This window comes from Strix aluco, chromosome 5 (genome assembly GCF_031877795.1).
Source record: "Strix aluco isolate bStrAlu1 chromosome 5, bStrAlu1.hap1, whole genome shotgun sequence".
NCBI lineage: Eukaryota > Metazoa > Chordata > Aves > Strigiformes > Strigidae > Strix > Strix aluco.
The window spans coordinates 2,224,614-2,368,792 of NC_133935.1; the positions used below are offsets into that span (position 1 = coordinate 2,224,614).

At 43.2% G+C, this 144,179-nt stretch overlaps 2 protein-coding genes across 6 annotated transcripts; one reads left to right on the forward strand and one right to left on the reverse strand.

Moving 5' to 3' along the window:
• Window positions 1-16,057: 16,057 nt before the first annotated feature.
• NUP50 (nucleoporin 50) lies at window positions 16,058-33,297 on the forward strand. 2 transcript variants are annotated; one of them, XM_074825613.1, is made up of 8 exons: window positions 16,058-16,518; window positions 19,295-19,373; window positions 20,486-20,569; window positions 22,748-22,943; window positions 24,155-24,817; window positions 25,829-25,907; window positions 26,935-27,053; window positions 28,455-29,217. In XM_074825613.1, exons 2-8 carry the CDS (start codon window positions 19,305-19,307, stop codon window positions 28,460-28,462), a joined length of 1,218 nt encoding a protein of 405 aa, XP_074681714.1. In that variant the 5' UTR covers window positions 16,058-16,518; window positions 19,295-19,304; the 3' UTR covers window positions 28,463-29,217. The 2 variants fall into 2 exon arrangements, with proteins under 2 accessions (XP_074681714.1, XP_074681713.1); XM_074825612.1 differs by lacking the exon at window positions 28,455-29,217 and adding an exon at window positions 29,224-33,297 and having other exon boundaries at window positions 16,087-16,518.
• An 846-nt stretch (window positions 33,298-34,143) lies between these two features.
• Window positions 34,144-119,140, reverse strand: KIAA0930 (KIAA0930 ortholog). 4 transcript variants are annotated; one of them, XM_074825618.1, is made up of 12 exons: window positions 118,714-119,140; window positions 79,797-79,945; window positions 59,470-59,577; window positions 58,084-58,161; window positions 55,269-55,370; window positions 54,700-54,840; window positions 52,642-52,836; window positions 50,295-50,457; window positions 46,967-47,122; window positions 43,325-43,815; window positions 42,092-42,174; window positions 38,840-39,479 (listed from the first exon to the last, which is right to left on the reverse strand). In XM_074825618.1, exons 1-10 carry the CDS (start codon window positions 118,856-118,858, stop codon window positions 43,775-43,777), a joined length of 1,278 nt encoding a protein of 425 aa, XP_074681719.1. In that variant the 5' UTR covers window positions 118,859-119,140; the 3' UTR covers window positions 38,840-39,479; window positions 42,092-42,174; window positions 43,325-43,774. The 4 variants fall into 4 exon arrangements, with proteins under 4 accessions (XP_074681717.1, XP_074681716.1, XP_074681719.1 ...); XM_074825617.1 differs by having other exon boundaries at window positions 42,092-43,815; XM_074825616.1 differs by lacking the exons at window positions 38,840-39,479; window positions 42,092-42,174; window positions 43,325-43,815; window positions 46,967-47,122 and adding exons at window positions 34,144-35,007; window positions 35,252-35,334 and having other exon boundaries at window positions 59,470-59,574.
• Between the last annotated feature and the right edge of the window lie 25,039 nt (window positions 119,141-144,179).

Consider the following 144,179-nt stretch of genomic DNA (forward strand, 5'->3'; position numbering starts at 1 on the left):
GGTGTTACAGGGGTAGCACCGATAATATGTAACCTCTGCATTAGCTGGAAACATCCTTTCTGAAGTCCTGTTTTAACCTCCTTGCCTCCTCAGCTTGAAAGAAGGAACAGAAAATTACCATAGCTGTTGGGAAGATGAAGGACGGTGCTTCTACGAACTGTGAAACCCCACTATTGAGTCATTAAACGATTATCACAATGAAACACTGAAATCTTTTCTTCTTTCCCATCAATTTAGAAACACCTCCTTTCAACTCTGCCCCCACCCCACCTCAACTAAATCTCCTTAAAATATCACCTGTCAGCTATATTTGAAGACAATACACAACACTTGAAGGAAACTATTGAGGATTTTTTTGCAGACAATTGGAGACCCAAGTCCACTCACAGTGAGATCAAGAAGATTTTTTTCACCATCTTTTTCATCAGTGACTTCATTTAAAGCAGTATTGTGCACTACTGGCAAGAGCCTCACGTGTAAATGAGGAGCATTTAGAACAATGAATACTGGATGGGTGTGGGACCATAGTCTGTCATCAGTTTAAAATAAGATTCACCCCTAAAGGTGTGTGAAGTTTCTCCCTGTTAAGTGTAACAATTAAAGACAAAATGATTTCTTTCTGTAATGACTACAGAGACAGATTTTCCCTTGCTCTCTTAGCAAAAAAACTCCAGGAGTTTTTCAAAAAATGGGCTTCCAGTCCCACAGGTGAGTTTTTCCATTATTTAACATGTATGAGAACTATTCCAGAGATCATATGGGTATCCCAAGCACTCACACAGATTTAACAAAAACCCCAAACAGCCGGCATGAATCTTCAGCACCGTGACAACTGGAGAGTGTTCTGGAAGCTTAATATCTTTCCAAAGTTAAGGTATATTACAATTCTTCTTCCTTTATTAATCTATTGTGTCTGCTCTTCTATCTATCTATTGATATCACAGTGTATCATACTATAAAACAGGACTGTATCTGGATAATGATGCCTAGAGGAGCTAGTTTCCCAAGCATGGATAAAAATGTTTTAAAACATTTTCTGCACTTTGAAAAATATTAGGAAATATGTCCATTATAAACTTATAAATAAAATTAATTTACTTAAAAAAAAAAAAAAAGGACATATCAAGATCTGATAAAGGTGATTTTATTTCCCTTCTTTGGTAACTGAGAGACTTCCTAAAAAAAGACAAAGCCAAAAAGGCATTATCCATTAAAAAAAAATCCAGGGAGGTTATATATAGTGTGATGCGTTTACATTTGCTGAAATTTCTGCATTTATGCAGGCATATCACAAAACAAGTTAATAGCACAAATGCACATTTTCCAAATGCACAGAGATCTTTGCAGTCAGGTGAAATGCAGATAAAAAAACTGTACTGAAGTGCAGAGCACTGGTTCAGATCCCTCCCCTTATATCTGTGTGAACAACAGAGTTATCTATCACCTCATTTAGAAAAGCCAAATACTTAAAAGCAAGAAAATGAGTATTTAAGGACCTTATAAATCTTAGGCTGCCTACATCACAGACACACTATTATTTCTAGGTATAAAGCAACGTCTGTTTCATCATAACAAAACAGCCTTAGCTACAGAATTCAGAACAAACATTATTCTCTATGTAAACATAGCATAAAAAGCCCTGCAAAAAAGAAGCATGAAAGTATGCAATATGAAACATTGCTCGGCCTCAAAAATAAGATGAATGTAAACAATTTTACTATAAAACAGAATTGAAGATTGTTCCTCTTGGACAGCAGGTACAGTAATATTGTCAAGAAACAGCACGTATAAATATTTTATCACATATTTCTTGACAGTTAGACGGGTTTTTATCAGCTGAAAGGACATGTCCATACTAGTCTATCTACGTGGTGTACTGTGTAGCTATAAACCAGCAGACACTATGCACAAAAGCATGTGCCTCCCAGTGTCCTCCATACCACCTTCAAGTTCACTGCCTCGCAGAAAACAGCTGTCATGCATCACAGGACAGTTGCTGTGTACTATGGATAGCCTGCATGTCTGTTAAGAAATGTTTTCCAGTTTCCCTTATATTTGACAGCATTTTTAGATCAATTTCCAACAGGAACCCACTTCATTCAGCACACAAAGTGGATGATAACCTCGGCACACTTGGCTTTTTTCTCATTCCATCAGAGACTCAAGCCCTTCTTACTGTACACTATTCAAATCCTGCTCTAAAAATTAAAATAATTCATTTTCTCCTTGCCTTTTTTTTTGTCCCCTCAGGATTTCTTAGCAAAAGTGCGCTTGGTTGTCTCTTGAGCGGTGACTTTACTCCTAGCAATACCTAGCAGGTACAAAGAGCGGTGTTGGTGGCAGCTGAAGACCTGAGATCAGACGAATCCACTGATTTTAAATGCTAAGTTGAGGCATTGCTTCCAAAAGAGAAGGGCAGCACCAGCACAGAGGCACCGCCTGTGGAACGTGTTTCCTAGTGGCTAGTGTTGAACCAGCCAGCCTGCCTTCTGCATCTTTCTACTACTTTTGGATTTGCAGGGACCAACCGCAGTTTCTGTCAATCTGAAGTCTCGTTGAAGTACTTATCAGTGAATCTGATGTACAAAGAATGTTGTGGCTTTAAATCCATTTGAAAAATGGAAAATCTTACTCAAAGATTTTTTTTTTTATATGTTTCTCATTTTTGCATGCCATGGATCATGATTTGCAGGCGTCTCAAGCACTCATGGCTGTAAATTAAATCAACTGTCACTGTGCCTAAATATATGAAGTACTGAATAATACTAATTGCTGTAAAAAACCAACCAAAACAAACCATGCTAAGAGATGTCTCTCTTAGCAAACTACTTCTCTTTTTCTCCCTTCCAGCTCCGTGTTTGTTAACTCATCAGAACTGGTCGTTAGACAGCACACCCTTGCACAGGGTAGAGCAAAACACAGCTGACACGGCACCTATGTACATCAGGTGATAGGCACAGACAGTGCAACAAAAATATGAAAATACACAGCTTTTAATTGCAACGTGCCTCATAAGCAGGAGTGTTGCATGTCTGCAGCACAAATTATCCAGAAACCTGGATAATCCACCCATGGATAAATCAAAAGCGGACTGCACACCAATGCAGAGGCCACATCTGATACCCATGGTTCCTGAGAACCTTCATGTACTCCAGAAGAAACGTTATCTCTAGACTCATCTAACTTCCAAATCTCTCACTGATTCTTTCAGTGACTTTTTTTTTCCCCCAAAAAAAAAGTTTAATTTGTTCCCTCTACCTTATTATAAGTGAGTCTTAACAGTATTTGGTTTGATTCTGGCTCTGGGGCTGATCCTGTTGATAGGGTACGTAGCTTACTGGGGGGGAAACCTGTTATTCTCAGACAATAGACAAATATTGACTATCATGAAGAAGTTTAGTTTTAAGGCTTCAATTGTAAAAAGCTTAACAGCTCAGTTTTTTAAAGCTTGTCAGCTTCTTTTAAGCTATTTATTCTTGCTGTCGCAGCTTTGGAAGAGGTCTTCCTTAACACTGACTGAAAATCCCAAATTCATTTCTTAGATATCCCTTAAGCTCAGTAATACACTTTCCCTATATATTACTTTGTTCAACAGCTTCTTTTATAATCTATTAAAAGCAAAAATACAGTTCCTTAGGGAAAAATAGCATTATGTCTACCCTTGATTTCTGGGGAAAAAGAATTTTAAAAAATAAATCAAAGTTAAGAGATACATCAGAAACAATCACTTATATAACTGACTTGGTGTTTTAACTTGTCTTATTCTTATATTCACTCAGGTCCCCTGGACTAAACGGTGTTTTGAATTAGTACAATGATAAGATAAAATAACCTTTGAGTTTTAATACATTTCGAAAGCTGCATGGCTTTTTGCAGTTATGGTCAATAGCACACCAACACGCTGAAGCTGAAGGCAGACTGTAACCAGTTTGTTAAAAGTCCAGAAACAGGCAAGGCTACAAATTTTCTAGAAGACCCCAAAACTGTAACTAGCGCTGCAGATGGTAGGTGCCACTTTCTGGCTTGTATTTTCCCTTACTGTGGGCTGTTCCATTACCTTGGGAGAGAGAGAGAGATCCAAGTCAAGCAAGACAAAACCCCCAAATTTGTGCATGCTCAGAGTGTTTGCAGGCATATAACCTCTATCGTGGAGCAAAGGGAGGCAGGAAAAGGGCCTGCTTTTTAAACAGACCAGGCAAGCCTGGTCTCTCGCAGAAGAGATTCTATAGCAAACAGCAGAAGGACCGTAAATTGCTTCCTGCCAACATTAGGTGAAGAATGAGGGTTTCCACTGTGTCAAATTCCAGACACTTATCTTGAAACCTGTTCTGAAAGACTGTAACAGAGAGGCTAGGGGCAGGGTTCAGTTTTCAGATGAAGACGTAAATCTTGGGGTCTACAGGCAGGTGATTATACGTGCACTTTGTCTACAAGGCTGCAGCACAATCAAATAGAGATACAGTCACAATCACAGAATCATCTCGGTTGGAAAAGACCTTGAAGATCCTCCAGTCCAACCATGAACCTCACACTGATCGTTCTCAACTCCACCAGATCCCTCAGCGCTGGGTCAACACGACTCTTCAACCCCTCCAGGGATGGGGACTCCCCCCCTGCCCTGGGCAGCCCATTCCAACACCCAACAACCCCTTCTGCAAAGAAATACTTCCTAAGAGCCAGTCTGACCCTGCCCTGGCGCAGCTTGAGGCCATTCCCTCTTATCCTGGTGCTTGTTCCTTGGCTCAAGAGACTCATCCCCCCTCTCCGCACCCTCCTTTCAGGCAGTTGTAGAGGGCCATGAGGTCTCCCCTCTGCCTCCTCTTCTCCAGACCAAACCCCCCCCAGTTCCCTCAGCCGCTCCCCATCAGACCTGTGCTCCAGACCCTGCACCAGCTCCGTTGCCCTTCTCTGGACACGCTCGAGTCATTCAATGGCCTTTTTGGAGTGAGGGGCCCAAAACTGAACCCAGCCATCGAGGGACGGCCTCACCAGTGCTGAGTCCAGGGATAAGATCCCTTCCCTGTCCCTGCTGGCCACTGACACAAGCCAAGATGCCACTGGCCTTCTTGGCCACCTGGGCACACTGCTGGCTCCTGTTCAGCCAGCTGGCAATCAACACCCCCAGGTCCCAGTCGACAGTAGCTAGGGATATCTAGGAAGCTACTGAGTTGGCCAGCCATAAGGTGCCTGCTCCAGGGTAACTGAAGTAAGTCTCTGGCCTCCACTGGCTAAATTACACCGTCTATGAGAACTTAGAATCAACAAGAGCTCACGCACACAGAGCACAGGCAGAGGCCCAGACCGTTAATTCTTGAGAATATTAATCTTATTTACAGCAACAAGAGAGAGTCCAACCACAAGGGGAACGGCTTCCTCTGGCTCAGGCAACCTCAGTGAGTAGCACCAGCCACTTTCACAGACCTGTTCATCACCACATGAATTAGGTTTATAACCAGGTGGAGCCCCTGTGGCATAAGATGGAGTGAAGGGACCCTCACCTTGGTGAGCAAAGCAAAAGACAGAATAAGGGGCCTCCATTTATTCCATGTGGACTAGGTATGAAGAACAGCAAAATGTAATGTATTATGCCTGGACCTCTCTGATCAGTCAATTTTCATATGCGGGCCACAATCTAAACTGCTTTTGAGGAAGCCTACTGGGGTGAAGGGTGCTGGTTGAGGGAGTTCAAGAGCATACCTCTTCCTCTGACCTTTCATTAACACCATCCTATGCTGGGAACGCAGAATATACAGCTGGCCCTCTGTGAGCTTGGATTCACCAGGAATCTTGCTAGGGAAAGACGAGTTGGTAGCAAAGAACAACGGTGCGGCAGATGAAAGAGTGGAAGAAGGAAAGAGGCTGTTAGACTGTTAACTATCTTAAAGGTTTAGAGTTCTCAGACGTACAGGAGGAGAAGGGTACAAGGTCCATCAACCACCTGCTTACTAGGGGTGTGAGACTGATAACTGAGTCCCATCAGGTGCCCAAGTGCTGAAACATCCCTAAGATCTCTATAGAGGTCTTCAATGATTTAGAAAAGCACCTAAAATACAAAGATGCAATTTAACAGTAGCGTCATTAAGTGACTGAAGATCAGGAAGATTTAGAAAATGTACGTAATCTGCAAAAAGCCGAGCACCAGAAACAGTGTTGACGTAAGAGTTTCAGGAAGTCAGCCTTACAGACTGTTGTAGCCAAGGGACATTAGGAAAGGACTGGCTAAGGACAAGCAGGGCTAGGAACAGGACTAGCTATGTTACGTAAGATAAAAATGTCGTTGTGAAAGGTATTCACAGAGAAATGGACCAGCAAAAGGAATCATTGCCATTCTCCCTCCACCGAGTTTTGTCAGTCTCCCCAAATACGCACCCAGCATCATGAGAGTAAGGCCATATTTAATGAAAAATATTAACAGTCCAACAACTTCTACTGAACTAATTGCAAAGTATTTGAGGCTTCTGGAAGTTTGGCCCATGAGAGCTAAGATATTTTTATGTATTCAGAAGTCTACTCTCAATTTAGCATGTCTCTACCTAAATGAATATACAAAGTCTGTTTAAAAAGTCTGTACGCTTGCTGTCACTTTACAAAAACCTTTAGAAGTTTTGTGGTTAGGAACTAGGACACAATAAAAATCACGCAAACAAATAAAAGATTTATAATATATAAATGTGCATCTGCCTTGTTGACCACCAGGTTAGATCACCAGCTATCCAGAGTTCTTCACGCACAGTGGCTTGAGTTTTTTGGCTCAGAACTGGCAACAAATGCTGCCCAGCAAATGGGGTTTTCTGTTGATTTTCCCCCAGCTTCCTTCAGTCAATAGCAGATGGAATTTCATTTTTCTAACAATGACTATAGGCTTAGAATAACAACTCTTATATTTCCAACAGAGATGATGGAAAGCAACAACAACAATAAAAAAATCCCCCACAAACATTCTGGCCATCTGGACACTGAAAGGCAGAAATAATGCTTCTCTACAGCTAGGCTCTTGTAACATGCCCACAGTCTCACCGTGGGTAGAATTAGGCACTGTATTTCTACAAAATATCATATGTAAATAATAACATAACTTGATATTCATAAGGACATTTTTTTCTACAAATATAGAAAATGTTAATAAACCTGCTGGCTTCCTAAAACTTTACGGAGATGCAGCCAAAACTATGACATCTGTTTGTAAAATGAGAAAAAGCTTACATGTGAAAAATAGCTCAAGTAATTAGTATTTTTTTAAATTAAGACAATGACTGCTGCAAAGATCTGCAAACTTGGTACAAACTAATCTTTTGTTTGAACTCTGGTAGAGCAGAATTTACATTACAGTCAGAGAACGAGAAAAATTGACAGTCTTGACCTATTTTGCAGCTAAGACTGAGCAGAAGAGTGCTGTAAGCACTTTGGGATTGCTGAGATATGTTACTGTGACAAAATATTCCACTCTTTCAGAACACAATTCACCTTAATACTGGTGTGTTTGTAAATATTAATTAGGGCTAATGACCCCACTTTGAAGTGAGTAATTACTATTACAATGATGACGAAGTAGAGTTCTAATAACATACAGAAGAATCTTGAAAACTGCATCAAAGAAATTTCTTTTCACAGACATTTTTCTAAGTGAGGTAGCAGAAACCAAACTGAACAGATATAGCCCGGACTTTGAATTTTGACTTTGACCTGGTCAACTGTGTATTCTTTGGACAATTCCATTGTATAGAATTCAGTGATTGCACATTAGTTGAGGAATATTTTATGGAAATTTGACCCCCTCCCCAATATAGGGAAGAGTGCAGAAAAATCCTTTTTTTTTTTTCTTTTTCCCATTTTTTTAAAACAACTATTGAAACACATGAAAAAATGAATGGAAACATTTAATTTCATTTCGCCAAAGCATGTCCACTGGTCCTCGACTATTTGTAATATTGGCCTTTCTTTGCCAACAAAAATTTTTCAAGTTAATATGAAATTTTAATTTTTAGAATATTTTAGGGAAAGAGCTATTAATAATTCACATAGCTCCTCTACTGTACTGACCCTCTTTAAGATGTTGTAGGGCTCTACCTCCTTGGGGAAAAGGGTGTTATGTCTTCCAGAGCTCTTTGATGCCCAGTGATGAACATGCCTTACACATCAGCCCTTAGAAACCTCCAAAAATGTGCTAACTAGCCTAGACAGCCATCTTTGGTACTTGGTAGCACTGGAGATGGGCGCAACACGTTAGAAATAGTCTAGAGCAGGGACAGTCCTATTAGGGGACAACAGGAATGACAGTTGTGCTCATTCCCTCCAAGAGTATTATAAAAAAGGTGAATTCTCATACATTCTCAAACATCTTCCTCACTGGGGAGAACAGCTGTGTTTAAGGCACCTTGGTTTTAGCAGAATTGCAAAAAAATAAAAAAAAATTTAAAACACAGGAAAGAGGTTTCAGGCCTAATTTATATAAATTAACAGGGAATTGAGATAAACAGCTGGAGTCAACACATTTTACAGACCACTAGAAGAAATTTTCCTATTTCTTAGCCATATTAATAGAAAAGGTTTGGATAATCCTGCGTAAGTACAGGTTATTTTTAATGTAAACATGAATCCTTTCCTAAGAATTATATTTCATTCTCATTTTTTTCATCAACTTTCAAATTTCTAAGTCAGTCAGTATTTCGAAACGCAGCTTTTGTAAAAGATCTCTCACGACCCCTGACTTTGCAATTGTGATTTCTGTTCTTTAGGAGTTATTTAGTTTTGTTATTTAAGAATAAACTCCATTTCATTTCCACTCATATTCTTTCTCACTGAGGACCAAGAGACAACATGGTATTCTGAGGGGCTAATTAAGAGATTGGCGGTGACATTTTAGCAAATCCAATTCCCTGCTGGGAGGTGTTCCTTTAATTCCCTCTGTTATAATTTTTGGACTAGAAAAAAAAACAGCCAAGCAAACAAAGCCTTTTTACACTATTTTGAGGTACTTGGGGTTTTAACAGTGGATCAAGTAAACACTGCAAAACAGACAATGACAAGAGGAAAACCTGTAATGACACTCTAACCCTGGATCAACACCGAGTTCGTTACCTGCCAACAGCAATGTAGGTGTTAACGCCTGTATTATCACACAGTGCTGAATACTTCCAATCATCAAGTCTTCTGCATAATGTAGATCAGGAGGCCTTATGCAACCTAAAAGACACATATCCAATTAAAATATTTGCTAGGAATTCCTCAGAAACCTTCCAGGCAACAATGTCCAACCACACAAGCATAAAAAACAGAATGAGGAAGTGCCTAGAATCCTCCTAAGTGACCCCGGAAAATGCCTTATTGAAAGAACATTTTATAAATGGACCTTTTCTTAAGCACTAGCAGTGCTTTAGTTACAATGAATAAGAGCTGACAGGTAAAGCAATTTAAAAAGCTACATTTCTGGAATGATAAAATGTGCAAAGAGTGGAGAAAATGTTTATCTGCTTTAATAAGAAATGTATTTTTTTTAAAGGCATTTTTTTTCTTTTCCTGTTTATTACATTTCAGCATGATATCTGTATTCAACTTCGTGGGTTTTTTTCAGCAAACTACACCTGAAATGCCTCACCCTTGGTAAAAACAGGCGACCTGTCAAAGCCTCATCCCCTTAACGGACCTGGCATGGTGGGTGATGCAATGATGTGGGCAGTGACCTTTTCAATTTAAATCGAATGTGTCTTGCGAGGGCAACGCTGGATTTGTCTTTCAGTTCCTCTTTACATGTTCTCTGCCCCCTCCTGAGACAAAATTACAATCTTTATTTTCAGCATTCAGGCTGAAGACGGCATTGGATGCAAACCCCTGTCTCTGGGTGACTTTATTCTTGTCTCATTGAGTTATTTCTGATGATTATTTTTGCTGCTGGAACAAGACACTATTTAGTATTTTCTAGAATTTTGCACAGCTCTAGCGGAGCTGCAAACCAGAAGCTTGGTTTAACCTGGCTGAACAAAGAGCTCAACTGCAAGCCTTGGAGTGAATCCATATTTCTCCAGCGCATGTTTGGAGTTGGTGTTTTGACTTAAACTGGTCTGAACGCTTCCCAAACAAACTCTCTGGGGAAGTTTTCCTGCATCACTAAGATTCTATCTGCCTCCTCGTGCTTTTTGATGACTTAGTTCAAACACTTCATGGGCCAGAATTTCTCCTGTGCCAAAATCTGCTAAGGGCAGGTTACGGTTCCCCGCGTCCGTGGCGCACGTGGGAGTCATGGGGTTGCTCTTGCTTGTGCCAGCTGGCAGAGGGACCCGGTGGCCCAGCTGGCACCCAAGGCTGGAGCACAGGCACCCCCCAAACACTCCGCCGCTGCCTTTCTGCTCACTGGGAGCCTGGAGCCAGCTCCTACCTGCCAGAGAGCGACCAGATGCAATCTGGCAGAGCTGGGCTGCCCCAGAGGGGTGATGCTGGAGGTAGAGACTGATCTTAGACTGTTGCAATACTGAAAGGGAAGGATTTTGAAGCTGTTCTAGTGAGATACTCTGATTGCAAGAGAACTGCGTGGGCTTACGGACTGTGAACATCAGTATCACTGGATGCTGATGTGGAAATCCAGCTCCCCAGGCCTGCACAAAGTATTTTCATGTACTGTACTTTGGTTTCTCATGCTGAAAAATAATCAGTGATGACAAAAGCATGGGAGTCATCTCTGACTTACATCCAACCAGGATGATACAGATATCTTGCACTGTACCGGGGGAAGTCTTGGGCCAGTTCTACAAATGGATACACAGGCTGCCATTCCCATGAAAATCAAGTGACTTAATTCACTATATAAAGGACTGAAAGGTCTCTGACACGCTCATCTCTTTTCTCGAAAGTATATTATATCTTGAATCCGGTCTACTAAGTTTCAACAAGAGTATTGTACAGAGTTGTAAGACTAAACAAGCTGTGAGCAAACCCATAAGCTTATTTAGTTTTATTATTTACTTCCCAGAAGAAGCATATAAACAAATGTAGTGCTAGAGCCTAAAAAGGAAACTCCCAATATCAGCGGCTTTTTTTTTTTTTTAAAAAAAAGAGGATTAAGTACTTAAGCTTTTACTTTTACTTAACAGCTTAAGTAAACTCTACACACACATATAGCCAGTTTACAGTGAGGTCTAACTACAGCGATCATTTTAGCAGACATTGATCTGCACATAGTGGACTCTGTGGACAACAAACACTGAGCTCACTTCAGTTCAGGGTCTCTCAAAGTAAGACCCTGAGCCTCTTAACCCCCACACCTTTCAACAGGCCTACCGAGTTTAAGACTGCTCAAACGTGTTAGCACTGTGATTCAACACCTAAATTTAGTGCTCTCGCATCCAATGAAAAATGCATTACACATCAGGCGGTAATATTTCAAGACCTGGTACAAGAAAGCACTCTGGGAAGAAGATGGTATATAACATTCATGAACTGTGACAACAGCAAAGTTTCATAAAGCAGAGATGACTCAATTTACACTAAAAGTTACCTAGAAATAGATAGATTTGTATTTTTCTGTAATTGACTATGATACTGTACTACAAGATGAGTATATATAGAAACCAGGCAAAATGTATTCATAAATGAATGTTTAAAAGCTGACTAGAGACATCAAATGCCTTGTTTTGGGCCAGGCCACTATCTCTGTCTGCAGTTTTTAAGCGCTCAGGGTATCAGAAGTTGGGACCCAGCAAGAGACTCACACAAAACCATTCCTGAAAATGCAGTCAAAATGACTGATTTACAGGAATAGAAAATTACTATTTATACAGCTGTGCCAAAATATCAACTCTTCCCAGTTTTCTTCTGCTCCAATTTATGCTCTAATCTTTAAGACACGTGAGTTCAGTAAAGGCGAACTTCAACCTGTAGCGTCACTTGTGAGAAAATGGCATCCTGTGCAGCGCCACATTAAAAAATGTTAGAAAGTGTTAAAAAGCTGCCCTAAAGAATATGCATAGCAGAGAATATTCCTCTTGTGAATACTTTTTCTTGTGTTTATTACACAGACACGAGTACTTCTGTCTGGATTCCAATGTGCTGGGTGCTATACAAAACTAAGAAAAACGCTGTCTATCCTAAAAACTTTATAAACTAAACCGATAATGTATGTATCTATTTAAGAAGCACTGTGAATGCCACTGTGAGACTGCGCCTGTAAATAAGCCTTCCAGGTCCCTGACTCAGAGAACACAGAGTACTGGAAGAAAATAAACAGAAAACCAGAAGCAAGTAGGAAGATAATACAGCAATAAAGCTATGGTTTGCATAAATCACATGGGGGTTGTCCACAGAAATTTGTTATTTTGTATGAAAATGCTGCATGTTCCCATGCCTTTCTTAATCACTATGTTCTTTGTGAAACAGCAGCAGATATATTTTGGTAAATTTGTTCATTTTTTAAGATTTGCATAGGCATTTTGCTTCTGACAGTTATTATGTTCATCACACACATCGCTTTGCTTTGCAACCAGATCGGCCTGGAGGTGGACCTGTATATCCTCACGGCACCTTGAAATTCCTAACTAAATACAGTAGAAGGATAATGCTGGACAAGACCTCCAGAAATTATACAAGATGTAACTGAAAGATATTTGTCATTAACCTGCAATTAGAAGTTCTAATAATGAGTATCTAGTGATTTTTTCCTTGGTAGCCTGTAACAATATTTAATTGTTCTTACAGAATTTCTACTACTTCTTACAGAACTTCTACTTTCTCTGGCTAGAAAGTCTATTACCACTTACGCATCCCTTCAATTCACATAAAGGAAGTTTTATTACTTTTCTAACAACCTGCTACATATTGGAGGGCAAATCACCCTTTACTCCCCAAATCTTCACTTTTCTTCATCCAACCGACAATTATTTTGACTTTGCTTCGTCAGTCATCTGTTCTTCACTGTTACAATCTTTTCTCAGCACATGTGGATAATTTGCATCCATCTGAAAGCTTACTGCCTGAATTTGGACAACGTATTCCACCTGAGGGCTTGTAATTATTTGACTCATTAGTAAACTTCCAAGCCTTAATTCCTCTTAGAACATTGTAAAACAGTGCTTGTGGTCTGCAATAAATTCCCAGGCCTCCCCAGCCGGCCTCTGTACTACCAGTTATTCCACACTCTGCGTTTGTAGAAGGTCTGTTCCTTTTATTTCTGAGGCGAAACACTTTTCATTTCATTTTCTTTCTGGGATTTATGAAGTTACAGGCTCGTTCTTAAAACTTTTTTCAGCTGCATCAGCTAAGTCACTGCCTTCCACTAGGAGGAATTTCTACCGGCCAGTTGCACTTCTGAACCACTTCTAAGTGTTTGGCACTGTCTGACTGTAGTATTTCAAGTTTAACCTCTGTTTTCATATTATGAGATGACATAAAAGTAAGATCATCCTGTTCTAACATGACCATCAAAGACCTCAAGAAAATGCCTTCCAAAACTTCCTTTTTAACTAAACTCCTTTTCTAAAACTTCCTTTTAAACTAAATTCCTGTAAACTGTGTTTTGCAGCATCCTCCTTTTAGTCACTTTTATGTTTTGTCTTTGAAAACCCAACCCAAGAATGGGGCTCCTCTGCGTGGCAGGCACTGCTCAAAGAATACTAACCCTGCGGAGCTTTGCAAGCAGTGTGCTTCAGAAGAGCACAGGATAGAGAAATGGGGTGTAAAACAAAGGAATAGTGAGAAAGCAAGTGGTTTTATGTGGGAGAGAAGGAGACAGGGAAAAAAAAAAGTCAATAGTGACTGTATGGAGGAGCACTGCACAGGAGAAGGGATTGAGCTGAAGAGAATATGAAAGAAGGAATGGGGAAACAGTGTGACAAAGACAGGACAGGTTAAAAACTAGTTAAAAACTGCAGAATTCTCTGAACACCTGAGGCTCTTTGCTTTCTTCCATTCCTGCAGCCATGTCTGCCTGATAGCACCTGCAGACATAAAACTTAGCTCCACTGACCACTTTATCATCTCTCTATAGTTTCATTCTCACCTCATCATTTTTGAGCACAGATAAGGTGAAATATCTGGTAAATAGCCGACCTCACCCACAGACACCCTTCTCGTTTTGTATTACACTGAGCTTCAGAGTAATTCGGGGAATGGCAATTAAAAAGTGTGTCTTCTTTGGGAGGGATGAGAATTGGCCATGTGATCCAGAACTCATGGGGAGAACATGGAATGTTTCTGCCTGCTTATGCAAATCATGCTTGATTAGGGCTATCTACTCCTTGTACTGCTATCTGCCTGGCCTTAAAAAAATAACTTGTGTGCAGAGTGCAAGGATGCTGGGAGGGGGACAAACACAGCAGTCATTAACAGCCCCCAGCAACCGCAGAGGGCAGAGAAGGGCTGAGCACAACAGTTGTGAGAGCCAGAAGGAAAGGCATTCTTACTGCATGTCAGAGAGGTCGAGTGGAAAGCAAGCAGGAAATACTAGCACTAAGTCAGTCTTTAAAAATTACAGAGGGAAAAAAGCTCTCTAAGCAGGGGCTGAAGGGAGCTTGCCTGCAGAAGGAAGCAACTTTGAGGTTTTGGGGCTGAACAAGCCAAATGACACGAAATTCAGGGAGAAACTTCCACGGCTTAAGACAGAAAAATCCAGGAGCGCAGATTTAAAAAAAAAAATCTATAAATCTTCTGGCGTGCTCGGACAATAGGGTCACAGTGTTTGTTAGTAACGGAGCTTTGCCCATTGTGCTAAGAGAGGCAAAGAGCAATTATTTTAAAAATCCTCTTTAAAGGCTGCGTCTCTGACTTATTGCACCTATGAAGGGGCAAACTAGAACGCAGCCAAACTCTGGGAAAGGATAACCTTCAACTATTAGCCTGCAGGAGAGCAAGTACAGGTGGGATACTACCACAGGTAATAGGGGTATTTCAAGGATTTTATATTAAGAGAACTTTTCAAAAGGGCTGCCAGAGAGACAAAGCAACAAAAGGCTGAAGGAGAATGTTTTTTGTGTTCCTGGATTAAAGGAAGTATTAAAAACACATGGAGTCACTGATGGGATCTAAACTAGCTGTGTGCCAGTTAAAGAAAAACTTTAATGGCACTGTGACAGCCCTATTTCTGACAGTAAGCCACACACCATACTTAGGAAACATTTAAATTCAAAGCATTAGTACCGGTTTATGCCATCATTATGCAGAGAGACACACTTTAAAATAGTGTATCTGAAATCCCAGGAGGGCAGGCAAAATGAGTTTTCCAAATTATTACCTGAAGATGGTTCAAAATATTTGTACATTTCAGAAAGAAGAAAAACATACGATGAAAATACATTGTTTGAAGGTTAAAACTAGCTAACACAAACAGGGATATAGGTGGACACTTTGGGAATATTAGGGTCCTAGATATAAAAAAAATAAATTAGTGCCTTATATCTACTGTAAGAGGGTTCCCCCTCCCTTATTTAACGAATTTATAAGCTTTAAAAGAGCAACCTCTTTATAAATATAATTTCTTACCTGTTGGGGTTTTTTTTAATTTTAGGTCAAGGGGTTTCAGCCTGCAATCTTAGCACCAGAAGTCTTAGCTGTAAGCTAGCACTTCAGAGAGGGCACAAAACCCGCAGCTTTTAGATTTACTGATTGCTTTTTTACCATTCCTGCTCTAAGGTAGTCCCCGAGGCAGAACCGCTTGGGCCTGTTTTCAGCCCGTAACTACAGCAGAGCACTTCAGCCGCCTCACGCTACCACCACTCCCACCTACTACGATACCACAGGGAGAAAAGGCTACCATCGACGCAGCCAGCGAGCCAAGGCTCCATAGGCCACTCCGGCACGGGGCCTGGCGAACAACGGCCCCTCCCGCCCCAAGCCAGGCCGGAGCCGGCCCGGCCCCGTGAGTCAGCGGCAGCCGCGCCCGACGGGGCGGGGCAGCCAGCTCCCGGTAGTGCGGGGCGCGCCCGGCCACGCGTGGCTCAGACACCGCTCTACGGCTACGCGCGGCTTAAATAGGAGCCGTGAAACCCGCCGCCCCCCTCCCCGCCCGCCGCCGGTGGTAACGGCTCCCGCGGCGGGAAAGTGTGAGGTGGGGAACGACAGCCCCAGCCACGTGACGAACATTCAAACGGCCGGCGCGAGACCCGGCCCTGCCTCAGGGCGCGTGCGCGGCGCCGCCGGCCGTTGGCGAGGCGAGCCCGCCCATTGGGCCGCGGCGAAACACGTGACGGGCGGCGGGCTCCGCCCCTCCCCGCAGCGCCGGCGGCGGCAGACGCGCATGCGCGGTGCAAGCGGCCGCGGGGCCCGCGGTGGACGGCGCTTCTCTCTCTTTTTCTTTTTTTTTTTTTTTTTAAAAAGCCCTATTTTTTTCGCCGTCTTTCAGGAGGGACAAAATGGCGGCGGCCTGACACTGCGACAAGCGACGCCGGTTATTAGTCCCTGAGGTAGAAGACCCGGCCGGGGGATGGTGAGCGGGCTCCGGGCCCGGGCAGCCTGTGACCAGACTCCGCCTCCCGCCCGCCCGCCGCCGCCGCCTCAGCTCCGCAGCCCCCCCCGCGGCCCTGCCCCGCGCCCCTGAGGGTAAGTACCAGCTCTCCGCTCCCTCGCTGCCGTTCCCGGGATCGCCCGCCCTGGTGCGTGTGTGGGCTGGGGGACGGGGGACACGGCGGGGCAGGGCCGAGGCCGGCGGTCGGCGCAGGCGGGGCGCGGGCGGGCCGGTGTCCCCTGAGGGAGATGGTCCCCGGAGGGAGATGGTGCCCGTTCCGGACGAGCTGGAGCCTCCCCCGCGGCGGCTGGCCGGCCGTGTGCGCGTCCCACCGCGGCGGCTGTTTCCCCGCAGGCCTCCGTGGCCGGGCGCTGGCATCGCCTTCCCCGGAGAAACACACGCACACACCCCCCCTCCGCGGGCCTGGAAGAGGAGGACAGCGAGGCCGGGGGATGCCGAGGAGGGAGGGGGGTTCACCCTTGGAACCTCTGGTTCGCGATGGTGGGGGGCGATAGCATTTTGGGGAGCTGCGGGGGGGGGGGGGGCAGAAATACATCCCGTTGTTTCGAAAACGCGGGGCGACTCTGTAACGGGGCGGGGGGGATATTACGGGGGGCTGCTGCTGGGCCTTCGGAAAGGCAGCGAGCGGGACTCGGTGTGTTAAACCGAAAGAGCCTGCGCCGAAACCGAAGCTTTTATGCGGAAAGGAGAACGGCGGGGCAGCTGCCGAGCTGGCTTCCGCGCAGCGCCCTGGCCCCGGCAGGGCCCCGCTCCGCCCCGCGCTGCTCCGCGCCCGCCGACTCGTGCAAGGCGCGATAGGAGACACCGGTGACTTCTTTTGCCGCCTGATTTGAGGTTGGGCGCTCCAATAGCGCGAGTTTTGTAGCCTTGTGGTAAAGAGGTGATATTTGTGGCATGCAAATGTTAACTTGAGTCTTGTTCTCGAGCTGCTGCGTTAAGTAGGGCAGCTGGGGTTACTAAGTGGATTTTAGTAGTTCAACAAAACATCTGTATTGGGGGGGGGGGTAAATTAAAGAGCTGTTTCTCAAAATACTCCCATCAGAACATTTGCTACTAAAACTTCTTGAAGGTTCTGAATATCGGATAGGGGTGGGTTTGCGTTGCTGCTTGTTTCACAGGTTAGAAAACGTGTTTGGGATTCTCCTGAATTCATCTGTGTTAGATCCTGTTTCCAGTATTGAGGCAGAGAAACCGTGTAAACACGGGTCGGTGCAAAGAACCCGGAGCCAAGGCCAACAGCTTTACCCTTTTTGTGTTAGTGAAGAACAGGCTTTCTCGTGAATGTGCTTGTCATGCTTCAGTGGGTGGGTTAAGAGTGGTAACTTGATCTTCCGTGGAATCCGGTGGTTTAATTCTAGGTTTTACTAGTCCCTGAGCTGTGGGTGCTGCCGAAAAGATGCGATCTTGTCTTCCTCTGGTTGCAAGTGGTTGTATACCCCTTGTGGGAGACTGGACTGGGGAGCCAATATGACTTGAAAATCAGTACTTTTCATGTCTTTTTCAATGGGTTAGTTTTAAATAGTTCCCCAGAGAATCGGGCAGGGCATGGTAGGGCCTCTACTTTCAGGATGGTGTGGATTAGGGAGTTTTAAAGTGTTTACACAAAATAACCTTTTGTTACTGTACTTCCAGAAGATCCTAATACCTTATTTGTGAAGTGTGTCAGACCAAAATTCATTACTTTGACATCTGATCTCTGAGAGACTGCTGTGCAGCTGGATTTACTGTTCTGTTTTAAAATATTTCGTTGGCTAAACAAGATGTTCTGTAACCATGTTTTGTCATAATTTTCAGCTCTGAAATTCAACTATTTGTGGGGTTTTTTTATCTGGCCAGGTCTTAATCACAAACCTAAGAGGGGTTTTTTTGAAGAATTCTATTTTTTGTGCTCGCTTAAGACTTAAATTGCTACAAAACTACCTCTTTGAAAAGTTTTCATATTTAGTGTCAGATGATATAGTTGGTAAAAAAAAATTTTTTTCATATAAAATTTGAGTAGTGGGATTGCTTGCCAAGTCTTTCAGGTACAAACTATAACTGGATTCATTCTTTGGTTTTGCACAGAGCTGATCAGTTGGTACTTTAGTAAAATAGAACTCCAAAGTTAGAACTTACAGACATTCCTTTACATGATTTTCCTTTATGTGGCAGAGATAACTAGCAAAAGGGATGATCAGCTGCTTACAGTAGTTGCTCTAAAATCCATCATATGCTTTATGTCTCCTTTGGAGGAAAAATAATTTATTTGTAACAGAAAGTTTCAGATTTCTAATTAGTAGTATTCTATGGATCCTGGTTTTTGTAGGAGAGCTTTGTCTTTATTCCCTCCCAAGTTTTCTGTCCAGTTGCTTCAGTAGGTCCTCATGGATATTTTATTTTAGATGCTGTAAAGCAACTTACTTTTCTCTTGCTGCTTATATGGGTATCCTGAGGCAAGGTGGAGTGGAATATGGCATGTTTTAACCAGATCTCTTTTCCATCTTTTTGGTTTTTTGCAGCCCTTCGGAGTAAGTGATGACCAGGTATATGGGTTATGGGACTGACAGGAATTGCCCTAGCCAGCATTGCTGCTGCAGAAAAATTATCCCATAATTGAACTGCATGTTTCTATTGTTGCTTAAATTTAAGATCAAATAAGGCTTATCACCACAACTTTAGCCTCAAGTGCTGTTGATTGTTGTTGCCACAACAGTTGTTAGAAACACTTGGTTTTCAACTCTCATTCCAATTTTGACCTACTTTTATATTAACTCGATTCCCATTATTTGTTCTAAGTAATACAAATTGAAGATCATTGTTGCTTAGAATTTAATTTCTGTGCAATTGATTCTATTTTTTTTTTCCACACAGGTGTGGAAAAATGGCAAAGAGAATTGCAGAGAAGGAACTGACTGACAGAAACTGGGATCAGGAGGATGAAGCTGAGGAGGTAAGATCCCCCCCACCCCTGCAGGTAGTAGGGTAGTTATTTACATGTGCTGTTTATCTTGTGGGTAAAATCTACGGTAAAATTGGTTAAAAGTGTAGCAATTAAAGATAATTTTATATATGTGGAGGTTTTTTTTATTTTATAAAGCTTCTGATATATGCAAACCATATGGCAAAGCAGTTTTTAACAGTTAAAATGACATCAGTAGCTCAGGGGAAAGGAACTTTATATTTCTAAAGGGAACCCCAGGCTTGTTAAAATGCGTAATGCTTTTGAACTCTTCCAATGAGTGATGGGTATTTACTGAGCTCACAAGAAAAACAGTTTCAATTTCTTGAGATAAATTCTCTTTGTGTCTTGTCCTTTTTTTTTTTTTTTTTTTTTAAAGGTCAGTAATAGTTAATTTCAGAAATATGTTAATTTGGAGGGCTTATCTGAATGTCCCTACACAGCCAGAGGAATTAAGCAGTCAAGTGATATGTTTCATCTGATTGTAAAAAGAGATTTTCACGTTTAGTTTCTCATACTTCTGGCTCTAAACAAACTGTGCTAGCTTCTGTGCTACTAAGAGTATTAAAAGTTTAGGCCTATAAAATGCGGGAAAGAAAACTGACAGTGTTCTTCCAGAAATTTGAATATAAGAAAACTTAATTTCCTCATTTATTACAGGGTGGTAATTAATCATTAGCTGCCTTTGCTAATACTTGAATTGCAGCAAACTGCAGGACTTAGAGCCTACATCTCAGTGTACCTTCTCCAAACCAAAGGTTGTTTGTAACAGTGCAATACTGACAGATTACCTTCAGCAAAGATACCTTACAGCTTTGTTAAAAGTAAAAAATTATTGAATTATTTGTCGTCATAAAATTGCGATTGCATAAAGAGAAATGTCATGCAGAACAAGAGAGTTCTGAAAGTATCAACTAATGTCCAAGTAGCTGGCGAGCTAATTACAGTACTATATTTTCTAGGTGGTTTTTTACTTATTCCCTTATTTGTTAGGAGCAGTGTTACAGCTGTGTTCAAAAACTTTCAGTGGCTATCTCTTCAGACTATGATGGACTTAGGCATTCTGAAAATGTCACTAATGATTCCATATCTTCCTCTTAAAGGTGGGAACGTTTTCAGTAGCTAGTGAAGAAGTCCTGAAGAACAGAGCTATTAAAAAAGCAAAGCGCCGAAATGTTGGATCAGAGGTAATGTGATCACTGAGCATTAGTGCTGTAGTTTGACTCGATTGCAAAATATGACATCTGTGCTCAGGTTTTTACTTATTTGGGCTTGTAATAATACTTCATAAAGCTATCATTTAGAAGGTACATACAACTAGTCAGCTCATACGTGCAAATTAATTTTCACTTCCTGTTCCCTAGCAAGAATAAGGCTAGAATGAAAAATGGGTAATAGTAGTATTGACTGTGTGAAGAGAGGTGTGTATTTTGAAAGTATAAATGCAGAGTGTTTCAGACACAATGTCATCTACAGCTGGGTAAAATAACACTCAAACTGCTCCAGTTTCATTCTTTGCAGAGATGGGAGGCCTGGAAATTGGAAGTTATTAGTTATCCATACTGGAGGGCTGGGGGATGTCTCAGAGGCTAAATAAGGAAAAGCTGTTTTGAGAAGGAAAACCGTGTCTTTTGTGAAGAATGCTGTTACTTTTTTCCCCCCTGTGAAGAGCTTTAGTGCCACCTACTCTTTGTAATAACAAATTGAAAACTGAAAGGAAGTTGGCCTCTGTTACAGGTTTGGTCCCTGTGAAAGCATTAACCCAGTCCAACCAAACTGTAGTCCTTTCAGAAATTCCTGACAGATGCTTTGTCATATATATCTTCCTATGAAACACTGAACAGGGCATGTGCCATGTGAGAAATAATCCAGAAACTGTACCTCACTCAAATCATTTTTGGATTGGATGGGCCTAGGCACAGTTAGGGGCTGGATAGTTTTCTCCTGTGCTTTTGATCTTCTGCTGTCCAAGCAATGTAAATGAGGAAGCTGCTTCAATCCCACTTTGGCCTATAGTAGTTTTAGCCACAAATGTGGTAGAGGATGCAGTTAATTAAAGGATTGTACTGGGAAGGGGTGGTGCAAAAAATAAACCACAATTTGAACAGGAGGGATTTGGGGCAAATGGAATAGGAAAAACAGACCCGGCTGAGAAAGGGGACCAGATGATGGGAGAACAAATAGGCTGGGAGTCTGCTGCTAGAGATCAAAGCTGGAGGAAGAGCTAGGATAGGATAGGCTGGGCAAAGGCTAAAAAGGAGAAGAGATGGAAGGACACCTGAGGTTGTGTAAGAAACCTGTGACATACTTACCAAAACGTAAATTTGAAATATATTGATGTATGTCCCTAAATGGAGCAAGCGGAATGCTGCAAAGAGAAAGAGAAAGACTGCAGTTTAACTGGAATGTCCAGAGAGAGAGAGGTAGGATGATCAAAGAGAGACAGAATAAAAATAGCTACCTAGAAATGAGGAACAGGGGACTGCACTGGAAAAGGTAAAGCACAAAGGGAAACAAAAAGAGCCCGTACCCACCAGGCCAGATACTGGAATAGAACCTAAAATGGGTGATTTGCGATGTCTTCAGTGGTAAAAGCAGATGAAACTGGGAAGCAATTCTCCTTTTCCTCTGATGGCTTTCCAGAGATGTTGAAAGTCCCCTTCCAGTAATGAGTGCTCGTTACCTCAAAAGACATCATATATAGTACCTAAAAGTGGCAGTGCCTATTTGTGTGTTAATCACATTGTATCTTTTAAAAACACATAAGAAACTATACCATAAAATACTACAGTTGTAAAGATAGTGTTGAGAACTAGGTAAAGAAAAGGCTGCAGAAAGCACAGATACCATCTCATCAGGTACAGTCTTTGCTTCTCCCATCAGTCCCACTGGAATATTTTGGGGAAATCACTTAAATGTTACATAGGTGACTACAGATTATGCTGTTCTGAGGAGTGGCTTGAAGTGTTGGGCTCTTAATTGTAGTTGTAAATGCGAAAAGTTGCTGAAAATCAGTCTGCGATTATATACTGCCATGTAATTATTTAAAGAAAACAAGATGCTATGAATGTCTAAATAGGTAGTCAAACACATCCGCTGCTCTGAACAACTTTTGTGGATCCACTTCCTAGATCTAGTTTATTTTCATACCAACCATCTGAGTCCTTTAAAAATAGTAGCAATGTGTGTCATGAGGAAGCTATTAACTTTGTTTACATAGCTGACTTAGAATAACGCACCAAATGACACGCTGAACCAGGGTAAAATAAATGGAGTATCAGGTGGGGATAGGATTTTTGTGGAGGAGATGTAACTGGTTGTCTCTCTCTTACTTTTTTTTTTTTTTCTCCCCTCTCTCCCCCCAGTCTGAAAGTGGAGGAGCTTTTAAAGGGTTTAAAGGCTTTATATTGCCTTCTGGAAAAGGAGGAGGTGGCTTCAGCGGATTTGGTAATGGTGCAGGAATAAAGTCTTTAGATGGGCTGTCTAATGGAAGCAGTAGTGTCTCTAGCACTCCTTCTTTCAGCAGTTTAAAGACCACCTCCGAAACACAATCAGCATTTGGTAAGTTTTAAATAAGCGTACATATTTATCAAATTCAGCCATAAAATCTGTAGGGTTATTTTAATGAAAAAACAAATTCAAACAATGCTCCAGTTCTGCTTTAAGGTTTTGAGACTTTATTCCTCTTTGTAAGATTTCTTAAAAAGATTTTTAGACTGCTGGAGGGGCAAGTTATCAAACGCCTGCAGTTTAAAGGTGGAAACTAAATTCATATTTGATCTAATACTGGAGGTAAAAGCTTTATGGGCACAAATGGGAATGGAAGACATTGGTACAAGACACTCTGAATAGTATAGAACAGCTGATAACATGTTCCAGTTAAATAATTGCCCAATTCTCTGAATTTATTTAAAAAACCCCAAGCTAATGGAAAATGTCCATTTAGTAGGACTGCAGTTTCTTTGTGTAATGTTTTTTAAGGTCTTGATTCTGTATTTTTTGCAGTTCATGGTAAATATATGCTGCATAGCTAAAGTCTTAACCTTTTTTCCTCTGTACATCTTACATTGCAAAGTCTGTCTAGAATTTTATCTGTTAAATTTACACCTAGATTTTAAGACATTTCAAATATTTTAGCCAGTCTTACGCTTTAGTAGTCCCTGAGTATTAGAGGCAGAAATGTTGACCATGCCACAGTGTTTTAGAGTCAGCATGCCGCTGAATAGAAATGGTGGAGTGTGAAGTTTAGAGTAACATAGATTTCAGTGAGCTTAACTAAATGAAGAGAAACTTAAATATTTAATGAGGATTTTCTTAATGTGCTTATTGTGGTTTTTGTACGGAAACCACTCAAATGTGCAAAATCTTGGGCTACTGCATTCAGAGTTTTTTAAAGCACACGTAGCACGAGATAACTAAATATTTTGTTTTAATAACTGTTACAGCTTGGTAAAGCTTGAATTAAGATTTTAGAGGTTTTGGTGAAATACAAACCTTTTCTTTTTTTAATGTTACTCTGTACAAGATTTCTGTGGATTTTTTTTTTATAGAACTCTGTGCTCTATCTACTTTGTCTATCCCTGAACTAACTTCCTTTTCTCGGCTTAGGTCTGTTTCACAGTTTACTTGCACACGGTGTTGTGATCTGAGAGAAGGTACATCACTGAGCAAGAATGAGTGATTTGATACAGAAATACTGAGAACATTAGTCAGGCTTTCATGAGAACTCTGCCTTCTAGAAATGTTCTGAACCATGTTTTTTCTTCTAATAGGATCCACAATGTCAAATGGCCCTACTACTACTGCATTTACTGAGAAAAAGGCTGCAAGCCCAAAAGCTAATGGTGGCAGTCAACCGTCCTCATCTGGATACACTCAGAGTAAAGTTTGTAGCTCTAGTGTTTACCACAAACAGTTAGCAGCTTTAAACTGTTCTGTGCGTGACTGGATAGTTAAGCACGTCAACACAAACCCACTATGTGACCTGACACCCATCTTTAGAGACTATGAGAAGTATTTAGCAAATATTGAACAGCAACACGGAAGCAGTAGCGATAGCGGCTCTGAAAATGAAAGCAACAAGACACCTGGCTCTCAGTCTGCTTCTACATTTGGTAATTCAAAGCTACAGCAAGGATCAACATTTTTGTTTACCAACAACAAAAGCGAGGATACCTCGGACAAAAAACCTGAAGCTGCATCAGAAAAAAAAGACCCGTCGTTAGGAGTTACGTCCACCGTCTCATTTAATTTTGGCAAGAGTGTCGACAGTTCTGTTTTGGGTTCCCTTGGTTCAGGAACACTTAGTAGTTTCTCATTTTCTCCTGGGAATTCAGGTTTGTTTGGAAAAGATGCAAACCAGGCTAAGTCTGTCACTGCAGTATCCACCAATGTATTGGAAGCTCAGACAGAAAGCGGCAATGGCGATGATAAAGGTAAGTTCTGTTCAAAATGATGATTTTTTTTTTTAATGGTAAGCTGTGAATGTGTGTGACTTAAGAATACTGCCAAGATGAAATAATACTAAATTGAACTAGATCATAATTGTTCTTGAATTCGAAAGTACAAAACTGCACCGCTAACCTGAAAATACCTCGGTCTTGCATACTCTTAAAGTAACACTAAAAGTATATGGTGATCAAAACCTATGTATTTCTGTCAGATTTATACTTTCTGTAATAGAATGCAATTCTGTAGCTGAATGCAAGACTTGAAATGATGAAATTTAAAGCAACTGGTGTGTTCATCTTTGAGCCTGCAGGACATTTCAACCCTGCTGCTTTTCCCAATGGGTTTATCAAGAGATCCCCTCAGTAAAATGCGTAAGATAGAGAACAATTTCATACATCCTTCTTAATAGATTGTAAGGACTAAAAAATTACAGACTGCCTGACAGTTTTACTCTGCTATTTCCTTAAGCTGGGTACAGTAAGCTGATAGAAATCCTAGCAGCTGAGGGACTGGAAAGGCACAATCCTGCCACTGTCTCTTGGCTGCCATTCCTGCAACTAATTCCCTTCCCCTAAATTAAACCTGGCTGTCGGAAGTATTTGTTAGGCTTTACTTGGACCCGTGTGTGGAGACTGTTCTTTGAAATGTTGTAACTCTTTTGCCCCTGAGAGAAGGTTTTGACTTAAGTTTGACTTGTTAAGCTTTCTATTTTTTGGTTTTGATTGTTGGGGGTTGGGTATTTTCATCCCATTTAAATGGAAGATGAGCACAAAGTTGTCTTGAGGGGTGTGGCTGAATGAAAAGAAATTAAGACTTCTCTGTAGCTGAAGCTCCTTCAGAGCCCACATTGATTTAAACATATTTTGACAATCCCTGACAGGCCACACGTGTGTATGTCCAATACAGCATGCATATGCTAGTTCTAGTACAATGCCAGAACTACCTTCCAGATTACATGCTGACAACATTAATGTATTAAAACTTTTTAATTAAAGGAGGAGAAGAGGACGAAGAAGAGCCCCCAAAAGTCATTGTTAATGAAATAAAAGAGGATGATGCTTTCTATTCAAAGAAGTAAGTGACTTTAACTTGGAAGAGCGAATAGAATTATAATTTGGAGAATAAAATTCATACCTGCATATTGCTATTCTTCACCACTGCAGTGCATAATTAATGATGTCTAAGTTCTTGACTTCCTAGTTAATAAAGCTTGTTAGGAGGCCATATAGAATGTGAAGTTTCACTTGTAAAAAAGTAATTACAGACAAAACTGTGTAAGATCTTCCTAAAATTCCTGTGTGCCTTGGGCACAGCACTAGTAGCTAGTTTGTGTTCTACTTGTGATCAGTGTTTTACAAGTGAAGATGATGTTTCTGCCTTCATCAGGTTTTGTAAGTTCAAACTGTAGGGCTTGTACCACAGAAATAACATACTGTACTTCTGAAAAAGCAGTCAGGTGCTCAGCTGTTTGCATAGCCAAAATAAGACTCTTGGGTTGGAAAATGCTGATTGTTGTATGAAGGAGTGAACAAGTTGTACTTTCAAGTTCACAATGAGACCAACTCTGCTAGAAGCAGTTTTTCAAAGCCTGTTCAGTAGCTTGTCTGCTTAACACAGCACAGAATTTGTCCCTCTACAAAAAGTCATTTGCTTTATCTGAGAGAAGGTATGTGCTAATTTACGATGAACGGCATTAGGTTTATTAGAGCTTCACTTCAAAATGTTTTTAAATTTTACGTGAGAGTCCTATTATAACTTCAGAAAGATACAGCAAGTTCTTATGGGTTTGTAATTAATGGTTTTAAACAGTAGCTTACAGTTACTACTCCTTAGAGACCCTGAGTACAGGTTGCTGTGCATTTTACTTTTCCCTGAAAGTTATATGCTTGTCACTTCAATACTGAAAGAAATAATTAACTTTCTGAACTGGAAGTACTCTCTGTTAGCACATGAAACAAGGTCAAGAAGAATAAAGATCAATGCTACTCACAGCCTGTTAACTCCTGATTATTGTTAAACTATTGGCTTACTGTAAGATGTATAGTCTGTGTGTATTTGTGTTTAATCTCTACAAACAAGTGTGGGGTTTTTTTTTGCACAGGTGCAAACTGTTCTACAAAAAGGATAATGAATTTAAAGAGAAAGGCGTAGGAACATTACACTTAAAACCAGCAGGAAATGAAAAAACTCAACTCCTAGTCCGAGCAGACACCAATTTAGGTAAGTACCTTTCTTCTAGTAGCAAGTCTTGATGTGAAATTCCCTGCTAAGCATTAGGATTTTTTTGTTACACAGTGTAACAGACACGATCAGTGAAAGCCTTTCTACTGTTTTTGAGTCATTTCAAGTATTGAACAAGGAAGTGGCTGCCTCTAACAGCTGTTACAAAATAGTGCACGTGGCGCAGTGCAAGGGAGTAAAGAATTCTGGTGTAGGTTTGTGTATTTTTTTTATAGCTTTTCTCCATCCCTGACTCGTTGAGTGACTTTGAAGTGTGGCTTAAGATCCACAGTGAGAAGTACACATGTATCAGGTGTGATAAATGAAGAGGAACAGATTTTTGTGCCAAGATGCGGGCCAGCTGTCCTTTGTCTGCTGTTCAGCCCCAGTTTGTAAACACCTGGCCCTGCAGGCAGATGTCCGTGGTACCTGAGGTGAAGGGGAGGATTCTGTAGGCCAGGCCTGCAGGATTTTGCTCTATGTGCTGCTCTTAGAACGTGTGCTGAGGTCCAGCTGTTGGACCTTCAGGTGGATCACAAGTGGTAGGTTGACTCTACAGAATTAGAGTAACCCATAGTGTGATAGTTCCTCAGAATATCTTTTGAGATGAACGTTAACACATGCAGCTCATTAAAGAGAAAAACACCCAACTGTTTGTCTGCTTTTAGAAGTTGGGGATGTGTTCAGGTTTTTAAGGTGTAACGTTCTGGCTGAAGAGCGTTTACACACTCAAACTGCAGATCAAATGTTGATATTCATTGGTGAGGCTACACTTCAGTACCTGATTTCAACAACCTTGCACGCAGGGTTGACCTGCACTTGACAACTTCCATGAAACAGGATAAATATTATGCTTATAGAAGACCTGAGGACTAAAGCCATGCTGCAGCGTGGGCCCTCGGTACCTCGCATCTCACTTGCCGTTCATAACGCGCTCTAGCAAGTCTGTGTGAAGTCTCTGCAGGCGCCTTAGGGGCAGTTTTCAAATACCTGGTGAGATTGGGACTGCGGTGCTAGTGACATCTAAATCACTAACTTCTTTCAGTTGGAGATCTGGGCAGTTCTTAGCAGTAAAACTGAAGGCAGATGGATGGTGGAGTTGTCGGTGCTTTCAGCATTTCCGTGGGGATTTGAATGTGTAGAACAGAGCAGATGAAAACTTGCTTTCTCCAAGTTACCTACTCTTTAACACAAGTCTTGGTTTTCACTCAGCTGATGCTAATTTTCATGATGTTGACTCACATTCCCTCTACCTTCATCCGAGGTGACGTATTAGGAAATCTTTCCTTTTTCTTCAGCTCATACACTAAGACATTTCAGCTTGGTGTTTCCAAGCCTCGGTTTCTAGAAGCTGCTGCAGTCGTAGTGACGCGCACTTTCCTTTTTGCTGTCTTCACACAGTGCTATAATCCTTTCCTAAAATCTCACTGTGTTGAAAAACTGAACTGGAAAGGAAGGCGAAGACTGACTTTTCCCTAAATACTACTACCGTGTTCTGAACTATTTACCAGGTTTACAAAACGTGTGCATCTTCCGTGGAAGCAGATTGGAGTTTGTTTGCAACTGTTTTAATAGACCACTAATCCCGAAGCTCTCAAACTGGCGACACAGTTTGAGTTGACGTAGAGCTGCTGCTGTTCGTAACCCGGTGGCAGACCACAGCAGATGTGTTGTATGATTTGAGGACACGAAGTGCTGCTTCTACCATAGTTTGTCCGATTTTGGATTAACGTGTCTGTACGTGTGTTGAAGCTAACGTTTTGTTTCTGCTTGTGAGCTGCGCTTGACAGTCCGAACAAGTAACTTGCGTGAGCGTGAACTAAGCGCTGTGACTGGATTCCTCATTGGCTGCTTCTCCCTTGTCCCCTTCCCCTTTTTCCTGTGTGTCCCTACTATCATTTGATACTCCTCAGATTCCTCCCTTTAAAAAGGGAGGACACAGCATTTTCAGATATTTCCTCATTCCTAATGAGGAAAGAAATCTTTGAGAACGGTGGCCATGAGCAGATGCTTAGAGAAGAATAAGACAAGTATATCTGACACTTGTGAAGTGCCTTCCTTCCAAACACAAACTTAAATCCCTATTTAGTAAGTATACTAACATCTGTATCGCAGTAAAAGCTGAAAAACTGCTAACTGTATTTTTTTTTTTTTTCCTCCTCACACGCAGGAAACATCCTGTTGAATGTTCTCATTCCACCTAAGATGCCGTGTACGAGAACCGGAAAAAACAACGTTCTTATAGTTTGTGTTCCAAACCCCCCGATTGATGAGAAGAATCCAGCTGTTCCTGTCACTATGTTAATAAGGGTGAAAACAAGTGAGGATGCAGATGAGTTGCACAAAATCTTACTGGAGAAAAAGGAGGCTTAAATAAGTTGCAGTCAGTGATTTTTGAGGAATTCTTGCCAAACTGCTGCTGCTCTTTTTTTTTTTCTTCCATTAACTTCACTTGAACACTTAACTCTTTACTCTGATATTAAGAACTGTTAGAGGAATTCTGGAAAAATTCTGTGAGGAAAAGCTAAACTAGCTAATAAAAGCTTTAATAGAACACAAGTGTTGGACTGTGCTCCCTCATTTGTCAACATCTAAATGTGGGACCTCTTCTGGATAAAGCACTTAATGATTTAAATCAAAGTGTATGTTTTTGACACTGATTTGACTGAATGGACTGAAATCAGAGTACAAAAATCTGGTACCAGAGCTTCCTCACAGACTGCACTGCAATGCAACAGCCTCCTGTTTGGAGAAGGGAGGGTGGTGTTGAACTGTCGAAACTGTTTCTAGGCTCCGGATTTTTAATTTTCATTGGTCTGTCGTATTCTGGTGAGACTTAATTTTTCAGACTTGGTGACACCAATGTACCCACCACTGCTAGTGTATATTGTACTGTGTTTTAAGTCTTACAGACTCGTGTGCTTTTGGGACTTGGAGACTGCATCTCCAGCTATTTAAGAGAAAATTTGCTTGCGTAGTCTTGTTGACAATAGTGTTTCTTAGAGAAGAACTGTCAGTTCTGTTCTTACTGTAGCAACAAGCTAATGATGTGCAATAGTACAAGCAGACAACTGGAAGACTGTTTAATCTTGGACCACGACCGCAGCTGGCGTTGGCTGACTCCTGACGAGTCAGGCAGAGGGTTGCACTGCCATTCCGGTCCCTCGGAGCTCTTCTTCCCTACTCCCTCGGGCTAAAACTCAAACCCAGCAGAGGCAGAGTTGGAAATGTCGTATGTCTTGCTACTAGGACTTTTCTGAAGATAGCTAGCTCTTTTCACAAATTTCAGGATTTTTATAGACCTTTATATTGCCTCTGGCCATTACCGAGAATACATGCATAAATGTGTGTGTGTGTGGAATTATTTTTCCCATGTGCTAAAAGAACAGTGCTTTACTGCATTACATTAAGTAAAGCAGTAGTTTGCAGCTTTAGGACAAGCTTTCTGGGGTGAGTAGGGAGCACTGGGTTAATCTATAACTTAGTTTTCAGCTGCATTAAAATTAACCATGTGGCAATAATTTGTGGATCAGATCATTCTGTTCTCAGTTTCCATCTCAACTTTATCAGACCTTGTTTGGTTATTGAATCATTTTCTTTTTTCAAGTGTTATTTGCTGGAAACTCCTCCCCTAATAATTGTTTTTCTGCTTCACTTCCAGCCTGGGAAGCTATCCTAGAGCTAGATGTTACTAGTAAACTTGAACTGCTCTCAGACCTGGCACGCTGACCAGCTCTGGGGAGGTGGAAGGAACATCCTGACCTGCCTCTGGCTAACGCAGCACAGAGGAAAAATCCCCCTTTTTTTAAAGAAAGCAGCGTGATGCAATTCTGCCAGGGACCTGGGTACCCACCCTAGTGGCACCCCCGGGGTGGAGAAGCAGCAGCACCACCCTTTGATTAGATGCAGCATGTTGTACCTGCTCCCCACTGCTCTCAGTGGGGGGCAGGCAGCTGCCTTGAGGCCTAATTCACTGCACAATTCAGGTTATGGCCTTTTTTTTTTTTCCCCCTCTTACATAAAAGGAGGAAAAACTTTATAGGATCTATAGCTCTTTTGACCAAAGTTCAAAAACAAAGGCCTTTGCTCACATTTCAGCTACACTGAGGTCACAGGAATTGCATTTTTAAGTGTAAAGGGAGCTCAGATACCATTTCAAATATTATTTGAAAGATAAACTGGTGCCTTTTTTCTTTTTTTTGCATTGGCTCAGTACTTAACCATTAAAAGTGACATTACTTTCCTCAAAATAACGTTCTTTTTTTGTTAGTTTTAAAAAGTCTTGCTGATACTTAAATTGGAGGCCAAAAGCTGAAGGCATGCGTGTTAATTGTGTATGAGTGAAAAGCAGAACCTTGCCTGCGAGTTTATTAGAGGCTCAGGTTCCATGTCCAAGGTTAATTTTGCATTTGTCTTTTGACTGTGGTGTCTTCAGCGTGTCTCCACGCAGCAAAGGCTGAGGGGCTGGAGCGCGGCAGGTGGCTTTGTTAACTCCGTACAGATTGTATCCGTGCTCTTGGGTTTGCGTTTGTCTCCTTCCCAAAGCTGATGGATGTGTAACTGTTCCCTCATCCACCAGAACGGGGACCAATTCACTTAAAACAAGTCAGAGACAAACTGAAGTTTTTAATTATCCTTAGGATTTGCCTCCCAGGTGAGGCAGCCTTGGGGTTCCACAGGCACGTGCTCGGCCCAGCTCTAAAATGTGACGAATGGCTCGTGCATCTCTGGCGTGTCTTCAGGGGTGGACATGCTGAGCTGAGCACGGTGTAAGGAAAAATAAGTAGAATAATAATAAACTGTGCTGGAAAAACTAAGCCTTGCACTATCCATGGTAGCAAGTAATATCCTATTAGCTGCGGGAAAGACTAATTGAGATGAGACACCTTAATTCTTCAGCAGCGTTGTGTATTTATCAGTCAAGCTAGGGGAAGGTATATAATTGGAATGTCATCTTAATTAGAATGTCAAATATAGGCATAAACGTACGATTTTAAACATTTTACACAGGGAAAGTTGCCAGAACAAGAATAGGGAAAAATGTTACTGCAAATCTTTTCATCGGCATTGTTCATAGTGACCCTGCAATTATCTGGACGACGAGGCAGGAGAAGTCAAGTCACACACATTTCACTTGAGTATTCAGTTATAAAGCACAACCCTGCTCCAGTACTGTTATAAAAACACATTTTTGATGATGCTTCAGTTTCTTGTAAGAAATATGAAAATATGCAAATACTGTAAAAGGCCAGAGATGATTACATAGAAATAAAGGCCTAAAATGAGTTAAAAGCAAAGGTTAGTGGTGAGCGTAGAAACCAACGTACTACTGCCTTCCTGACAAAGGGGCACGTGCTGCACCAAGAAGGAATTTTGACCAGAATTCTGACTTGGATGAGGCATTCCTGTATCTTGGTAGATACTTACTGTATTTAACAGGTGGCTCTCAGGTACCTGAGGTTAAAGATGCAAGTTTCCTCCCTAATTTAAGTTAATGCCTTCACTCTTTCAGCTGTACGTAGGTGTTGGAGTGTCTTATGGATCACACCTTCTTCCTTCTGCTGTAATTTTCAAGTTTTCAGCTGCTTAGAAATCTTCCCCTCTTACCTCCCCACTCCCTAAACCAGAAAACCAAGATCTCTGCTTTGTTTAATTCTCTGAATCATCTGCAAGGGAGATTATTACAGTTGGTTTGAATTTTATTATAAAATATTAATTCGCTATATGCAAAGGTTTGGGTATTTTTTTTTTGCTAATGTACTTAAAGTTACCTATTTGGGAGCACAACCATGTTCCTGTAATCCCTTTGGGTTGATGGATGTGAAAGTTTAAATGAAGTTTACAGTTCAAATGAACATGTTGTAGAAAATAAACCAATTAGGAGGTACGCTTTCCTATTAAGAACTTCAGTTCAGCTCCCTTTGCAGCACTGTAACATTTACAATGTCCTTAAAGACTTTCTTTCTGATGCCTTAACTTATTTGCATATGCTAAAATTTCGTAGCTGGTGCCTGTGTGCAGAAATTAACTGACATTAAACGATTCAAAGTGGCATGAGCTAGTATAAATCCAATGAAAATGCTGAATGTGATGATTTGTTACTTGTTAATAGATTTCAGACTGCTCTGAATTGGATACTTAAGTTTCACATAACTTGTCACGTAACGATGTTTTCATTAGTTCTAATGCATTGAGGAAGTGTACAAAAACCCATGGAAAATGTGAATAAATGAATGGGAGAGAAGTGTCTCGCGTGTGTCCCTTTGACTGTTTAACGCTGTATTAATAAAATGGATTTGACAGTGGGTTGCTTGCAGGTGAACTCCTGCCCAGAAAATCCTGCCTTGCTAAGCAAGCGCCAGTGCTTTCTTCTTGCCAGGGCAGTGAGCTGAACCCTTGACTGGAGAGAAAAGCTACGAGAGTGCCTGCAGAGATCGACCTCTCACACTCTTTCCACTCCAATACTAAAAGATTAAAGAGCAAAAGTTAGTTACCTGTGTAGAACTTAGTTTAGATCTAGCCTAAAAGTCCTATCCTAAAGCCAGGCCACAAAGTGATTCTTCGCTTCATTGGTTTGTGACCGTTTGGCAAATAGGAAAAAAGAAAAAAAAAATTAACAATAAGATCAAACTTGTCCTGGCAAGTGTAGATCATCCTCCCCATGCTGCTAAGCCCTGCCTTAACTCTGGGTGTAATTCTGGAGCCATCCACCTCACACCCACAAACGGGAGCTACTCCCTGCGTGAGGATGCGGCTGTTGGTTCGCAAAGACTTACCTAGAGATGCCCCGTCATCACCCTGACAGTTACGATGATCGGGGAGAACCAAGAGCCTAACGATGCAGTCGCTGTCAGTAGAGCGCCATGTTTCTACCCAAATTGCCCAGTGCTTTTTTTTTTAAAAAAACCTGTAAAACCCCCAAAAACACCTCCATGCACTTGGGCTGCTGGCATTAGTCCACATTTTGGACACTTCTTCCTTCTTAAGAAGACAGCCAGCACTGCTTACTTTCGGCAGCCGTAAAGAAAAAAGCAAAGTAACAGTTCTCAAGAGCAGAAACAAGCTGCTCATTCGTTTCAGGCTGGGGCAGTCTGGGACCTCCAGTGCTTAACGCTTTGCCAATCAGCAAACGTGTTACCACTTGCACGGCAGGAAGGAGCAAAAGTAACAGTGCAGAAGACAGCGAGTCCTGAACACCCAGACTAAGAAAATGCAACGCTCTAAGAACAGTCTGCGTTAATCAAAATCGGCCTCTGCCCTAATCCAGGAGGAAAATCCCCCTCACAGCGGACTTGTTACAGCAACCGAGTGGTACCGAAAAGTCAGAACTGATTCACCTGAAACGCACACCAAGTATAACCTAAAGGCCACGTTGTCGGCTAGAAAAATAGATAAGGTGACAAACTTTAATCATGCTCCAAACAATGCGTCGACAGACGGGTTACCTGGTTTAATCAAGCTCCTGCTAAAGTCCAAGGGGAAAGCCAGAGGAAGAGCAACAGCCAGCTGAGTAACTTTGGAGTAATGTGCCTTAGCTATGCATAACATTAGAAGCCGTGAAGGACTTCAGGGTCCAAGTGTGGTAAACAGCTTGCTTTGGTAAAATACTTGCTTCACAGAAAGGTCGCAAGACAGACAACACAACTACAGTTTAATTTTAGCAACGAACTTCTTTGGATATTCAACAGGTGACGGCTGGATGACAAACCCCTGAGCTACCTCAAGTTCCAGTACGTGACCCTGAGCTCCCCCAGCTGACAGACCAGCAGGAAACATGGGAGGGGCGGCACGCAAGACCCAAAGGCTGCACAAGATGAGTAAAGAGGTAGCAGAAGAATTCGCATGGTTTGAAGTAGTCATCCATCCACTTAATCCAGACTGCTGTTAGGGCAGTACCGCTCATTTTTTTAAGGCATCGTACTTGTTTATAAATTCTGATTTGCATCTGAGCATCCTGAATAAGTATTAAAATAAATATTCATAATCATCAGTTTAGCAGGTATTGCTATGAGGAACATCATAACCTTTACTGAGAGGTAGCACAGAAATGGATCATCTCTGCAGAGGCTTCAAAGATAGGAAGAGAGTTGCCTGCTCAGGCAGTACCGCCGAGTAAAAAAAGTCTCTGACTTTGGTTTACTACCTTGTATCATAGATGACATAACACCCTGGGTGGGTGCTCGGGGCATTCTTCTTACCTGCAAATGGTCATTCTGTTGACTGCAGTTCCAGGGAAAACTTGCAGATGGTTTCTCCATTGTAAAAAGCAAATTCCTAAACACTGAAGAGAAAACAGTAGATCATACACCAAATGTAATTACTTTGGTGGTTTATGAAATAAGTGTTTCCTTACCTTTACAATGAAGTTCTGGAGCACAGGTCTGATGGGGAGCGGCTGAGGGAACTGGGGGGGTTTAGTCTGGAGAAGAGGAGGCTGAGGGGAGACCTCCTGGCCCTCTACAACTCCCTGAAAGGAGGGTGCAGAGAGGGGGGATGAGTCTCTTGAGCCAAGGAACCAGCGCCAGGACAAGAGGGAATGGCCTCAAGCTGCGCCAGGGCAGGGTCAGACTGGCTCTTCGGAAGTATTTCTTTGCAGAAGGGGTTGTTGGGCGTTGGAATGGGCTGCCCAGGGCAGGGGGGGAGTCCCCATCCCTGGAGGGGTTGAAGAGTCGGGTTGAGCCAGCGCTGAGGGATCTGGTGGAGTTGGGAACGGTCAGGGTGAGGTTCATGGTTGGACTGAAGGATCTTCAAGGGCTTTTCCAACGGGATGATTCTGTGAAGTCAAAAGTGACTACTGTATAGAATCACCTATGCTGATCTACTCCTTACGTGCTGGGCTGGTTAACCATGGGGGTACTTGCCAGGAAGCACCTCGTTCAGAAATCTTGCTTGCATAATAACCTTCCTTGCTCCTTGATGCTACATCTACCACTCTCGTTTTGAAAGCACAACACTCGCAGTGATGAGTGGGGAGGGAGCAGTGGGTGCTGCCAACCTTCTTGTCCTTCAGCTGCAAAGAAACGCCTCTAGACTTAGGGCAGGCTTAAGGCATTCTCTAAGTGACACGGGGTTTTGTTGACCACAGTGGTTGCATCTGAATTAAAGGCTGAATCTGAGACTTTAAAGAGTCTGTAGACTAGGAAACTGCTTTTGCTGGATTTCCTCACAGTATTGCTCCAGCAGGAAAAGCAGAACCATAAACAAAACCACCCTTTCTGAGGGGGGAAGGTGGGAGGCGGAAGAGCATGGGTTAGTATTTCACAACATGTGATTGCTCAAGTTATGAATCACCAGAATCAACTGAACGTTGGCATAAACAGATAACAGGGAAAACATTAAAGCAGCTGGAACTGACACTTCGAGACAAAGCTTTTTCAAAATGTAGGTGGTCTCCACTGAGCTGTGCAGGGGTGACTTGGTCTCTTGGAAAATTATCAGCCAGCTCCATTCATTTCAATAGGGTTTTAAAACTGTTTATTCCCATCTTCTTTTAACTAATTTCTCTGCAGTGAATTCAGGACCGTGTGAGTTAACTACCCGCATGCTTATTATTCACAAATTTATGTTATTGCCTAAAGTTCATCCATGTAAGAGCAGCAGCATCTTCAGCAGCAGCCACCCCAGTCTGCTTTGCTTAATGGGCTCCTTGTCCTCTCCTACCCCTCACGTTCATCCCCTGCTCCTACAGGGATGTTTTGCTGAAAAAAAATCATGCTTTTTGGGTAGGTTCCACAGGGTATACGTTGCATGCAGGTACAATGACAACTATGTGGTTGGGCAATTTTATCTTCTGCAGTGGAAGGGCAGTAGAGGGAAGAAATCAACGCTCCTCACAGAGCAATAAATCCAATTTGTGCACACAAACGCTTCCATCTTGTCTGAACAAGAAAATGGATCATCTACCTTAGTTTTCATACCACCACGTCAATCAGTATTAACTCTACTAGGAGAGGCCAACTTGGCTTGGGGAAGAGTCTTCTGGCTTAACTAATCATAAACGACTTATTTCCCACCATGAGATCCTTACTGCTGTGAGGAACCAAGCTGGGGACAGAACCTGAATTAACTCGTATTTTCCTTGAGGTATTTTCATACGTTTTCTTTACTGAGTAGTACCTGCTACTCCCAGATTCTCACCTACACTGTTAATGGAAAATCAGACCCACACTCTCCTGCTTTTTACTCCTTTGCTTTCTGCAAACTTTTAATTACAAGTATCAGGAGTGCACAAGTAACTATTTGCTAGCAAAGACACGTGGTTTTTCTTCAATCTCCAAAGTGTGATTTTACTTTGTGAAATCAGAGCTTTGATGATAAACTTGTGTGCCAAGCAGTATTATGCTATTTCTTGGGAGCATCCCTCCAGATGAGGACAGACAAGACAACACTCCAGGACAAAAGGACATGAGTTAACTTGGCTCCCCAAAGCAGGGACTCTACTGAACAAGATACATTGCCACACCGTTAAAAGAATATTTTTCTTATAGCATGTTCAAGAAATGAATTCATTAGTTGTGAAAGCTTTTCAAAGATGTACGTGGCAGTCTTCTGTCCCCCAGACATTTGGATTAAAAAAAACACACCAGAACCAGCACACCTTTTCCTGTCACAAACTCCTGAAAGACGGAACGGGTGAGGTTTATTACCGTGATTTCTAAGCTTATGCTGCTCTTTGCTTTTTGTACTGTTTTAAATAATGCTTTCTCCACTCTGGCTGCTTTCAGCAGCTTTCCATTTAAAGCATTCAAGGAAAATCACACTGTTTGTTCCTAAGCAAGCCATATTTTACTATTTCCCAGCCAGTTAAGATTCCTGCCCAGTTGCATGTGCACGCACAGAACACCCCTGCCAACAATCTGCTCAAATATCCATATAAAGAACTGAAACACCCCGTTCTCCTTCCTAAGCTGTTTTTTAATTTTGCCGAACATACCACACATCTCCAAGCGATCATGCGTGGCTTAGCACAGATGTTGTTACACCACACACGGGTACGTAAAACAGTCCTGGTCTGGGATGCTTTGAAACGGCATCATCAGCATGTCAACTCCTACCTATAGTTGGTAAAATGAAACACTCACCAAACCAATGTTAACTAGTTTAGATAGAAAAATCCCCTGAAGGAGCCTACTGTGGAACATCAGTCACAAAAATCGGGTGGAGAGGGAGGATGCAGTGCCTTGTAGGTCTTTAAACCAAACCAAACTCAACGTCAGGACACACAATTTAAGGCAGAGTAGGGAGTTAAGGGCTAAAGGGCAATCTCAGTTTTACAACATTGCACAAACCCATATTGAAGTTCTTCCTGAATTTATCAGGAAGAAATTATTACAGCCCTCAGTCTGTCAGTATGATACACTGCACAAACTTAAATGTTAACTACCTAATTAAGTTTAAAACACAGATCAGTTTAGAAGGGCTTTTTTGGGTTTGTTGTTTTTTGGTTTTGTTTTTTTTAAATGCTAGCATCTAAAGGAAGAAACAAAAATACTTTTAAAATAAATTCAGGAGTACATTGACTTTTACCTTCTTCCTCCTCGTACGATGGCCAAGCTGTCAAGAGGCTGATCACTGAAAGATTCAGCAAGCAGAGTCAGAAGTTGGGCTTTGCTCAGAGTGGAATAAGAACGACGAGTGAAGAGGCTCCTTGGCCTCATGGGCATCTCTCTGGCAATGCTCACCATGAGTGCCACGGAGCGTTACCCCGCCACTGATGCTTGCCACCAGGAAGGAACACCTTCGAACTCAAACACCACTGGAGTAGAGAGAAAACACTATTAACAGAATTCATGGTCATTTAAGAGGTCTGTTTATTGGCTGCAGAGTCCAACACTTTCTTCGCTGCTGCCATATGCAAAGTCAACTTCATTTTTGGTGCACAAAGGTTCTCCTTGCTCTTTGTTCAAAGGGCTCAGTACAGTGCCAGCATGATTTTCAACCCATCACCTTTTAAATCAACACTGATGATCAATGAGGCAAAAAAACCCCAAACCATGCAACATGTGTTAGTCTGACAAAATTAGGCTGAGAATATTTATATATTTACAGAGAGAACGTTCAACATTATAACCTGCTTGCAGACTTGTTATGATCTTGACCAAACATCCAAACAGCTACATTCTGATGTAAAATACTCTTTTGTTTAAGGTTTGGTGTAAAAGCTACTTATTTCACAATGCCTTTAACTGGATTCTACCGCACCTATTTTTGACACAGAATTTCTACACACCAGCGCCACACACTTCCAGTCATACCTCACAAAACAAGATAAGGCATTCACAGATACCCGACTGCTGTGATCACAACAAATCCATTTTCCAGAGCTTTCAGCCACAACCTTTGGAGAGTCTTTCCAATGCAAAGGGCGAGTCTGTAGGAGACAGCCAGTTCTTCCAGGAACTGTAAACTTGTCATTTCTTGACGCTGCTACACACAACACAGATAGAATTTAAGACTACTTTATTCATTTCCTAAATAAAAATTTGTTCTTAAACCCCACTGGATAACAACAGGGCTTAGGCACTTCTGAAGATTTTATCTTACATCTATCTTTAATAAGGGGAAGCTTCAGACTACAAAATACAGGACAAGCAATCATCTGAAAAGGGAAAAACTAATGACTGGCAAGAAGCAGGTCAATAGTCTGAAAGTGTAGGCTATTTATGTGGACTCCACATCCACACAGAACTTCAGTGACCAGATGGGATTCTGTACATCAGGGTCTGCCGGAAGAAATCTGTCCGCAGAGCCAAGGACTTCACTATCTAAATTAAAACTTGATGTGAGAACATACTTTGGGAAAACTGTTTTACTGCAAAAAGTCACCTGTGCAAATAACTCTCTTTTCTGGAAAACACACCATGCCCAGAAATGGAAAAGTGAGTAATGGTGATCCAGAGCCCACCATGCTCAAGCCTTGTAAACAGTGAAGACCAGGAGAATAAAAAGAGAAGGAACGTGAAACCCACACAAACTGCATTGGCCAAGACAGATGAAAGATTTGTGGCGTTTCCAAAAGTGGCTTCTTCTTTTAAAAGGAGACTTGAAACCCACCCTGTGCTGGCTGACAACAAGAGAACGCAGTTTCACATACGTGGTGGTCTCTAAGGCAGAGCCATCATCTGCTAATACAAAATAATTGATTTAAGAGCTTTCTTTAAAAAACAGAGGCTTTTTACTTGTTAAATTGATAGCAGTGAAAAACCTGTTAAGGGTGAAAAGATTTACATCTTGCATTTGACATCTACCAATATACACCATCTGTGGAGAGTTCAAGCAGTGAGCCTCCATCTCCAGAGGGAGCAAACGGGCAGAGGGATGGAAGAAGTGAACCGAGGAACGACGTACGGTGGGATTCTGTAAATAAAGCTGTACTGCAAAGCCTCCCAAATTTGTTAACCATGTTACATTCTCAAGCATTGACATCACTAATGAAAACCACTGTGCTCCAACAGTTAAGACATGGACAGCCACGCAGCCTTCACAGCAGGCAGAACACGCCCGTTTGCTCCTCAGCAATTATTTAAATGGCCAACAGAGACTCAAAATGGTTTCCTGCTTCGGAGCTACAGAATTAAAAACCCCTCCAAATCAAAAGGGTGAGAGGTTCCTATTAACATTCCCTTTTCTTTTTTGGTCTAGTGCAATAGCATGCTCAGGGCCCAGCTGTGCCACCCTGACCCAAGAAAAACCTTGATCATCTTCCCTGGCAATCTGCCGATACGAGGACAGTGATTTTCCAGGTTTGTTTAAAAGCAGAACAAAACGTGGAATTTGTTTTCCCCCACTTGATAACAGAAAGTAGGAACCAGGGGCTATACATAAGAAGTCTAAGCCAGTTGTTTAGAGGAGGAAGAACCGAGAATCTGGCACATCTACCTGTTTTTGAAAAGCATTATTGACATTCAGTAGACTTTTTGACCTCTGTTTTCTACGGATGTCCATCTGGGCATACCTATAGCCCCTTTCTACTAAAAAAGGTGAGTCTTAACGTACCTGTAAGCACATCCACTAGCAAGATACAAGAAAAAAACCTGACTTTTTTTAGGACATTTACATCGCAACCCTTCAAAAACTAGACATCAAAAATCCACCCACGTAGGCGTAACAAAGCAGACAATATCTCCTGCATAATAGATGTGGGATCTGACCTGCACTTTCTGTAACGTCGCCTTTATGTACTAATGTACTAGTTTAGAATCGTTCTTCACTTGCTCTGAAATTTTTCACAGCAAGATTTGCTCAGTCTTTCAGATCACATGACATTAAGCTACCTAAAGGTAATACATGATACCAAGAAAGCGTTACAAATTACCATCGACTGAGAATTATTCAGGCACCTACCACTCGGGTTCCGATCTGGATACGTTTCCTTTTCACGTGTGTTATTCCTCTGGCTGTTTGAGGAAAGGTAGCAGTTGTCACTAGTAGTACAAATATTAATCCTCTCTCCCTTCCCTTCCTAGTGAATATTTAAAGGAAAACCAAGCACTGATTTGCCCAGCCCAGCAGTAAAAATGCAGAATTAGGTGCATCTTGAGAGGGTTCAGAACAGGGCTGGTCTTCTGGCTGCAGAGTGGTTCAGCTCTCAGCACGGGCGTAGGGAGAATATTTGTACTGACTGACACCAGGCACACTGCCTGGGGATCTTGGGTAAGCACCCAGGCTGCCTGGCAAGTTCTTTGAGAGGGCACTTCAGCTGCTGATTCAGGACACCAGCTCTCCCCCCGGCTCAGGAAGGAAGCCTACGCACCCAGCTCACACACCTCAGGTCAGACTGTGTGAACACCCTCACGTCCACAACCACAGGCTCCCGTGGAGCAAAGTTCAAAGGCTGCAACGTGAAAAAGCTGCTGTGCTGGTAATGACAAAGGGAACGTTTTCCTAACGCTGCTGCGACACGTCTGAAGCGAACTAAAGAACTGGTCAGCCATCCCTGTCATTCACGTGAGAAACGCCATCGCTCTCCGTGCTAAGGTGACTACTTCCAGGCCTAGCCTCAAAAAAAAAAAAAAAAAAAAAAAAAGAGACCTCCTTACCATGCTGGATTCACCATGTTGGGCTCAATGATAAAGTTAGTCTACCTTTATGCTGAGGTGAAGCTATTCCCATGGAACCTGGCCTGAGGAAAAAAAAAAAATCAGAAAGTCCTATTTGAGAGGTTAAGTCATCAGATGCTGTTGAGAGAATAACAACAAAGCACTTTGGGAAAAGCTGGGTATGAGGGAGACAAAGGTCCAGGCTCAGAGCACGTGCCATCTGGTAATGGTGGCAACGGTGTTGAGGTGCTCAGAGTCTGAAAAGTGACAAAAATGGCATCTTTGCTCTCCCGTTGTGCATGTAATGGAGTCTCACATGCTCTAAGCGACACGCTTCCCCACCCATTGCTGTGCTACTTATGCTGTCACAAATAAACTGAAGTATTGACTGGGTCCCGCATCAAAAAAGTGAACCAGACTGCAGTAGTGTCAGTATTCAATCCTTTAGCTTTCAATGGCAAGGACAGCAGAGTTTTGCTATTTAGAGAAAGCTGCATTTTGGCTGTAAACATAAAGCTTTTTTCCTGAGAGCTCCTGACACACCATTTTCAGACACCCCCCCCCCTCCCCCACTATGCAATTTTTAGTCACTTTTCAGAGCAGAGTTATATTTCAGTCTTTTGTCTTTCAAGAAAACAATGTGCTTCGGCATGTAACAGTACAGCGAAACACCACCAGGAGACGAAGAATCCGGGCAAGCTGCCCCACCATTAACCAGCTCTCATGGCCTCCTTGGCTACAAACGCTACCACAAGGACAACGCTACGTCCTCTGAATTCCAGTGCATGCAGGAGGATGTTGGGTATTGGTAAGGTTTTTAGGGTTTGGAGACCGATTATGGTCTCCTGTTTTTCCACTTTAGACTCAAACTTGTATCGACTCAGCTAACAGAGAGATAAGCAGCATTAGTTCTGGATATGAACCTCGGCTTTACTATAGCAGCACATTTTAGCCTTCTTTTCACTGGCTCATTTTCTTAGCCAGTTCTTGAGGATGAAAACGTTGCTGTTCTTTGGTAGATACAGAAATCTGTCAGCAGAGTTCACCTGTCCTAACACTGACAAACGAACAAATGGGAACATTTTCAGCCTCTTTTAAGCTCTGACCTGACCCCGCTGCATGTACCAAAATGGCGACGTATCTTTGTAGCATCTTTTCCCTTTTCCTCCCTCACTAGGAAATTATTCTCTCTCCCCTCAATCCCCACACGCACGCACACATGCTCACACACACGTTAAGCCAAACCGACGCGGAGAGTGTATGGGCGAGAGTCTATGGAACGACGTTCATTAGTACATCATTACGAAATTCTCTGGTTGTTTCTCTCAAAGAATATAAAGTTTAACACATTCTGTACATATTGTTGGTTTCTTAGTTATAAAGTAAACACAGTAACAAACTGTCCATGAAGCGTTGACTCGTTTTAAACACAGCCCCTTCTCGTTTTATCTTGCTGAAAGTCCTCTTCCAGTCAGAAACACTCAAGTGATGTACTGCAAGTGGGCATACGGTGTATGACAGCAGAGGAAGGAAGAAAGAGGCACTTTTGATCGGCTGGTATTCTTGGACTTCCCTTTTTCCTGCGGAGGTTTATGTTCCTGACACTAGATGGTAGTGTTAGCACAGAAAACCGCTGTGGTTAGGCACTTGGCAACAAGGCTCCAAGGCAGTGCCCGCTCTCTGCTATGTCATCAGAATTGGTTTCTGCCGCACTTCCAGGATATCTGGGCAAGGGAGAGAAACAAAGAGATACAGCAAACTTAGGAGGCTCCTGAAAGTAGCCACAGTACCAGAAAGCATGAAGAACCAGAGATGCAACTGTGGACTGCAGCACCATCCCCCTGCTTCGCTGCTAAAGGAATTTAAAACACGACGAGTATGCAACTTTGCCTATTAAAGTCCAATTTAATTCCTCCCCAGCTGCGTCCTAGGTGAGAGATGGTAAGCCACAAACACATCCCATCCCAGAGAGGGGATGGCTGATCTACGAAGTATCATCTACTGGGGGATGAAGCAACATGTGTCAGACAGGGAGTGGCATCGTCTTCCAGAGAATCCAGTGGAAGTGCCATTACAGGAGATGCCAGGAGTCTTCCCCTTCTCAAAGGGAGAAACACACCCTCCTCAAGACCCTCAAAGAGACTTTTAGCTTGAAGATGCAGGCGTAAGCAATTCAACCATTTCATCCATTCCACAGCCTGAAGTCTACACTTCTGCACCCAAAAGGCTGCCACAAAAAAAGCTCCTTTTGTTGGCCCCTCAGTTCCATATTGTCCAAACGTGACAGAATATGAACCTGTAACATATCTGTCATAATCATGGACATCTTTCCAAACGTAGACAGCCAACCCAGCATGCTGTCATGGCCATACGTAGAAATATCTGAAAACTGGGCTGCTACGTCCTTTCCAAGGCTACGCAGAGAATAAGGAACATGGGGAAAAGGAGCACACATTTAATTAAGAGGCTGATCACATACAGCTGCACAAAGAGGATGACGTGTGTAAAAATTGATCCACAGCTCCAGAGGGCTCTAGCCACACTTGTAAAGAATGAAACACAGCGGAGCGAATCCTGTGAAGGGCTGCAAAGATGATTAAGGGATTGGAGCCTCTGACATAGGAGGAAAGGCTGAGAGAACTGCGAGTATCTAGCGTGGAGAAAAGGCTCAGAGCAAAGGAAGTCTTATCAATATGTATAACTCCAGACATTTTAAAATGTACTTTGATTGCTATCACTGGGTTTTTAATTTCTTAGTACGGGCTTCCTGAACTACCCAAGGGAGATGAGTATCCTTCCCACTTCACCCTGCCCCACGTGCAATGCTCCTGCTTGCTGGAAAGCTGCTTCTGGCGCAAATGCATTAATTACAAAAAGGCACTGGAAACGGGCTCCACGCCACGCGCCAACCTAAAGCAAACGCAGGTAGTGAAAAACTGCAGATTAAAATTCTGCCTTACAGCCCAGACATTTCCTGTCCTATTTCTGTGCATCTCAATATATATACACCGATTCCTGCAACCTTATGTTAAACAAATTAAGTCTCAGAAAGGATGTTCAAGCTCAAAGCAAATATTTGAGCATGGAGGCATTTACGCCACCCACTTGAGCAAGTATTAAATGCCAGCAGGAACAATAAGTCTACTGTGAACTCCAAAATGCCTGTGGTGAGAGTGTGAGCTTGATAACGCCAGCTAACTAGCTGTAAGATTATCGACATAATTATCACAAGGAGTAATTATGTATTGTGCTGAAACACTGTTTAAAATCCACCCTTAATTACAGAGGATCCATTTTTACTGGAATCTGTAATTCTAAATTGAAATAAGTCTCTACATACAGTGAAAAGGCAAATGCAGAAACACCTCTTTGCTAAGTATAATTTCCACTTCTACCTTACAGGCTATGATTTCCTTCTCTGCAGAGTAAGAGCCAACCTACTTTTGCAACAGGCTCTGAGATCCCAGCCTGCAAATGAGGACAAGACTGCAGCTATTACTAGTACACTAGCATAATACAACCAATGACATTAAGACCCATACTATCTTCTCATCTTCTTTCAGCAGCAGATTAACCTGTTTAACAACAGATTTTCTAACTCCTTTCCTTTCCTTTTAGCTTTCCTTTCAGGAATGGTCTCGGAATAACCACTGTGTGATAGATTGGTTTTGTTTTCAAGTGTGTTCCCTCTTCAGAAAAAGCAGGCACTGATCAAAAGCCCACAACAGACAAACCCATTCAAGAGTCATCCCATCTGCTGGATGGGAAGAGAAGGAAGAAGATTAAGTTCTTTGAGGAAGTAACAGTTCTAAGGCTCTTCCAAGGTTAGAGACAGGACTTTACATTGCAGTGGGATCGCCACTTTATTCCAGTCTAGATTTTGGATTTCAACAATAGTTTGTCCTGAGATACTGCTCTGCAGCTGGATCAAACTTCCTTTCTGCCTGAAGGTGGTCAATGTGTATTTTCAGTAGTAGCCACTGCCAACATCTGTACGAAAGAAGTCACCACTACATTTAGACAGAGGAGAGAACCCTTAACCACCGCTGCTTTCTCAGTTTTCAGAAGTATCTCCAGAGTCCCTCATCCTGCAGGCTGTGTCCCTGACAGGCTAGCAGGCTGGCTGATGGATAGAGTTCAAACAGACCAGTTGTTTTCTCTAGTCCACCTGTATATGTAGGCAGGTAAGAGTTACCTGGATGAAAAATCAAAACATTACTGCCTGCAGATTGTAAAACCCAACTTATTGTGCTACCCTAGCCCAGCTAGAGTTGGCCATAGTCAATGTAGTGATTGGCATTGCTAGACCAACAGTGTGGGGGCCTCTGCTTATTCATGGAATGACACGCTAACATCCATATGTCTAGTTAAAGACACTGGGCACCTGACAGACTTAGGGGCATTAGTATGGGCACTCAGATCAGTCCAAGGAACTTTCATGGAAATGAAATCTAAGAGTCAAAACTGGCAAATGAGGTCACTCCAAATTCCTGAGCTGCCTTTCTGTAACCTTCCCAGTCACAGGTCTCTGCTCCAACTACTGCTGTCAGTGGATGGGCTTACAATGAGTTGCCTTGCACTCATGAGATGGACAAGCTTTATATTCCAGTATTCAGGCAACTAGTGTTCCTCTGGATGTTTGTTAGTACAAACTACCAACCTGTTTGAATCATCACCAAGCAAAACTGGCCCAGAGCCAGAGAACAGGCTGACACCATTCCACTTATTCACACTGATTTGCTGCTACAGTCAGCAAATGAGGTCTGTGAAGTGATGATTCTTTACACAGAAATACTTGTTCCTCTCTTAACAGCAAAATCCCCCAACGCAGAAGGCTGTCTGGGAACGTCATGCGTAATACATGTTAAAATTCACCTGTTAAAATTCGATGCAATGGCAAAGTGATGTAAGTTAAGTGTGCATAGAGTAGAAAGTTTTCATCTGTTCTGTTCAGCTTCAGCCACGAGCCCACCAGAGAGCGTCCTGTTCCAGACAAGGACCGCGACCTCAGATTTGTCGTGTTGTGCAGATCTGTAAAGGTAGAAGACAGCAAGCTTAAAGGGATTGTACTTTCTGTGTTTTACTGGAAGACCCAATTAAAGCTTCTGAAAGCCAAAAAAAGAAAAGCCTATTATTCATTGTCTAGAGAGAAATCACATGCGGGTCACTATTGTTACTTTTTTTTTTTTTTTTTTTAAAAATTACTCAGATCTTGCCCAGCATAGAATTCACCGTTTACATTGAAGCCAGTGTATTATATCAGCAGCTGGCAGCAGCAGTAAACCATTATCCACTAACAGACCAGCCAGGAGAGGGAATGAAGCCTTTGCTACCACGCTGCACAAACAGAATCCTAACCCAGCCTTCCCTCACATATAAATAATAGAATATCCTTGCAACTAAGTAGTTACTCATGCAGAAATTCACAAGTCTAACAGAAGGAAAATTGTATCTCATGAAGAAAATTGACGTCTACAAGACAGGGGGAGAGTCAGTGTTAATAAGCCAATTTACTGCAGATTTCCATGCATCCCCCAAGCCAAACCTGGGGCCCTTCAGCAGTGCCATTCTTCCCATAATTAGTTTATAGAGGTCCACAAATAACTTTTAAAACAAAAGGATGCCGGATCCACTGTAGGTTAGAGGAGGTTTTTATAGCTCCAGGTCTCTCCCACAGCCAGGAATGCACATGCCATATATTTTTTGTGTTTCTAAACCTTCCCTCCAGTCCCCTGTAAAACTCAGCCCTGTCCCACAGTGCTAAAAGCAGATGTTTAAGTGAACACAACAATTCTTATCCAGAGCAATCCAAGCTCTTGGACTCATTTGTTTAAAAGTGGGTTCTAATATGGGCCAAAGAGGCCCTAGCAAATATGTAGCGACAGCTACTCTAGCAATATGTATAACAATGAGGGAGGAAAAAAAACAAAATAAAAAAATCTGTATCTTGTTTTCCCTCCTTCCCTGAAAATGTGTATAGCCAAGCAGTCCATTCCCTCGCCCCACGCATTACCAAGAGCACTGTGGTGATCAGGTCAGAAGGACCTGACTCCAGTAGCTGGAATAAGTACAATTTTTCTGCTGTGTCATGCCCACACACAGTAAAAGCAAGCGAAGTGGGCCCTCAGGGGCCACAACAGATCTGTCTGCACTGCGGGTAAGGCTGTGGCCAGGCCAAGGCCACTGCTGATCTTTAGATGATGGACTATCCTCCACCCATGAAGCCAAGATGCCCCAGAACATCTCCGCTTCTACGAAACCCCATCACTGGGTGAAGTCAGCTTTCCCACTCTGAAACAAGGATTCCAACATCACAGCAGCTCCTGAGCAAGTAGGACACTCAGGTTTCTGAAATTGGTAAAGAAATCTCATTTTAGTTACTTCTCCTTGTAGAAATCTCATCTTTGAATACATTAAACTTCCTAGCATAAGCTGTTAAAATATTCCTCTATTTTTAGGACCAGGAACAATAAGGTCAAAACATTTAGAACTAAGTGAAACCACACTTCTTGGTATTTTATATGCATGCTATGAAACGTCTGGAAAACCTGCAATTTGTTTGCTTCTATAAATATATTAGAAGGAAAAGAAAATGAAAATAATAAGAATGTTCAACATTATGATTAAGCAAGCTAGGACTAGACCCTGCAAAACAATACTGAGCAGAGGCTACCACCACCAATGAGGGCTGCGAGATGAATGCCTTGAACTCCACTCTACCCTGAGCAATCTCCGGGAGGAAGATATCAAAGGCTGCCCTCCTCGCCCTGCCCACACTAGGAAGGAATTGACCCAGGCCCTACCCTTTGCCTAGGAAAACACGCTAAAACACTTCTCATTTGAAATAACAGGCGTTCTGACGAGGCAAACTAAGGAAAAAGAGATGAGGAAAGGTTTCTATTGATGGAACACTGCATTAGTTACAACCAGTTTAAGCTGCACAGAATTTGAATGAAATATTATCACTTAAGCTTGTTTTTTAACGTGCAAATCCTCATTAGCTAAGCCGATCCAGTACCGGTAATATTCTCACTACTACAAACAGAACTTGTGACGTGGAAATTACCTTTGTGTTTATCTATTAGCATGCCAAAAGACAGATTTTTTGGGTTTTCTACTGGATTGTTTTTAAGCACATGAAAAGCAGTTTGGACTTTGATATTTGTGAGTTTCCCGCCTAACAAAACTGTAGTATGACTGGATTTATACACTATCTTCTGAATCGGACTCAAGTTTTCATCTTGTTGGTTGTTTCATACCGAGTAATTAGAATTCAAATGAAGAGTTCCGCAAGGCATTAAACCATTATATAAACAAATTCATTAGATTTTCTTTTTAGAGAGTTCAGAACTGATTCAAAGCCGGTTGGAAGTAGATGACTTTTCACCAACTTTAACCAACTCTGAATCAAATCAGGGAATTCAGAGAACGTGTCCATGAGAGCTTGACCCCAGAATCCCAGAATCATCTCGATTGGAAAAGCCCTTGAAGCTCCTCCAGTCCAACCATTAACCTCACACTGACCGTTCTCAACTCCACCAGATCCCTCAGCACTGGGTCAGCCCGACTCTTCAACCCCTCCAGGGATGGGGACTCCCCCCCTGCCCTGGGCAGCCCATTCCAACGCCCAACAACCCCTTCTGCAAAGAAATCCTTCCTAAGAGCCAGTCTGACCCTGCCCTGGCACAGCTTGAGGCCATTCCCTCTTGTCCTGGCGCTTGTTCCTTGGGTCAAGAGACTCATCCCCCCTCTCTGCACCCTCCTTTCAGGGAGTTGCAGAGGGCCATGAGGTCTCCCCTCAGCCTCCTCTTCTCCAGACTAAACCCCCCCAGTTCCCTCAGCCGCTCCCCATCAGACCTGTGCTCCAGGACATTGTGACATTGTGGTATCTGGGAAAGTGCCACCTGAGAATGTGGCATCTGCCAAAGGGGGAGGATCTTTCCTGATCAAGTTTTTCTCAAATGGGTCTATATAAAAGGGGGCGGTAAGTTGTAAACATATGTAGGAATTGCTGGTCTCCAGCCTTCAAAAAGTGCTAAGCCTGTGATTCAGCCACATTTTCAGAGGGGCACTAGCGTTGGACTTTCTGTGGAGCTAGGTTCTTCACGCTGCAAACCTTTTGGAAAATCCAGTATTGGGATCCCTCTCCATAGCTCTGTGCCCTCCCCAGACCAGTCTGTTTAGCTGATATTACTTCTCTCACCTCCGCCATCATCATCTCTGAAGAACTCCTCACTGTCATTTGCCGAGTGGGATTTTTTCATCTCAGCGATTCGATTTCGGGGCACTTTTCTCTTGAGGGATGGGGAGAAAAAGGATGGGCGATTGTTGCGTTCTGGGGTTGGCGGTGTACTGAAAGAAGTGACCTGAAAGGGAAACAGAAGAAATGTCAGAGAAAAGTTCTGTGCTTCTAGTAAGAAATAATCAGTCTCAAATATGTGCCACTTGGCAGCCACATGTGTAAAAATCAGAATCGTGACTGGTCCTTAGTGCTAAGTTTTATCAGAGTGGACAGAGAATGTCAACTGAACAGTCATCTCAGCTTCAAGACGTTCATCAAGATGAAAATATTTTGATACATCATCACCCTCAACTGTTATGTGAATAATGAAAAAACTCTCTCCTCAGCTGATCACTTTTAAGAAGGATTTCTAGTCATAAGGGAACAAAACTAATAATTTAGGTAGCAAGAACGTGAATCTTATTTTCACATGTTGAAATTCAGAATACTTAATAGGCTAAGAAAGTATGGTATTGGACACGCTAAAATTGTGCATCTTAATTTCTTTGGCAAACAGGAGGTGGTAGTTTCCCTGCTTAGAAGGATGCACGTGGGATCACTGTGAAAGGTCACAGTGTCTCTGTGAAGCAGGGTCACAAGGCAACTACTTAACCCAAGATGCTGACGCAAAAGTGAAGTCAACATATAATTACATGTATATCATATTTCAATATAGGATGGGAAAAACCAATTTGAGATGCCCCTGATGATTTGATTAGTCTAAGTGATGACAAATACAAGGATATAATTGTCTACGGTAAAACACAGGTTCGGGACAAAGCTATAGAGACACCTTTCCTTCAGAGCAGTAGTTGCTCTTGAGTAAACCACAGTTATAGTCAACCGTATCTCTTTCAGAAAGAATTGAAATCCAGTGCTTATCTGGTGGTTTTGCCAGTAATATTTTAATAGTTTCATTTCAAATGGACAAAAAATAGGGATAACTGCTTTGCTAATGGAGATGAGCAATTTCTCTCTCACCCTTCCTTCTTCACACAGTTAATTTAACAATCCCATAACTCTCCCCGAGATGACACCTGATATTGCTCATATCTGTCCATACAAATAGGGAGGGAGGTGACATGTGAGTGAGGATGATGTTGCACTGCAGAAACACTCTGTGTTGTCCCTCTATCGTTAATGTTAAAAGCCAAACCAGCAGAAGCATTCTACCGCTCAGCTGATCCATTTTTAGTGCACTTGAGCTCTGATTTGTGCTTGTCTCTATTTTTAATACTGCAGCCATTTCATACCACACCTGGAGGGAAAACCAGAAACAGACAAAGCGCCATTAAAACCATTAGCAAAAAGCAATGATAATACCTTATCTATTTTGACAGTTTCCAGTTGACACTGGAAGTCTGGGAGCCAAAAGATCAGGAAGTCCCTCTAGGCCTGATTTCTCCAGGCTGTATCTCTATTGTTGAGAGCAAGCACAAGCAGTTAACCAGCTCTCTGCTGGCAGCTCATTCTGCCTTTTAGGAAGCCAGAAACAAAAGTCACACAGCTTGCATGGAGACCTTTAGAAGCAGTCCTGCAGACCTTTGAACTACACGGATCAGCTACGTTACACAGGAAACCAGACTGGAATCCCTCAGGAACTTCCCAGCCCAGGTCAGGACACATCTGGGCGGGTATTATGAAGATGTGTTGCCTAATCCTCATTAACTAGGTAAAATGCCTTAATGGAAAACAAGGCTCAGGACTGAGTAAGAGACAAATCAGCATCTATGGACTGATTCTATTGGTATTTTACTGCTTTTGCATTAAAATTAAGCATATGCATAAATATGGTACTGCATCTAGAATCGTAATCTTTGCTTTAATATTACAGGCTTCACGTTGGCACTATTCCTCAGTGGCAAAATCTCCCAGCAGTATCGTTTCCTGTGAGGTTTAGCAAGCACCCTACATAATATACAAATTCCACGTTTCTAGGTAAATCCCATCTTGTACAGAAATGGAATCTATTAATTTTCATAGAAAACAGGCAGAATCATCATTTTCCCTGGCATCAACACTGCTGTCGCTTCAACAAAACACACCTCCACAAGTATGAATCATCCAGTCATCTCTGTATTCAGTATTTGCTCAAGGGAAACTGTGCTAAAAATCCATCTGCATATACTGAGTATAATCAAAATCTCCACGAGCAAATCTAAGTTCAGAACCTTGATGTGGGATAATCCCAGCTTCAGTCCGTCCACTGGCTTTGGAATAAAATGTGTCCATGCTTAACCGTAGGTCACTATTTCTGTCTGCTACTTACTCTCTCATGCACTGGGGAGTCTGGATTTGAATCTTCTTCTGTCCCATATGGCGAAGTGTCACCAGTAGAAACTCTACTCACTGCCATCTCTGCGTGTCCTTTCCCTTGTGGCCCTTTCATTCGGACAAACTCCATGTTGTTATATTTATAAAAGCCAAAAGACATTCTTTGAGCCATCTTAGCTGCAACACTCACCTACAACGCATCAAGACAGGAGAGAAAAAAACATGTAATATCATCTCCATGTTTCAAAAAACTAGAGTTCTCTGAAAGCAGTTATCTCAGAATAAGTCAAAACCATAGTGGACAATGATCTTGATTCTTAAGAAGCATTTAAAGCCACAATGTGAAGCCATGTCCAAAAGAGAAGCAATTTTACAGATACAAAAACAGAGGCTCAGAGAAAAATCAACTCCTTCAGCTATCCAAAAGGCAGAGTTACCCCAGTGACACGCTGAGATAAAACAAACGGTTTTTATCCAGACCCACACAACGTGGCACAGCAGAGCATGAGCAGGCACGTGCACAACTCCACACAGCCTGTACAGGGACACTTGTTGAGTCCAAAAAGCAGCAGACACACACACACACGAGATGCTTCAAACTGACAAAGCACACTGCACAACTCTGGCACTATGTGGCAAGTCAGCTCGGACACTTGTGTGTCCACACTGTCAAGGCCAAAGGAAAAAGAAACAGCCCCCACGCACAACTAACCTGGATTGCATTGCTCACCGCAAAACCCTGACAGCTTTTGAACCCAATCAACAGACAGGAGGGCTCAATTTCCAGTTAACACAACTGAACTGAAAACTGAACTGAGAACTGAAAAAAGGAACAGACCAATATGAAAACAGTCAAGGTTTTGCCAAGTGAAGTAAGTAGGACTTAGCCATAAATTTAAGTGGTTTATCACAACTTTCAGCAGTTTTATCACCTGAAAGGGCCAAGATGCTCATCCTGTAACACAACTCATATTGTACTAAGAATTATTACAGACACAGCTGAAATGACATAACCTTCAAAAGCAGAGAGATTGCTTCTGTCCAGCCAAATTTCAAGTTTTGCCTTCAGCCATAATTGAGTATTTGAAGTGCTAACAATTTTATTTCATCTACCAAAACAATGTAAAATAGCTGTGTGGTCAAACAGGACATTTCCTAGGCTATGAGGTGACTCTACAAGATCAAATGTTGGTTTTCCACTACAGGGCTTTTTTCTTATGTTGTCTTCAGTGACTCTGCATTCCCATGTATTTTAATAACCCACCTGCTGATTGTGCGAGACACACAATAATTGTGGGACAGAAGAACAATTTCAGTTTCATGGTCTCTCAAAAAACTGCTAAAAGAGTATAACTACTCACATTTAAAACAAGGAGAAGGGAAATTGTTCAGGACCTCTCCTGACAAGGGTAGGAACAAAGGGAAAGGAAGTTTACAGTCACAGTAGATACTGTGGGGATTTTTTTTTGTTTTTTTAAAACTTCTCAGGACTCTCTTCATAACAAACTGTTTGAGAAGTTTATTGGCTCTTGCACACTCTTGACTTCAGCACTAAGTACTGAATTTGAGGCTGAAAGCACTGGCATTTTGTGTTTCTGGAGGAAATCAAAGAAAGCTTCTTTCTGGGGCAGTGAAACTACAGTGGTCTTTTGAAAATGGCTGTGAGCACAACACACACTGAAGAAAAATATGTTTTACATACAGCAAAGTAGTTATTGGAGTTTAAGGTCTCCCTGCAAAACATGCCTTCTCTGACATAACTAGAAATATCTATGACCTTTCAAGAAAATGAAGGGGCTCCCAAAACTCTGGTATTCAGATCCATTTCTGTGTCACTCCTTTTGGCAAACACCAGAGCAACCTATCCTGATCTGAATCCTCTCAGCTGTCTGAGCCAAAAGCATTAGCTTTCAGGTAACTTTCAAAGCCAAAAAAAGACAGACTATGATGCAGATGATCTAACCAGACAAAAAGCTCACAGCCTCAGCAGCAAAGAAAAACTGTGTCAGAGTATTGTGGTTGCAAAGGATGCTGTTTTTCAGAAGCACCTTACCCTGTTGTCATAGACCTTCTTGAGTGCTTCATAGCGGATGGACCCCTGAAAAATCACCCCTTGGAAGGTGTTGCTTTTGTCACTGGCCACCAGCTCCACGCAGACCATTTCTCCTTCTCCCACAGTCATGTCACTGAAAACCTGCCAAAGGTGCAAGATGAAACACTTCAAGGCAAACTGCAGCTGTTGAAGTTTAAATATATTTGGATTCCCACGACTCTCCTCAGGCCCAAGGCAGTTTCAATGTAAATGGCAGAAAGCAAGGGAGCTGTAGGCTCCACCTCAGCCATTCAAAAAACCAGACTTCAGGCAGTGCACACTGCAAATCACGTGCTGAGATAAGCAGCTCTCACATCGGCCTGTCTTGTTTTAGGCCATCGTAAAGACAGATGCCAAAATCCAGCTTTAAGCTCAGATTTCAAACATTAAAGAAAGAGAAAGGTCAAATAAAATAAAATCTACTAGAAGATAACCCTCAATTAGCCAAGAAGATTACTTCAAAAGGTACAAGGCTAATCAGGACATAAGACTAGAATAGGACAAAACTGCTGCTGCAACAAGGAACTCACCTCTTCAAAACTGTCAATCATGAAGAATATGTTGGGGTAGCTGATCTTTGACTCCTCTCCTTTGCTGTCCATGGGGTGTTTGCTAGGAGATGCAAACACTTGCTGAGAAATATATGGGAAAAAAAATAAAATACATCTTCTCAGTTAAATGCGCTCAGGAACGGACGCACTGAATACAAGGCAAGCAAGACCAAAACACCACAGTCCAACACTGCTCAGCCAGCCAACATTTTCACTTAGGCTTGAGATACCCTGCTGGCAAAGCTGAGCTGGTTTCTGACTACAGCCCATTCTGCAATGATGACACCACTTGTGAAATCCTTGAGTTTTCACATGCAAGTTATCAAATACTAGTTGCTCCACAGTAAATGTCCCTGTGTGCTCCTGACCTCTCATCACCGTGTGCTACAGCTAAGGTATCCTCCTTTTCATTGACAGAGAGAACCACCTTGAGCTGCCTTTAAGTCACTGCAATGCATTGCAAAGTAAAAGCACACACAGCAAGAAAGTTACCCCGGAGTAGCTGACCTAACTATTTGCTTGTACAGTTAATTTCATTGTTATTGTTTGCTTAGTACCAGGGTAAGATCAACATCACTCAGTAAAGGGAAGCACGGCCCTCAGGAGGACAAGCACTTCATTTCTCACCCTCATCTTCTGCTTCTGTTTCTGTCTCTACCCACTGTGCTTCCTCTTGCACGCTCCTCCCTCTGAAGCAGTTCCTGAACTCCTTTGGTCACTTCACTCCTCAAAACAACCTCTCTTTAAACAGCTAAAGGCTTTAGATTTTATCATTCCAACAAGATTAGCAAACAGGTAAGGAGGGAGAAGAATTCATACCAAGTAGCCTTCTTTGCTTCCACCTCTGTTCACAAACACAGCTTTGAATTAAAGAACCCTGTCAAATCTTAGCCCTCTGTGAATGTGGTGAAAGCTCTGAATCTGCCCAGATTGTCAGGCTGGTGATACTCCTGCTACAAACCATTCAACGTGAAACATGACTAAGGGAGGGTATTAGATATTCATGAGAGGGTTGCTTTTCCTTATTTGTACTTATGAAGCTTACATGCACATTTAAATACAGATTATTAAAAAGAAAGGTTGCTTCATGACAAGAAACAGCAGTGGGAAGTAACAAGACTCCTCAAAGATGGCACTTGCACTGACGCCTGAAACAAGGACATCTTCCAGGCATCCTTGTTCTCATGCCATCCACTGTAAAGCAAAAAAAAACCCTCAAACTCATCTCCAGTCAGACACACCTGAGGAAAACACAGTTTGTAGAGATCTTACTGTCAAGCCAGCAGAGAATCAACGTAGACTGCAAAATAATTTAGGGGAAAGTCGGCCTTTTTTACACTGGTTTTGTGCCTCAGGTACTCTACCGGTATGAACACGGTGGCTTTGTCATAGGTCTACCTATTCAACACCTGGCTGCACACTGACAGGATAATGTATACAAAAACCAGAAATAAGGTAAAGCAAGAACCATCAGGGCAGTAATACAGATCCAAAAAAGCTAGCTTTTGTTTGTTTAAAACTAAGAGCCTCACTGGTGCACGTTACAATGAAATGCCCTGCTGCTTTCCAGGGTATATAGAATTGCCCTCTCTCTCTCTCCATAGATCAGCTTCATGATGTTGAAATGTTATTAGTATGCATTGGTAAGTTTTAAGGTGTTTCTCCTAGAAAAGGGGAGACAAAGAAGAATTTATAAGCAGTCCCATGGTGCGAGCCTCTAGGAAGGAGGAACAGAAACCCCCCTCCTGATTCTGAACACTGTTCACACATGGTGAGGGCAGGTCCCTCATCTTCCCAGTTCTCAAATCTGCAAGTAATACAGATTTTTCTCAAAAGAATTTTGCAGAAGTTAACTGGGGGTGAAATTTGGACAATAAACAGTGGAAAAAGCAATGAGAAATAAAAGGCTTGCATCAGTGGTGTAATGTGTTGTCTCAGCACCAGAAGAAGGGAATTATGCACCTAACTAATGCAAATTACAAATACAGTAATCAGCGTTGGTAGTTTTGTTTGCAAGCAAAGCAACAACTGTTTTAAAATGGTAAAACAAAATTAAAGGATTAAAGAGCATTGGTTTATTGTAGGTAAAGCCATGCAAGCAGCTGAATGAGCTAAATGAATGGAAATGCCTCAGAGAAACAGTCTTTTAAAAGCAACAGGGGTGTTTTAAAGCAGCATTTCTGCCAACTAGGAGAAGTTGTTGCAAGATCTGCTGGAAACTGAGTGAAGAAGTCTGGGGTTTCTTGTTCCCATGTCCTCCATGCTTATTATTCAGTCTCTTCCACTGCGCTAAAGCCGAGATTAACTGAATGCTGCACATGAGCAAATGATAAAAGCCTTTGGGGTGGAGATGGAAGGAATAGGCAGTTTAGCAGAGAAAACAATAAAAAGATAAATTGGTAATCAGTAAGTTGTCTACCATTTAATAGCCCTACATTACAGATTTTCCCTGAAGGCTTCTTATAACTCAGGTCTCATACCATTTCAGGTTTACCCTCAGATTGGGCATACTCCCCCCTCAGCACCCCCCACTCACATCCAGTAGGCAAAGATAGAAATCACAAAAGCATGCAGAGATTTTAAAATTTTTTGAGAGGGGCTATAAAGGACATTTAGATCTCACACTGAGATGAGTGGCAGGAAATGTCACTAGACAAAGATTTGAGATGCTTCACAAGGGTGCATCTGTCAGAGAACAGCCTGAGAACCACTGCCCTGGTTTTGATACAGTCTTTAGGATTAGATAATACTGGATGCCATCCTCTTATCCAGAGTAATAACAGGGTAATCTCACCTGAGATTTCTTTTTGTGAATGTGAATATCTCCTCCATCGGAGCGCGTGCACACAGCACATGTCACCACATAATCCAGCTGAAACCGGGTACCAGACAGAGAAATAAAGATTTAGAGTTAGAAAAACAAAACATTCACGTGCATGAAGCAGAACACATTCCATCTTAATTTTTCTAGCTGTCTGGCTAGAAAGTAAGATGTTTCAGTATTGTTGTTTTCTTTATTCTCTTTACTGTGCTGAAACTACAATTTTCAAGCTGGTATTTGTTTATTATCTCAGAGATGCTGAAATCTTTTGCACAGATGCTTGCTGAGGTGCTCAACCTGTGGGTAAAAATCCTCCTGTCAATATTGTTTCACACTAGCTTACTGGTCAGCTGGGGGAATAAGCATGGCACACACACACACAAGCACATTTTAAGGTAGAAATGGAAAAGATATCCTCCCTTCGGAAAGAGAGAAATAGAAACACTAATGAGCAGAAGCAACACGTTAGAGAGGTCAGAAACCATTAACGCAGCCTGCCAAATAACCTGAAAAAACTTGTAAGGAGCAAGCATGACAGTTCTGGACAGCAATGTCCAGCTGTAACAGCATCTCTGAATTCTGACTGTAGCAAGCAGAGTCTGGTTTTATTCAGCATCAAATAAAGGCAGAAACTGCTCTCTGCAGAGAAGTTCTGCAACGAGACTTTGGGGAGGAAGGAGAGAGAATGAAAACAATTTATTTTCCAGGATGTGTGCAATAAGCCAGCAGTCTCTCATTCCGAGATCATCATCAACAAAACTTAAGGGATCTCAAATGACTATAGTAACGTTCAGCTTTCCTAAGCACCAATGTAACATATGCAATAACTAAACAACCTATGAGTTGATTAAAGAAATAATTTGTGCTAGCTTCATGTTTCCACCAACCAAAAAAAAAACGTTTTACTAAAGTTCTGATGTCAAGAGCAGCAAACTCCCAGTGCAGTACACAACACCTTCATCTCATTTCTACTTAGCAGCTCCCTCTCCCAGCTGTACCAGTATTGTGAACTCTAATTGCTTGACTAACAGCCACATTCACTCTCAAAAACTATTAAACTTGACAAAGCCTTCCATTTTGTAAAACTTTGTTACAGAGGATAAAATTCAGCCCAGCTTCACTAGATATATATTTAAATTTTTTTCAAGGAAAGCTATTAGGATTCTACTGAAAAATAATAAACATCTCAGTTTATGTTCATTTAGATTCTGAAAGGCAAAATTAAAACCATGTTTTCTTTCTATCCTTCAGAAGCGTTCAAATCCCCCAAGCTAGGGAGGGAAGGGGACAGATCAAAGCCTTCCCTGAAACCTCTCCAGAATAAATAGCCCATGAAATTTAGATAAGCATCACCGTTACCTTCTGTAGGATGAGGTTCAAGTAGACGCTCTCTTCCCAGTCAATGTCGGGGTCTCCCAGGCCAGGAAGCTTCTTAGAATCTCTCCGGTAAACTTCAACTTCAACCTGCTAAGAAAATATCACATCTCCTTGAAAAATATGACCTATATGCATCCATAAAACTGACACCAGAAGCTGCCTGTTGTGTAGCTTCCTGCTGTATTTTTCTGTCAAGATCAGCTTCTGCTGATCGTGGAAGGCTCTGTACAGAAGTGAAGCTGGGGGGACACAGCACATGAAGAATAGGTGAGAAAGGCAGGTGTGTGCAGGGCAATCTCAGCAGCTTTATATATTCCTTATAACAGGTATGTTTTAGCAAAAATGAAATTAATAAAATCAGGGATACACACACATATGTATTTCTCTTAATACAATCCCTCGGAATCAAACACGTCACCAGACCAATGCTCAACACTGTCTAGCAGGGAGCTGCTGCTTGTTCCCCACTGGGGTGGGAGTTTCTGGGAAGATGAAGTCCACTAATTAATGCCTCACAGATGACATTTTGGTAACCCCTCTTCTAAAGGTTTCATGTTGACAGCACTGATTGGACCCAACCACATGTGTGATTTTCAGCTGTACTAAACACAAGCAAATGAAAAATCTCAAATAATCTCAGAATGCAGAAACAACTCTACCAATGCTAACAAATTGAAACAACTGAGATAACTATAAAACTTGACTTGATGTAGTACACAGAGTTGAACAGTAGTTTGACACTTAAAAAAAAGTATCTGCAGCACAGCTTAATCTCTGAACTGGTGTGTGATAAAAAACAGGGTGACAAGTAGCACACTTAACAGACGTCAAAGCTACCACTGTCTTGACAGAATACCTGGAAAAGCACTTGTTTCTCTTTGTTTGTCAAATATCTTTTTTTGTTAACACAGTAACCTACCTTAACAGATGTTTAAGAAATATTTGGAATACTGTGACCAGTGGACACAGCTGTAAACAGGGCAATTCATGAACCTTTTTTTGCTTTGGACGGGGCAGAGAAAGAAGGGTAGAGCTGATTTGTTAGAAAACAGATTGTCATAGAAGTCAGAATATGTGAATGAAATCAAATGGAGCAAGATTAGGTCTTATAGTCACTGTGCATTTATTTCAGCTACATTTGTTAAGCTACAAGGCCAAAATACAGTGAAGAGTGAAACAGTACAATATTTCAGGATTGACACTATCATCAGATACTACGAAAGACAAATGGATTGGTTTTTAGCACTCATTTTTTAACTTACGAATATCTTTTTAAAATGCCTATAGATTCACACATCATATAATTTATTTTATTTCTTCTGAAGCTCCTAACCATGAATTTTTCTATTAGCAATATCATCACACAAACTAATGAGAGTTACTGTAAAAAACTATTTCCCTCAGCTGCTCATGTCTTAATCTATTTTAAATTTATCTCCAAACAAACAAAGGTGATACTTGCACTTTTGTGCCTGAAAGCACAGAACCATCACATTCTCAAGATTCCAGAAATACCCTGTGAAACAAAAGCCATCCTGTTTCTGAAGGAAAGAGAAGGAAAACACACACCAGGGTAAGCAAGACCATGTGCTCAGCAGAAACCACCTCAGTCTCTTCTTCCTCCATATCTGTGGAGCCTCTATTTTAGTCCAGGCAGATTTTAATCGTCTCTCAACGATAAAGTTTAAACCTCCCTTTGCAGAAGTCAGCCACTAATTTTTTCTGCTGGTGAAATTAATTCACACACTGAACTACTACTCCCCAGCAATTACAAAGCCGTTGCACAACAGCTCTTCCACAGAACGCCTCCCAACCCTGTCACAGACAGAAAAAGGGCCTTTCTTTAATCACTTTTACCCTATACACTAATTTAGGGTAAGAATCCTGAGCGGTACAACCTGTGGGTTAGGGCATGGCAGGTCACCATGAATCACTGCCCTGGCTGTTGCCTGAGCCAAGTGCTCAAGCCACGCTGTATACCAAAAGAAATTAATTTAGGGAGTTTAAGGAATTCAATTTTTTGCCAGGCAATAAACTGCACAGGGTATAGATCTCTGTTCAACAGGTCAAACCAGGCAGGGCAGGGCCGACCTCTTCCTAGAGAAAAAGGAGCTGTCAGCAGCCAGAAGCAACAGAAAGAAAACCTCAGAAAGACAGAAAATGGGCTTGCAAATGCTCTCCCCAGCGATGGCATCTGCTGGGTGTGTTTTGCAGCTCCTACTCATGCCCAAGTAAGTGTCGCTGGTGAACGTCAGGTGAACAAACCAGCTCTACCCAGCACTGGGGCAGCAGTTACACCAAGAAGCCAACGTCTGCTGCAGCAGCCTGTGGTTTTGGATGCTTTACTTTCCACACCAGCGAAGGATCCACTTTATAAAACACAACGAGCCCTCGCCAGGGTGCTAGAAGGAGCAGCACCACTCCCCATCTGACTGGTAATGTGCTTTGTGGTGCAGGCACCCAAATTACAAGTCACTTACAAAAACAAAATATCTCACCCCTTATCTCAGAAACACCTCTATTTAACTGCAACATCTCTGTTACTCATTTCTAAACAATTCATCCAGAAATAGCAAAAAAGCATCCGTAAGGCATCTCAGCATAAAGCAAAGTGCTAAATCTGGGTTGGTCAAAACAAACAGCACTTTCCAGGGGCTCAATTTCCCCTGCAAGTGCTGTAGCTCACAGATTAATCTCAGCTACCCTCTACTGTCACGGTGCTTGATGTGAAGGTGGCCACGCGATATTACGTGAAATAAATCAACAGGCTCGGTTCAACTCGTAGCAAACGATCCCGCCGTCGCTGGCACGCTGTGGAGACTCAGGCAGGGCCAAGGATGTAGGAGAGATTGGGGCTGACTCCACTCAGACCCTGCAGGCAGCGTTAGCCAATAAAGGAAGCATCTAAATCAATCATTAAAAAAATATAAAATTAAAAAACCCCACACAAAGAACTTTAAACACAAATTTTCACCGTTCTATAGATCTTAATCACTATTATTTAAAATCAGCAGTCTAAATCTCTTAGCAGGCTGACCTAATTTGTCCATTTCCCAAGGAAGCTTGCTCAGCATCTCTACGCTTGTCTTCCTGGTACTATGTGCAAACAGCATATATGCCAAGAACATAAAATCAAGACCTGAAGCCTCAGAAAGCCCCATTACTCAGGCTCCTTATGTGCAAAAGAACTGCAGTTCTAACATCACATAAATACTGTGGAAGTAGCTACCATAGCTGTCACCAAGGGGTTTTCTCCATTTAAGTCCCAACCCGAAAATCAAGGGGTGATTTTTTTTCCCTTTTACACTTAAGCGAATCACTCCAAGTGAATGTAGGCATTTGGGATTGACAGCATGGGAAACAGGAGACCGACATGTTCACTGTTCTGACCTCAAGGTGCTCAGACATCAAATAGGAGCGTTGTCAAAATCTCAATGAGTTCCCAGTAACAAACCATTACGTGAGTTTAGGTAAGTCAGTATCGCCAGTGCTGAGCGCAGCGCTTCCTAAATGAAGAGAAACACCTGCCTTACAGAGGTGCTGCCTTATATTTACACAGAAATCACTGAGTAAATGTGAACCTAATTATTTATATATATATACAACATTTATAAGACAATATATATAAATAAAAAACCACAAAATATAGTTTTTCAGTATACCTCATGCTCTTCATCAGAACACTGTTTTGTGATATTTGAGGCTTAATTCATGTTGTCATGTTTGGCCTTGCAGAGTTAAGAGATGATCTGAACTGGAGAACACGCTGGATTTCAGACAGCTGAGTCCTCCCAAGAAAACAAGCCTGTCTCAGCCAGGGATCCAGGAGACACTGGGGCTTTTTCCAGGTCTGCTGCTGATTCACTTGGCCATGCCTCACCTCTACGCTTGTTTATCTGGCTTTAGATTAGATGTGCCGCCTTGCAAGCATGAAAATTTATTAATAGAAAGAACTATGTAAATACTAATTATTTATTCCCAGTGAAATCCAAAAGCCAAGCTGGATATTTCCCTCTTTCAAGTGATGATGATGACCCGTCTAGTTTCAGCAAGCTGAAATCTCTCACGCCACCTTTCTAAAGTTTTCCTGGCGTTACTGAGCTAAGGCTGTAAAGGAGAATTACATCAGCTAGGCTGACCTCCTAAGTGTCACAGACATTTTACCCTGTTACTTCTTCACAAAAGCCTGTTAATCACATTTGACTAGACAGTGCCTGGGAAAATACCTTATTTTGAGAACTCGTTCCAATGATTAATCACCCTCTTGGCTGAAAGTGTGCCACTTCATTTCATTCAGCTGCTTTCCTTTTGCCAGCCTCTGGTTCCTGTCACGCCCATTTCCACTGCATTAAGAGGCTCTTTAATACTCAGAGTTTTGGTTTGGTTGGGTTTATTTGTTGTTTTGTTGTTTTTTTTTTGTTTGGGGGTTTTTGTGGGGCTTGTTTGTTTTTGTAATTTGTTAATCTTTCAGATAAACCAGACAAAATTCCTGGTCTCCGTGCCTCTCAGAGGCACCTCTGCAGAACTTGTGCTCCTTTTCCACTCCCTCAGTATTTCACCAGTACCGGACCCTTCTGGTACCGGCACAGCACTGGGAGTACACACTCTCACCACTCCCTCAGGATTGCAGTTTTTCTGCACAGCAACATGACTGCAAGCTAAATAACTTGCACCCTGTGCCTTGCCCATCCTTCTCACAGGCTGTGTGTGCTCCTGGCACTGAAGTATTGAACTCTACTAATAAATGGAACCACGTTTCCTAGGAATCAGGCTAGGCAGTCCGATGGTCAGGCCCTCAGAATTTATACAGCACCAATGTTCTCTGCAAATCTGAATCCACTGTAATTTTATCATCCCAGTCACTGAGCCCTGCAGAACCCCCTTACAAACACCTCCACCTTAGATCCCTTCCCCCTTGGCCAGCTTCATTTTACCACTCCTGTCAGCCAGGACCCCCACCATCATCCTGCTTTTCCTCAGCCTTTTTTCTTTTCCGTGCTTGGCAAATGTTCTGGCTACCTTCTTGCACAGCTCTCACGTACTAGAATGGTCCATCTCTGGGACTTCAGAGGCTTCTGTGTCACAACAGCCTCACAGCTACTCCCACATTATTTAATTATTTAAAACTGTCATCAGGAGTTACTACCTGCACAAAAAGAACATCCTAAGTGCAAAGGAGCAAAGCCTCTATTAACACTGATGTATTTTATTCACAGAAATACACCTTTTGGAGATGTAGAGATTATGGACTGGTTATCTTTACAAAAGAACTCAAGCCATACAGGATCTTCTACTGGAAGTCAATATAACACATGTTAAGTTATACACTTACAGACAGCTGGAACATTTTTATCGCAAAACCCAGAAAAACCCATCTAAGATCCCAGTCTAGGTTTAAAATCTTTGTGATAAACTGGATACTTTTTCTGCCTATTTGCTCCCCAAAACTTCCAGAATACAATCAATCTTTTAAATTGATATTAATAATATGAACACTGGGATATTTATGTCCTCCCCCCCAAAAACCCTCACTCAGGAGGGCATTAATTCCATATAGTTTCCAAGTCATTAGAGCTGTTTGACGAAACCCGTGTGAATTGAAAATCACCTTGTTTGCACAGCTTAATGCACAAGCCTTTGAAAAGAAAATCTACAGTCAAAATCGATCCAGGCTGTCAGCTGGGCAGCAGGTAAAGCACAGGGTAATAAGAACAGGGTTTACAGGAAGCATTATTTTGTTGGCATTCAGAAGCCACCCAAAAAAAGCAGATTCTGGTTGTCTGTTAAAAAGAAGTCTAATAGGATGACAGGTCTATCTAGTAGCAGCACCACTTTTTAGGTTTTTTTCCAGACCACATTCACTACAAAACAGTAAAGGTGAAGGGGCTGAACGCGAAAAGGGACAGGAAGAAGATGCAGTGAACAAAATTCAAGATTTTTTCCACAATACAAGTTCAACGAGGAAATACTCCTGTCTCCAGAGCCAGCTGCAACACAGAGACCGAAAATTGATTTTTAGGATTTCAGATTGACAGGTTTGGTTCAAAAGATCAGGAAAATCAGCAAAAGAAAAACGTTTCTTTCAAAAACAGGTCCATCTTCTACAAAAGCATAATTATCTCCCAGCATGTGCTCACCAGCACAGTCTTTAAAGCCCCCATCAGAGTGCATCCAACTACTGTGAAGCCTAATGGCTTTCAACATTAGAAGTACCTTTCTCACATTTATCCAAGTATTTCCTTTTACTAGTCTTCCCTGTAGCAAAAAAGCATGATTCCAAAATGGTACCTGAAATACTAACCAAATTAAACGGTCTTTCTAAATTCACTGACCAAAGGAACTAGTGTCCTCCTCCCCCATCCTTCAGATCCACCCCCAAACACAGTTTGTTCTGCATTTTTCTTGTGTGTTATCCAGCCACTTGTTTTACTTGCACTTTAACAATCTCTTTTCAGCACTGAGTAGCTTTAAGTAAATGGTATAACCCAGATGGACATTAAGAGAGCACACTGGTGTTACCAGAAGCATTACATGTCTCCATTTTCTAGATACTTTACTCTTGGACACCTGATATTTTATAAGTCCACAGGCAGTTCTTTAAGCACCTAATCACACAGCTGGGATTTTTGTGTGGCAACCTGTCCCCTCACCCCAGCAACTAACCCTCCAGCAGTAGGGAACCAGACAGCTTTGGTGCCGGTACTGATGTAGCTGCGACAGCCTGAACCTGGCACAAGGCAGCAACTCGAGCTGTCAGGATTCCTCGTTCCATTTAAGCAGCACCACTACCGCAGCATGAAGCTGGAGGTAAGGAGTTAAAGACACCCACGTAGCCCATCCAGACCCTCCCCAAGCAGAAGTGTTGGCTCTCCAGGATTCAGGGCATCAGAAAAGCCCCTCCGTGCAGGTGAGATACTCATATCAGACTCATAGTTAATTAACACACACCACGCTTCACATAGCACAAGGCATTTAGTTATAAGTTTGGACTGTGAAAGATTACATTTTTACCTGTTTAAATAATCATAGTTAAATAAGTTTTTCTCTTAGGGGAATGAAAGATGTCTTAAAAAAAAAAAAAGGAGAGAAAATAACTAAAGTACAACAAAGAAGTGGTGCTAAATGCTAGCCATCAAACAATGTCAGGACAAAAAAATTTAAATTATATTTAACTGCAGTGTTAATGTAAATTCTAGTTATATTCCCAAGCTGGGCAGAGCATTAAAACCTCTTTTCTCTCTGGATCCTTTGAACACACCAACACACAAGTAACCTGAAATACTTCATATAGCACCAGTAGTGCTACTATAGCAAGACAGTTTATGGTTGTGAAAGAGAAAGAATTTGTGACTACAGCAGCTTTTTATTAGAACTAGTTAGACAAGTCAAACTTTGGGGCATAAACAGTCATCTTTGGCTCCTTCCGCCACCAAAACAAATCTATTTTTTCCCAACCTACCCAAAGACATCGATTCTCACTCCAAAACCTCAGCTCTCCAGCCCCTGAAAACACAGTACCTTCACTGGATTCTCTCAAAACCCAATATCCTCGTGGACTTCTGCATCACCTCCATGACTAACATCACCAAGGCTGTCATTGATACAGCTTGATTGCTGCCTCCAAACTGCGTTTGTAATAAGCTACTGGAAGCTTAGAAGAGTCCAGAAAAAGGCATTAAGAGAAAAATGCAGGTCCTTTGAAAGAAGTGGACCTCCATTAGTATGCAAATGATAAAGGGCATTCACTTTCTATGTTTTACTTCCACTGCAGCTCTGAAACACTTCAAATCCCAGTAGGCTTGCTCCTAACAGTGTTAACTAAAGGAAAAAAATACATACACACAACCTTATAATTTTCAGAATATTATTTACTTTAAAGATGTAACAACCCTAAGTTTTGAATCAGCCTCACAAATGTTTCAAGCTAATTTAATACACTGGTGATGGCAAAACAAGAGTTATATTGAGTTCTGCATGTGAAAAAAAAAAAAAATTAAAAGAATTAATCAATAAGTTCTATGACCCTGATTTAATGCAGAGCACTCTACCCTGGTCTGAATATTTTATGGTATTTTTACCAGCAGGTGTCAGGTCTGAGATTAGGAGATATTAGAAGGTAAATTCAGTCTGAGCCAAAGCTACCCAGCACCAGAAGAGGGTTTGTGCACAGTGATTTCTGTTCCTCTTGCTCTTGGGGAGGGGGTGAAGGTAATTAATAAAAAAAAACCCCAAAGAAATGTGGAAAGTAAGACTGTTGCCTGAAACCCTGCAGCAATACAGATCTATGACGAATGCCGAAATCTTTGCAATGTCTCTGGCTTTAGCACCTACTCCAGCTCAGCGGAGTAAGGCTGGCTGCACAGAGACTGACCTGCCAAAAATCTGCCAGAAGACATCCAAACCTTCCCTACAGCATGGAGCTGTTGTCGCAACAGCGTTCGCTTCTTTGGGCCAAAACCCTCCACCTCCAGACCACCGAGACACAGGTCACTCCTTCCTTCCTTGCCTACGTACTAAAAGGGATCAACAACATGATGCAATTCAGAAGGAAAAGAATATCCCAGGAGCTGCCAGGACTCTTTGGCACAGAAATTGGGTGTTTTCTCAGGACAAGAAATCACCACGAATGGCACAGAGGTCACTAATCTCCAAAGACTTTGGCCTCACGTGTGTTTAACAAGCTGGGAGATGCTGCAATAACCCAGTCCTGTATGTGAAGCAGTGTTTTTCTGTTTTGGAACAGGCTGCCAAGAATCGTTGTACAATATACACCCGATAAGACAACATGAACTGATCCGACCAAGTCACCCATGAAAATCCATCTGCTCACTCATCCGCTCGGCATCGACAGACCTGTCTCTATGAAATGGGAAGAAAATCAAAGAAGACTGGTATTATGGAGCATGCAGAGAAGGCCTGAGGGCAGGGTGCAGCCCCAGTCCTGTCACATAGAGAAGCTGCAGAAGGAACAATGACATTGACAACAGACTACGTTAGAAGCCTTCCCTATAATATTTATATCCAAGATAATATTTAAAAGGGAACAACTGTATTTAACAATGCGACAACGCGCTAAAATGAAAAAGAAAAGATTCTTTCAGATGTCATAGGGAGCTTTCTTCTTAGGATTATGGCTACTGTAATTTTCACTGGCAGTTAACTGTGGAGGACAACGAGAAGAAAGCCCTCTAAAACAAAATTCCAGTTCCCTTTTCCTGGATGCTATTAATTATTCAGAAGTTGCACCTGATCCTCATGGAACACACTCTGGAGCCCACATAAAGGCAGCATGATGCCCAGTAGCTATGGCAACTCGACACCCACCTTAGCTATAAAGCTGAAACAAAGCCCCCTGCAATAAAGCAACTGTAAATGTTTTGTGCAAGAGGCAAAGTTCAGCTACAGACAAAACCATGCATTCTCTAAAAATTTCCTTCAATATTAATGACTTAGAATTCTCTCCCCACAACCACTTCGTATTAATCAACAGCCAAGCCAACAGAAAGAGCAGTAAATGATCTAAAAAGCTGACTGTAATTTCTAGCGTCTCTGGATAAATCAGAGCAGCAAGAAGATATCTCAGACTCCAGTGTCTTGCAGAGGTTCCCTCCAAGGTCCAAGTGGGACAAGTTGTGTGCCCAGCAGCAGCTGCTCATCTCTTCCATGATGCAGTTACCCAGGAGAGTCTATTCATTTGGACTCCCTCTTCCATTTGTTGGCATGAGAAATGGTGAGTGGCTGTAACTTCTGATACTCATTCATGACCTGCAGGCGAGAAACTCTGCAGCCCAGATCATCCCAACAGGCAGAATTGATGCCCTCCCTCTGCCAGCACCACACTGACGTTTACCTTCCACATTCAACTGGGAAGATTTACTGCAAATGCTACGTGTATTTGTAGGCAAGGACATGGGAAGGTGTTTTTAGATGGAGTAAGAGCCTTGGGGAATGGCAGTGGATTATCCTCTTTCATCACCCAAGCTGCAGGATGCCTGACGACACGTGAAAGGTGTTCCTGCAACAGACACCGCTCCTACTCCAGCCCGTGCTAATCAGGAACTGAGGGTTCACCGGTGGCTACCAGCAAACCTGCTTTTTAAATTGAAACAATTTAAACAAACAATTCACTCTGTTTTGTCACACTTACCTGTAAATGGAAGAGAACCATTCAAGTCAAAATCATCCAGACTAGGTTCCAAGAATAGCTCCAATATTTCCTATCCTGAAGAAGCTGTGTTCGTTTAAATAAGCAGCTAAGCTTGTTGTAAAATGTTTTCTCCCTTCCTGTCCTCTTTCTCATATCTCTTGTGTGTATTCAGGACTTCACAACAGCAGCAATGACCTCATGTGAATGTGGAATTACCAGACAGATGTCATTTGAGAGCAAACTGGCCATATGCATGAAAAACGTAATGGTGCATATAATGGGGAAAAAATACAACATCTGGTTTAAGAAAATGGGACTTGCAGAACTGAGTTCCTTCCCACTCCCACTCATCTTCCAAACACATTGGCCAACGTCAGACAAGCGTGACAGAGGCCTCGTGGATGGCATCCTCGTGCCAACTGGCAATCAGACACCTCCACCTTACTACTGTTATTGAAGAAGGGCCAGGGAAGTTCCGTTTTTTTCCCTGATGCCATTTGCTATGAGCCACCCACAGCACTGGCTACCTTTTGCCTTGGTGGCAACCAGAAAGACAGAAAAGGCCTACACAGGTTAAAGGGCTGGGACATTGCTGGAGGGACACTGGGGGCAGACAGGGGAGATGAGCTGCACTTTGGAAAGGCCCAGGGAATAGTGCAGGAATGGACTCACAGCAGACGAGAAAAAGAAGCAAGATGAGTTGAAGGGGATTTTTCAAAGAGATCAGACATACCCATAGGCCTGGCTGTATTAGTAGTAGTGGATGGAAAACTGCCTGTGAGCCAGCAATGTGTGCTGGCAGCCCAGAAAGCCACCCGTGTGCTGGGCTGCACCCAGAGCAGTGTGGGCAGCAGGGCGAGGGGGGGATTCTCCCCCTCTGCTCCGCTCTGTGAGACCCCCCTGCAGTGCTGGGTCCAGCTTTGGGGGCACCAACAGCAGGACACGGACCTGCTCGAGCAAGGCCAGAGGAGGCCACGAAGATGCTCGGGGGGCTGGAGCACCCCCCTGTGAGGACAGGCTGAGAGAGTTGGGGGGTTCAGCTGGAGAAGAGAAGGCTCCGGGGAGACCTTAGAGCGGCCTCCCAGGACTGAAAGGGGCTACAGGAAAGGGGGGAGGGACTCTTGATTGGGGAGGTAGGGATATGACAAGGGGTTACAGGTTTAAACTGACAGAGGAGAGATTTAGATGAGACATGAGGAAGAAATTCTTCCCTGTGAGGGTGGTGAGGCCCTGGCACAGGTTGCCCAGAGAAGCTGTGGCTGTCCCCTCCCTGGAAGGGTTCAAGGCCAGGTTGGACGGGGCTTTGGGCAACCTGGGCTAGTGGAAGGTGTCCCTGCCCGGGGCAGGGGGTGGGACTGGATGATCTTTAAGGTCTCTTCCAACTCAAACCAGTCTGTGATTCTGTAATTATTCTGCAACTCAGTTTATTTTACCCTCTATACTTAATGGGAATGAAATTCTTGTCCACTGAAGCGAATCGCAAAATTCTCAGCAACCTCAGAGGAGCTGGGATTTCACCTCAAGATTTTCCAAGAATTTGTAACTTACTCACACCTCAAGGTAAATTTGATGTTGGTGTATCTACAATAGTCTAGATTGCAATGTTTAAAAACTAGGCAAACCACTGTAACTATGATCAGATTCCAAAAAGGAATAATTACATATAACATTCATTAATATGAAGATTCACCACACAGGACCGTTTCTTTAAGACCAAAGTAATTTGCTGAATTTATAGACCTATTTACAGTCTATCACTAAAAGCCACAGACCTTGTAAGGTTTATTAGTCTTCATGTAAGAAATATATAAAGCAACAGTAATGATTATAAATAAGGTAATGAGTGCTGCAGAAGCTAACAACAAAACATGTGGTTCTATAAAACATTTCTATCTGGTACAAAAATACAAAGGGCAGGAAAATACTGCATTATAAAAATTCAATTTATGTTTTGTTGTCACTTAAAGACTCCACTTGCAATTATGAAACTGGACAGATATATTTCAGAAAGACAGCCATTACAAGCAGAATCATTAGCATGATTTGCATGATACGTACTATTATTTTTTTATTCCTGAGGATTGATATTAGTTAAGGAAGTTAAAACAGGCAGTGATTTCACCATATTTGATAAAGTTCAGCATGGTTCCCAATCACTTAAGTTTAGCTTTTATCAGGCAAAGAGCTAGAAGTATGCTTTCTTTTCACAGTTAATTTGGGATTTTAAAGAGAGTAAAGATGACTAGGCTGACTGCTCTCCCCTCTAACAATCAAACAGGGCTTAAATCCTTAAGGGAATAAGATGATCATGAACTTTTTCTTGTGCTAACCAAGAGCTTTTAAGGAGAAAGCCTCATACACCTGTGAAGGAGAGCAAGGCAGGGCTTTGTTTCTTGAACAAACCTCTGAGCAATATATGCTAAAATTCTCATCTTGCGCCGCTTCGTTATACAACTCTGGCGCAGCGACGCTGAAAGGCTCAGGCTGGGGAGAGCAGAGGTGACTGTACCCCCAGCCCAGCTGACTCATTGCCTGTTCACCGAACAAGCAAAGTTGCAGTCTAAGCTCAAAACCAGCAGTCAACTCACAGGCAGACTTTACGCCCTCCCATTTCTTTTCCTCTTGATATTCAGTTCTGCAAAGCTATTCCCACTATTCACCGGGGTTTCAGTGCTGCTGTAATTCCTTACAACCCAATCTTTCTCCTGTCATTTATTGATCTGGTTGCAGATGATGGCTTAATGAGATAAGCCTGCCCTAAAGTCAACATTTTAGTTTACCTTAGAGCGAGAAGTGCTCTGATTTGTGAAGTCCAGCCCCTGCAATTCAAGGTTAATTGCGCTGCTCATCGTCCCAACCCCTTTCAGAAAGGATGAGGCATCACTGCAAACATCCCCCAACTCCAACCCGTTGGCATCCTCCCCTTCCACTCAACTGTGCTTTTGGGGGAAGAACAGTCTTTGCACTATGACTAGGTCTGAGCTGAATGGTAAATGTTAAGACAGACAGACCCCATTTCTCTCTAATGAGACAACAGTGAAAGGCGTGCAGGGACAGCATCATTTGGCAGCTAGAAACAGCAGCCTCCTCCCTCTCCAAAGAGAAAACACCCTCCTGTAACCTTTGCACTTCACCAATCCGTAGGAAAAAAAAAGGTTAAAAAGTTGGCTTCAACCAACCGTAACTGAAATGACCTATGTGCAAAGAACCCAAAAAGTCTAATTCTGTCTTCGCAATTCTAGCAACAACAGAAGAGATATAAAAGATTAAAAATAAGGGAAGTGCAAGTTGCTCAAATAACTGGAACAGTCTGAACGCTTGATGACACTCATCAAACAAATGAGGGGAAACCAACAGCATGCAAATCGTAAGACACACAGGCAGGGTGTGAAAACTGTTTTCCCCCAGCATAGCTCTGGCACCAAGAAAGCCATTGTAACTGTGGCTAAGAAAGACAAGGCTGGGATTTAAAACACGCTGATCAGTATCAGCAAGGCAAGAAATCACTTTATTTGAGATACTGACAAAATAACCCTATCTGCTCCCTGACACTTGTACTCTGTGAAACGCACCAACTTTCATTCCCCAATTCAAACATTCCATTAATCTGCCAAATCAGCTTTCAAAAATTGAAAGGATAGACAGACGTGTGACTATTTAAGCATTATCAAACATGGCTCCAGACCAGAGTCACCAATATTTTCAGATGTAACAGGTTGCTCACTGTTACCTTATTTCTGTAATAATATTTCCCAGCTTTTCTGAAGTCCTCCCTAGAAAAGCACAAGTGCCTGAAGCAACACGCAGTGTGCCTCCCGCAGAATACAGTCAGCAAAACGAGAGAAGGCGTGCTGCATCAGTAACGAAGGCGGCAAAGGCATGGGGAAAATAAATTACAGAATGTTAATAAATCATCATATTTCAAACCATTTCTGCTGAATGTGGAAAAGCATAAACTGGGTTACTACGAGAAAATGGAGCAGGGCATGGGAGGGAAAGGGACACTGGTGGATAGACTAGACATTTAAGTACTAATTACTAGTGTTATTAGCAACTTGATTATGATATTCCAGAGATTCAATTCAATTGCATATTAATTTCTACACTGAAAACAGACATTTTTATACCACTGCTAAGCAAGCTGACACTGACTGTGACCCGCAGATCAAACACACCGAGTGCTCTGCTGAACTAGTAGCCTGATGAGGCTTTCAGGGAGCTCCAAGCAGACCCTTTTACCTTTTCCAGGGTGCAAAGCCCAGCCCAGCAGTGCTCTTCTGTCCCTCAAACCCCCAGTGACTCAGATAAGCTGCATTTGCGATACTAAATTATTCAATACAATCCTGTCAGATGAAGGAACCAGGTCTGGGCTTCTTTTCTTCCCCACGAAGTTCCTCTCTGTCGCAGAGAATACAACAGCTTCTCAGCCACATGAGCCAGGGCTGCCGTGTTTCAGTGCAATTCATATTAAACTCCCTTCTGATCTTGGCTTTCTTGTCACCCTATTTGACTGCTTAAGAAGAGTTCTTCAGACTGGAAGCAATAAAGAGCAATTCATTAAAAATGCCCCCGCAGCCCACACCCACTTCCCAAGTCCTGAGTTTACCGACTGTGACACCACGAGGATATTTCAGCTGCATGCTCACTTTGCCTCAGACACAAATTTACTCTGGAAATAGGACAGAATATGAAAATACCTCCACCCTGAATGCTCATTAGCCTGCCAGGTACGTCACAAGTATATTCCAGGTCACAGACACCCAGAGCCAGTTCTGTGTGGAAAGAGATGTTCTTGTCACACCTGTGGCAGCATTCTTCACTTCTGCCCAGCAATCTGTCACAGCACACGTAGGAAACAGAGACAGTCTTGCAAAAAAATGCACCAGGAGCAGAGGATGTCAAGGAGCAGCTCCTTTTGATGCCTGCAAGTTGAGGCCTGTAACAATTAATGGTAAGAGAAGCACGCCATTATACCTTATATGGTCATGTCGTACCCGATTGCGTATACCTGGAAGTCTCAAAGAGGGGAAATGTTACGAAATTCTTTTACCAAACAATGTTTAATGTTGTATTTAACAAGGCCTGAGTCATTAAAGTGTACAGAGAAGATATCCTAACCTTGAGAATAGATACATCCTGGCAGAAATGCTCAAACAAGGCGGGTAAGAAAGAACAACTTGGCTGGACAACAGAGCTGGGAAACATCCAAGGAGAAGAAATTGTCCTCAAAAAGACTCACGACCATAAAAGGGGAAAAGGAGTAGGGGGGTAACTGCCCAAGCGACCACCCAAGACCCCCACGCATGTGTAGTCTAGTTTTGCAACGCCAGCGTTACGTAAATGTCGTAGAAAGGTGGAAAGGCAGAGACTTCTTGGAAAATGTATGAATATTCACGTCTTTAAGGTATATAAAGGATGAACTTTCATTTTAGTGTGTGCATGTTAGGTGGAGTGACCCCCCATGCATCCAGCGCTGCAATAAATGCCTGCCTTCTAAAACTTCAAACTAAGTCTTAGAGGGTTCTTTTGAGACTGAATTTACGGTAACGATTTGTGTCCACATACTTGGACAACCAAACATCAGCACAATAGCATGAGAATTTACGAGAAGGATAATTGTAACAGAAAAGCCAAATCTTTGCATTTAAGAAGTTGAGCAACTTACAGAAAATCACAGTATCAATCTGATAATGCCAGCATTCCTTTTCCATGTTTCAAAATGAGAGCAATGCATTGCTGCTGTCCTCTTCTGCAGAAGCCCCTGTTCCTACTCACTGCAACACCTCCACAAACTTCACACAACACAAGAGTTGAGGCAGAACAGCTGTCTCTCTGTATTGACGTGCACATGTTGCAATCCTTGTTTGTTCCCACATACCATCCACGTACAAGGAGAGAATTTATTTGGCCAAAGAGATGCATTTTTTGGCCGTTTATTTCTCTGTTGCATTCAGAGGGTGATGTGGGACTGCCGTGAAGTATACAAACAGCTCTTCTGGAGATGTCCTGTTTGCTTACAATGTCCAAAAAAACCCCACTGCTCTGAAAGGTACAACAGAGGCAGCAACATAAGCTTTTCAAAACTTGCATTTCTGCTAGATGCTGAGTTCAGGTTGTCGAATCTTCCAGCCAGACAGATGGTGACAGTGAATTAGAGATTCAGCTATGAAAATCCTGTGATTTTTAGTAGGAGTCATGTGCCTCAAGTCATTTAGCTTTGGAAACTAACTGGTCTCCCACCCCAGCCAATATTTGTTGTGTCACAGGTCCAGATGCACATAAACGTGTAAACCATGGCTCCTGTTCAGTTCTGTTTCTGAAGCTACAGCCACAACACCAGTAGCTCAAGCTTTTTGAAGACTTAACAGCCTGAATGACTACCCCATGCATTTGGCAGCAACTCTACTCCTCCACACTTATAGGATGCTGAAGAAAACAGGACCTACTCCAAAATCCAGGCAAGCTCTGAACATACACCAACAGTGTCTTAAATTTATCTTTTTTATTGCTTTGCCCTACAAATACAGCACCCTTTGCAGGTGACAAAGCAAGGCAGAAGGGGTTAATACAACCTAGCTCTGCTGTGAGGTTTTACCTTAGTCTCCCTACTCAGCAGTTATCTCTGTTAACACCATGCCAGCATCTTCTGTAGAGCATCTCTCTACAGAAAGATTAGAAGCTTGCTGCTGTAAAAGCATAATCCTTCATAAACACCTTTTGCACTGGAAAGAGACAGAGATATTAAATCTTGATCTAATACCATTTTAAAATCAGAATCCCAAGCCCAACCACTTCAGTCTTTTAAAGCTGTAGGTTTTGGCAATGTACAGGACCCTTTGTAAGTGCAGATCATGGCTTACGTTTTCCAGTAGGTCAGATCAGCTGCTGTGTGAGGCAGCAGCAAAGGGGGTTTCTGAGTCTTAACAGTGCCTAAAGAGTGACAAGTCAAAGGGATTCCACCTTAAAAAAGCCTATTAAATCCCTTAACCTTGACAAGAGCTATGCTCCACAATGTCCTGCCTGCACAGATCCTGACAGGTGGGGTCTGTGGCTTTGCTTAAAGACACTGAGAGAAGAATTATCTTCAAAACTTGGCAAGAAAAGCTGCAGGATTGTTATCGTGACATGGAGTTGAACGCATTTCTCTGGGATTCAAGAGTCTGTGTAATGGATATAGCCCAGAATTCAACATGGCACTTCTGCCCTGGCATAGACCATATTAAACCATTGCTGTTTCACCCATACACGAGCAGTTTAGAAATTGTTGGGGTGGAAAAGAGAAGCAAATGGAAAGTCGCTTAGAGCAGGGGGTCTACGAAGCAGATCATTTAAAAGGCCTTTTAAAATAAAATTTATGATGGTAGAGAAGTTTACCATCGTCCCTACCATATTGCAAGATTTATTACTTCAAGCTGTTGCAACTAAGCTGCATCCAAAGCCCTTCTCATACAGCCTTAAAATTGAACAGAACTTCTAATCTTGATCCTATCAGGTTTTTTCTGCTTATCCTCTGTTACACTTCAACTTAAAATCAAATGTTATTGCTGACACTCTTCAGCTCCAGTAAGCACAGAAAAAACCCCACAAGCAGGAACGACTTTTAAATCACACAGGGCAGCCATCAAAACCGGAAAACCGTTTGATAAATCGACACTTTCTTTTCGCTGACATGAATCATCGCACCACGGCATGCAAATGATGTGAACATGAGCTCATCATCTCAGAAAACAAACACCACCATTGTCAGCATTCAGACAAACAGCCCCTCCCCGCTCAAACCGGTTTTGTTGTTGTCATCAGCCCTACAGAAGATTCCTGTGCTCAAAGCTGTGCGGATCTTATTTTCATGAATATAAACCAACGCTCTGAGATGGCACAGGGCAACGATTCACCTCACGCATCTCTGGCAGCATTCTTCAGTCAAAACCTCCAACAGCCAGGCAAATGCAGGGCAAATACATAGTGTCCATGGAAGAACTATGGTGAACTTGGCTTCACTATATACCCAAACTACAAAGAATCCCACTTCTATGATTACCTACTAGTTCACTTTCAGGGAGGAATCATCGCCAGAGCGTTCAGCGCAGCCTGGGCACAAGGCAGCAGCCAACAGGGCAGTGCTGGTTCTAGCCCTTCACAGCACCCAACAATTCTGAACCTGTCCCCTTCTCCCACCTTTCCAGTCTACCTCTGGGGATGTAAATGAGAGCACACAGTTTGGTGGGTGGCAGGGATGCCTGAAGTTATATTCGGCTTCTATAAATATCAGTCTCCAGCTTCTTACCCTTTTAATGATATGATTTTGGTATTTTGACATCACCTTTCAAGAAAGAATGGCCAAAACTACAAAGTAAAATAAAAACCTGTCTAGTCATAATTCAAAGAATAGCTGTTTGGCGTCTCACTGCACAGGACAGACTCAAAAATTAGATACAAGAGGGGCTGGAACTGCAAAAATCAAACAGGAGGAGAGCTGCACAGATACCAAAAGAATCACCAACCTATGAAGTTTCACAAAGCATCCAAAGTACTTCAAAGTCACAGGAAAGGTTCATTTCTCAGAGGCTGAGCAAAACGCAAACAGTCAAGGGGGAGTTATAAAATACTGAGTGTGCTATAAGGCACGCTCTCCATCTTAGCTGTTACAGCAAGCAATTCACTAATGCTGATTTTGTAGTAACTACCACTTATGAAATGCCCTCACAAACATAAAAATTATCTATGATGCTTTTAGAGGCTTAAATAAAGCTCTGAGAGCAAATGAAAGGGTTTATTTCCCTGTCTCTTCTCCATGAGAGGTTCAAACACTTTAAACTGATTAATAAGTTAAACAGAGATTGACTGGGGTCTGTGAATGAATTTAAGCAACCAGGCTTCCTCTGAGCTTCACCTTCCTTGTTGGGAAGGACAAGAGGTTAAACAACCCACGCTTTTATTAGGCTGAACAAAACCACAGTATTGTTTGATGTGAAACAGGAATGCATTTAGAGTCATTTAAACAATGATTAGGATGAAAGTTTCCTCCAAAAGCCTTAAAGCTCCAAGTCTGCTGACCAAAGACTTTTCAACGACTCCTCTGACAGAGAAAGAACAGTGTTTTGCCATCTTCTTCTCAGTGGTTGTCATGATGGAACTTCGAGGGGGGGGGGGAAGAGAGAAGATAAATCTGCCTACTTCCTGGATCTCCAACAAAAATGTGGGAAAATCTTCTGGCATCCTTTTCTCAAGGGAGTTGACAACTATGGGCCTTTATGTCACCACGTTTAAAGGCAGAGAACCCTGGTATACCTGGTAAAAACACTCTCCTGTACACCATGAGCATACATCTGTGATTCAACAGCAGTGTAAACTATTTACTTATGCCAGGAAATAAATCCCAGTCTTTTCTTCCTCCATTTACCTTCCTGCTTTTGATCCTCTGCAACCGTCTCCTTAATTCCCAATAAAACTATCATTTCTCTTGCTCCTGTTTCCCCCAACTAAGATAAAAATTGCTATGAAATGCTGAGAGGTTTCTCAAATCTCTAATGGGAAAATACCTGTGCATCAGCACTAGGCTACCTGATCATGTGTTTTTTCAAGAAACAGTACTTCTATAGGAGGGCATATTGTCTGAAATGTAGATTATGAGAATAGCGTCATTTCTCCCCTGTTTGTCACTACTGTATCCCAGCTCCTGGAGGCTGCATGTAGTCTGCTACTAAGTACCCAGTAGATGTTCATTCCTGATGCTCTGGTATCTCAGGAAGGGTTCTTCTAGAAATACCAAAGTGACCATCTTCCTCCTCCTTTACTCCTCTCTTTCTACAGATTTAAACTTTCAAACTGTAAAGCACCATCATTGAAAAGCAAAACAAAAATCAGCACGGCTGTCCTCCCTTTCCCCCTAAAAGCAGGCTGACCAACATGAAAGCTTCCCAAAAAAGCAGGCAAAGTCTCTGATCTCCTTAAGTCGGTGACAGTGAAGCTCACTTAGCCTGCTGCTGTTCACAGCATTAACCACTGTATTTCTCTGTGGGCCAATTTTGCGTAACTTCTTGTGGGGGGCAGAGCTGGAGACTCCTTACCCTCGGTCTGTAGTTCTTCATATGTGTCAGGTACTCCAGAACACCAAATCCCATGTTACTTTAAATTTCCCAGGTTAAAATATATCATTACTCACCTTTTTCCCCTCTGTACTATCACCACCGACATAGGACAGTTTTCGACGGACATAGAAGAGCATATCGTCTTGCCGGGGGGCCCATTTCTCCATAAAGTACGTTGAAAACATCCACGTCCAGAATACAATACGGTCATCTTTGAAACACCCTAAAAGGCATAAAACAAAAGAGAAATAAGAGCTGTGGAATTAGCACATCACATTTGACTGTGCTTCAGATGACACCTGAAGTCTGCTACACGTGGTACCGTCGAGCCCAGCTGTAGCAGAACTACTCTGAGCTGTACAAGAGTAAGTTTTTGTGAAGTAGACAGCACAGCTAACATTCAGCATGAACTCACAACCCCTCTTTGGCTACCGTCAACCAAAAACACCTTCTAGCACTCCATCTGCCCTCCTGCACAGCAAACAGCAGTCAGGGCCCACAAGTGTACCTGGGCTATGCTCGTGCCACTGAGGACAGGGCCAGTGCAGTGAGCTGGAATACATCAGAGGAGCACTCAAGGAGTAATTTCAAAGGCATGTGATGCCAATATACACTCCAGTTAATGACATGAAGCCATCAGCCGCCAACAGGATTATTTATGCTCTCAGGGAGTGTAGCCAATCCTTCAGAAACTAGTAGCTGATACCTTCCTTAAATCACAGAGTCATCAAGGTTGGAAAAGACCTTGAAGATCCTCCAGTCCATCCATGAACCTCACACTGACCGTTCTCAACTCCACCAGATCCCTCAGTGCTGGCTCAACCCGACTCTTCAACCCCTCCAGGGATGGGGACTCCCCCCCTGCCCTGGGCAGCCCATTCCAACGCCCAACAACCCCTTCTGCAAAGAAATACTTCCTAAGAGCCAGTCTGACCCTGCCCTGGCGCAGCTTGAGGCCATTCCCTCTTGTCCTGGCGCTGGGTCCTTGGCTCAAGAGACTCATCCCCCCTCTCTGCACCCTCCTTTCAGGGAGTTGTAGAGGGCCAGGAGGTCTCCCCTCAGCCTCCTCTTCTCCAGACTAAACCCCCCCAGTTCCCTCAGCCGCTCCCCATCAGACCTGTGCTCCAGACCCTGCACCAGCTCCGTTGCCCTTCTCTGGACACGCTCGAGTCATTCAATGGCCTTTTTGGAGTGAGGGGCCCAAAACTGAACCCACTCATCAAGGGGCGGCCTCAGCAGGGCCGAGCACAGGGGTAAGATCCCTTCCCTGTCCCTGCTGGCCACGCTATTGCTGATACAAGCCAGGATACCATTGGCTGCCTTGGCCACCTGGGCACACTGCTGGCTCATGCTCAGCCGGCTGGCAATCAACCCCCCCAGGTCCCTCTCTGACTGGCAGCTCTCCAGTCACTCCTCCCCAAGCCTGTAGCGCTGCTGGGGGTTGTGGCCCAAGTGCAGAACCCGGCATTTGGCCTTTTTGAAACTCACACAGTTGGCAAATCAATACACAGAAACGTGAATGTACCTGTCTAGGGGCAACTAATTCACCCTCTCTCTGACAAGAAGCGAAACTCAGCTCTTCCTCAAGGAAACAAGGCGTTTAAGTCCTGAATCCCATTTAAACAAGAAAAAGTTGGGGGAGAAGGGGAAAAACGGGAAGAGGAAGATGCAAAAAAGTCTTGTTGAAGGAGACAGACAAATTACATCAGCATCAGCATGGCAGTTGGCCTCACCAGGAAAAGGAGGCACTGTAGAAGTGACATCACATTCTGTGAAACTCTTCAAAGCATTTAACTAATAAAACAGCAAAAGGTGCTGCATTTCTTCTGTGCCATAATACTTGCACACTGTTGAAGACCAAAATTTATACAGACAAGGAGAGAAGCCACTACAGTGCCTAGTGAGAAGGGAGCTGAACTTCTCCACTGCTGCTCAGTCCCTACTGGAGGCTCCTTGATGGAGTAATTGCACCCCCTCCCTGACACCCTCCTGAGAGATAACTGCAGCTGTTAGCCAGAGTCTAGCTGTTTTAAAACCCGTGAAGACAGACACACTAAAAAAATATATAATTATATTGCCGAGAAACAGCAAAAACCTGAAACAGATGATGGATGGTAGTGTTATGTACAAGAGAGCGAGACGGGGGGGGGGGGGGTGTGTACACGCAGGCAGCTGACAACCCGTCCCCCCAGAACATCTATCATTTACAGCGGCTTTTTTCCCCAAAAGCTATGCGTTGCCTGCCAGGTTGGTACACACGTCACTCTCCAGCCCTCGGCTACAATTGAGGTTGGTGTGTTTCCCTCCCAGCCGTACGCTGCACGGATGGAATCGCTCTGCAGAGAGAAGAATCCTGCACGAGACAGAAGTGACAGTTCTTTACAGCAATACCCGCATTAAAGCTTTAGAAGATTTTCCAGTCAATTGCCAGGAAAGCTGACACGTACCATAACAATGAACATGATTTTTCTTAGACACTGGTGGCTAACTTCAGGGCTTCATAAAGCAATCAATCAAACTTTTAATCCACAAGCGTAAATCAGCACATTTTCCTACTTCATCGCATGTGCAATATTTGCAAGGCAAATCTTTCTTCCAATCTTTAATTACTGTGGTGGGCAGGAGATTAGACTTTCAAATTTTTAGGCAGACAAACGGGTGATTGAAAACAAAATCTTAGGTCTCTCCAACTACATCCAAAAGTAATATTGAAAAAACAATGAAATTCCACTGATGGACCGTGCACAGAATATGTTAATCAACATCAGGCAGGATGGTATTTGAAAATATGTATACAGCTGATTATATTAAAAATAATTAATGAAAAGGCTGAGAGAGAACAGAAAAAGGCCAAAGTAGTTAGCTCCCAGTGCAGGTTAACTCCAGGCCACATTGCAATTGCTTTGTTTGCATGGCTGCAGTGAAGGCTTTTCAATTCCTTAAGGTGGCACAGAACTTAAGGTGAATAAAATTTGCAATGCACTGAAGTACTATCCAGTTTTTTCCAGCGGAGAAAGGGAATCAAGCACAGGAGAAATCAGATACGGGATGCTGGCCACCTGCACTATTTAAACCCCTCCGGCGGGCAGAGGTGAACAGGACTCTAGGGCAAACAGCTATAGCTGAGAGTTCACCGTGTAGGAGTGGATCCAAATGTGTTCAGACAGGATTATCATCGGTCAGTATATTCACAGATAAGCACCGAGAAGAAAAAAAGAACTCTTCAGCCTTAAGGATATACTGCTGACACAAGGGCAAGTGGCTCTAAACTACCCACCAACACATACATAGGCTGGAAATTCGAAGCTGATTCCTAACCATTCAAGCCATGAAGTTCAGGAGCAGCCCTCTCAGTTGGAATAGTGAAGGCAAAAATCCCTACAGCTGTAAAAAGGGAACTCAACTTGATTAAGAAGATTCACAGTGGTACCAGCGACAGGCGAAGACACCGTGACCCAGTCCCGCCTCTAGATTTAGCAAAGAGTAGAAAACAGAGAATGCATTCATCCTGATTCATTAATGGCCTCCAACTTATTAAATCTTATGGGTTTTGAGTACCTGAATTCCGAGCCTTAATTAAATGGGGAGGGGGGAGGGAAGGGGGAAAGAAGATTGCACCGAGTTCATCTGGAGTTCTAGGAAAAACAAAGGAAAAAGAAAAAAAGAATCTACATTCTTTAAGAATCATCTCTGAAAAAGTTCAAGCGTTCAGAAGTACACCACTTTGGTTTTGTTTCATAAATAAGTAAACAAAATAACCCTAGCCAAGCCACTTCTAAATTTATATAAGAATGTTTTTCTATTGGGGGGAAATATTTTTCCCTTATAAAGCAAAAATCATCAAGTTACCTAAACCCAGCATTACAAACGAGGCTTAAACCACTTTTAGATTCTGGCAGTACCTGCAAAAATCTGAGAAGCTGTCATATGAGCTTCTTACACCGTCAGATACATTTTACACAGTAAAAGCACAGGAGTTCATCTGCTCCTCTGAATGATTTATGGGTGGTTAGAACAGAGCATTAATACAGGCAGGAGAACAGCAGAACGGGGTAAGGCACCAGGACTTTGTGTGTGCTCTTCCCCTTGCTGAGGAGCGCAGGACAAAGTGGTTCAATGTATTCAACATCAGGCTAAACAGAAAACCAGGGGACAACAGTGCTGCGGCACTGAGGCTACTTCAGCATTGCAGCATAATGCAGGGGAAAAAAAACCAACTAAAAACCCTTATAGCAATGTTGGATGGCCGTCAATTCCACACCCCACCTGCAACAGATTAGATGTAAAATCGTCCTCCAAGCTTCAGGGATATTTGCAGATATTGCTGTAATTAAAACCAGCCTGAGGATGTTCTCACTGTTGTGACTGCAGTGGGTAAAGGACTTTTCTTGGAGCCAAAAAGAGCCAAATCACTGCAACACAGCTGCTTATTAAATTTTAGTAGGAGCAGGAAGGATGGGGAACAGCACACAAGAAGAATTAGCCTTTAAAATCTATTAAACAGCGTTAACTTGGAAAGGAGACAAGAAAATTTGTAATTGTAATCCAGACTTCTTAAAATTTGAGAGGGGGGAAAAAAATCTATTCCAATTCCAAGCCAGAGTGTCAGATGCAGTATGTCCACTCAAGCTTGCCTCCAACTATTAGAGCCCCAAAAGCACAGTGATTTTGGTGGTTTACAGCCTCTCACTGGAAGCCTTCCAGCTTTGCCGAGAAGGCACTTGGAAACTGCTTTTAAAATTGTTTTGGGTAATGGTTTTGAAACTGTCAGGCTGACAGCCCAGCAAAGTTATTCTTTTCAATAGAAGAGAGCACCAAGCCTTCATTTCTCAGCCTCTGCCCCAGCAGCCTGTTGCAGGGCCTCTGCCGCGCACTTAGGGCTCAGAGCAGTTCCGTGCCCACCACGTGCCACCCACCAGAGAAGTGGACAGACCCAGCTCGCAGTTGGACTGCGGATGACTTTGAGCCTCTGCTCTCACACTCGCTGCTGCTCCCATCCACCTGGCAAGGACCGAGATCAAAACTAGAAGGTGATTTTTTCATAGCCTGGACAATCATGAGTTGGCAGCAGCTTTCTCTCACGTTGGGCCGTCGGCGTTTTCCCACCACGCACACATAGACGCTACCGTTAATTGGAAGGCCCTTAATAAAACACCTGGCACTTAAAAGCCCTTGAAGCTTTGACTTCAGTATTTGGGGAGACCTTTTAAACTGCTAACAGTTTTATTGTTGCCAGAGGGGAATTTCAGCCTTCTGCAACACCAGAACTAGATGATATTTGCAAAGGGATCCAATTCCATCTACAGTTGAGAGCATGTAGCAAGACAGCCTCCTGAAAACACTCCTCCCCTAGCAAATTTTGCTTCTAAATGAATAAAATGGAATTAAGAGTTCAGACTATAAATCTTAATACACTAAAAGTTGATTAAATAATTATGAGACCTTTGTCATGAATAAATCCTAATTACAACAATTTACTGTAATGATTCATTTACATGGATTTCATCCTCATTAGAAGATTTACGCCAGCTGCTATGTAATGGATGTCTTTCTTTTTACCTATTAGATTTTTTTATATTGAGCATTCATTCCAGGGAACTGACTCCAGATCCACATAAGGAGTTGTGATTTTTTTTTTTTTTAATTAATGCTTTCCAAAAAATCAGTGGATAAAGAGAAGTGTCAGCATATTATTTTGCTTCAAAGGAATAGAAGAAAAGATTTCCCATTTGGCGGATAATCAGTTTTGCAGCATGTACCACTCAGAGCTTAGAGGAACAGTAATTTCAGCCAGACAGGGTTTCTTCCCATGCTTTTATTCCTCTAGCCTGCCATGAGCTACTCTTAACTGTGAAACATAATAAAACTCATTTCATCCAATTCTGCCAGAGTGCTGTCATCTGTAAAATGAGCATCCTTAGATGTTCAGGGGTTAATTGAATGCTTATGAAGATCTTTAGAGCCCCAGCATGGAAAGCAAACCAGAGTTCTAAGCAATTCAAGCTATATTTAATTTTTGGTTTGAGTTTAGCCAAGTACAATATGCAAGGACAATATGAGAAGTGCTTCACATAGATTAAAGTTACCTTTGATATTATAAAGTTATAATTATGACTGCATAAAATCCAAATGGGTGTTCTCTGTCCAGTGATAGTTGCCCGCCAGCCAGATCATTAGACATCTAAAGTTCAGTCTCCCTCCCATGCCTACATAAAAGGACATCATTTAATCCCTTCAGTTTGACCTCAAACACGGGACTTCATCAAACTTTCAGAAGTTCACTGGCAACCAACAAGTCAAGAGCAGGCAGCAGAGAGGGAAGACATCACCAAACAAGAGACCCTCTGAGCACATCCATGTGGCACATTCCTCTCTCATAAATACCAGGGCTGGGAAAGGAGCACCACCACTGATCCCAGCTCTAATGACACAGCACAGTGAGAAGGGTGCTTTTGCAAGCATGCAAGTCCTAAATCTGTCAGAAAAGGCAACATATACTTTCAACATAAGTTTTTCTGGCAGAACTCTAGCTCAAAAAGGATGGCATCATGGTAACAGCAGTGACAGGGACAAGCCAGATGCCGCAGATCAAACGCCCTACCCTGCCACAGACACAACCCTCCTCCTCACCCTAAAATGGAGGTAACTATTCTCTTGCTCCATCAAGTGTTGCATGCACACATCCATTAATGTCATATGAAGAGGATAAGCACAATATAATTAAAGATGAGAGAATAATTGTATAACAAATACATGCTTCTTTACTAACAGACAGTAATTTACAAGGAGGATGGATGGAAGCTCATCTGAAGTTGAATGAAGAACAGTCTAAATCAAATAGAAACGTTGCTGCTCTTCCCTTTCTTTCCATGGGCATTCTAAGAATATATCCTCTATCATGTTTTCAAACTTGCACACACATACTAGACTTTTTAAAAGCTATATAATTGATTTAAACCTTGGCTTCATAGCATATCTATAAGGGAGTTGACAACATCTGAGCTTCAAGCATTGAGTCAACAACGTTAAAAGGCCAGTTACAGCTGCTGTGCCATATTTACTCATTTACAAATAGACGATATCATGTCTCTCATTTATTACCCCCTCTAAGCACAACTCAATGGCAGGCATTGCTAAGATCCCCAGAATCAATATGCACTTCCAGTACACACCTTAAATTTAAATTTAAAGCTTGTTCTCACCGGGTAATTGACTCAAAGGCCCAAAACAATATGAGCCAGAAGCTGTCGCTTGGATCAAAGACAAATGCGGTCGTCTGTGTGGAGAGGGAAAGATAAACATGTTTCTACATTCAGGAACAGACTATCAAGTCTTCCATGAAGGCCTGTGAACAATTCCATGAATACCAGGTTCAAAGCACTTGAGATTCAGAGGAACCAAGCTCGTTTTCAGCTGATAACTTCCATTTCCTAAAACATAGAAATGACTCAGAGCTGACTAAACAGAAGTTGTGCTTAAGGCCTCTGCTGAATTATACAATAGCAGATAAAATGTAATTCTGTTCCAAGGATCACAGTTTACCCTACTCAGTAACAGCTTCCCCTCCTACACCACAGAGCTTTAACTTTGCAACTCTATGTAAATAAAGTCAAGCCATGGTTGTAGCGATGCAGTTTCATGGTCCATCCTTGTAAAGCACCTGTCAATCACATCACATCACATCCCTATCCTCTACTTGCAAAGGATGGAATTATATCACTCTGGGGGGAAAAAAAAAAAAAGAAGGAAAATGCCACAATGTAAAAACTTTTCTGAGGACCAAAGTATAACTTTCAAGTATATTTGACATTTGCTAGTGATGGCTCTCCACTGCCCCATGCTCCTCCTCAGGCTGTCCCCTAACCCTAATACGATGCATTTTCATTCATATAATTAGATACAGACTGTGCCTAGATTCTGAGGTTTTCTTTTTTATCCACAGAGGGTATATAATTGGGGCCAATGTGTCAAAGGACATCTGTCACAGAGATGGCTTTTAGGAGGTACAGATTCCCTGCACTATAACCATACCCCTACCTAGCTGCTTGCTCTTCCATTTCATGGGATAGATTTGTGCCATAAATGCTAAGACAGGAGGCTTTGGTCTCAATATAGCACAATTTCCAAACATCTAAACAGCAGACACTTCACAGACAGTTGATCTTTGTCACCATGATTTACTACCTTCTTCCACGCTGCGTGCATGTCAACTACAACCAGTTTCCTGTCTCCCTGGAAAATATGAAATAGTTCATTTATATTGCAGCATCACTTTGGGTATCATAAACAAGCTCTTCCTCTCTGACTAGGAGAGAAAATAATTAATGCAAATTGAACTTTCCCAGTATCTCCCAAGGCTGTTAGGAGCGCATGTTCCCCCCAGCTAAGAATCATCCACGAATAACATTGATGCTACAAAATGTACGTTATCAAAATATCCAATAGAACAGACATAGATGAGAATCAGACAATGAAAATTTACATCCCTCTATCATTTATTTAAAAGTTTCCTCCTTTGTGACGGGTCTGCATAAAATAATACAAGGTGCATTATACACAGAAGACACTTCTAATATCGACTGTGTTTGCTTGCATTCCAACAGCAAGAGAAGACAAGGATAACAATTTCCAGAGGAACAATCTGTCCCAAGAATGGCACATATTTTGGCCTACAACTTAGAGCAACATCCTCCTCATAAGACACACACACCAAAAAAATCCAAACCAACAAACCAAAACTGGTTTTGTTCCTTTTCCTGACTTATTTTTTGGGGAAAAGATAGTAGTTTCACCATCATTGTATTTCTGGAAAGGGCCTGGAGAAACCCACTTTTTAATAGCTATAAATTGAAGGCCAAATCTGGAATTCACTGAATTTACCCACTAAGCTTGTAAGGGTGCAAACTTAGTACTATTGGTCACCCATTGCCGTGGCTCCTACCTGCATCAGGAAGATGGGGAGGAAATTCTCCATCTTGAGGGATCAGTTCTCGGTGCTCTAATGCTACTGATTACCCCCAATCGTAAAAAGGAACAATCAACAGTATAGACATCAACAATCAGCAGATGTTTTACACTTTTTGGCAAGCAACACTTATTGGAATTAGGCTTCAAAGTGGTACTTTCTGAGCTTTTCAGGTCAAATATGACAATGATGAATTTAGCAGCATAGACATGGTAAAAATACTGAAGTTACATGATGAAGAGTGACTATGGATAAGGACCTATAGGTCCAATTAAATCACTTGAAGATGACAGTGACCAACTTCTCTACATTACAAAAAATTAGAAAGAAATTTGAATGTTTCAAGGCAAATATCATGTAATACTGCAATGCTTTCAGTGACACCAGAGATACTACTTTTTTGTGCTAGCATTAAAAAGTGTTTGCCCCCTTGCCAGCGGTATAAAAATAGTATCTGTTACCATGAACAGTAACATAAACCACCAGTTCTCCATGTGGAATATTTGCTTACTGAAGACCAAAAATACTTTCCAATGAAGCTAAAACAAAAAAGTATCTCAAATCTGAAGAGATCATAGGAAAACAAATGAAGGATAAAATATGAGAATTGCCATTCCAGCGCAGGCCTGGCAGACCATGGAGAACCACATCTTGTCTCTAACAGTGACCAGGAGCCTCAGACAAAGCGAGAACCATTTCACAACAGGTAGGTATGGGATAACCTACCGCACGCCCAAGTCTCACCCTAAGGCTTAGCAGCTGGAGCCTGTGCTGCACCTTAAAACATGGAGATTTTTGTCCTTCCTAGAACTTCGGAATTACCCTAATTCACCTCAATAACTTGGGGGGAAAAAAGCAATCTTATGACTGTAGGAACTCATCTCTGAAACTCAGCAGGTTCTCAGACTCAATTCATTAATTTTGACATAAAAGAGCGGCATAGTTTTGGAAGGTTTTTTGGGGGGGAAGCGGTTCATGGGTTTTTTGTTTTGTTGTGGTTTGGGGTTTTTGTGTGATGGGGGTTTTTTTTAATATTTCATAACATGCAGAACTAATTTTGACGGGGGGAATAACAGAAAAAGTGATAATGCTCACATCAAAACTTTAACTTTGCCACTTCTGGAAAAAATACATTGCAAAACAGCCAGCTAGGGTTGTCCTAGGAGAAGATAAAATTCCTCTTGCAGCTTACAGGGAAGAAGTGTGTTGTCACAGGAATGGATTAGCAGTACTAGCTCATGATTACTAGTAGCAGGTGATAAATATATAATTTTCAGGGCAACGACCATGGACAAACACAAGAAATTTTAGTGTACAGCCAAAATATTTTCCAGGTGATTTTGCTACAGATAGCCACTTCCATATTGACATGAGCAAGTACAATTTGAGCACATAATAGGCTTCTGGGAAAACAACAAAATGCACTTATCACAGGAAATGGTAATATTTTAAAAGCACATCTAACTTAGAAATCTAGATCCCATTTCCAAGCAACTGCAAGCAGCAAGTGTAAGTTTCATGGAAAGGCAAAGGACTTGGGTTTCTAAACATCACTTTATTAAGTGACATTATTATTGTTATTAATATTATACACATCTCCCTCTGCTCTACCCCTTGGCTTTATTTCAAAATTCCCATTGTACGTCTCCTTTTCCCTGAGAAGACACACCACAAATAGAATAAAATCAGGACATCAAAGCAGCTAAGAGACAGTAGATAAATGCACAGAATCTTTAAAACCTGAATACATTCACACATAGAATCTGGAAATTAATACTTTCTCCCCTTCCAAAGCCCTGCGTTTCTCCATTAAATATGATTTATTTTCAGCTTTTTTCCATAAAAAGAAACGAACAGATTTTTTCTTTTTTTAAATGCAAACAAAAGCATCTGGGATGAAAATGCAGGCTTAAATCAAGAGAAGGAAAAGGTTACTGGAAATGCTAACAGATCTACTGAGCCAAGACAATGCCTACCACAAATGATGCCAGATTCTGCAAGCACCATCATTACCAGAATTGGTGTAAATTCTAGCCCTATTCTAGCAGCTATGTATTTAAAAATCTATGTCACTTAAAACAACAAGATAATAATGGACAGTTATTATCAACGTAGCAAAAAATAACCTTTTAAATGTATTACATTTAATACACCTCCTCTGGCTACAAAACAGGAACGTCAAAGGGACCGTGAGTCATTGCAAGCACGCAGGGAGCCTGGGAGCGACGACTGGGTGGTAAATAACTCTAGTTTAACCTTGTGATGGAGGTAAGAAGTATTGAATGTTTTATAAAATGTAATGCAAAAGACGTGCATGAAATAGCTCTTTCAGGAAACAGGAGTAAAAAAAAGAGCACTCACAGGTAGCAAGCAGTAAGGACAGAGAGATATAAACACCCTGGTAGAATAGGATTATGTCTTAAAAATCCTTATGTTCATACACTTCAGGAGAAAAAAAAGGCTTTAAAGCAAACGGCTAACTGAAGGTGGCAATTATAATTTTGCTCTGCAATGCTAACAAAAGACCACAGCAATCTACTTTTGGATGCTAACCTTCAAAGCTGACTTTCCCATTCAACCATGCAGAAGGCACTAAGAGCAAAGCAAGAGGTGGCCCAAAGGAGGGCTGCCACCACGGCCAGGGCTGCGTCACGCAGGGCTTTTGCTTTGGCTTCTGTCACAGGCTATTTTGGCTACCTGGGAAGCTGCCCAGTTTCCTTCAGGAAAACAGTGTAAGGGACGCTTTCGCTTGTGTTTGGTTTCCCTTCTTCCCCTTCCCATACAACTTTTTTTTTAACTTTGTTTTTCCTTTTCAAGGCTTTGTACTTCTCTAACGGTCTCTGCATTCTGGTATAATAATACATGCAATGAAAGCTACGCTGGCTAAAAAAAACCAGACGAAACTGAAATGCACTCCATCCCCATGTCGGCACCCCTCCCCTTGGCTCTGCCACTGGTTGCTGGCACGTGTCAATCCTGCGTCCCGTTCCGAGCAAAACCAGTGATACCAGAACTACATGCCAGCTCTTCACAGGCTGAATATCTAAAATTCCTTACACTCAGGTCACAAAGGATAACAAAGGATATCCCTCGTGGCTTTTTTTTCTTTTTTTCTTTCTTTTTAGCCTTCTAGCTGTGAGACTGTGCCAGAACCAAGTCTCCTTTCCAAACTCAGTATGTGGAACTGCTCCAGAATCTAAACCATACTGAGATTTTATTGGACACTGCTTGAATGTTACCTGGGCACGTTTGAAGCAGGGTATGAATAAAATACAAACTGTGATGACATCATCAACAAGCAGGGAACAGGCAGGGGAGAGCCCTCAACACCTGCCAGGTAGCCAAAGCAAGCTACGCAGTGCATAGCAACATCTGTTTTGGGTGTAACTTACCCTCAGTGAAAGAAGCAAGATAACAGAAACAATAAAAGGAAAGGAAACATGACTAATCTTAAATCTCCTAACCTCATTTTGCTGGTTTTCTCCCCATAAAACCCAGATTTGTGGCCCCATTGCAAAAGGAAAACTGCATCCATTTACCCTCCTTGCATACCAACATCCAGCTTCCTCTGGTATTTGTATCACCTGAGACCATGGACCAAACCACAGATGTGCCTGCACATTTGGGGGAAAATATGGAATCTACCAGCAGGCTTTGAACACCTTTTTGACACAAATACTTCTGACTACATAGAACAAATTAATTTCTTGAATCAATTATTCTTAGCCAAAGACTGCCAAGATTCAGAACATCTGAAAGATCAAAGCAAGAAAAATAACTTAAGGAAGGGAGAATTCAGTATTAAGTATTAAGAATTTAGTATTAAAAGCCATAAATACATAACAATTATTCAACGTAGCTTAGAAATGCCAGGCATTTCCCTGACCGGCATGTGCTGAGCAGACAAGAGAAATGAAATATTTCTGGTTTTACTAACAAGGACCCCAACTTTTCTTGCTTCTGGTGAAACAAGAACTTCATTCCATTAGAGAATACACCTAAACAAATGCAGATGAGTGAGTGGCTGGTGGTTTGGGCACGTAGTGAAAGAAAGAATGGAGTAAGGATAAACAGCTTATGATTTGCTAAAGGGAAAAGAGGGAGAAAAAAAAAAAAGTTACCACTGAGACCCAGCACTTGTGCTTCACGAATTAAAAACCTCAATCCATATCTGCTCCCCCATCCAGCTTTCTTTTGTGGAGGAAATCTGACATCTTGATACCTTTGACATATGCATTTCTTTCTGCAGGAAAAAACTGAGCTTTCTTCACAGTGTATCAGTTGTCAAGCTGTCAAGATGACTAACATGCACATCACTGCCACATCACTATTGTTGTCCTGTTTAAGCACTAAAAGCATTTGTCAGAAATTTTCTGTCAAATTAAAATACAAAAAAGAAAATACCAGAAGTCATTGTAAAAGAGAATTCCCAGCTGGAGAAAGAAAAAAAATAAATCACAAGCTAAGTACAAAATTCTCTCTCCTCCAAATATTAACATGGATAATTGTAATACTCGGAATAAAGAAGAACTTATTCCTAAACCTGATGTATCAGGACAATAAATTGCCATGAGGAAAACACTTCTATGTGTTAGAATTCTGCAGTTAGGTGAATCTCTTGACTAAAATGTGTAATGAAACGAAATGGAAGAAAAACCACAGCCTTCCTCTAGCACAGCACCTACTGAAAATAGCCTAGTGCACTATTTGGATCACAAATTTTCTCCCGGGATGAACTAAAGTTCACATCCTGAATGTGAGCACAAGTAGCCCAGGGATAGGAGGGATCACATGGAGGTATCACCTTTCCACCACAGATGCACACAAGGCAAATCCAAATACATAGGAAAAAAAATCCAAAGGTTGTCCTCTGTGGCTGATAGTTCCTTCTTCCACCATAAATTACTGCTCTTGGAGTGGGGACAGCAGAACAGGTGTTGAATTTGCACCTCAGCACCTGTATTGCCATGAACTAACATTGATTTCTTTTTTTTTTTTTTTATTTTAGTCTGCCAGGCTGTGAGCACCTGAGGAACAGACCCAGTGACCGTTCTGCAACCTCTGCTACAGAGGCAATCCTCTCCAGCAGACAGCAGGGTGGACACAGCTGGGGCTGGCAGCCTCTCAAATCCCTCAGCAGGAGTCTGCTGATCATCTACTACATGTCTTTTCACATTAATTCCAGGTACTTGTTCTCTAGAAGCCCGAGCCAGTAATCTCACAGATAAGTAGTGCTCACAGGGAAGAAATACCTTCTAGAAAAGACAGCAAATTAAAGGCACTACGCTAATAAAATAATTAGACTCAATATTACCCCAGCAAGAAAAACTGAGATCTCTAATGCTTATCCAGAGACAGCTGCGGATGAGCCAAGAAATCCCTAAAAGGGTGTGTAACCTGGCTGCAGTTAGGCAAATATTGGTGTCAGGGAAATCCCTACCAACACACTGCGCTATAAAGCTGTGCAGTTACAAATTCAGGAAGTCACCCCACAGCGTCAGTGACCTCTTACCAAGTTTGTGGCTTGATACCAATCAAACTATCTGGAGAGAATTAGAATGGGGAGAAGTTGTCCCCTCTCTCCCCGAGCAAAAGTGAGAAAGCAATCAGCCTGCCTTCCTCCACTTGAGTCCGCCAACATAAGCTTCTTTCCCCTTTTTCATTAGCTTCAGAGGCTAAAGAACCTAATGGAGGTAAACAGAAAGATCAGCAGAAAGTGCCACTACAGAGAAGCAGATACTGAAGAACTCAAAGGGTTTTCTGATGTTGCTCCACCCAGCAGCATAAAGACTAAACATCTGAAGACATAGAAATTGCCTAAAAAAGTGTAACAACTGTCTTTTCTTCAGCCTTCAGGTGATTTTCAACATCCCCCCCCTTCCCCCCCCCCATCTCCTCCTCTTTGAGATCAGATTCTTTTACTCATCCTCTAGACAGAAGCTCTACCAGGTCCCTCCAGCCTCCCAAAACTTCACAGACAACGGCCGTGACCTGGCATGTTTGAGCACACACATTCCTCTGGGATCTGTGCATCCACCTTTCACCAAAGATTTCCCAGTGCTCTGACCCACCAGTCAGGAACAATACAGTGTCCTACAATTCATCTACAACTTTCCCTGCTCAGGCTGCAAATCCTCTCTGTCCCTGTGTTCAAGGTATCACACGTGTTTATAACAATAATGGCAAAACTGTTCCAAACACGGAGATAAGTCACATTAAAAACCTCATTAAAAAGTAAATGAATTGCTGTAGAAAACACAGATGACATAGGAATAAGGAGAGTTCTAGAAAAGAGTTTGAAGTAAATTTACCATGATCCTCTGCACGGAACAAAACACTTCAGAAAAATGCAGGTAGGGAAAGGGGTAGGAAAGCCAAGCGCTAAAAAAACCTCCTTGAAACCTGCTCCGGTGCCCCCGGAGCAGCGGGGAGGCTGCTGCGTGTCAGGACCACGGACAGCGGCCGGGCGGCCCCGCCCCGCGTCCCCGGCGCCGGGAAAACCGGGACCAGCCCCGCTCCGGGAAGCAGCTCCCAGTGCCCGGGATGAGCCCGGCTCCGGGAAAACCGGGACCAGCCCCGCTCCGGGAAGCAGCTCCCAGTGCCCGGGATGAGCCCGGCTCCGGGAAAACCGGGACCAGCCCCGCTCCGGGAAGCAGCTCCCAGTGCCCGGGATGAGCCCGGCTCCGGGAAAACCGGGACCAGCCCCGCTCCGGGAAGCGGCTCCCAGTGCCCGGGACGAGCCCCGCTCCGGGAAAACCGGGAAGCGGCTCCGGGAAAACCGGGACGAGCCCCGCTCCCGGAAGCGGCTCCCAGTGCCCGGGATGAGCCCGGCTCCGGGAAGCGGCTCCGGGAAAACCGGGAAGCGGCTCCGGGAAAACCGGGACCAGCCCGGCTCCGGGAAGCGGCTCCCAGTGCCCGGGATGAGCCCGGCTCCGGGAAAACCGGGAAGCGGCTCCGGGAAAACCGGGATAAGCCCCGCTCCGGAAATCGGCTCCCAGTGCCCGGGATGAGCCCGGCTCCGGGAAAACCGGGAAGCTGCTCCGGGAAAACCGGGACCAGCCCCGCTTCGGGAAGCGGCTCCCAGTCCCCGGGACCAGCGCGGCTCCGGGAAGCGGCTCCCAGCACCCGGGATAACCCCCGGGTCAGGAAAACTTCGACGTGTTTTGGGCTTAACTGAGCTCGATGTAACAGCCCAATGACGCTGCTTAGGGGGCATCTCGAAACGTATCCCAGAGCATGAAAAAGCCCAACATTTTCAAAAGTAAAAATAGCGATTTCAACCCAGATGTTGATTTTAACATGAATACATTCATTTTAATCAATGCTGATTTTAAAGATTTGGACAGACTTTTGACTGAGAAATTGCTTTTATAGGTTATTTAACAGACAGATGAATACAGAAGGTGCTATAAGAACAGTTTTACAGCAGGTGAACTAGGGTTCCTCTATTCAGGTCACATAAATAAAATATAGTCTTGTCTATTTTTTAAAAAAAAAAGATGAAGTTACATACATCCAAAAACTGGACACAAAAAGAAAAAATCGAAGCTAGAATAAACAGGCTCCGCAAAAGGCGTTTCCTCTATCAAGGGGGTTGTCTCCACTTCACAGGGCTTGTTCCGTCTGTGCAGACGAGCGAGAAGCCTCCTCCACCAGCTCTCCCTGAGGGGTTGCCGGCCATCCTTGGCCACTTGCCCATGCTCCACCAAGCCAGGTGGGGAACCAGACGATGGAGCTGCTGGGGCCCAAGCGAGAAGCATCCTCCTCCTGCTCTCCCCGAGGGGTTGCCAGCCATCCTTGCCCGCTTGCCCATGCTCCTCCAAGTCAGGCGGGGAACCAGCCGATGGAGCCGCTGGGGCCCAGAGGTTGGCAGCAGCAGCCTCGCTCCTCTCCCACTCACGCTCCTCCCGCCAGTCCCTGGTGGGGAGCTGGAACCGGACTTGCTTGGGGCGGCCGTTCCGCTGCCCTTCCCTCCGCAGCATGGCTACCGAGGCCACTCGCAGACGAGCCGCTGTGCCGGTGGTGGCCCAAGACACGTGGAAGTGCTCCTCCAGCTCCAGGAGTGTGGGACCGCAGAGCCACTTCGCTCGCCTCCTCCCACCTCCAGAGTCACCCCAGGAGCCCAGGCAACTGTCGCCCAGGGACACTGGCCCGGCCAATGGTGTGCCCGGGAGCAAAGGCTCCTGGGAAATGCTGCAGCTGATGGGCTTCCACATGCAAATGAGCATGGTGACATCGGCCACCGGAATGGCCTCGGGCTCTGGGCATGGGAGCCGGAGGTCACCAGCCAGCCCCTTCCCCATGGCCTCTCCCTGCAGAGCCCTCTGCTTCCCCGGCCCCTGGCCAGGCTCCCAGGAGTACCCATCTCCCCCTGTGACCTGAACCTCTGGGCCAGTTCTGACCACGCCTGGCCAGGGCAGGGAAGGCCCATGGACAACATCTACCCAGAAGCACAACAAAGAAACTCTGCTCAAGGGCTCTGGTGCAGGGCAAGGATGAAGCTTGAACTCACCTTTGCAAACCACAGAATCCACCTAGAAAAACAAAGTACCCACAAGCCCAAATTGCCCAAAAGCCAGTCCTTCCTCACCAGTCAAGAGACAAGGGAAGGACCTGGCGGGTGCCATCCCTTCTCCTCTGCGTCCCACACGAGCGATCCCCGCCTCGGCCTCAGTGCCACTGACCGTGGGAACGTCTCACAGGAGGGATAAAACAAACCTGATGAGAGGTTTGGTAAAGCAGCATTCCCTTCCCTTCCGGAAGATGTCACACAGTGTTATCACGCAGATTTCCCTACGCTGCCATCCTCTATCACACCCCTTAGTCCATTTTAGAGACATTTATGGCTCTTGCTGTAAGTCTTGGGAAAAACCCAACCCCATGGGATCACGACAACCAGCCTGGCTACCCAAGCACAACAAGAAACTCTTCCGCAGGGGAACTGCCAAAGCCTTGACCCCGATAGCTCAACCACCACACAACCTGCTTGTCCCCAGCCCCCTCCGAAACAGCTACAGGCAAGGAAGAGGAACACCAAAACCCTTGCCCCAGTTGCCTTCCCATACTCAAGCATTACACCAGGGTTTTGTGTAAATCTGCCTTGATTAAACAGGAAGCTTGGCTGCAGAACTGAATTACCAAAATAAAATAATTAAAGACAAGGATAGCTGGTGCTAATCTAACACATGTACACAGATTTCCTAATAAATGTAATTATAGTAGTTCTGTAACACATTTTGGGCCTTTCTTTCCACCTCCTAATTAGCCACTGGCAGGCAGGAAGAGGAGAGCAGACACAACCAGTGCCACGAGATCGGAGCGTGGTTCCTCCGCAAAGCCGCTTTCATCTGACTCGTCACCGCGGTAGCGGAAAGGAGACATTTAGCTTGTGGATCTGTCAGTTATTTCTAATTTATTAACAGTATTAACATCAGTTATGATGTACCAAATACAGAGAAAGCACTGACCACCTCCTCTTTGCAGACTTTTGCAAAAGAAATACTTTGCACAAAGGATAGAAAAAAAGGTAGCACAAAGTGCTTAAATATAGTCCAGGCACCTAATTATACGTTACTATTACCAGGTGTAACTAGCTGTTCTCCTGACTTCTAGAGCAAAGTTTTTTAGAGGTTGTCGTAATTATTCCATTTAAACGTTTTATCACTAGAAAAGTAATTCCTACATTCATTTCATATGTTAGGTGCTGTTTTTTGAGTTACTTTGCCTTTCATGTTTAAATAACGTTTTTACGAAAGTTAAAGAAGTTGGTCTTGATATCTTACAACCATTTGTAAATCCTACAATCTCTCTACCTGCCTCTTCCTGCAGCTCCCACTGTTTTAACCTCTTCTCCTCCTCCTCCTCACAGAAGCTGCCTCCTTTCTGTGCATCCGGACAGAAATTACACCAGACCACAGCTTCTAGATTCATTAATATAATCCCATGCAGTCTTTCTAGATTACATTGAGTGCACAGGAACACAGTGAGAGCACTTCTAGTCAAAGATACAAACAGTTCATGCATGTCCAGTGCATTTAAGAACTTAATTCAGCCCAAAAGTTACTACTAGACTCAAAGACTTTTGGAAAGGGAAGAAGAGAAGGGCAGAGAAAATCCTCAGACACGAGGACCAATTCTACCATTCACAGCACTCTCTTTGGGAGAAGGAAGGTCTCAGCAGGTTTCCAACAAGAAAATACAGTACTTTGGGATTAAAACAAAGCAGAAAAGGTGGCTCTAGCTCAAAAAAGAAGCCAAAAGAGGTTCTGGCCTCGCAAGCCTCCCCAGGGAGGGAACATGAAGTAGAGGGCACAGCAGAGAGCAGGGCTTAACAACTCCACAGTCGAAGGGTCTTTTTCAACATTTATTTTAGGGTCCCAAAATTTAAGTAACTCATCAGTATCAAAGTGAGGGGGGGAAAGGCACAACACTTCTGCACACCTAAATCCTAAGAGAAAAGATTCTAATCAGAAGCAGGTAACACCATGGGGAGCAGAGTCAGACAGCTATAACCAGAGCACCTGACTGCTCTGGAGGAGCTCTTTCACACAGACACTAAGTTCAAAAAGAAGCATTCCCAAATGATCCTGGTTTGCACAAGAGGCTTGAAAACTTAGATATCCTCACTTTCAGGATTGCCTACATAATATTACTAAAGATTCAACTTTTGCAAAGTTGACCAATTAAAAAAAAAATTTAAAAATCCATGAACTTCAAACAAACCTCGAACACATTAATGACATTAATGGAGGGATTGATTGCAGGATGCTGCCCTTTACATGAATCCAAGATTTTAGTGGAAAAGTTAGCATTCCAGAAGAAAGATCAAGTCAAAAACCACCAGAAGAGGGTTGTCTCCCCCTGTCACCAACTCTTTTGGTTTAAGTCCCTTAGCAGCCCTGCTTGACTCTATTCCATCTGTCAGGATGAGGCAATATTTTCAACCTGTCACAGAGACAGATCAGTTCATTAACAAAAATCCTCCAATATTTAATTTGTAGTTAAAGAAAACATGCTTTAAGCTATCCTTTGTCAACAATGCTCTCAGTGTTGTAGATTATGACTCCAAAGTAGCATAAGCATAGATGAGCCTAAGAGCAGCAATGGAAACAGAGGAAAGATAACAACTATCTATTTAGACACCAGTTATCAACATCAATTGTCTAGAACTACCGCTTTGGGTGTGCTGACAAGACACCACTAAATTGCAGTTTAACCTCTTCCTAAACCAGCTCCATGGCAGTACCTTGATCTGCCTTGGCTAATTAAACAGTGACACACAAGAGCTTATTTCTCTCATCTCTTATTAGCTGCTTGGGATTAACACTGGAGTATTACTCCGCAGCACAATTTCTTACATTGGGTTTAATGATCAAAGTTATATATCCAGTAACTCCATGGAGTTATTACAAGAACAGCATAGAAATAGCACAAAGAAGCTAAATTCAGACAACTAAGAATTGAAAAGTATGATATTAATGAAGACATATTTCTGATTCTCTCTGTATTAAGCCGTTACCTAGTGAAATGCTATTACAGGGCATTCCTGACAAGGAAATCCCTTGGACAATATTTTCCTTTCAGTTGCAAGGAATACTCAACCAGCACATAAGAACTGTGAGTCAAGACCAAAGTTTGTCTATCCCAGTTTCCTGTCTCAAACAGTAGGCATCGTAGATGGGCAGGGAGGAGAGATGATGAAGGCAGGAGGACATCACCCTTCTCCTCGGCACCCTCAGAGTCCCCAGTGACTCGCAGGTCAGTGACCTTCCTTCCGTGCCAGAGACCTGCATAAGTGGCTGCTCCCACTGGCTCTCTGTTCTGCTCACATGTTCATGCTCTCCTGGGACCCATGGAAGCTTTTACAACCCATAGCTGTCTGTGACCATGAACCCCACAGCTTTTACCATACATTGTGTGAGGTTTTGGTTGGGGTTTTTTCATGCCAATTTCCAGTTTTATGCAACAGCTTTCTTCACAGGAGGATATAGCAAGCAACAACTGCCCATACACTGTATTCATGGCACCCACTTCACAAGTCTCCATCACACACCAGACCTGAAGCATCTTTTTTCCAGGTTGAGAAGTCCTAGCCTACCAGTTAAACATCCCCTGTGTGGAAGCCATTCCCACAGCACCTCTGCTGCCCTTCTCTGAACCTTTTCAAGTCTACAGTATTAAAAATGAGCATGTGCCATGGAACCATTCTGGGGCAAAACACTGATTTCTACACCTTCCCTCATAACTTTTAACACCTGACTTCCTCTTTTGACTGCAGTGAACAGAGGAACTATTACGGAAGTATTACAGCTCCAAAACCAGGTAATACCAACTTGTTCTGCAAACACAATGTTTGTAAATCAGCTAAATCCAGTGGCAGAGTTTCTAACGCAACCAGTTTTTGGGCACACACATGCCTTTCCACAAAACTATCTCCTCTTCTAGCCTGATCTTCAAATCTTCTCATTGCAGAGCACCAGCACGACTAGAAGTAAGAATCTACCCTCATGCACAGCCAGGAACGATGATCAAGATTGCAAATGTGCTCTTGTACCAGAGGACACATTAGCAGGCCTAGAAGAGGGTATAATAGAGCCCTCATAGGCAACACTTAAAATACAATCATAGTATGAAATTGCACAGCTTTGTACTAAGGAAATTCAGCCCAGGGCTCGCTGGTTTGAACACCTCTTTATCAACAACATGTAACAGAGAAAAAGAGCCCTAACAAAAAGGAAAGCTCAATATTTAGTGTGTTTTAATTTTCCGAGATTAAATTCATAACAGCCCTCTGCATCAGCAAGGGAAACAATCCCACCCACCTGAGCAACACCCTTGGAACTGAAGAGCAATCAACCAACACAAGGTGTTTCTCAGTTGCCTCCTTGCTCTTAAGATCTTGTACAGCTGTTTCTGAATTCAAATCATTCTTTTCCACTATTTTCTGTTTTATTGGATTTCACCCAAAAGAGAAGTGATTCACAGAAGTTATCCTGAGTGTGGCTTTAGGCACATCTGTAATGTACAATGAAAGGAGAACAATACACAACACAAAGAGAAGGTCTTTCAAAGACTGAATTGCTTTTTCTAGGTCAAATTGAGCACCTCCTTATACAGAAAACAGCTAAAAACCAGCAAAACAACTCCCATGAAGAGCTGTTACCTTGTGAGAGGAAGGGCGCTGTGGTTCAAATACTAGACTTGGTAAGCATCCTCTTGTAGTTCTGGGTTTTTTCTTCCTCTTTTCTTACCAAACTAAGATTTTCTGCCCAGTACTCACCTCACCATTCTAGATACCAATAACACATCTTATCTATGTCCTCAACTGCTTCCTAAAGTACTTCTGGTCACCTCAGAAAACTTCAGTTTCTGGAACATTTTGATTTCTGCTTTTTAAACTTCACATACCACCTGCCACTTTGATCACCTTTATCATACTTGTTTTCACTTTGTTTTTTCCCCACTGAGAGGAACACGAGGAACACAGAATGACCTTTGCAGAGGTCGAGCACGAGTTCATGTATTATTTAAGTTCAAATCCCCAAAACGTTTTTGTGGAAGTCATGTGAAGAGAACAACTCAGCTGATCCTGCAATTCATACTAAAATCTGTTCTAAACATATGAATACCTGTACTTAGCAACACAAACATTAAGGTGCATGCTTGTTTTTACATGACAGCCACATAATATCATACACTGCAGTGCTGTAATACATTTGATACTGGCTGCCAAAATGCAATGGACATACGAATCTTTGTGCAGTATTTTGAAAGATCACTAAAAGTGACAAAGTATAAACTGAACACGCCTGGGTTTGAACACTAGCCACAAAGTTTGGCTGGGGTTTTAGAGCTTCCTCAAATTTGGACACCCTTTTGATTCCTCCCATCCTGAAAAAAAAATATTAAATTCTTGCTTATTTGTTACTTCATTTCATGCAAGCAATGGGAATATCGAAGGAAAACAACTGCTGGCTCATACAAAAGCATCAAGAAGCCTCAGTGCTTGGACCCTGGGCACTGTGGTTTTCTCCTTTATTTTCCTTGGGGTGGTTTCTGTACTACTCAGAAGGGGAAGGTGGGGGAGACCGTTCTTATCCATGTTTGTTTCAATTCTCCATTCCCATTTGCACTCGTTCTTCTCCCACTGCAGAAAATTGCAGAATATCACCACGGCTGAGAACACAAACACAACCTCCTCTAGAAATACAACTGTAAAATGTATTCTTAAAATGTATTCTTAAAGTTCACACCTCTTCCTGTCAGTCTTCCCTCTATTACTACATACGCTGTGGAAATCATCATTTTATTAACACCTAACACTGAATCAAAGCCCACAGGATTTAAAAGCATGAACTACTGTGCACTCGCTACAGATATCCACTTTTAAGAAGTGGAATTCAAACTGAACCATAAATAATTTGAGAAATATTTTCTGAGACAGAGCAATCCTAGATGTTAAATTTAGAGAGAAATAATTAAATATCATATGTCAGTATGAAATACCAAATCCAGACAGCATCTTACAGGCAGTTTATTTTAAATATCTGATCATAGCAGGGGTCAACTCAATTGACAGGATACAGTTATCTGCTATTGAACTGTAGGGCGCAGAGATAATAAACTCATTTTCATCCAACAGTCATCAGCTGCTTTGCTGTACTTCAGCCTCTCATAGCGTGCAGGAGTTCAGTTCCCCAGAAGCTGCACCCAAACCTCACTCATGAGGGCCTGAAACATCACTTCCACAGGTTTAATTTATTCACTAGGATAACACCAGCGGAATCACCTAGTTATGCCTAACGCAGAAAGCTTCTGTGTTTCCTAACTGACATAACTGTGGGAATTCAGTGGAGGTGTAGCCATCCTCCCTTAATGGAGGCAACCTTGATTCCACTGGATGCAATCACCTCAAACCTCGTGAAGAGGGACAAATGGTTACACATTCCCTACAGCCGCTTCCAGGACCACCCAGCAACAGTCCCAAACTTTCCAAGACCTAAATCCAATACAGGAAGATCACTTATGAAGCATGTCAGGGTGCAGAAACCTGTCTGTAACAGGACAAACGTGCATTTTCAATGCTATATATACATGCTATTTTTGTTCTCTGCCAGAGCAATCACTCCAATCAAAGACTGCTAGTCCTGTAAATTTATGACACCCAACGTCTCTGTTTTCACACAATAAATAGCACTGTTAAAGCACTATCCGAGACACTATTGTGATAGATCAGGTAAAACCAGCAAATCGCATTTTCAAAGAACTCCAGCATTACAAAACTACCTAAACTGGGGTTGTTACTGATGTTTTCATGTATGTGCCTCCCCTAGCATTGCATCTTTGCGGCAGGCTGCTAGTTAGCATCATGCTGTCAAGGCAGAAGGAAGGAGTAATTATTACAACAGCAGTTTGCAGGGAAGCAGAGCTCTTTCCTACACATGCCTACTATCACACATCGGTATTTTCCAAATTCAGTTTCTTTGTTCTAAGTAGAAACATTGGCAGCAGCTTTCCGAGCGAGCACACAGCAACTTAGCCCTGGAAGCCGTAATTCTCACTTACCTTCTAAACCACAAACCCACTCACTTTTAGAAGCCGACAACCAACACTTTCACCCATCTTGCAGCCAAGATTTTAAAAAAAAAAAAACCCAAAACTGTTTGACACTGCATCTCTCAACTGGGTGTCCAACTTGACACACATATGTAAGACAACTGATCTACTGAAGGAGGTACCTCTTAAAAAAACCATGTCTGTCATGGTTTAAGCCCAGAGGGCAACTGAGCACCCCACAAATGCTGGCTCACTGCCCCTGCCCCTGGTGGGATGGGGAAGAAAAATACCACAAAAGACTCAGGGATCGAGACAAGGACAGGGAGGGATGACTCAGCCATTATGGTCACAGGCAAAAGAGAGACTCTATTTACGAAGAAAAGAACATCCATTTAATTTTACCACCACCACTAATTTACCAATCAGAGTAGGACAGTGAGAAATACAGCCACGTCCTAAAAAACACCTTCCCCGCACCCCTCCCTTCTTCCTAGGCTCAGCTTTGCTCCCAATTTCTCTACCTCCTCCCAACAGTGGCACAGTGGGGCAGGGGATGGGGGTTGTGGCCAGTTCATCACCCATTGTCTCTGCTGCTCCTTCCTCCTCAGGGGGAGGACTCCTCACACTCCTCTCCTGACCCAGCGTGGGTCCCTCCCACAGCAGACAGTCCTCCATGAACTTCTCTGATGTTTCCTGGGCTGCAGCTCTTCATGAACTGCTCCAGCGTGGGTCCCTGCCACGGGCTGCAGCCCTTCAGGCACAGACTGCCCCAGCACGGGCTGCCCTCAGAGTCCTCCCGGCCTTCTCCAGGCACATCCCCCTGCTCCAGTGTGGGGCCCTCCCCGGGCTGCAGGTGACATCTGCTCCCCTGATGCCCTCCATGGGCGCAGGGCACAGCTGCCCTCTCCCTACGGGCTGAGGGGGGTCCCTGCCCCGCCACATCTCCCCCCATTCCTCCTCCTTTCTTCCACTGACCTCGGTGTTTGCAGAGGTGTCTCCCTCACAACTCCTCCTCCCCAGGTTCCCCTTCTTAAACATCTTATCACAGAGGCACAACCACCACCACTAACTGGCTCAGCCTTGGCCAGAGGTGGGTCCAACTTGGAGCCCAGGGAGCTTTGAGAAGCTTCTCACAGGAGCCACCCCTGTAGCCCCCTCCCCTGCTACCAAAAACCCCACCACATAAACTCAACACAACACCCTTTAAAAGTCCCGCTTTGGGTTGCTTTCTAAAAATCTTCAGGCTAAAAGCAAGGTTGTGTCCAAGAAATTGAATGGCTTTGCCAGTGCCCAGATCCTTCAGTTAATTAGGCAGCACTCCCTTTAGCATTGCCATTATTAACACAGGCTTCTAAGATCACAAATATAGATGTTTAGCTAAAAATAAAAATGAAGAGTGTCTGCCCACTCACATCTCAGTGAAACCTCTTACTGCAAAAGCAGGCCCCTCTCTTTAAACAAATCACATTCATACAAGGAAGAAAAATGTTTCCTCTAACAGCTTATCCCTTCACCGTGAAACCATCCAAGGGGCAGGAAAGCAGTCCAAGGCCAGGCTGTAGGCGCTGCACGCAGCTTGCAGAACCACAGATATGGAGCCCATCAATCCCCCGGACAGCACAGCAGCCTTTTGGGCTGCAGGCATCTTGTACGTGTGAGGAAAGGTATCATTCCTTGACAGCCCAAAGTAAAGCACAAGATTTTAATTTAGTCTGCAACAGAACAATTGAAAACAAGAAAAAGTGGCTCTCTGGAGAATTGGTTAAAAGAGAGAAAGGAGAAAAAGAAAAAAAAAGGAGGAATTTTAGTAACATCCATGATGTACTAACTTCAGTCAGAAAGAACCCAAAACAACTGCCCTAAGCCAGCAGCACCCTACTCCTTAAGACAGAGGAGGTTTAGCCTACCATGAACACGTTCGCTGCTGAAAACATGCCATCCCTTCCCATTGTAACCAACATCAAGACTTCAATTTCTCCCTCACAGAAGAGACTTGCACAGCTCTGAATCCCTACAGATCTGGAAGGTTTGCACACGGGTGTACTACAGCGAAGTGGCCTAGGGAATATGATAGGACTAAATATTTAAGAGACTTCCTAGCTTTTTGCTTCCAACCTGCAACATGACTATGGTTTGACACTGCAGCTCTGTTTCTCCTGCCCGCCCTCCCTCCCTGGGTCTCTCCCCCACGCACCACATCCCCTTCAACCAGTCACTCTCTCCAGACTGAAAAATTGTTACAAAATACGGTTTATAAGACCAGAAAGTCAGAGCCTTTATCTGTTGAGAAATCACTACCTCTTCCTCATGACAGTTACAAGGTCTTAAGTAGGAACACGTGAGTTGAGAAAGAAAGATCTCATTTAGAAAATTCCTCAGCAAAAGCACAAGGCAGCAACGTCTTTTTCTGCTTTTCCTCACCACTGGGCTTACGAACACCCTCCCCTGTAATTTTGATTGCATAGTTTACTACCTTTTGATGTTGCCACTAGAGTTTTGAAGTAAAGAATATAAATCTTAATATTCTTCCATTCAATCATCAAAGCACTGAAGCACAGATCTTATATTTGAAGAGACACATAAAGGTTTCAGATACAGTCACAGAAACTCCAATTTCCCCTCTGTACCTTCATTTTCTGAAAATGTTAGAAAATGCCCTCAACCTCAGGTTTAAGAGACAGTGACAAACAGTACAAGGTAAGCATTACCTTTAATTGCTGCATTTTTCACAGCAGTTTGCTGAAGAAGAAACACTTGTGATTCCTCTTAAAAGTTTCTTGCCAGGAAAGTGAAAAAGAAGGACATGTCTATGTTTGATTTTCCCCCTTTTGCCCCATTCAGAACAAAACAGATTGAAAAATTTGAACCTGGAGTTCTCTTCATCTCTGGCAGGTACACAGAATAATTCAGGTTGGAAAGGACCTCAGAATTCAAGTTTTGACCCAAAACCCACACAACTCTGTTTACAGCTTTTGTTAATAAACACATTTATATTATTTACAGGCATCGTTTTTGTTCAGACAGGGAACAAAGCCATTAAATCACTTAACACTGCAACAGATGAACTGTCAGTCTTCCGTTTTCCTTGCTATGCTCATTTGCTCAAGCTTCCTGCCAAACCAGTGAGGACTGAAGAGGCCAGTCCCCGCCGGAGGGGCCCACGCTTTCCCTGGCTACGACAGCCCACTCCTCGGGGATGTGGCTTAGAGGGAGCTCTCAGCTCCCACTCACCCTTTGTCCCTAAGATATCAGTAGAGTTGTCAACCACAGGAGAGTTTTCCCTCTGAGGTAACAGCTTATTGTTTCCCAATACCAGCTGGGGAACACAGTTGCAAAGAGCGCCAGCAACTTGCTCAAAATCACAAAAGAAATCCACAGAAGAGCAGACAGTAAATCCAGATCTCAAGTTCAGCATTAATGGCTGGTATATCCCTCTTCAGTGCATGTGTGCAGGGTTATAGACTTCCACTGTGCTCCAGTTTAAAGTGACTCATTCCTCCCCCTCCTTCTGTAGTGCCAGAAACATGCAGTAAAAGGAACATTGAACGATAAAACCTCAGGTTGACTAAGGACTCCAAGTCTCAAGCAACCATCAGATGGATGACAGTCTTCTATCCCCTGGCAACACTTGAAAAAAGTTTCACGACAGTAAAATATCACCAGCTGAAGGTGGTGCTCCTGGGTACGCTCCAGCAAGGAGCGGTCTGCCTCTCGTGCAGAGGATAGCACAGCATCCAGAAAGGGGACAGCAGCCTGCTCAGTGCAACCCTACGTCGTTAGTACTAGCTACAAAAACCAAACCATAAAGCCTCAGAGCAAACCGTCGGAGTGAGCTTTGAGACAGGATTCCAAGCAGGTCCAAACTTTTAATCTCTTCATATTGGAGATACCTAGAAACGTTAATTTAGAAGTAAATGCAAACCAGCAACATTTTAAAAGCGGCAAACAGCGTACTTGGGATCTCACACTTTGCCTGCTTTTTTACTTTTTCATGTTAGGCTCACAACCACTTTTTTCCCACTGGCTTCTAGGAGCAGCTAGGCTCAAACCTGGAACAAGTACCGAAGGCATCACTCTTCCATAAAAAAAGTACTTTTATCTTCTCATAAGATTGAATTAAATATGTATACGTGTGTGTGTATCTATATATATAAAAACCCAAATGAGTTAGCCTGACAGTTGTTGAACAGAAGAAAGTGAAAAATTTCACAATCATTACTCTGATCCTGGAACATTTTTAAAGTGCCTGCATCCCCAAAGTACCTCATGCACACCTTTACATCTTTGTTCCTTTTTTAACTGAAAGGAGAAAAAGCTGCTTATGAAACACAATCCAGTACGAACCTGACAAGTCGGACCAAAGAGCACAGCATAGTGTAACCTATGGTTGTAATATCAAAGATCAAAGAGGATGAAATTAGTTCTGCTTTACTCACATAAAATATGGCCTACTAACAATTCACATGATGCTTTGACTAGAATTTAGTCACCCTTGTTATGAAAAACATGGGTCATCCATTCAGATCTTCATTGTTTAGGCAGAATTAAACTTCTCGTTAAAACAAACAAAAAAAATAGTTAAGCATTCCTAAGCATTAAGTATATAAAAAGCTATATCATGATTATTTAGGAAGTCACTGGGTTTACACAGAGCTTTAACGCCAAGCGATGCACTTGCTGCTTTGTTTCTGAAAAGGTGAGCTCAGGCAATAACTAAGTAGACGTGATCCTTATGAGGCAATAAATTCATCACCTCAAGACTGATTACTTAAATCACACTAAACACCTCCATTTTTATGGAGCACTGAGTTCTATGGAAATTTAAAATCCACCTCTGAAGGTCCTTTAAAGCAGGAAAGTGAACATAGTTCTTATTGAAAATTTAATGTTACTAGATATTTGAGAACTCCTGTATTCTTTCTCTGAAAAACCATAGGAATAAATTTCTGGTGAAATCTTTCACAGCTTTTAGCAGAACACTATAAATCCATTTCAAAACCCTTCCCTCGCCTTGATGATGTTTCAGCATCTCCAGGCAATTAAATCAAATGCCTCATAATGCAGAGACAGATCAAGCTTCACTGGCATTTTAATCCATTTCTCACGTTCCTGCTGATCACATGGAGCCCTCTGAGACAGGACCAAGAACTTCCAACTCACTTCTTTTTATCCAAGCTTGGTAGTTAGACATGCAAACAGAGATTGGAGCTAAAACTATCTGTTTCTGGAAGTAATATAATTGGAAGTAATACATCTTCCACATCTATTTGATCAAGGGAAACACCACCCAAGTGCTCAAAGGCCAAGTGCTGCTAATCTTCCTCCAAAAGACCCAACACGCTGCAGCCCCAATGGCTGATAAAGCGGTACCAATGCCTAATGCAAATTTCCTGAAACTGAGAATCCAGGTGTGGAGGCAGCCTCTGGCAACGACCGATACAGAGCCTCTCTCCTCTGTGCGGGAGCTTATGAACAGCTAGGTCACTAGTACACAGAATCATTCAAGTTGGAAAAGACCCTTGGGATCATCGAGTCCAACCATCAGCCCGACTCTACAAAGTTCTCCCCTACACCACATCCAAACGACCCTTAAACACACCCAGGGATGGTGACTCCACCCCCTCCCTGGGCAGCCTATTCCACTCTCTGACCACTCTTTCTGGGAAACATTTTTCCCTAATGTCCAGTCTGAACCTCCCCTGTTGCAGTTTAAAGCCGTTCCCTCTTGTTCTGTCACTAATCACCTGTGAGAAGAGACCAGCACCAACCTCTCTACAATGTCCTTTCAGGGAGCTGTAGAGAGTGATGAGGTCTCCCCTCAGCCTTCTCCTCCTCACACTAAACAGTCCCAGCTCCTTCAATCTCTCCTCACAGGATTTATTCTCCAGACCCTTCACCAGCTTCGTTGCCCTCCTCTGCACTCGCTCCAGCACCTCGAGATCTCTCTCGTATTGAGGTGCCCAAAACTGGACACAACACTCCAGGTGTGGCCTCACCAGTGCAGAGCACAGGGGGACTATCACCTCCCTGCTTCTGCTGGTCACACTATTTCTAATACAAGCTAGTAAGCCAGCCTACTGAGTCGTAAAAATTTTCATCACCCCAACACTACCATCAAAACCAGGGGCAACCTCAGGCAGAGCCACTGAGCACATCCTGACTAAAGGGGAGAGACAAAGTCCAACAATGCAATTTCCCATGGGGGAAACCAGGCACAGTGTGACAGATGAGGTGGCCTCAAATGCACTTCTGAACGCCGAGCACACCGCTGTGCCGGCAAACACCCTGGAATGCTTTGAAATTGGTCCTAATGTGGACTGCTGCCCACCTGCCATGTGCTATACTTTCTGACAGATCCAGCTGTAAGGAAGAAAATTCTGCAAAGAATATTTTGAAACACCAGATACAGCCTAAATACCAGCACCACTAGCCGCTTCCTCATTCTGTGGCAGCAGGAAGGACAGGGCCCCAAAAGGAATCGCTCTTCATGTCACAACATGCTGTCTGCCTGCAAAACAATACATTCACCTCACAGGGATTTAACTTTGAGACCCCTAATGAAACATGTTTGAGGAACCCCCAGAGAAGGAAGGTAAAGAATATTATTGTTTTCAGGGCTCAACTTCTGCACAGTACTAGCACAGAGCCAGTACTACAGTACTTGAGACCAGGCAAACCAAAATGACAGGAACTTCAGTTATAAAGCCTTGCTTCTAAAATGCGATTGCAGAAAACCCTATAAAACCTTGCATGCCTTAAACAGTGAGAATTCAGGGAAAAAAATTACTCAGGACTGTTGCTGCATCCGATTAACTTCAGTCAACAGAACTGCTGTTGAAGTGTACCCAGGTTACCACAATGCCTCTTCAAGAGCAGTACGATGCTCTGTCTGGCGTTTCTGTATCCTGACTGTATTTTATCTCACGCATCAAGAAAAGTAATCAATACATTCTTTGAGATCACACACACAAAAAAAGAGCAACCTTGATTCTCTGACATTCACCCTGTTTAGCCCAAGGGGCTGCAAACAGACCAAAAGCAGCTTGTTTCACATTCTTTTGAATACTGACTGGAAGAAAGTGGCTTCACTATTCAGTGGGCTCCTGAGACCATGAATTGATTTTGTACAGACTCTCTCCTTACACCTTACCATTCACCTCATAGCAATACTTTCAATGTCAGTGAGCTGCTCCCCTGATCCTACTTAGCCTGTTTACAAGGGTAAAGAGATGTAACAATCATTACTAACTATTTAATAGCAGGGTTTTGGTTTTCCTAAAATGCAGCCAGAACATGAGACAGTGTATTTCAACCATTGAAAAGTTTGCGTCCTCTGAGCTTTTTCTATTGATCAGCATCCTGAGCACAGATGATGAGAGGGGAGACCAACATGCTTCATCCTTCAGGAAATTCAATTTTCCATTTCATTGGAAAGAATCCAACCAGACATACTGTTAAATCCTCAAAGATCCATCCTGAACTGTAAAGGTAAGCTGTATTTTTTAATCCCTAAACCAGACTTCCCATCCATCTTAAAGTTCAAAACAGAACTCAGACTTCAGAAAGGATTTGTAACTAGTACCCTATTAAAGATTTAGAGAACATACTGCTAAACCAAACCCAAACAGTTAAGGTATCAACTAAAACTATGTATTACATACATAAGAGATGGCTGTTCTAAAATACTCTGACTACTCCCATTGTCAGGCATACAGATTCGTAATTCAGCCCTGAGGGACTAATTTTCAAAAAACAGGGCATCCACCAACTACTGCTAGCATCCAAAAATTAACAGCACTATTCTAGCTACTAAGAAGAAAAATTAGCTCTATCCCAGCCAAAACCAGGACACTCGTTTTAAAAACTAAACTGCTTACTTGAGGCAACAATGTTCTGAAGGGGTTTTTTTTCTGTTGGGGTGGGATCTGGGGGGGGGGTTTGTTGTTTTTCAAAAAAAAAAAAAAATCTTGCCTCCTTACTTCAGCATCTCCAGTCTGACTCCTAGAATTTGAACATGTATACTCTTGAGCCGGATATGAAAATCCCATAAAGCTTCATCTCCATTCAAAAGAAAGAATAAACTGATAACCCAACTGCTCAAAAAATATGTAAAAGCTGTAACAAAAAAGAGACCACGTTACATTATGGATCAGGGATAATGTCTGTCAAGCTTCTGACAGAAGCTAACCTTCACAGCCAAATTACAAATCCCCTGAAACACTGGTGTGTAATGGAAAGCCTGACAGGCCGTTAGTGACAACAGCATGAACACGGTTCTAATAAACAATGAAAATGGAATTTTAAATGAAGCACCATAAAAAAAAAAAAAAAAAAAAAAGGTATTTACCCTGGAGGGCTGCAGCCCTAGAGTTTACCCCAGACTGCCATTTTCCACATTGATCCTATACGGATATTCCTAAATATTCCATGCTTGACTGCAGAAGTAGCAGGATGGAATCCTAGGGCACAAGATCTCAATACTCCTTCTGACACCAGTTATTTTCTCTTCAGCCTTAATATTAAAGATCGTTATTTGCCTGTCTGTAGTCCTACACAATCCTATCCCAACATCACAAGGTCTCCCAGTCCCAGTGGGAGATTCTCTCAGTCCCCACCACCAGAGCACAACCACAGCCTTTTCTTCTGCTCTGTGACACGAACAGAAAGAAATCTCATCACCAAAAAGCATGTCACCCAGCACAGCCCTGCCAGAAAGGAAGTTTCCCAGCAGCCACCTTCAACTGTTTTGTTCTATCTAGTGTCGTACAGCACAAGACATTACCTTACAAATTGGTGCTGCACCCTGGTTTTCAAATTACCTGTTCCAGCCTCGATATAACCACCCAAAATTACCCTCCATCGGAGCTGTACTCCTCGCACAAGTCCTACCTGCTGAGGCCCAGCCCAGCCCCACGAGCTCCTCTCTCCCACCCTCTGGTCCTCCAGCACGGGCAGCCCCGCTCCCAGCCTTGCTGGGATAGAAAGCAAGACAGATCCCTCGCAGGACCTGGCGAGCTCGTCCCTCACCCCACCCATCCCACTCCCAGGGCTGCTGGACCAGCAGAAACACATCCCCATCCCGCGGCCAAACTCACTGGTTCTCAGAATTAGCTCCAGCTGTGGTTTCTCCTATCCACACACTCAGCTCTGCATCAAAAGATCTACATGCACACTTGATTCCAGAAATTTCTCCCAGACAGTTTTTTATGCCAGGCAAAAAAATAAAAAAAAAAGTGCACCTTTAAAATCAGCTTCCCCTTCTACCTCTAAAAAAAAATAAATAAATCACCTTATACCCATTTTTTGCACTGGAATTTCTTTGCTATTTGCTTATTTTTCTCCAACACAAATCTAAGGGTCGATACCAGGGTGAGCTGGTCAAATCACTTTGACTTCAAAGTACCTACTTTAACTCTGATTTAAATAATCTGTTTTGATCTTGCTTTGCATTTGCACTTTCTAGAACTTTTCCTGGAAAAAAAATACAGATGAAATACTCTCTGGCTGGAATGTTGTTGGTTTTTTGGTTTTTTTATACTGATTAGGAAGCTACTCTATAAACATTTTTTTATTTTACTATTTATAAGTTACTTTAGTATCTTTTTTCCTCTTCAGTATTTGACTATTCATTTTTTTATTGAATATTTCATATTCATTCACTGCAAAACGTTTTATAAATAGGACAAAAGAACTTGTACAAATATTATGGTACAAGTAATAAAAACTGTATCTTAAACTCAAATTAAATCCTTCTAAATGTTTTGATGAAAAGAAAGTAAACATATTTGTATATTAAACTAACTCATTACAGGGGCATTACCCGCAGTTAGCAAATTTGGTTGTATATGTCCCTCAAGTTTTTGTTAGGACAGATGTCATTTCCATGCCTCCTTGTTATTCACAGATCAAAAGAAAACAAAGCTTCCCAGCTTTTGTAGTTTCTCACCTTTGACTGGACAACTCACTGAACTAACTCCAGGAAGGGCCATGAATGAAGAGTATGTTTTGTTTCTCCGAGAAAGCTACTCCTGTCAAACCAGTTCTCTACTGCAGCAAATTCTCCACAGACACTTCCACCTACTCAGTGGCTACACTTTCTTCAAAGTTTCAGAAGCAAATACAGCCTTCTTGAATATTATAATTTAATTAAAAGTTATTATACTACGATAGAGCGAAGGGCTGAATCTAGCACTTTCAAATCCAATTCATTCATTCTTTTTAATTTTTCATTTTAACCTCCTCTGCTTTCCAAAAATTTTTTCCAGCGTTCTTCATCCTTCTACCCACGTTTTCCCGCTTGGGTCTTTACGTTTCCATCATATTTTCACAACACAAGCACACAAGCACTTACCATACGTCACCTCACCTTTCCTTCTCACAGGAAGGCTAGAGACCTATTTATCTCCAGGATTTATTCATCAAGACAATTTGGCACATGAATCATCGCGCTGTCTTTACTCACATGACGAGCCCTGAGGTGCACTGCTGTGCAAACAAGTCCAAGCAATCCTCCAGCTCAGGATGAACGTTCTTCCTTCTGCTGTCCCCGTGCCACGTACACCCTCCTCTGCCCCCCTCATCAGCAGTTAGTAAATACAAGGACACCTCCTCTAGAAAGCAAGCAGAAGAACCACTTCAGTACTGGTAAGACTATCGGCCTTCAGCAGGGTCTGGCCTCTCCACCGGCTCCTGTGACCACCATTACAGACCTTCAGTGCCCAGTGGCACCAGTTTTCAACTGCTGCTTTACTCCCTATTTCCTGCAGCCCACGGGGCAGCCGCCTGCTCCTCAGGATCCCTAAGGCTTCTCCACCTTTTGCCTGGCTACCCATCTCCATTACCCATCAGCCACGCTTCAAGACATTATTCACATCTACCTATTTGTTTTTTCTTACTCATTATAAGTTCCAGTGTGCATAAAGTCACACCTCCACCCAAGCTTCATTAGGCAGGGCAATTTGTCACTGGACGACACAGGGAAATGAAGCATCTGACAACATTACACAGTAGTTTCAGGCACAATCAAAAATACCCTCCACCCAGAATTCAAGGATTTGACCAAAAAGGCAACTTCAGAGCCTTACGCACAGCCTGGCTAAGGAGACATACAGCAAGTCCGGCATTCCCCCAGGAGAACGATTTTGCCAGAGAAATGTTCTAACAAACGGCATTTTGGAGTGAGCTTGGCACACGACACTCGTGTAATAGCCTGCACAACTGGATGACACTAACATCCTTCTTCTCGGAGAGGCATCATCCTTCCCCCAAGCAGCTTGGTAAGGAGTCATGGCATGAGTCATTATTTTGAAACACAATGTCAGATTTGCTATATTTTCTACATCACACAAACAGAACGATATGGAAAATCCCACACAAGGGGATTTACATTTTTGGACAAATAAATAAAGCAATTCCTCTCACCAAAATGCAGTATCAGCAAAAATAGTAATTTCCTCCTTCGGCTGGAGAGTAGGTGCTCACTTAAAAGATATACAGAAAAGGAGAGGGGCCACCCAAATTACAACCCAGTGAGTCCCATTTCATTGTTGAGGGGTTAACAGCACTTGGGGAAAACCCAGAATTCAACACAAAGTCTTTGCCAGCTGATTTCAAGAAAACTCAGAAAAAGTCACCACAGGTTTCACCTGCTAACACAGCTGAAAAAGATTTGGTCATTAAAAAAAGAAACACCACTCATAAAAACCAGCTGAGGGTATGCTAGTCCTGCAGCCCAGCAGGTGACATGCCACAGGTGGGATCACTGGGACTGCTTTGAGTAACAGCACCCAGGCACAAGGAGCAGGCAAAAGCTCTGACAAAACCTAAATCCCTACAGGATTGTGACTGCTTCCATGGGTACTGAACTCAAGGAAAAGCCTTTCCATCTGCTGTACTGCTAGTGCCCAGCGTATTCCGGAATAGCCCAGGCTATTCTGACTATGCTGCATGTCCTGCAACAGCATTTGCTAGTGCAGTTCAGGCATGCATCTATTTAAGCCACCTGATAACCATTTGTTCATCTACAATTTCTACTGAGCACCACTCCCAAAGCTTAATGCTTTTCTTAAGAGAAGTATGTAAACTATTTACTTCCCTATTAATAAATCACAGAATAAGGAAAAAGAGCGCTCATTCACAGGAAGTGACCATGTCATACATCAGGTAACATGCAGCACACAATGAAATGATGATCTTAGAAAATTCTTCAATATACAAAAATGGAGATTTATGGCACAGAGAGACTCCCTGTCTCCTAGACCTTAAGGAAGCTTCCTGATATGTTCCTCCCCAGTAATAATATGTATAGATTTAAAAAAGCTGGTCAAATGCTGTGACAATTTAAATGTCCCTACAGCACTCTGGGTCTGCAACCTCTAATCCTGAGAGGGGTCCTGCTCTGTGACTGCAGCGCTTGGGGATTAGCAAGGGGAGTGCCAGAGGGAGCTGATATTCCACAGCTGTGCTCAGAAACAGCCACCACAGAACAGATCCTCCCTGCATTAAAATCGCCAGTCCATCCCACACGCAGCTGCCCAGGGCAGGGAGATCTACACTTCTCCACCTGCAGGACATTGTACTAGGAAAGGCATAACAGTTTGGCAAACTGCAGCGTTTGCAGCTAAAAGTTCAGCTCGGTTCCCTGGATATAAAAACTGAACATCCGAGGCACTCCAGTGGTGACGTATAACCTATTTCCACACAAGTACAGACATACCCAGGCAAATCTCCACAGCCAGGATCAGCCCCTCAGCGCGATGAGCTAAGCAGTTTCCTTTCAAGTCCTCATCTGGTAGAAGAGAGGTGCAACACCGTCCCATTCCTCGTGCGATTATCCCAAAGTTACACAGCAGGACTTCTCATGAAGAGCTACTGTGGATGCGTGCTCAAACACAAGCGGAGAGGAAGCATTTCTCCATTCTTACCAGCCACCAGTTACTCCCTTTTCCAGTTTCAGTAAAAGCAAGCGATGGTAATATTTCTATTCCTGCAAGTCTTTATTTTCATTCAAGCATGATACGGCCAAACATGAGCTGACAACAGCTTTTCAATGAATGCGATCTCACAGGCATTTAGATTTTGGGGTTTTTTTTCCTCTTTTCTTTACAGTTTCTTTGCCATAACAATTTATTTGGCCCTGTAACGTTTTTACACTACAGTAAAGCCTGGAGATCCAATTCCATGAGAAAAAAAGCATAAAGAAACAAGAAAGATTTATCATTTCTCTTGGTTTGCACACACTTTTGTTATGTGCAAGGCAAAAATAAAGAAGGAAGAGCCCATTCCTCTCCAGGGAGACCACAGTAAGTGCTGGCAGACAAAGTGATGCATGAAGGTCACACAGAGAACCCAGAGAGATTTCCCATGCCAATCCACATCACAATGCCAGGAAAACTCAAATGAAAACTCGTTCTGAGTTTTTAAGGAAGACTCAGAAATGGAGACTTTTTGGGAGCTTTGAAATGAGGTGAGCAAGGAGAAGCTGTTAATAAAGGCCCCATGGAAGAAACAAAGAGAAGTATTACTCATCAGCATTCATAATTTAAAGCTCTGATCCTGCAAGGACTTCTGAGCATTCGCCCCCTTAGAGCACAGGTCCTGCATAGGATAGACAAAAGTTTTGAATAAGGTAGAAACCGTTCCTCACATCAAAAACTTCTGTCTACAATCTCTGGTGTTGCACATAAAAATGAATGGTTTCTATTCATAAGCCCAGCCGGAAGAGTTTCCTGATGCAAAGAATTTGGGTTAAGGGAGCTGTCTACCACTCTGCTGCCTAAAGCCAACTGAATTGCAACTTCAAACTTTCATTTTGCAACGCATATGCTTTGCCAAAAGCCACATAAAGATGTGCCATGTAAATTTTTCATCGATCGTGATGTAAATAAACGAGATAACCAGAACGCTAAAGAAAACCACCACAATTTAAAAAAATTAACTGACCACCAAGAGCCACGACGTTACGTGCTTACTAGACCACGGCAAGTCATTTACTCAGAGAAGGGAGGTGTCTGAGTCAGAGGAGGAAAAAAATGTACAGAGATCATTTGAGAGCCATACGATTGCACGCGCTGGCAGAAGTAACAAAAAATTCGTTCTGCTTGTATTCCAAAATACACGATGCGTAGTTTATACTTTAAAAAAATAAATCGGCCGCTGCGTGTGGTGCCTTCTAACCATTTCTCTCCAAGGGCATTTCAGACAATGGAGCAGACAGCTGCTCCCTCCGGTTCTCGGGGACTTGGGAAGGGAAAAGGGCCCATCCCCGGTGACAGCAGCACAGCCCGGCAGCACACAACAGGTTTCCAGGCCACCGCCGCCCGCCCGCCCACGGCGAACCCGCGGACTGACCCGGGGAGAGGAGTTAGGGGGGTACGGGGGGGGGGGGGGTGTCCTCCCGTTTCCGGCGGGGAACTCCGCTCCCACTCCCCCCCACAACAACCCCGCCGGGGAGGCCCCGGGCGCCGACTCACCGAGGCCGCTGATCTCCTGGCGGAGGCCGGCGCGGCTCCGCTCCTCCGCTATCGCCCGCAGCATCTGCTGCAGGGAGCGGTCCAGGTCGCCGTTGGCCTCCTCGTCCCTCGGCCCGGCGCGGCCGCCGCTCCTGGCAGAGGCCATGCTGCCGCCGGCGATGATCTCATGTCAGGCCGCCCCGCGGAGGCGGCCGCGGCACCGGGCGCTGCTGCTGCCGCCGCCCCCGCCGCCCGCACAGGCTCTCCCGGCAGCGGCGGCGGGCGGAGCCGGGGGGCCGCCCAGTGGCCAAACGACGAGAAACGCTGCCGGCGGCACGATCTTTCCCCGCTTCCCCCTCACCAAAGTTTCACCGGGACCGACCGGCCGCCCACCCGGGACGCCGCGATCGTTCCCAGAGGCGCTGCCCGGCCGCGCTCCGCCGCTTCCTGCTACAGCGGCCGCGGGGGCGGGGCCGCCGGCGCGTGGCCCCGCCCACGACCCACCCTCAGGGCGGGCCGTGGGCGAGGCCCCGCGCCGGCGGCCCCGCCCCCGCGGCGCGAGCGCCGTTGTCCCTCACCAGGGTTTTCCCGCCCAAATCAATGGATCTAAGCCTAAAACATTCACGCGGGCCTTTTGCGACGCGAACCTGCTGGAGACCTGCCTCCCCCCTGCACAAACCCCCTTCAGCTGTGTGGGGTAGGAAGGCAAAACTTCCTCTGGGACCTATAAACTGAGTCAGAAAATCCAGAACCATACAATGAGTTGGGCTTCTGAGGACACCAAGAGCCCTCATGCCCAGGGTAAAACCTCATTCCCCCCATGCTCCCACCCACAAGTGTTGCTTTTCGCCTGCTAGCTTGGTGAAAAATACCTTTTCACAGAATCATCTCGGTTGGAAAAGGCCTTGAAGCTCCTCCAGTCCAACCATGAACCTCACCCTGACCGTTCCCAACTCCACCAGATCCCTCAGCGCTGGGTCAACCCGACTCTTCAACCCCTCCAGGGATGGGGACTCCCCCCCTGCCCCTGGGCAGCCCATTCCAACGCCCAACAACCCCTTCTGCAAAGAAATCCTTCCTAAGAGCCAGTCTGACCCTGCCCTGGCGCAGCTTGAGGCCATTCCCTCTTGTCCTGGCGCTGGGTCCTTGGCTCAAGAGACTCATCCCCCCTCTCTGCACCCTCCTTTCAGGGAGTTGTAGAGGGCCATGAGGTCTCCCCTCAGCCTTCTCTTCTCCAGACTAAACCCCCCCAGTTCCCTCAGCCGCTCCCCATCAGACCTCTGCTCCAGACCCTGCACCAGCTCCGTTGCCCTTCTCTGGACACGCTCGAGTCATTCAATGGCCTTTTTGGAGTGAGGGGCCCAAAACTGAACCCACTCATCGAGGGGCGGCCTCACCAGTGCCGAGTACAGGGGTAAGATCCCTTCCCTGGGGGAAGAACCAAGCACACCCAAGCACAAAATGCAGAATAGTATTTCGGGTGGTCTGTGAGCCCACAGGCCAAGCAGAAGATAAGAAAATCCACCCGCAGGCAGGCTCTGTGAGGAGAGCAGAGCCACGCGCTTGGCTATCATCACCCAGGGCACCCACACAGTCCTACGTCCCTCCCAGCTAAAAATCCTCTCTTTCCCATCAGGCTTTCTAGACACTTTCTTCCCCATCCTTCCCCATCTGTGTCCCACAGATCTGTCCCCAGGCTCTTGCCACTGCAGGCAGAGCTCTCCTGCCTGCCCCCTGACATCAAATCTCCCGAGCTGCTGCTCCCTTCTTGCTCGCTGGTTCCCCGCCAGCTGTAACCATACATGTACAGCACTGCGGTGACAAAACCCAACCCAAGGCATCTCCTGAAGTGTCTCTCCCAAGAGCTGGGTCGCCTCTCCCTTAGCATTAGCACGCCTTGCTAGCGAGGTGTACTGTAAATCAAACAGGTGATCTCGGGGACTAAGCCAGCTTGTGCTGCAGAGATTGGACCCCAAGCCCCGCTGCTGCTTCTCGTTGTCCCCAGCAGATACCAACAACGGCCAAACCTTCCTCAGCTCATAAATTAAGGATTAGCTAAGCCACAGATGGAGAGCAATAAAACAGCCCGCCCAGTTCTTCCGCAAACAACTTGCTCAACATTTTTTTTGTTTGTAATATTACTTTATGCTCTCCTCAGTTCCTAAAAATACTGTAAGGCTTATGCAACCTTTTCTTCTCTCTGAAGTCCTATTAGAAACTTAGCAGGCCTTGAAGGTGGTGGTGTGAAAGAGAGAAGGGGAGAGAGGACTTAAGACTTGAGTTGACATCATGTGGGAGCTGGGCTTTTTGCTAGGGCTTCATAAGAAAGAAAAGGTTTCAAATGCTGCATGATCATTCTCCAGAATAACAGACATTTATGCTGTGTTTCCAATTTCAGTTTCATGTCAACTTCTGACACCAATGAACTAACAATCAGACACCTGCTGAATGCTCTTTACAACCATATACTGATTTCCCATTACAGGGGTGGATTTGCTATGGAAGGCCCCTATGCTGAATTGGACATGAGACAAATTTGAGCATTTTGCTAGTAAAATACCTAGTTTTTTACAAAGCAGTGGAAAGTGTGCACATACAGTCAAGGTACTTAAGCACCTCTTCCACTGTTAAATCTGATAGTTGTCTTTCTCAGAGAGAAGGAAGGTTTGCAGTCACACACTGGCCCTGTAAATGCGTGCTTCAGTTATTTATCCCGTGGGTATACAAAGGGGAAGAGCAGCTGAAGACTGTCCTGTACTGTTAGCCTCCAAGTTGCTCCTGACATTGCCAAGATATGACACCTGAGACAGGAGGAAGGAATCTCTCTGCTGCCAGAGGAGCTCACGGTCCCATTTACCTCACGTCATGCTGTACTAGCTAAAGATCGGGCACTTTTCCCTGGTAGATCACTGCTTGATTCCATCACCATGTTAGGGGTACACAGAAATACTTGACACTTCTGTCACCAGCCAGTAGACAACCCTGCAGCAGTTTCTCCAGAGCCTCCAGCAGTTCAGCCCCTCCGCTGAGCCCTGAACACTCACCTTAAAATTCCAGAAAGCCTGCTTAAAAAAAAAGCAATTAAGCAAACCTCCTGCTGCCCCATCCAGGCCTTGTGTATAATGAAATGGTACTCCTGGCCTTACTTAGTTCCTAGTCCTACCTTCAACTTTCTGTGGCTTCTATCAAAACAGGCCCACGGACAAAAACCTCAGCTTTTCTTCTCGTAGGCCTCCCTAGCCAAGCGGGCCTCCTAGTAGATCACAGCTCTTGATCAGAAGAGAGAGGGATAAAGTCTGTTTTCTTAAAGGGGCTATTGATTCAGTACCCTTAGGATTGGTTAGAAATCTGAAATGCCAATTGATTTGGGTTGTTAAAGATCCCATGGTACTTTTTAAAACAACAAACCCCTCTGTCTAGCCAAACTCTTGATGGAGAGGAGGGATTGCATTCTGTCTTTACATATTGCTCCTAAAGGTCTTCTTCACCAACACTGAGCACCGTGTTATCACTATAATGGGTATCAGGAGCCCTATCCTACCATGCATGCTTTCACCCAACTCAATTACACACAAAATCATAAATTCCCTGTCTTGCAAAGGGGTAATGAGTATCAGGGCCCTGGGGGCACTAATAGGCCTTAATGGCCCTGACCAGCCTCACCTGGGGCCTTCACACACTCACAGGCTGAGGACTCTATTTAGTCTCAGCCCTGAGGCTCTAGCTGGTCTACGGTGAAGGTGTGATGGTTTCTGGTTCTGTTCTAGCTGTGCTGGTTATGGAGGCTGTTGATCTGGACCCTGACCTGCAGGCTGGCTTCTCAGTTTCGTCATGAACCTGCCTCGTAACCACAGAGGTACCTTTTGATCTAAGCTCTGATTTACCCTGTTCCTTTGCTTAGGTTTTATAGTGCTGTGGCCCCCAAGGGTTCTGCTAACCTGGGAGTCTCCCCCCAGTTCCCTGGCCCTCAGCTCCCTGACAATAGGTCCCTGTGTTTTCTTATCTAATAATGCGTTTTCTGTCTTGATGTAAAGTATGTCTGTTGATCAACAAGATGGATAGGCTGGATACTTTTTTTTTTAACTTAGGATGTGTGTTCCATACAGCAGAAACCTAAAACAATACATAAACTCAAGCTTACTGTAAATAACCAGCTGACTTAATGCTGTGAAGTGTGTCTTTTGAGTTAGTCAATAGTAGTCAAGCTTTACTATGCCTACACAAAAGTCAAGCAAGTTATTTATATAAGGTTATATTTTTCTCACTAGACTTATTTTAGCAGCAGCTAATAGTGATAGTCTGCAGGGCGTGTTAAGAAGACCAAGTAGTATGTGAATATCTAAGCATTTTAATCTATTTCTAATGGATGAGTCCTACACTATATCTGCCTTACAGTACGGATCCTGTCAAAACTTATGTAGTTACTTATATCCTGTCAAAGAGATCAGCACTATTTGTGTGCTTCAAGCTCTGCATGTGCATGAACTTTTGCAGGAATAGACTTTGTAATTCTGAAGCTTTGAATGCCCTGCTCAACCCATTACAAGCATGCAAAGTACCCTTCTCTTTTTAATGTCTTTCTTTAGTGATAATAATGGATTTGGATTTATAACAGCTATATGTGGCAAATGAATGCTATACCCACTTTAAAGACACAGGGTATGAAATGCAGTTTTGTGCTGAAGAGATTAAGCAATCTTCTTAAAAATCCTATTCATATTTTAGTCATAAATTGGGGTATCTTCACTTTTACCAGTCTTCTGCTGAAGGCATGCTCGTGGGTCAGTGAGCCATCCGGTGAGTTTATATGCAAAAATTAATTCTGCACTCTTTACTTAATTGCCTCCGTAACTGCATTAAGGCATTTTGATTTAGGACACAGCAGTTTTGGGCCTCCCGTTATAAATTGTGTTATATTGGTCAGCTTGAAAGATAATTCAAAGTTACTTCCAGAACTTTCTGGTGTTCACCACAGGACTAATTCTCCCAGAAGTAAACCTATAATTAAAGCTTCTGAAAGTTCTATCTATAGAATGTTACAAGATTTTTTTCTGTGAAAATTATTCTTTGTAGTTAGTCCTCTGAATGCACAGCAGAGTACTGAAGGTCATGTATTTCTGAAGTTAGAGGTGTTCTACCTGTTTAGCTTTCTTTTGTCCTTCCCCCTTTCTTTGTACTACTCATCATCCCTGTCACTCCTTTCATCAGTTATTTGCCATGGGACAGGCTGAATGGAAGCCAGAGATGCTCAGTCTTGCCCTGTAGGAGTAGAAACCTAGATCTGAACTTACATGAATAGCTTTGAGTCCAGCCTGATACCTCTCTTCTGCAGCCAAAACCACAAAGCCTTCAGCACCTGAGCCTTTTATCCTAGGTTGCTCCTGTGCTGTTCTTGAGAGTGTAATTATCTTAATAGGCTTGAGATGTGAACTGTAGCCTTTGTGATAACAGGCTCCTGGGTTTCATAAGCCACTTGCACAGAATCTATGTTTCTTTTTTTTTTTTCCTTGAGCTGTACTTGTAGTGTAGCCAGAAACACCTCATCACTTACGAGCCCACCCCAAGCCCTCCCTCAGCTCAGCAAATTTAAAGTCCAAGTAGGAACTAATTATTTATTACATAGCTAAGCCCTTGCCTAAGAGGAAATGGGGCAGTCCCTTGGTAAAGGCAAGCTCCTTGCAGGAGGGCAGCTCCTGCCAGTCTGGGCACAGCTTTGCATTCAGGGTAGAGGATTTTGCTGGGAAAAAAAAATGAACTGGCTGGGAAGTTGCCTGGGACAGCAGAGGTAACACAGAGCTTGTGCAGGCCAAGTATGTGCTGAGAAGTCTGTCCAAAGCAGTGACAGACTTAGCATTGTTTTTCCCTGGAGTGTTACTTGATGCTAACACATTGCTAAATTCCTTGAAGTGTTTACTTTATCTATGTTTTGTCTTTATGCATCTGTGCTCTTCAGCCCATAGGTACATGTCAGGCTTTGAGTGCACAGGCAGTAACAGAAATGTTCACTGCCTCTTAGGGATGTGGGATTTCTGACCTGTGAATGTGTAAGAGTGCTCCAGTATTACCTGTATCCCCTGAGATGGCAAGTCCAGGGGAAGGGAACTGGGTGGTGAGTCTGCAGCGGCTCAGGAAGATGAGTCAGAGGTGTGACCTGCCCGGGGGTAACACCAAGCTGTCCCAGGCCAGGGGCTGCTGCTGGGATCTTGGATGTTTGCTGTCTGCTTTGGGTGATGCTGAAGGCTGACACAAAAGCTGTCTGTAACCACAAAGAATGGGTTTCAGCCCACCTTAAGGGAGAGACTTACATCCTAACAGACACTAATAGAGGGTATAAAATAAATTACTTGTTCAGAGAAGCAATCAAATCATGTACAGTTTGTAAAGAATGCAGTTATTGACTTTATAAGTCTTTTGGCAAAAAGATGTGATAACTTTCCCAAACCAAACTGAATTTTCAGCAGTAATTTCTGAAGTATTTCAGTGGAATCTAGAAATGAGATTTTTTTTAAACTCTTGAATTTTTGTGTATAATTCTAGAAATGTAGGGGCAAAATCAAATTTGAGAATGAGTAACAATGGTATGAATGCAACTGCTAATGATTGAATCTTATTTTTAGAAACCAAAAGGATATTTGAAAATCTTATAAGTTTTGTAATAGAACAGTATTTTTATTTTACTGGTTTTAATGTTGATTATACAATATTGTATATTTATGCTAGTACTTCAGTATTAATTTTAATGAACATTAATATTTTAACAAACAGGCAAAATAAGAAAGAACCTGTGAGCAGAGAGCAAAAGAAATTGTACTCTCCAGAAGATCTGCTTTTATAGGCTGGGTTGCTCTAATAAATGGCACAAGCAGCAGCTGTAGATAAAGAACTTGGTATGGTGTGTTTTCTTTGGATTCATAGCTACTTAAGTGAACATTCAGAGTGGGTCAACTGCATTCAAGACAGTTCAGGTGATTTTCAACACTAAATCTAGGACAAAGGCTTTCTCTCCAGATCACTTGGCTGAGCTCTGCTCAGACCCTCTTCTTTCACTGACACCTAATCCAAATATTTCTTCACCTTTGCAAAATATTCTGGTACTTGTATAAATACATGAATTAGGGCAAACAAGTTTAAAATGAGAGGAATTATTTCCTGCTTAGAAAAAACAATTTTATTGTCAGGAAAATCTTGGGTGAAATTTGACCTTACTGATTTGATTTTGTAAAAGGAAGATGCCAGTAAGTGTCAGTAGGGTCAGGACTTCATCTTGTGATGTTTAAACTTACTCAATAATTTTTCTCTATGCTTCTGTAGAATATAGAGACTAAATGTCTCTTACAAAGGCATCAAGAAATTTATGAAGGTGCAAGGAGGTCAATCTCTAATTTTGTGATAGAGAGGTTGTTGTATCCAACTCTGGGGGCCCCAATATAAGAAGGACACAGACCTGCTTGAGCAGGGCCAGAGGAGGCCACAAAGGTGCTCAGGGGGCTGGAGCACCTCCCCTGTGAGGACAGGCTGAGAGAGTTGGGGGGTTCAGCTGGAGAAGAGAAGGCTCCGGGGAGATCTTAGAGCAGCCTCCCAGGACTGAAAGGGGCTACAGGAAAGGGGGGAGGGACTCTTGATTGGGGGGGTAGGGATATGGCAAGGGGTTACAGGTTTAAACTGACAGAGGGGAGATTTAGACGAGACATGAGGAAGAAATTGTTCCCTGTGAGGGTGGTGAGACACTGGCACAGGTTGCCCAGAGAAGCTGTGGCTGCCCCCTCCCTGGAAGGGTTCAAGGCCAGGTTGGACGGGGCTTTGGGCAACCTGGGCTAGTGGAAGGTGTCCCTGCCCAGGGCAGGGGGTGGGACTGGCTGGGCTTTAAGGTCCCTTCCAACCCAAACCAGTCTGGGATTCTAAACTGTATTCAAGTTGTAAAGCAAAACAAAGAAGCTGAAGGCTCAAGGTACTATTAATGCTTAAAGGAAAGTATATGAAATGGTGCCTTTTTCTTTCAAGAGTCAGAACATGGTCTTTATTTTGGCTAGAGGTGGGGGAAGGAAGCCTGTGAAAACAAGAATTTTATTTTGACAATGGGTCTCTAACCGCTATGGTATGTTGGTGATTTTAAGTATCTTGGTCATGATGACATTACGCATTTTGCTCCACATTAGCTCAAGGTTAGCTGCGAAGGTGTTAAGCCTGCTCAGTTGTGTCCATGAAATCTTCCTTTTCCACCAGTGCTCATGACTCACCAGTGGTGAACTGAGGAAATGCAATTAGCTAGGGTAGCTCTAGTCTTAAGCTATGAAACTGGTCTCAATCGTTTAGTGGCTTGTAAAGCATTTACTAGTGCCCAGAGTGATTATTACTTTGGAGAACTCTCAGCCATACTCCTTTCAATAAAAATGTTTTTATACATCATGGGAGCTGCTATTCTTGCAGACAAATATAGAAATGATACTTGTATGTATTTCTTAAACTGGTACTCATCTAGTGAATTCACAATTTATGATCACTTCAAATCAGCTGAAATTTTGTGCATCCAGTTTAATTACAAACAAATACTTCTGAAGTTTCAGACTATATCTTGATGGTCATGCGCTGTGCTTTTAGTGTATTTCAGTTTTATGCTTGTATTTGAATCAATTGTACCCCTGAAAATGAACATATATTTAATAAAATTAAGCAAGTTCATTCTCACAAGGTGAAACATAAGGAAATTGATAAGTAAGATTTAAATACTGGTAAGGCCTGGCTATTTCAAGAAGTCTTGGACCTTACTAAGGCAAGCAGAGTTCACACCTGCAAAAAGCTGGTCCTTACTAAACACAGAATGTATCGGTGAGAAGGGAACCTGCAGCAGAGGGAAGGACAGTGTCTCTTGAGGTCAGGGAAAGTCCAGAACCAAGAACTTGCTTTGCCAGAAGGCCAGCACCGAGGCTCCCAGAGCAGTACATTTGACAAATGTGTCTCTAATGACACCATGAACTAGTTCTGAAATTCTTGCTTAGCTGAGCCTCTAGTTGGTATATTTTTTTCTGTGGATGCAGGGATTAGTATGTCACTTAAATTATCGTATTAGTCTGGATTACTTTAGACTAATTTTGCCTCAGTGATTGGCACTAAATCCATAAGGTGTGAAAGTGCAAGAAGCTTTCTGCTGACCTCAGTGTCACAGTTTGGCTTATTCACAGCCAGAAAGATAATATTTTGATGGGGAAAAAATAATCTCAAATTCTAGTAATGGCTATAAAAGAAACCTAGACTAAAAGTTAACCTTTAATGAAGAGTGCTTGCACATAGTGAAGGAATCTGAAGAGTAACTGGTGTACTTCAGCATAAACTAATTACACAGCTGTAATTAGTGACAATGAAGGACATAAGCTTTTCGAAAGAGCTAGAACAGTGGACTGGGAGGCAAAAAGAATAAGGACTCTTGCATTTTGTCACTGGCATACTACATATCTGCACAAATCATGACAAGAGTGTTTAGTGATACCCACCTTTTTTGGAGCTCTGGGTTCCCCAATCCATGTAAGTGTGTGGTGTTACTAATTGAATACTTCGTTAATAGTTGCTGGCTTTTTAAAATTCTCAGCAGAAGCAGGCTATTGAGAGAAAGAAAATATTTTTTAAAAAAAATTTTGAACTTTGCAGAAGCAAGCAGTCAGTGTCAATTGAACTAGATTTCCATGACCTGTTCTGACCTGTTAACTTTTCCCAGCCTATTGTGTGAACAGATCTAAGTTCCTAATATTTTCTATCAGCCTGGTGTTTACAGCTGGGGGCAACACTAAGCTCAGATTTTTCTGAAACAGCTGAACTTTAAGTGTATGCTGCGGATGCGGTCAAACTTCTCAGTGGAGTTGGAGTGGAACTACTGCCTTCAGGATCTATTAAAATGTCTGGTTTTCAATATTTTCACATTCAATAAATGTCTGGAATGCTAAAAAATGCTATCCTAAATCATGAAAGCTAGAGTAATGAAATTAATGGCTGGCTTATATCTGTCACCTTTTTTTGTCTACTGACATTCCAGAGGAACCTATAGGAAAGTGTCTTTAAATATCAAGCGAACATCTTTGGTTTAATTTCTTCCTCTCCATCTCACTCTGTGCTTCTCTCAAGCCATCACTGAAATCCTTCTTCCTTACGGTCTCCATTTTACTCCTTTTACCCTGGCATTTCCTTTTACTTTTTGGCAATATTGCTCCCTCTTTTGAAAGCTGCATTCTTCCAGCTCCTCGAACCCCACATCTTCTACAGTGCATCATTTCTTTCTTTCCAAGACACTGCTCTTCCACTCCCTTTTCTTGACTGTGACTGTCTTGGGTCCCTTTGCCCTAGGGCCTCTGTTCTCCACACAGGTGCTTAGCTTGGATCACCAAGTATTAAACAATGACCAGGCTGAAGTGACAAATTCTGAGTAACATTGGCTTATTTCATCTACTTATGGTACACGTGAATGTGGTCATTTGATTGGTTTGTTCACCACAAGAATGCTTTGATGGGAAGGATAAAGGCTAAAACCAAATGAGCAGAGACCTTGCTGCTCTTATTTGTTCACCTTGCTGTTCTATAGTCAGAGGTTTAGCAACATCCAGAGGCCTAAGGACCAGATGGGCCCATAGCTCATCTCATTTAATTGCCTCTATGTCACAGGCCATTATGCTTCATGCAATAAACCCTGCACTAAACTCAGTAAAGCCAAAGGACAATGTTAATCATTTCATTAGAATTTTTTTTAAAGAAAAGCACGTTGATAAAAGTGTAAGTCTGGAATGTATAATGTCTTATACAAGGATCCACCAATCTGAACGGTAGTGACATTGGTTTTCCATTTTTCTATAGGCATGTTGGTAGTTTACATAAACCAGAAGTTATTTGAAATACAGTAGAGCTTTCTGTGGCTGGGCGTTATGGTTTTACTTCTGAAGGGTGTATGTGTGTTCTCCTACATTGTTTAGACATTGTCTCCTGTTAAAGGCAACTTATATGTGTAAATCTTAACTGGGCTTATAGCCTCATTTCACAATGCATAAAGAATTCCCCCAATGGTATTTTGGAGGGATTGAGTGTCTTGGAAGTAAAAGTTTCTTTACTGTTTGTGGACAAGCTTACTCTCTGCTGTAAGGCATCTGGGTCACACCAGCAATATAAAGAGTTGAAATATTTGAAGACTTGAGGTGTCTAGTGCTGGTTCTGTGTTAGTGGCAGGTTGTTCACTGGCCAGTTGTACGCTCCCACACTTTCCTAGGGAATGCTGGGCTTGAATGAGTTATTCTATCTGAGGAATTCTGTGTTAAGATTATTTTGTCAGGGTTAATAGCAAAAGTAACTAGAAGTTAATTATTATCAGAGATGAGATGCCCTGCTCTCCCATGGCCATGACTGTTGTCAAACTTTAACAGTTTGTGTCCATCTCTGCTTGCTACTAATGCCGAGAAGTGAGGCTGGTGTCCAGCTGGAGCAGTCAGAACAGGAAAAGATGGTTTACATCAGCAGCAGAATCTAAGGCCATTCATGACTTCTGGGTTTCCCCCAGCCCAGCACTCCTTCAGGTAGTGGTGTTGTTCCTTAGTCAAATATTTTAGAATAAAAAGTGCTCCCCAGATCAGCTTAAAAGGTAGAGACATCTGTTGGATTTAGGAGCTCATTATGTGCTTATCTCGGGCAGAAGGCTATGGGATTTCTTGATGCCGTGTACTGGAAAAACAGGCAGTTAAAGAGCTTCAGATGCCTCTTTCCACTGTGAAAAGGCTTCTCTTAGCATATTTAACATAAATAAGCTGAAGAACATCAATTTGAATTTCACAGTTCTAATTACTTGTAGAGCACTGAGTGATTACTTCGTGTCATGAATTCAGGCGGAAAGTTTTCACTCTTGAAACATGAATTTGATTCCTAAGGCCAAAAGCGATCGTGTATTGCAAACATTTCTTCCTCCTTCACAGATGTCTTTTCAATCCACCCAAAGTGTGGTTGTCAGCTTCTCTCCTGCAAAATCCTTTATCTAGTAAGTGTTGCGTGTCAGGAGTGCCAAGGGGGGCTGCTTTGAGTCGAAGGCTTTGCTGTGTGTGCCAACGCTTCCGTTTAGTCCTAGCTGCTCACAGGGACTGCTGGAGTTTTATGAACATCAGGTGCCAAATGCACAGAAGTATTTCCTGTGTCGTTCTACCTCTTTGTGGAAACATTAAGGGAGAAAAGCAATTTCCTGTCAGGAAGAGCTCATGTCTCTAAGTGCAAGCATTAAGCCCCTGCAGAATGGTGGTTTCACATGCTGTTATCTACTTGCTGAATTCAATCAAGTAAATGGAAAGATTTGGTAGGTAATTAGCTAGTGCTTCCTTGTCTGTTGGATGCCTGGCTGTATATTAGCTCTGACAAATGTCTTCATTCAACAGTGTAATTGATAACTGCCAGAGTTTCTCTTAATGAGCTGTTTGATGTCATGCTTTATCCTAGCGGCTTGCTTGCACCTTTGCAGATAAGCTTGGGTCAGGACTCCCATTGTAAGTCCACGTGTTCAGAGGTGTAAACACAGCCCTAAGTGTTTGCAATAGGTAGAAAGGGACAATTCCACTTGGGAAGATCACCTTCATTTGTTGGACAGTGAAAAGAATAAGGGTAATATTTTCAAATTAAACTAAATGAAAAATGCCATGCACACAGCTTTGAATGCCCCAGTCTCCCATGCAACATTTAGAGGCTCTAAATTATGCTGGGTCCAATTATTATGCATGCACAAAGGAAGAGAGTCCCTGTCCTGAAGAGATTAAACAGATGGTTATTTCTTATGCATAAAGCTTTAGAAATCAGATGTTAGGAGTCTTTCAAAAATCAGACATGGCAGCAATCAAGATAAAGAAATTGTCATGTAACAAAAGCATCCCAGAGTGTCAGGTCTCTGCTATAACATGGATGTCACCTGACACTTCATCCACAAAAATCAGCTTTCTATATAGCTGGCTGTAAGCCTCACTCTCACTTCTTCCCCCCCCCCCCCCCCCCCCCTTCTCCAACCTCTTTGTCAAACCTAAATAAATCCTGTAACCCATGAGAGCAAGGAAAACTGTTTACAGCTCAGTCTGCTCACTCTTGAAACGTTTTACCACATCTTTACTAGCAAACCAAGCAGACATGAGCTGCCCTGAACCATGGCACACAACTCTTCTGTACTGGTAAGAGGCACTGATGCAGCTTTGGTCTGGGGAGATGATTCCCAGCTGTGGTTTGGGGCTCACCCAGGTGGCGACACCTTGTCCTGCAGGATAAGGGAGTTGAGCTGTCCGGATGTCAGTTGGGCCAGAGAAGGGTCTCTGTCCTGGTTTATATGCTAGCTTCTGAAGCTGCAGAAGATTTCAGAAAGAATTTGGGGCAAAAATAAGTTTAGTAGGGGAAGTCAAACTAGTGAGCCATAATACCTACTGACTTTGTCTCCCAAGGTTCTTTGCTGAAATGTACTGAGTCAGGAAAATATCAAGGGACCACATCTTCAAGGCTGGGGAACTTGCTGGATCTGAATTCAAGCACCGTGTACCACATCCTGAAATGTTAGAGGTAAAATAAAACCGTAAACAGAGGAACAAAATCCAGAAGAACAAAATATGACTAAGTAGAGCTTTGAAAAGAGGCAGAATCAGTTGGCATGTTGAAAAGCAGCTTGAGAGCTGTCAGAGCCCTGGGGCCTTGGGTGCCTGGGCTCAAGGCCAGCCCAGAGCTGATGTAGCTGGTAGCCTTGAAAGAAAGATAAGGAGCCTCAGCAGAGGCTCCCCCTGAACATCTCTGCTGAGAAGCCTCAGTGGGGACTCCTCACACTGCTTTTAGGAGCTGCTTTCAAGCTGAGGCTCACACCTTTAATAGCTCGAGCTTTACTGCAGCCACGCCTGTGCCTGGAGATGTATCCTGCTGGTCTGGATGCTGGCCCAGACCCATAGTCTTGACTTTCCAGCCTGTTGCCATGATCTTGCCTGATGCTCTGGGTTAGGGACCGCCCCTGTGCACCTCCTAGATCTGCTCTGCTCCCTGGCTGGGGATGGTGGCACAGGCTCTAGCTGATGAGGACCCTGCACTGCCAGCCCCGGGGGGATTCCCTGCAGCTCTCACAGAGCAGCCAGCTTTCTCAGCACCCTGCAAGAGCTGCTTTTGGTGGTCATTCACCAGCGTGTGACCCTGGAGAGGTTTTCAATCATGAGGAACATGCGTCTGTGTAAAGAAGTTTTGATGCAATGTTCCCTTAGCCCTCAGGAGCATGAGAGTCTGTCATTGCAACAACTGTCATCCTCTTGCATTATAATAGCTATTATTGCGTGTGGTGGGTATATGTAACAATCTAATATTACTGTGGCAACCTGCTGTCATTATCCAAGCAGCAAATGTTGATTTTTTTATTTTAAACTAAAATACATCTGCCTGAAAATAGAACAGTTTGTTTTGGAACTAACACTGGTGTAGAGGAGTGTGGGTCTGCTCAAATGGTCCAGCACTGAGGGGGTGCCATGGACTAATCAAAATTGTTACCAATCCCACAGAAGGTTTTGTCTTCAAATTAAATATATTCCTTTTTAGCTATAGAGATTAAAAAATATATAAAGCTGCACTGGACTGTTTGGGACAGCTGATACTTCACAAGAAATCTCCTATTTCTTTCCTCCCCTTCTTTCTCAGGAGGAGGGAGAATCAATAAGTCAGCTTGCTATTAGAGAAGCATTCAACATTTTTTTTCCATGGTGATTGTTCCATCACATGGCTTTTGACACATCCTGAATGTGCACCAGGAGCACTCTGAAAACATGTGTCTTCATCTCACAGGTTGTCCTTCTCCCACAGATTGAGATAACACCTGAAAAACTTAGGGGTGAGAGGGCCTGAGCTCTCTTACAAGTGACTAAAATGAGTGACTCTCTAAGGAAAATGAGATGGTGAAGGAAAGGAAAAAGAACAAGGAGATAGTTTTGTGAAAGACACCAGGCAATTTCCTGGCTATGATGGAAAAATGCTGGTTTTACCATAATAATGGTGGTGGTTATTCACAGATCCTTTTTGTACTAAGTATTATAAAAACTATTCCTCAAAGAATGTATGATCCAGCCATAAAACAAGAGAAAATTAGGATACAGGTGAAAAGAGCACAGCAACACACAAAACAGTAGCATGGACACTACAGAAACATTTCCAGTGCATTCAAAAGTGTCTACACTAGAATTTGTGGTTGCTATCAGGTAGCCTCTGGTCATCAGCATAGGCTGAAAAATAACATTCAGGGCAGATGAATTCACAGATTGTTCCTTGTTAAATCTGCAGAAACTCCACCTTCCACACAACCACACCTGAGAGAATTTTCTAGTTCTCAAAGATATTATTGGCTCTGCCACAGCAGGTGCTGTTCTGCTGTGTGCTTTGGTTGTTACTTCTCATTACAGCAAGGTAAGGAGGCTCTGTAATCCGTACATGGCCAAGACCAGAAATGCCTTCACAAGCGAGGAATGTGGGAAATCTGGATTCTGTGTCACTGGCATGTTGGTCAGTCCTGAATGAGTCAGTTTAGACCAGTGTGCCTCTGTTCCCTGTCCAACCTCTTCTGTGTCAAACATGTCTAGGCAGTAAGTAGTGATTTATTTCCACCACATGCACCCCACAACCCGCCCCTTGGGAGACTCATGTGTGTATGGGGCCTAGCAGAGCGGATTGCTTAGCATGATAGATCCATTAGTGCCTTAATACTGAAAAGGAGGAAGCTCCCTATTTAGGCAGTGAATGATATATATGGGAGAACTTCAATACAAGCTTTCCTCTGCTTCTGCTATATCTACATCTTGGTCTGGAAGGACAAATCAGGCGACAGAAAATAATCTAGCTTCTCAGCCCAGCAATAGAGTAGGACTTGGCTCCTTTCATTGCCACTAAGAATGTGATTTGGCACTGCACTGTCAAAAGTGTATTAAAAAAAAAACCTTTGCATTATCTTAGGTCTTTATGATCTAGTCAAAATGACAAGTGATGCTAATGATATTAAGCAACTACATCCAGATGTCTCATCCCATTTCTAGAGTCAAGAATGGATCACATGAAAGATATTTCCACTTGTTTCCAAAACAGTTGACAGGAGAAGTGCTGTTCTGAGGTAGAAGACCTCGGAGTTATTTATCATTCATTAGTATCCACTCATGTAATGAGGACGACTTCAGAAACAGAAGAAATGAGCACAGCACTTGTGATGTTAATTTTATTGAAATGTCTTGGGTATTCAGGAACAATCCATAATGCATAACTATTCAGATTTCCTGTGTTGGCCCACCACCTAGCACATAGTTTTTGAGAGCGAAGAAAGTATTGATTAAATTTAGCCTGCTTATGTTCAGGAAACAGTGTGGTAATGGAATTAATCTGTCCTAACAGGCCTATGAAGATACAATGTCTCTAACCTATAGTATCTACTATATTTAAGAAATTGAGCTGGTTATAGGATTATTTTGAAGGTGAGATTAAACAATTTCATGTGGCTCCTGAGCACATGAAGTTCTGTAGGTAGCAGAAATGGATCCTCAGCCCTTACCTTGTCAAATGTACATTGCTAGAATCAACTGAGCCAAGTAGAATGATGCTCAGTGTAGACCTTTTAACTGACACTTGCAGTGTTTTCAAGTACACACTTCAGTGTTTTAAATGTGTGATTGAACCTGTTGCAAATCCTAAATGTTCAAAGGATACAAAGAGACTAAGAGCCGGGGAGTGTTGACTGTGTGAATATGAAATCAGAAAAGCTGAGTGACTTGAATCTGTCAATAGGTGACAGTAATTAGAAAACAGTAGCAGGAAAACCCACTGAAGAGCAGTCATTTATTTTTTCCCCTCATACAGGAAAAAGCAGCAAGGACTAGAGTTCACCTGTTCTGACCAAAGAAAAGTGAAATGGCTCTTTGTGTCCTTCAAAGATCCAACCCCTTGTTAGTGATGGTGAGAGTCTGAATAGAGCCTCTAATGTGCAACCACACAAAATGACCGTTCAAGCACCTGTGAATTCAGCGGTGTTTACGGATACCAGTTTCATGTTTTCCTCATGGAAAGGGCCAGAGAATACATGCAATGCCACAATGTGATTCCTGGAAGTAAGCAAAAATCCTCCCGTGCTTCTAACTTCAAATGCTTGGTTTGTATTGAGAAAATGAAACACATTATGAAGTACTTGTCTATGTTCAGCTGAGTGCTCTGAAGTTCTGGAGTTTTGCCTGTGTTGATTTGAAGCAGGATCAAAAAAGGCTGCCCAAAGCTACTTAAGAAAAAAAGCAAACTTGATGGGTCAAGATAGTTCAACAGCCAAGAGAAACATCCAGAATTTTGAACCTAGGCTATGACAATTTAGAGCTTGTTCTCCCCTTAAATTCTCTGTACACAAAGACTTACGGATTCTGGGGCTTACTGGCTATGTATACATTAGTAAATAACACAGGCCAGGGTCTGCTTTTTTGGGTAATTGTTATGACACAGTCTGCACTCAAAGCTAAATAGTCTTTGCCATTCAAATATGGGCACTTCAAATTTCCCTGCTAGAAATGGTCTCAGAGCTGCATTAACTTGCTTGTGATGTCTGAGACTGCTGTTGGTCTGGGCAGAAAGCATACAAATGACTGTGCTAACAGTTTAATTGCATGGACAGTTGTGTGCCAGTGCCCAGGGCTATATCCTCCCCCTATATACTTACTGTCCATACAAATGTTACTTTTGTTCCTAGTCGGTCCAGGCTATGGATTTCTGTGCCTGTTCAGTATGTTTCTGGGGAAATATGAGGTATAGAAAGAGAAGTAAGAATTAGGTAGGACAATCAACACCCTAAACTTGGGAGGAAATTGCGTTTCTGAGTGATTGCAACTTGTCCATGAAGTACACAGCAGTACAGACAGCCATGGCACAGCACACTGCTTCACCCATTCTTTGGCCAGGATGTTCGAAGTGACTCAATCCCATAGCTAAGTGGGGTTTTCAGAAGTATTCCATACATCTGGCAGTGATGTAATTTGAAAAAAATGATGTCAAATATCATGTGTTAGCTGTAGTTGCTGAACTCTGAAAAATATAAGGAATTGCTGGTGTTGGTTAGATAAAACTCTGATTTTCAGCATTTTTGAAAATCTGGTTAAATTTTGAAGCACTTACTGATTCAGAGACATAAGAACCTTTCTGCAGAAAAGTAAACATCCTGTGTGCAAAAATATGAAGTAATTTTCTGTTTTTCAGTGAAATGGTACAGTAGATATGTTTTTCCTTAGTCTCTATGTTATAATATACTTATATATTTCATGATGGTAATGAACTAAATTAAAGATGCTAATAGCTGCCATCAGGTGAATGTGATGCAAAGATTATATATAGCAAATCAAAGTAAAGGGATATACTGAGGCAAAAAGAAAGAAAATATATTTCCTTCCCCATGGTAGACAGTTGCACACAGTGGAAGGTCTGCTGAAGACAGTGTTGTTTGGATTGTAGAAAATGTTAAAATACTTTCATAGCTTGTTTTATATATGCTCTGCTATAAAGTCAGCAGAAGGCTTGGGAAAGTGGTGATAAGAGCATGAGAAAACATGGAGAAGCACATCTGATGTTCTTCATCAAGAAATGGTTAAGTATTAGTTCCTTTCACAGATTTTTAGATGGATTTTTAGGAATAAACAAAATTCCTTGAAAATATACATTCATTATGACATCAATATGTTATTGAAATGGAAACAAAACTGCAACTCTGAATTTTGGCTATTTGGGAAACAGTAATTTCCTGTATGTTGAGAGGCAAATGTATGATGATTTGTGGTTTCCAAACAACTGAAAGAAACCATGACATACCTTATCACCTCTGTGCATGTTTTTTTCATTACTTAAGGTTGACAGAAAATCGCAACAAATCAAAATGCCCGCATTATTTACTCTGCAGTGGTTCAGTTGTAACTCTAGTTCCAAGAATTCCACGGGTCTACAGTGTAGAATGTGTAAAAATACCACAAGCAGCTTGAAATAAGCCAGTTCAGATTTGATGGCGTTAGCAGGAAACTCTGCCCAGGCAAGTTCACCCAAACTCTCTGCTAGGTTGGAAGCTGCTCTGCCGTGTGTTTCACTGAAAAATGTAGCCAGACCTGTACAACTGAGATCTGTTCAGACTTGGACAGCATTTATTTTGCTAAAGGGGATGATTGCTCTGTGTGTTTTCTCATATTAGCTGCTTATAAAATGAGGATTTACAATATGAGAAGATCACTAAGAATTGAGATCAGGACTTGGCCAAACTTATTCTCTGGATATGTACACTTTAAAGAGATAGTTTTCATCTTTTCCTACTCTGTATCAGTCTGTATCGGGTCTGGCTGAGCCAGAATTGGTTTTCCCCTGTAGCAGCCCTCATGGTGCTGTGTTTTATGCTGGGAGCTGGCAGAGTGTTGATAGCACACTGGTGTTGTGGCTACTGTTGAGTAGTGCTTACACAGCACCAAGGCTCTTTCTGACATTTCCCCCCCACAGTGGGACGGGGTGGGCAAGATCTTGGGAGGGGACACAACCAGGACAGCTGACCCGAACTGACCAAAGGGATATTCCATACCATATGACGTCTGCTCAGTATAAAGCTGGGAGAAAGGAGGAAGGGGGTGGGGTCACCCTTGGTCCTCCGAGGCAACCGCTACGCGTATCAGAGCCCTGCTTCCTGAGAAGGCCCGACATCGCCTGTTAATGGGAAGTAGAGAATAAATCTGTTTTCTTTTTTTGCTTCCGCGCGCGGACCTTTGCTTCGCTTTGCTTATATTAAAACTGCTGTTGTTTTACCCACAAGGGTTGTTTTGTTTTCCTATCTTATTTTCTTTCCCTTCTTTGCCCTATTGAGAAAAAAAGGGGAAGGGGGGGGAAGTGATAGAGCGACTTGGTGGGTACCTGGCATTTAGCCAAGGTCAAACCACCACAGTCAATTTTGGCGCCCAACGTGGGGCGGGACAACGGCAGTTTTATATTAATTGTGCTATAGCTATAGCAGTTAGTAAGCGACAAGCTCTTGTGCTGGTCACGGGTTTGTTTATTGCTCTGCTTATCTTTATTTTGCTAAGCTCGGGAACATGCTGGAAGAAATTGGGAACATCATGAGTGGTTTTATTCTGCAAGCTCCCGAAGTACTTATTAATCCTTATGTTAGCTCTTTGATACTGTTCATTAATGCTATTCGCCTATTGTGGGCTGTGTGGAGCTCGTTAGGTTTTTGGTGTAAGAGAAAGCAAATTTTGGGTGAGAGAATACCAAAATGTGCCCTGAGGCGGCCTGTCCCTGGGTGGCAGGGGGAGTGGAAGGATTTGGGCAGATTCCTAGGACGGTTATCACCTCCTGTAGCCTGGGATCTTACCCCTGAACAGGCAAGCAACCCCGCAAAACTGACACAACACCTGATAGAAGGGTGCCTTGTCTATCCCGATGAAAATCAGCAACTCCTAGCGCTGTACTGGGGCCTGGCCTATGCTTATCGAGCTGCAGTTCAGTGCTCTCAAAGGACTGTGGTGGAAACGGGAACTCAAACAAAAACAATAACAGCAGAGATTGCCCCAGTAGTAAAAAAGAAACAGTGGACAAGGAGAACAACAGGTCCATACCCTCGATTAATAAGGGACGAAAAAGAGGAGGAAGAAGCGGGTCCTTCAGCAAAGGGGTCAGAAGAGGGAATAACAGAACTCAAACAGGAGGCAGAAACTACCCGGTCCCTGACATCATCAGAACTGCGAGATCTGCGGAAAGACTATAGCCGCCAGCCAGGTGAGCGGATTGCTGCCTGGCTGCTTCGATGCTGGGATAATGGGGCTGATGCTCAGCAGCTGGAAGGTAAGGAAGCCCAACAGCTGGGTTCCCTTGCTAGAGATCGAGGAATTGAAAGGGGAATTGGAAAAGAAACAGGAATTTGCAGTCTGTGGAGACGGCTCCTTTCAAGTGTTAAAGCAAGATATCCTTTCAAGGAAGATCTTACGGACAACTCCCCAGGGAAGTGGGCTACTGCGGATGAAGGTGTCCAGTACCTGAGAGAACTAGCAGTGCTGGAAGTCATCTATAGTGATCCAGATAATGATGAAGCCCCTAAAAATCCAGAGGATGTCCTGTGCACACGGGCCATGTGGAGGAAGGTGATTAAAGGTGCGCCATCCTCGTATTCTGCGGGCTTGGCTGCGATGTACTATCCAGAAATGGATATGGGAGAAGGACTAAGATGTACGCCAACTGTGGAGGCAGTCTCTTCCTGGCTTCAGAACTTTGAAGAGAGTCTTGGAACCTCCTCATCTCTACGGGCGAGTGCCTTAGATGTCAGGAGCACCCCAAGAAGTCGGTTCTCTTCCACCCCAGTCAGAGGGAAAGGGAAACCTAGGCGCATGACACGTGGCGAACTTTGGTTCTTCCTGCGTGACCAGGGGGAGGACATGAGGAAGTGGGATGGTCAACCCACCTTCAAATTGGAAGCTCGTGTACATGAATTGCGAGGAAAGACCCCTGCCAAGAAGACAACATCCAAGAAGGTTGTTAATGTAGCTGGCGTGAAACCGCAAGAAAGTAATCAGCGATCTCCCAGATACAGGAAGACTGAGATCACCTCCCTTGGCCCTGATGAAGGAGTTTCCGGCCTGGCACAGCAAGGGTCAGACAGTGAATACTCTGACCAAGAACAGGAATAGAGGGCCCCTGCCTCCAGCCAGGAGGAGGAAAGGGATGATCGGGTGTATTGGACAGTGTGGATTCGATGGCCTGGCACATCAAATCCACAGAAGTACCAGGCTTTAATCGATACTGGGGCACAGTGTACATTAATGCCATCAAGTTATAGAGGGGCAGAACCTATCTGGATCTCAGGAGTGACAGGCGGATGTCAAGAACTGTCAGTACTGGAGGCCGAGGTTAGCTTGACCGGCGATAAGTGGGAAAAACATCCCATTGTAACTGGCCCAGAAGCCCCTTGTATCTTGGGCATTGACTACCTCAAGAGGGGGTATTTCAAAGACCCAAAAGGATACCGATGGGCTTTTGGTGTGGCCAGTGTGAACACAGAGAAGGTCAAACAGTTGTCTAATCTGCCTGGCCTCTCAGGAGATCCTTTTGTTGTAGGACTGTTGCGAGTTAAAGAACAACAGGTGCCAATTGCCATGAGGACCGTGCACCGACGGCAGTATCGCACGAACCGAGACTCTCTGGCTCCCATCCAAGAACTGATCCGTCAACTGGAGACCCAAGGTGTCATCAGTAAGACACATTCGCCTTTTAATAGCCCAATATGGCCAGTGCGAAAGTCTGACGGAGGGTGGAGGTTGACAGTAGACTATCGTGGCCTGAACGAAGTGACGCCACCACTGAGTGCTGCTGTACCAGATATGTTAGAGCTCCAGTATGAACTAGAGTCAAAGGCAGCCAAGTGGTACGCCACAATCGACATCGCCAATGCATTCTTTTCAATTCCTTTGGCAGAAGAGTGCAGGCCACAGTTTGCTTTCACGTGGAGGGGTGTCCAATATACCTGGAATCGACTACCCCAGGGGTGGAAGCACAGCCCCACTATTTGTCATGGACTAATTCAAACTGCACTGGAAAAGGGTGATGCCCCTGAACATCTACAGTACATCGATGACATCATTGTGTGGGGCAACAAGGCAGAAGAAGTGTTCAAGAAAGGACAAAAAGTAATTGAGATTCTTCTGAGAGCTGGGTTTGCCATAAAGAAAAGCAAGGTCAAGGGACCAGCACAGGAGATTCAGTTCTTGGGAATAAAATGGCAAGATGGACGCCGCCATGTGCCTATGGAGGTTGTCAACAAGATAGCAGCTATGTCTCCACCGACCAACAAGAAGGAAACACAAGCTTTCTTAGGACTTGTGGGATTTTGGAGGATGCACATTCCAGGTTACAGTCAGCTGGTGAGCCCTCTCTATCAAGTAACCCGAAAGAAGAACAATTTTGAGTGGGGTCTTGAGCAACAACAAGCCTTTGAGCACATCAAACAGGAGATAGCTCGGGCGGTAGCTCTTGGGCCCGTTCGGACAGGACCAGATGTGCAAAATGTACTTTACACATCAACTGGGGAGCATGGCCTCACATGGAGCCTCTGGCAGAAGATACCAGGTGAAACTCGGGGTCGACCATTAGGATTTTGGAGCCGGGGATATCGAGGATCAGAAGCCCACTACACTCCAACTGAAAAGGAGATTCTGGCAGCATATGAGGGGATTCGAGCCGCTTCCGAAGTTGTTGGTACAGAAGCACAGCTCCTCTTGGCACCGCGATTGCCTGTACTACATTGGATGTTCAAAGGAAACATCCCTTCTACACACCATGCAACCAGTGCTACCTGGAGTAAATGGGTAGCGTTAATCACGCAACGAGCTCGACTGGGAAAACCCAACCGTCCAGGAATCCTGGAAGAGATCATGGACTGGCCAGAAGGTAGAGATTTTGGAGCACTGCCTGAGGAGGTGGCTCGTGCCCAAGAAGCACCACCATATAACGAATTACCAGAAGATGAAAGGCGGTATGCTCTGTTTACTGATGGATCCTGTCGTGTGGTAGGAAACCATCGAAAGTGGAAAGCTGCTGTGTGGAGCCCCACAAGACAAGTCGTTGAGGCCACTGAAGGAGAGGGCGAGTCAAGTCAGTTTGCAGAAGTAAAAGCGATCCAACTAGCCCTAAAGATTGCTGAACGAGAAAAGTGGCCAGTACTGTATCTCTACACTGACTCCTGGATGGTGGCTAATGCCCTGTGGGGGTGGCTACAGGAGTGGAAGAAGACCAATTGGCAGCGCAGAGGTAAACCCATCTGGGCTGCTGCACTGTGGCAGGACATCGCTGCCCGAGTGGAAAACGTGGCTCTAAAGGTACGTCATGTAGATGCCCACGTGCCCAAAAGCCGTGCCACCGAAGAACATCAAAACAATGAGCAAGTAGACAAGGCTGCTAAAATTGAAGTAGCTCAGCTGGACCTGGACTGGGTGCGCAAGGGTGAGCTATTTGTAGCTCGATGGGCCCATGAAACATCCGGGCATCTCGGGAGAGATGCAACGTACAGATGGGCTCGTGATCGAGGGGTGGACCTGACCATGGAGGCCATCTCACAGGTCACTCATGAATGCGAAACATGTGCTGCAATCAAGCGAGCCACACGAGTAAAGTCTCCCTGGAACAGAGGGCGATGGCTGAGTTTTCGATATGGTGAGGCCTGGCAAATTGACTATATTGGACCACTGCCACGAACACGCCAAGGCAAGCGCTACATACTCACTATGGTGGAAGCAACTACTGGTTGGCTTGAGACGTACCCTGTAAATCATGCCACTGCCCGAAATACCATCTTAGGTCTTGAAAGGCAAATTTTATGGCGACATGGTACTCCTGAAAGAATCGAATCAGACAATGGAACCCATTTTCGAAATAATCTCATAAACTCCTGGGCAAAGAAACACGGCATTGAGTGGGTGTATCACATCCCTTATTACCCACAAGCGTCTGGAAAGATTGAAAGATACAATGGACTGTTGAAGACTATGTTGAGAGCATTGGACAATGGGGGATGGAAACACTGGGATATAAATTTAGCAGAAGCCACTTGGCTAATTAATACCAGAGGATCTGTTAACCGTCCTGGTCCTGCCCAAACAAAACCCCTTCATACTGTGGGAGGAGATAAGGTCCCTGTAGTACACACAGGGAAATGGCTGGGGAAGGCAGTATGGATTGCTCCTCCCTTGGGAAAAGGCAAGCCCACTCGTGGGATTGTTTTTGCTCAGGGACCTGGATGTACTTGGTGGGTAATGCGGGAGAATGGGGCTACTCAGTGTGTGCCTCAAGCAGATTTAACCTTGGGGGGGAAATAATCTGTGAGCTGAGTTGTATGTTGCAGGAAGTGATGGAGGAAGTAGGAACGACGAAGAGTGAACCAGATACATGCGATGATGACCCAAACCTAGCCGGTGCTGGAGTCCAACAGTCAAACATACTGCTCCTGTCCTGAACATCCACCTTGACAGATGGCAGCCAAGTCACTGAACATCTAGAGGAGTGAAGAAAGCTTACGGAATGAATAAATGAGTGTTATGTGGGACCTGGGCATGACGTAAATGGTATGGAATAAGGGGTGGAGACTGTATCGGGTCTGGCTGAGCCAGAATTGGTTTTCCCCTGTAGCAGCCCTCATGGTGCTGTGTTTTATGCTGGGAGCTGGCAGAGTGTTGATAGCACACTGGTGTTGTGGCTACTGTTGAGTAGTGCTTACACAGCACCAAGGCTCTTTCTGACATTTCCCCCCCACAGTGGGACGGGGTGGGCAAGATCTTGGGAGGGGACACAACCAGGACAGCTGACCCGAACTGACCAAAGGGATATTCCATACCATATGACGTCTGCTCAGTATAAAGCTGGGAGAAAGGAGGAAGGGGGTGGGGTCACCCTTGGTCCTCCGAGGCAACCGCTACGCGTATCAGAGCCCTGCTTCCTGAGAAGGCCCGACATCGCCT

Bases quoted from the DNA above. Each gene is read 5' to 3' on its own strand.
- KIAA0930 (XM_074825615.1), bottom strand. From the start codon at position 118,858: ATGGCCTCTGCCAGGAGCGGCGGCCGCGCCGGGCCGAGGGACGAGGAG. The intron at 52,837-54,699 runs GTAAGGTGCTTC...GATGCGTTGTAG, and splicing joins AGAAGGTCTATGACAACAGG to GTGAGTGTTGCAGCTAAGAT. The intron at 35,008-35,251 runs GTAAGAAGAATG...ATACTTATTCAG, and splicing joins AACAGAATGACCATTTGCAG to GATGCTCAGATGCAAATCAG.
- NUP50 (XM_074825612.1), top strand. From the start codon at position 19,305: ATGGCAAAGAGAATTGCAGAGAAGGAACTGACTGACAGAAACTGGGAT. The intron at 20,570-22,747 runs GTAATGTGATCA...CTCTCCCCCCAG, and splicing joins GCCGAAATGTTGGATCAGAG to TCTGAAAGTGGAGGAGCTTT. The intron at 24,818-25,828 runs GTAAGTTCTGTT...TTTTAATTAAAG, and splicing joins CGGCAATGGCGATGATAAAG to GAGGAGAAGAGGACGAAGAA.